This window comes from Mustela putorius, unplaced genomic scaffold (assembly GCF_011764305.1).
Source record: "Mustela putorius furo isolate JIRA1106 unplaced genomic scaffold, ASM1176430v1.1 tig00000813_pilon_pilon_pilon, whole genome shotgun sequence".
Classification (NCBI taxonomy): Eukaryota; Metazoa; Chordata; class Mammalia; order Carnivora; family Mustelidae; genus Mustela; species Mustela putorius.
In genome coordinates this window covers 4,887,885-5,032,063 of record NW_025421485.1, presented here as the reverse complement: position 1 = coordinate 5,032,063, position 144,179 = coordinate 4,887,885, and the positions used below count along the sequence as shown (strand labels likewise).

The following is a 144,179-nucleotide window of genomic DNA, read 5'->3' as shown; positions in this document are numbered from 1 at the left end:
CCGCAAAGCCCAAACTGATAGGCTTTTGACCACGGTCTCTCCATCTTTTGAGGCTTGATGGTAAACACAGTATCTCTGATGTCAGCGGGAGTGTGTAGTGCCTTGATACTTTTTATAAGGAGAGGGAGATTTGGAGACCCCTGCGTAGCTGGTTTCCACTGTGACGGTCCCCGTTCTGTGAGCTGGGAAGCCGGTGTGGGGATTCCAGCCACGCAGTCAGGAAACTCCCCCATGGCACCGGGTCTTGGCGCCACGGGCTTCTATGCATGGAAGCATCCAAGAAGGTGTTTTATCACTGACTCCCATAAACCAGTGTGGGGACTGGGGGGCTACAGTCACAAGACCCTACTAACTCATCCTAGGTCGTCAGAACTCAGGACCAATGTCAGATTGTCCCTGCAATGTCTCGGTTCCTCTTTGCCCAGCCCAGAGTCCCCACGATGGCCAAAGGCAGCTCGGGAGGCCTTTGCAGTGCTGACCTGCAGAGCTCGTGCCTGTGGTGTTACCTCGGGGAACCTCTCTCAGGAATCCCAGGGGCTCTGAGGTCTGTGGTATGGCTGAGCACCGTGACGCTCCGCCACGATGACTCAAGCCTGGTCTCTGCTTGCCAGGCTGGAAGTTTCTTCGGTCGTAGAGTCAAGGAGGACCTCAGCGGCTGTTCTGTTTCGGTCCCGGGAATCCTGCGATCCATGGGAGATGTCCGCAGGCCACTTGGGTCCTGCCGCCCATCTCAGGAACACGGCCCCCGGCCCCTCAGGGATCCCTTCGTTCTCTCTGAATCAGAGCCCATCTCAGGGGCAGCAAATCCTAGGTGGTCCCGGCAGCCCCGGGGAAGGACAGGGATAGCCACTTCATCTGTCTTCAAAGACGCTGGTGAGAGGCACCTGGGTGGCTCAGTGGGTTAAGTGTCGGCCCTCTGCTGAGGTCACGGTCTCAGGGTCCTGGGATGGAGCCAGGGTCCTGGCATCCGGCTCTCTGCTCAGCAGGGAGCCTGCTTCTCCCTCTCCCTCTGCCCCTCCCTCCTGCTCCACCTACCACGCTCTCTTTCTTGCTCTGCTCTCTCCCTAATAAATAGGTGAAATCCTAAAAAAAAAAAAAAAAGAAAGAAAGAAAGAAAGAAGCCAGAGATAACCTTGACAGCTGGTCTTAGGTAAAGGGAGGGTGTCCACCCCACAGCAGGGGTGGGGGAGGGGCTGCGTAGCTCCGCCCACTGTTATCTCCAGACGTGTACTGGTTCTTTGCTCCATGGTCGTGCAAGCCGCCCTTCCTTTCTCTTAGGCCCCCAGAGCCCAGGTTCCAGCCCGTGACTGGCCCGCGGCACTGCTCCCAGCTCACCCAGCGACTCCAGATTTTTGCTAAGAGCAGCTATCCATGATATCAGCCCAGTTTAATATTCAATTTCTTTCTTCCCCGTCTAATATTCTCAAATCCATTCTCACATATATTCCCCGCGTTTGGGATTCAATGAATTGGCAAGTTTGGGGGTTTTGGTGGGGGAAGGTGGTCTCCCTCATCGATGGGCAGCCAAGGCTGGCGGGTGAGGAGGAAACAGAAAGGTTGAGCTTTATCAGTTGGGAGGGACGAGCTGCTTTGTGGGCTCCAGGGGTTTGGGGATCCCAGCAAAGCAAACATTCCCAAAGAGTCCCAACAATCCCCAAGGCTCTGGCACCTTCCTTTAAAAGACCCAGAGGGGCTACCAATGCACGTGGTGTTAAAGTCAGACTCTGCTCAGTATTGTTTTGTTTCTCTTAATAATGAAATGACAAGTGAATCTTTTTTTTTTTTTAAGATTTATTTATTCATATTAGGAAGTGAGCAGGGGGAGGGGCATAGGGACAGAGGGAGAGGCAGAGAAGCGGACTCCCTGCTGAGTGTGAAGCCCCACGCGGGGCTCCATCCCCGGCCCCTGAGCTCATGACCTGAGCGGAAATCAAGAGTCGGACGCTTAACCGACCGAGCCAGCCAGGGGCCTCTCTGCTCTGTTTTGAGTCTCATTAGCCCAGACTGCAAAGACAAGCTCTGTGATTCCGTTAGCATGTCCTGAGCCTGTCATTTCTTTCTTCAAACCCGCCACATGATTAAGAGCAGCGGTCTTGCTCATGTCACAGCCTTCACAGCGGTTCGCCCCAGGGTGCCTGGGGGGCGGGGCGGTCAGTCGGTTAAGCGTCTGCCTTGGGCTCAGGTCGTGATCAGGGTCCTGGGATGGAGCCCCGAGTCAGCGAGGAGGCTGCTTCTCTGCTTCTCCCTCTCCTTGGGCCCCTGCTCTTGTGCGCTTGTGTTCTCTCTCTCTCTCTCTCTAATCAATAAAGTCTACAAAGTGGTTCCCCCTGCGACCACACGGCTGGCCACCCCTGGGCTCCGCAGGCCTTCGTTGCAGAGCACGGGCTGTAAGCGAGGTGACCGCTTCTCCACCATAGGCCACGCGTCCCCCTTCTAATGGCAACGGGGCCACTCGGCCTGCAGCTCTAAGCGAGGCCAGATCCTCATTTCCAGAGGGTCTCGGGGTGCGGACGAGAGCCCGCTGCAGCCAGGCTTGTGAGGCTCAGAGCCTCGGAGAGTGACAGACGACTGGGCTGGATGCCGTCACCGGGACGAGCCCCTGTGGGAGAAACCCTGAAGGGTTTCCAGAGAAAAACCCCCACGGCTGGCTTGCCGGTCACCCCCGTTCCTGCCGTGTAGGCACAGGACAGGTCACCTGCCCAGCGCTGGGGTCCCCGTGATGGAGACCCAGGCCAGCCCCGGCTGCTCTCTCTGCTCCTCAAGCTGCCTTTCTGGTCTTATCAGGGGACGAGCCGAGAGGCCCACACAGGAGGCGGTGCGGGTGTCCGGCTGCGGGCCCGACGGCTGTGGCAGCCTGGAGGGCAGAGCCCCTCCGGCTGGGGGTCCCAGAGAAGGCTGCGAACCGGCCCGGGGAGCCACATTCGACACGGAGGGCTCAGCCCCACAGAGGTCGTAGGCCCGGACCTGGCGCCGGCGTGAGGGCTGGGTGCTCCCGGGGCCTTCCGTGGTGGGGAGCACCCTGCCGGCCAGGGCGCAGGTCCTCCTCACCCCGCAGTCTGTTGCAACGCTCTGCAGTCCTCTCGGCTCCCGGCGGCGGGTCACAGCGCCTGGTGGTCATCTTGTCTGTCGCAGGTCGCCTTGCTCACACAGAAGCCCGTGGAAGGAACCCCCGCACCACCTCCTGGCGGACCCTCCGCATAGTCGTACAACCCTCAGGAGGGTGGACCCGCGGGGCTTTGCCCTGTACTCGAGTCTCCAGCTACACACGGGCTCGGAGCCCTTCCCAAGGAGCCAGACCTTGGAAGAGGCAGAGCATTGCCCGGTTGCCAGCCTGCTCTCGGCCCATCCTCGAAATCACCTGATGTTCTCCATGGTTCTGGGAGACACAGAAGGCAGGGCTGCTCTCCCGACTCATAGAGGGGAACCTAGGACCCCGGGGGCTCGGAGCCTTTGCCGAAGTCACACACCTGGTAAGAACCAAGGGCCCTTCCTGCCTCTCGCTGGTCGGCGGGCATCCAGCAGCGCTACCGGGCGAGCTTCCCTGCAACCCTGGGTCCTGCCTGGGCCTGGTGCTGGAGTCACTGGGGGAGCAGACTCTCGTCCCACTAAATCCGGGGCTCTGGAATGGGGCCAGGCATTGGGGTTGCTTTTCAGTCCCCGGTGATTGTGCATGTGGAGCATGGTTCTGGAAAGACTGGGGATCAATCAGGGCCAAAGATCGTTTTGAAATCCTGAGTTCATCTGGGGACATGGGACTCTAACCAGCTCAGAAACGTCCGAGCAAGACAAGACACATAAGCATGTAGGGCTTTGATGATGACAGAAGAACTGTGATATTTACATAAGAAATAACCAGCAAAAAAGAAAGAAAGAAAGACAAAAGAGCAGAACATGCAGGACTAAGCCCCCTGAGCGCGCGTGTGCCCCGGCAGCGGCCCTGGGAGAGTTCAGGTTCTGGAGCGCCTCTCCCGCCCTGCTCCTGGCTGACTGATGCCAGGGCCGCCTTCGCACACCGTGAATGAATGTCAAGCCCGGGAGGGTCCCCGAGCCCCTGCTGCCTGCCCAGGCCCCCACCCACCTGGCGGGGTTCGAGCAGTTTGTCGCCACTGGACTCTCCTCCTGGGGTCCACACAGTGACAGCCCCCGAGCTGTGCCCAGGCCACTGCCGCAGTCGTGGAGAAAACCCGTGGGCTCAGTGGTTTGCACCGCGTGCAGAGCTGTGTCACTCTGCCGGGGTCACTCCCTGCTTCCCCTTCCGCCAACCCCAGCCTCCTGTGCTCCGGAAAGGAGACCCGACCTGGACCAGTCACCAGAGCCGGGGTTGAAGTGCTGGGTGTAGACGCCTGGTCCCAAGGACAGCCCAGAAACATGCACATCTCCCACTGCCCTGACAGAGCCCCTCAGGGGCACAGATCTCCTGGCTTGGTCCCTGGAGCCACCTCCCTCCTAGGGCGAACCTCTGTCCCTAAAGGTTTGCTCTGCAGTGCTCACAGGGTACATAGTAACGTTCCTCCCAGAAACCTGGGGGTGGCCTCTCCTGCCTCCTGAACCCTTTCCCACCTGCTATGTGAAGACTCAGTTTCTGCGGCTCAGAAACAGAGACCACGCCCCCTAGACCGAGGGTGTGATGACATGGTGGTGGGAAAGCATCCTCCAAAGGTAGGAATGGGGGTGGGGGGGGAGGCCACCAGCTTCCTTTCTCAAACGTTCCCAACAAGGCAGGTGCAGGTCAGCACCTGGGCCCACACGTGGCTCCTCTCTCACCTCTGACTCTGGGTTTTGGCCCCAGACAGACCTTTGTTCAACTCTGAGCCCTGGGCTCTGACCGGCTGGGAGGCCCCCGGAGACACATGTCATGCCCTGAGCTGCTGAAGCCGCAAGGAAAGCTGGCCTGGAGACTAAGAAGGAAACCAGGTTGGGGCGCCCAGAAAAGAGAAGGGCCTGACATGAGGGCCACGGATTCAGCCACGGGTCCCGGTCCACTGGGCGCCCTGCTGAGCTTCGTGGCTGTGGCGGCCAACAGGAGTCCTGTGTTTTGTCCCCCCGATCCAGAGTAAGTTCCGCCCTCCATGGCTCCTTCCCAGCTGCCCTCGACCCCAGTGGCCCTGCTCGTGCATCTGGCCTCTGGGACATGTGGCAGGAGCTCCGAATGGGCCCCAGGACCCCTCAGCCGTCCACCTCGGCCAACTGGGCAGCCCTCAGGCCTGCCACGTCTGATGTCGGCTCAGGCCTGCTCTCGCGGGGAGAAGGTCAGAAGGAACTCGCTCGCGCCAAAGACGGGGCAATGAGGCTGACCAGCAGCCCTCAGGAAAAGGAGACACTTAGGTCACAATCAGCTCCACGAACAGCCCAGCCTCCTCCCCCAGAGGCTGCAGAATCAGCCCCGGGGCCGGCTGCCCCCCTGTAGCAGCGCGAGCTGAGGACCGGCAGAGGCCCCATCTCACACCCAGAGATGCTGATCCAGGGGGCTGGGGGCTGTTGGGGGGCCTGGAATCTGCATTCCTGGCCAGCCCTGCTGGGGTTCAGAGGCCAGTGACTCCTCTCTGACCACAGGCTGCAACACCAGGCAAGGGAAGGAAGACGCGACCGGCTCTGATGGCCGCTCCGAGCAGGCCCAGGGAGCCTGACCCCTGGCCTTTGAGGAGGACCCCCGATAGGCCAGGGGGTACCCAGGAGGGAGTGAGCGGGGCTGTCTTCCTGGGTGTGTGATCTGTGCCTTCACACAGGGCCCTGGGTCTGTGCAACCCTCCACGGTTGCTGTTTTGTAATGTGCTCAGATTTCTGAACCAGGGCCCCACAGTTTTCTTCCATACTGTGGGCTCATGATAGAAAATACATTAGTTATCTCTGTCCCCGGTTCTTGGCACAGAGCTCCGAAAACCTTTGCGAAGTCTTAAGTGATAAGAGCCCCAGAAGCATCCTTTGTTGGAATCGTTGGTCTTTGACCCGGGTCTGACACAGAGCTCCTAAATCCCTTGGGATTTCCTGGATCATAGCCCTGTGTTTGTTCTACGGTGAGCCTGGGTGCGCTGCTGGATGGGACCGGTCCGGTCACCGGAAGACCCCGCCGCGATGACAAGGTTGGAATTTCCAGCCTCACCTTCCGTTCTCCAGGGAGGGGAGAGAGGCTGGGGTGGAGTTAATGATCCATCGTGTCTGTGTGATGAAATCCCACCGCGGCGTGGCTCGCAGAGCTTCCCGGCTGGGGGCACGCGGACGGGCTGGGGTGGGGGTGGGGGGGCGCCGTGCATGGAGGGAAGCCCCTTCCCACACACCTCACCCGACCCATCTCCTCCAGCCGGATGTTCACCTGTGTCCTTTGTTGTATATTCTTAGAAGGGACAGTGAACAGTAAACAAGCCGTTTTGGTGAGTTCTGAGAGCTGCTCTAGCAAATTAATCGAAGGAGGAGCTTGCGAGCGTCTAAAGCTGGCAGCCAGGAGGTCAGAAGCGCGGGTGACAATCTGGACTCGCCGCTGCTGGCCCAAGGTGGGGGCACAGTCTTGGGGGCCGGAGCTACGAGCCCGTGGGCCCTGACGCTCTCTCCAGGTGGATGGCGTCGGAAGCAAGCTCAATGCTGGGACAGCCAGTCGGGGTCAAGGACTCGCCCAATCCAGGGAAAGCCCCCCGCCCCCACCCCCCACCCCCTGCCTCTGGTGTCTGAATTGTCAAGCATGGCAGCAGCATGACACAGGAGGAACAAGGGGGCTTTGCTAAATTATTCAATGTTTCTACAAATTCCGTAGCCAGGCCCAGCCGGGGTGGCTAGGCGCCTCGGGAAGCCTGCACCCCGCTGCGGGGCTGGGTGTCCTACCTCGGAGAGCGTGGGAGGGTCACGGAGCAGGAAATGATGAGCGGACGTCTGGGGGACCAGCCGAGAAAAGAAGATTCGGGCTTGTCTAGGGTGACCCTGAGGGGGGCACCGAGGCTGGTGGCTGGTTGCTGGGGAGGAGGCCGATGGAACATCAGAGCCGCTGCAGGGCTGCACAGGGTTTTGCTCCCCCTTCCACCGGGAGGACGTGCTCCGGGTCGGAGACACCTGGCCACCTGGAATGCCGTTCCTGGCACCCGGAGCCTCTGTCAAAGGACCTCAGTTGCATCTGGCGGTGCATTGAGAGACCGCCATGGGGCCAGGCCTCAGGGGCATACATGGACCCCCTGCCCAGGTTCAGACCCAGAGCAGGCCTGATCACCTGACTCTTGGTCTTCACAAGTGTCATCTTGCACGTGGGATCTTCCCCAGGTGTGGGTGAGGCTGGGCGGCACCGCCGTGGCCAGGCCTCCTAGTACACCCGCCCGTGCTGTCTCCTGTCTGGGCCAGCATTCCGTATTGGCACGGCTGCACCCTGGCACTCAGGTAGAGAGGCACCTCCTGTCCGCCTTCTCCTTGGCTGTTAAAGCCAGAGCCACTGTTTCCCACCTCCCCGGTGCTGCCCCGGCCATGCCTTGTTAACAAATCCACTTTTTCCGGCTGCTCCGAGCCGTGGCTGTCTGCTTAGCTCTGTTTCCAGGGGCAGACCAGACAGTCCAGACCCCAAAAGGACAGGGCCTTCCCTATCTCAGCCTTCACAGACACACCAACAATGGAGCCTGGTTGTTTGGAAATTCCTTGCCCTGGAACTTAATACTCTTCTGGCTTTTAGTTTCAATCTCGTGTCTGGAAAAGCTTTATTTCTGAGACTGGTCAGGCTGATGGTAGCTCAGGCAGGGTATTTGAGAAGAGAAGCCTTGTCTCTTCATTTCTGGGTTGAGTTGTTGCTGGTTTGCCCAGGTCTGTTTTAGCATGAAAGTCCCCCAGTCACGCCAGGCCTATGGTCCACAGAGCGGGACTCGGGGTCATCAGAGTGTGTGGGGGGGGTGGTTTCCCCAGAGAGCAGGGCTCGGAGGCTTTTCCTCCTCTCCTGCCCGGCCCTCCTGGGCAAAGGCAGCTCGAGGCCCCAGTCTCCCCAAGCCAGGGCTGTTAGTCTGCAAGTGGAAAGTCAGAAATAAAATCAGTTTAGCTCTAGGCCAGGGGTAGATGAGTAAAGTGACCAACGGGATAGACCGTTCATAAATGTCTCCAGACGTACGCAGGCACCTGCTAGCCAGCATCGAGGGAGAGGGGCTTGTCGGAAAGTGGGGTTGAGGAAACTGGCCCTTGTTGGTGCGAAATTAAGCTGGACTCCTCTACCTTGTGGCACATCTTGAATGGTGGACTCCAGATGGGATAATAACTTCAATCGCAAACATGACACAGCCATACCTCGGCTCGTGCCCCCGCAGACGCCGTGTTCCTTACACACTGGAGGTTTGCGTTAACCCCCATGGAGCAAGTCTCCTGGCACCAGTTTCCCCACAACAGGGGCTCGCTTTGTGTCTTTGGTTGGTTGTTGTTTTGTTTTGTATTTTAAAGATTATTTATTTATTTGACAGAAAGTGAGTGAGCGAGCGAGCGAGTGAAAGCATGAGCAGGGGGAGGGGCAGAAAGAGAGGGAGAAGCAGACTCCCCGCTGAGCAGGAAGCCCGATGGGGGACTCGATCCGGGGACTCTGGGATCATAACTCAAGCCGTAGACTCCCGACTGAGTCACCCAGGCGCCCCTCACTTTGTGTCTTTGCACCACAATTTGGTAATGAAATATTTGGTAAATACGTCAAACTTTCTCATCATGATTTCAGTTGCTTTGGTGACCTGTGATTTGTTACGTGGTCAGCGATTGTGACTCACTGAACGCTCACATGATGGCGAGCATAGTCTGGCAATAAAGTACTTTTGATTAAGGTACGGACACTTAACAGACACAGTGTGATCGCACACTTAAGAGACTGCGGTGTAGTGTAAACAGAACTTTTCTATGCCCTGGGAGAACAAATACTTCATTTGACATGCTTTATGGCAATATCTGCTGTATTGCAATGGTCTGGAACTGAACACGCAATACTTCTGGGCTGTGCCTGTAGGAGGAAACTATGATAGAGAATCTGTGTAACCCAGAGACTGGAAAACACTTCCTGTACCAGACCCCAAATGCACACGCTACGGGAGGGAATAAAAAAGATACGGACTCTGCTTCACAAGCCCTGCCCCCTGTCCAGACCACAGCCATCCTTCCCACCCCCACGGCTCAGACACCTTCCTTCCGGCATGTCCCATCTCCAGGTCCCGGACTCCACATGTTCCTACGGTGACCTGTGACCAGTGGTTGTGTCCCACTTCCTGGGACAAGCCTCTCAGCCCTCAGGATTCTGAGTGACAGAGTGTCTTGTTTTTCGAGATGATGGGGGAGTCCGGATACTTTATGGGAGCAGACGACTCAGGATGGGGGGCCGGCCGCAACCGGAATGACCAGCTGTGTGACTCTAGGGTTGGGACTGAAGCCACACGCTCCCAGACCCGACCTGGGGGGGCAGGATGAGGAGCTAGAGGTCGAGGTCAATCCCACAGCCAATGATTCAATCAGTTGTGCCTATGTAATTAAATGCCAATAAAAATGCTGGATGCTGAGCTCGAGTGAGCACCCCTAGAGGACAATAGCCTTTGAGTATTGTCACACTCAATGCCAAGAGAATGACCCTCGTGATGGTGCGGGCTCTGCATTCCCCAGTTCTTCTGTGTATCTCTTCCTCTGCTCAGTTCTAATTCGGATTTTTGGCTATAATACAGCTGTAACCATCAAGAATAGCACTTTTCTGGGTTCTGTGTGCCCTTCCAGGGAATTATCAAGCCTGAGAGAGACTATGGAGACCTCCAAATTCATTGCCGGCAGCTCCAAAATGAAGGTGGTCCTGGGGCCCCCTGAGCTTGGGGTGGATGTCCATAGTGAGGTCTCGCTTGTGGAGGATGGCCCTTGACCTTGAGTTTGGCTAGCCCCAGGGAGCTCCCCTTCCCGAGGCACCACCCACTGGTACAGTGCCCCCTCGCTGGCTGCCTGCTTCTCGTGTCTCCTTCTCTCTGGATCGTCCTCCAGTCTGCTCTCAGAGAGGATTGCATAAAACTCACATATTCCCTGACATTCCCCTTGAGCCGTCACTGGCTCCTGTTACCCGGGGGGGGGGGGGTGTCGAAACTCCGTGGCCCCTCACACCAAGACCTAGAACCTGGCCTCTCGCTGACCTCTCCTCTGCCCAGCTTGACCTCAGGAAATTTCTTTCTGGGCCTCACCCCACTCCTTCTATTTTCCTGAATCTTATTCTCCCGACATCAGTCATCTCTATTTTGACCTTCAAAACTCAGCCGGTGTATCCTTTCCTTCTGGAAGTCTATCTTTGACCCTTTTCCTATGACTCAAGGCTGATACAAGGGACTCCTGCCTTGCTCCTGGGCACCTGTCATCGCCTGTGATTCTGATACTTGATAGTGGGATTGTTGGCTTGCCCTTCTGGGTCGATGACTGTACTATGTGCGTCTCAAAGCAACCGTATCTTCCAAATCCCCACAGCATCTGAAAGCCAAGAGGCTCCCCGTATGTGTTTGTGGGATGAAACTGTGCATGAATCACTCAGCCCCAAGAATCCTAGCTGACTTAGTTATCATAAGAGAGTAAAATTTACAAATATTTGTTCCTCAGACTGACACCATCAGAAGGTTGCTCCTGCGTGCAGAATACAGGGAGCCCTCCCCCACATTCTGCCCGATGTTTTGTCTCTTTTTAGCATCATGTGATCTTTACAAATCACTTGTCCCCAGAACAGTCACGAGGGATCTATGGATTATATGTCATCTGATTTTAACTACAGTGACTGTCTTCAAATGGAAATGTGACTTCAAAATGGCTCAGGAGAAAAAAAAGATCCTAAAATCGAAAAAAAATCAATTTATTTTCAATAAACTGAAAATAATAACAGTGGACATGGTTTTGTCCCCAGTCCCTGGCACAGAGCTCTTAAAGCCCCGGGAATCTCCAGAGTGTTTTGTATATATGCTAATGAGATGACCCAAAGGGTGTTAGAAAGTTCCAGAGTAGGTGCTGGTCCACAGAAAGACCCCACCAAAATCAGGGTGTTTGAACTTTCAGTCCCTCCACAGAGGAGGGAGAGTCTGGAGATTGAGTTCCGTCCGCAGCAGCCAACCGTCTAATCAATTGTACCAAAGTCATGAAGCCTCCATCAAAACCCCAGAAATGACGGGATCTGACGAGCGCATTCACGTTCTGGGAAGTTGGCGCACTGAGTTCCAAGGGAACAAGGCTCACCTGCTTCCAACCCTTCCAGACCTGGCCCTGTGCTGGCTGTTTGTGTCCCTGGGATAATAAACTGTGACGGTCAGGAAGGCAGTGTTCTGGGCTCTGGGAGCCATTCTTGTGAGTTATCACAGGGCGGGAAGCCCTGAATTTGGAGGTGGCTGAGCAGACATGTGGGCGCCCTGGACACCCCACTGGGGCGTGAGCCGGAAGCGGAGATGGTCTTAGGGGCTGAACCTTTAACTTGGGGGTGTCTGACGTGAGCTTCGGCCGGATGGCGTCAGCAGGGAATTGCATAGCTGGTCACCGGCAGGTGTCAAGGAGATGCAGAATTGGTCGCGGGTGTGCAAAAGCAGCGTGCATTTCGTGCCCGCAGTGACATCAGTGCACACTGCACAGTAGGGCGCGGAGCTGACGAACACCCCATAAAAACAACGCAGGTTGAATCTGAAAACCCACTGAGGCTCTTGGGAGCGGAGGTCAGTATCCATTGCAATTGCTGACCAGACCCCTGCCTCTGGGTCTCTCGGGCCCTGACCGGGGTGACGCCCCCTCGCTCAGCAACACGTTGGGAAACCCAGCACCTAGAGCCCCAGCGGCGTCTCCACACCCTCCGGGATGGCGCTGCCCACTCCGGTTCTGCGCCAACCCTGGCACATTGGATGAAACGTGTTTAGAAGCTTCTTTTGAGTTCAGTTTTAGTGGAAAAAGTCTAAGAGGCGTCACCGGCAGGGAAACGCTTGCATGGATCCAAGAACGGACTAGCAGGTGACAGCAGACGCCCGTTGTTCCCTCCACCGCAAACGCTGCTGCAAATGCTGGAGAACAGCGGGGAGACCCTGAGCAATCGTGAAAGCACTTACTCAGCGGCAAGTGTGCTCAGCCATTGCATAAAACTACAGATCCTGCGACTGTATCTGGAAAAGATTATTTGTCACTAAATGAAACGCACAAAGAGCTACTTTTCTTTTTCCCTTTATGAGCCACTCAAGGAAGGTATTTTCTCAACTGTAAATGACCTCTTTAAAACAATGTGTTATTGAGAAGCTCTGCAAGCTACCAAAGAGGCATGTTCACTTGGAATTTTTTTTTAAGGAAAGAATTCCGGATCCGGTTACAAAGATAGTGAAGCAGGGGATTCGTTCCTGTTACAAAGATAGGGAAGCAGGGGATTCGTTCCTTTCATTGTGGAGGAAGTCAAGGTAATCCACGTGAAACAACCGCATGCAAATACCAGTGGGTACTTTCATCAAAACAAAACCTTGGGGCGCCTCGGTGGCTCAGTGGGTTGAGCCGCTGCCTTTGGCTCAGGTCATGATCTCAGAGTCCTGGGATCGAGCCCTGCATCGGGCTCTCTGCTCGGCGGGGAGCCTGCTTCCTTCTCTCTCTCTGCCTGCCTCTCTGCCTACTTGTGATCTCTGTCTGTCAAATAAATAAATAAAATCTTAAAAAAAAAAACCAAAAAACAAAACCTTGCGGCGCTTGGGTGGCTCAGTTGGTTAAGCGTCTGCCTTCGGCTCAGGTCATGGTCTCAGGGTCCTGGGATCAAGTCCCGTGGCGGGGGTCTGGCTCCCTGCTTAGCGCGGAGTCTGCTTCTCCCTCTGCCCCTCCCCCCTGCTTGTGCGCTCGCACTGCTCTCTCTCTCTCTCTCTCTCATGCCCTCTGTTGAATGGATAAATAAAATCATAGGAAAAAATACCTTTTTTTTGATGAAATAAATTGTTAACTATGTTTTTAATTGAGGTATAGTTGCCATACACTGTTATATTAGTTTCACATGTACAACATGATGAAAAAAAATTGAGGTGTATATATCTTTTCAAGATAGTGGTTTTGTTTTCTATACCCAGTGGTGGAATTATCGGATTGTGTGATAATTGTATTTTTTTTTTTATCATTTTGGGTTTCCGTATTCTTTTCCATAGTGGCTGCACCAATTTACATTTCCCCCAGGGCATGTGGATTCCCTTTTGTCCATGTCCTTGCCACTTGTAGAAACACTTGTTGTTTCTTATCTTTCTTTCTGATATCTTTTCTTATCTTTCTGATACTAGAGAAAAAAATACCTTTAAACATAGTAGAACCTTCTCCATTTTTTGTGATGACAGAGGGAAAAGAACATCCTTTGTTCCACAAAGGTCCAAACGTGATCTGTGACAGGACAGTGAAAAGGCCCACGGAGCTGAAGACAAATGAAACTCAAGTGTCCCAACTTAGTGACCCTTTCTCTGAGTCACGGGACTATCGCCTGGCAGATGCCTCAGGCGCGCACACGCAAAGTCTGTCCCTTCCGACGGAAATGACATTCTGGTAATGCCAAGAAATCGCTTTATCTTGTACAATTGAGCATTGGGAAAATACATTTGAAAATGCTACTGTTGTGTGTGGGGTTTTTTTTTTTTTTTTTGGTGGTGGGACCACTGGCAGTGCATCAACCAAAGAGATTCCGTATCTGCACACTTGCACACTTCAAAACCCTGAGCACGTCATTCGCCCGCCGGCTTACAAACCGTCGCGATGAAGAGATTTGGTGAACTCCGAACACATTTATTAAAACTCTAAAACCTTCCAGTTAGTTTACACAAACCGCAGATGACAACAGGGAAGATGGAAAGCTATTAGCCAGATTTTAGCAGCCACCAAAAATCTTTGTGTAATTGGTAGGTTTGAAAGAGAAACATGATTTAGCCCAAGTAAACGATGAGGCTCTGGATTCATTTATTGATCTGGGTTTTTTTTTTTTATAATTTCTTTATTTCACTGCTCAGTGAAGAAATAATGTCTTCAGTGTTCATCCTCGCTGGGCATGGGTCACAAGGGTGCCTTCCAAGTTGAGGTTCCTCCAGACCCCAGCAGGACCTTTGCTGTACCGCCAGCCTGGATTATCGTCTCCCCGTTATGCCCAACACGTGCCTGTCTCCGACCCTTTCTTTGCACATGCCATTTCTCCCTTCTGGAAAGTTCTTTCTTTGTTCTTACCTACCCCTGCCCTGCGCATGCCTTGGAGCTCAGCCCAAACCGGACTTTGTTTGGGAAGGCCTCTCAGATAATACCTTTAATCCAGAAGGGGCTGGGTTCTGTGTCCCACGGGGCTCTTGATCCCAACCCTTCACACTGGGCATTGTCCTCTGTGTGCACCTTGCTTCTCAGCCACTTGAAGAAACACTCAACATCATGTTGCCCCCATACCTCTGCCAACCTCCACACGAGGCCACGCACACAGCAGGTGCCTGATAAGCAAACGAAAATGTGTGAACCCTAGTATAATTTGTGCTAAGCATCTCCCGCACATTTGGATCAATTCAGTGGGCACAGACTGTGCCTGCCCGTCCAGTCTGGGTAGACACAGCTCAGCCTGGAAGACCGAGAGGGACCCGTTCCAACCGGGCAACTCACGGGCTGTGGGAACCTTGGTCAGAGTCAGTTTCTTCATCTATGAAATGGGCAGACACTATGGGGCCCCCCAGGGTCAGTGTGAGCCGCAGTTGGACACAACGAGTAGCATCTTACATGGTATCTAGCTCCTAGGGGTGCAAAGTGCACCCTGAGAGAGTACCCAGATGCTGTCTATGGCCAGGGGCGCGCTTCCCATACCCACCCTAACTCCGGGTCCTTCCCGTGAAGCCAAGCCCCGAAACCGTGTGGTTTTAGCCTTGTCTTATGGAGCCCAACTCGGTGGCTGCAGGAACAAACAGTATGGAAATAGAGATACTCTCCTGAGTCCTTTCACTGGCAGACATGCACATAACTCGTCCCAGGCTCCTTGACCCTTGTGACTACCTGACATCCCCCAACCCCTGCCCAGAGCCGCGTCTGGAATTCCCGAAGCTTTTCTCACCCGTGACCCTGAGTCTGGCTGACCCCACAGTTGGAAACGAGTTCCATTCCCAGAGAAGGCTGTGGAGAGGCATTCCTGGGTTTTTATCTTTCCGTGCTAATGGCTCCCTTTTTTTAAGAATTGATTTTAAATATTTCCTTTTGAATGACAGGAGTCCTTCAAAAGCAAATAGGCTTCAAAAACAGAAAAACAATGCAGATGTGTATAAAGGAAGATATAAAGAGGTCCCATCCCCCCCCAAGCTGGGAAGAAACTGTTGCTGTCAGGAAAAGAGCCACAGCTTGTCCACATCCAGAGCCCACCCAGGGGAGCTGGGCCCCGGCACCCAACATTCTGTGTCCTGCCATTCCTAGCAGCGCACACCTTCTCAGTGAAGCGGTTGGGGCTGCTGCGAGGCCCCAGCTCCAGGGGTCCCCTGTGCTTGTGGCCCCAGGGCACACCAGAAAGCCTGCCTCACGGCCAGGGGCTGCCCTGCACCGGTCCCCTGACCCCAGCCCTTCCTTCCCGGAGGCCTCTCCTCCCCTGGCCTTCGGCTCACCCATGGGCTTCATCAGAGGCTTCCTTCTCAGCAGCTGGAGGGAACTTCCCATCTGGAAAGAACTGGATCTAAGAAGCGAGGTCAGCCAGGCCCGTCATCAGCCTCACTTGGGTCCAAAGTGAGCTTGGCATCTCTTACAAAGGGCCTGTGTGCAACCTAAAAGAGGTAATTTTTAGAACGCAAGAGGGAAGTGTCAGCGGACAGAGCAGGAAGTTGCTGTGTATATTGTGTGACTCCCTGGCTAACCCATCCTTTAAAAGATCAAATCAAATCAAAACAGTCACTATGGGCCAGATGCTGAAAAGAATACAAAGAAATGTAAAACACCGTTCCTCCCTTCAAGGAAATTGGAAATTGTGGATATCACTATCAACTGAATATATTAGTTGTTCCATCCGGCGCAGAAGGATCCAAAGCAGCACCCTCCGGTGTTCCAGAAGGTCAGACCGTACAGGAGCTCCACAAGATCACCAGGATCTCTGGGGTCCTCCCGGCTTTCAGAGACTCACCCCACGGGTGTAACCTTTGCCCTCACAGCCCAAAATGGCTGCTGAAATCTGGCCACTGTGCTGGAATCCCAGCCCCTGGGGAGGAGGCAGGAGATTAGGAAGGATGCTCCCTCCTGAAGGAACCTGACTCCCAGAGATGGTACTTACCGCTTCTGTCATACCCCCTGGTCCAGAACTTACTGGCACGGTCACACCTAGCTCCAGGGAGGCTGGGAAGTGTAGTCTTTGTTCATGGGGGTCCTGTGCTAACATTTGGGGTTTCTGCTGGAAGAAGGGAGAAGAAATGTTGGGGATATCGTATTCTACAATCCCAAAGCCTGAAGGAAACAATGGTGTTTTGGAGGGCAGTGGCGTCAGGGAGAAGCTGGGCGACAGGGCCTTGGTGCTCCGGTCAGTTATAAAGATTCTTAGAAGCTCCAGTCGAAAGGCCGTGGAGGACCACTTGTTCCCGTACCTTCGGCCCTAGTAATGGCTAACGCTGCTTCTTACGGTGTGGTTGCCCCTCTTCTGTTGGAGCCCACCGCTTGCTGGGCAGTCACTCATCGCCTGCTAAGGCAGTCTGCATTTCTTTGATTCACCTGGTTCTTCTCTAGCTTGGACTTAAACCTTCTGGAAACTTCCATGCAATAACAATTAATGCAGCAACCTGATGGGGTGCAGGTTCCATGAGGTGTGGGGGGCACAGGGGACTCTGACGTAGCTCCCGGTGTGCGCGTGGTGGTGCTGGACCCGGAGGGTGTGGGAGTCTACCCTGTGGGCAAGCCGGACAGGTGCCCTGAGAGCTGAGAACCCACCACCGTCAGCAGTAGCCCTAGCCCCGGAGGAAGCTGAGGGAAAGCCCTACATGGCAGCTCCCTTGTGAGGGCAGTGTGTGTGTGGGGTGCCCCCCAGCATGGTTCCTCAGGCCCCCACATTACTGTGGGCAGTGGGGACCCCCAGGTCCCCCGAAATGACACTGCCCTTGTTCTGGGAGGAACAACAGCTCTACAGGCCGCCGGGACAAAAGGGGCCAGGCGGGTGGGACGCTGTGCGCCAGGCGTTTGGGAGCTGGAGGCCGTGCCCGGGGCCTGCAGCCGGCTGGCCGCGTCCCCCAAGGCCTGGCCACACCACCTGGATCAGGCGACCTGCGTGTACTCTCCGGCTTTTTCCATATTTTCCCCTGAGTGCTCCTTCAAACAATGAAGAGGAAACACTCCCCACCCCAGCTGTCCAGGATACACGTGTCTGCAGCCTTTTTCCAGAGCAGGAGCCGCCGCTCGGGGGCCGCTGGCCACGGGAAGGAAGCCCACCCCGCACGGCCAGGAAGCAATAATGTGGTATCACTGATTTCACGGCCGCTTTAGTCTTCAGGCCATGACAGAGAGGTGCTGCCCGCATCCTTCCTCCAGCACGGACTGGTGGCCGTCCCCCGCGGCTGCCGCGGCGCTCCGCCACCGGCACACAGGAGCCGGGCCAGCGAGGCTCGGCGGCACCGACTGCCCTTCGAGGGCACGCGAGGCCTCGCTCACCGCCCAGCCTGGCGCTCCTCGGGCAGGCCTCCCTCGGCCACGCGGGACCTTTCCTTCCACCACCCCGAGCGCCACGGGACAGATCACAGGAGCCGCGGGAACCTGCGTCCGTCATCGGCGAGCCCTCGGGGCCTGACCGGGAAGAGCGAGAAGGGCAGGACCGGGGGGCTCCGGCCCGGGCTGCCCGCCGTGTCGGCTAGCTAAGGCTGCCGGGGCACAGCACCACACGCTGGGAAGCTTCAACGACAGACATTTACGTCCTAGTTCTAGAGGCCGGAAGTCCAAGGTCAAGGCGTTGGTGGTGTTAGTGCCTTCCAAGGCTGCGAGGGGAGATCTGGTCCAGCCTCTCCTTCTGCTCCTCGTGGTTTGCTGGCAATCCTTGGTGGTCCTCGGCTCGTAGGAGCATCATGGGGACGCCTGCCTTCATCTTCACACACACTCTCCCAGCTATGTGTCTGCGTCCCGGTCTCCCCGTTTTATGGGGACATGGGGGCCCACCTTAATGACCTCATTTTAACCTGATCATCTGAATGACCATATTTCCAAAGAAGGTCACACTCATAGGTATGGGAGGTTAAGACTCCAACATGTGGATCTTGGGGGATACACTCATCCCATAACAGAAGACCACCTACAGGTCCCCAGGCACATGGGAATTTCAGTGGGTCCCGTGCAGGAGTTGGGACGTACTTAAACTCAAACATTATCTGTTGTTTATCTGAAATTCAGTTTTCACTAAGCAACCTGGTACTTTTTTTCCCCACTCTCTCTCTCTCTCTCTGTCTCTCTTTCAACAAGCAATCCTACCTTGAGCAAACCCTACCTATGAAAATTCAGATATTCTCAACAGAAAAGCGGGCTGATTCTTTTCTTTAAAAAACGATCATAGGATGCCATTAAATAGCAAATTCCTCTGGAGACATTAGGCAGTTGCAGTAAGGACCAGTCTCTGTGCAGACGGGGCAGAAACCCTGCGTCTGTCCCACATCTGAGGTTGGGATGGGGTCATCCCAACCTGATGGGGGTCAGCATGGGGGGAAGAACAGAGGCGGGATTCTTGCTGGTTTGCACTCTCGGGTGTGCACGTGTCGGGGACAAGCTGGGGCGGTGGCGGGGGGTGAGGGGGTGGGGTGTGTGAGCGGGAGACCCACGTCTAAGCCCCCGTCCTGGGACCATCTCTGACCAGGAGGTCCCCTGCCCTCTGAGCCTCAGACTGTGCATGAGCCTCCCCTGTCCCTTGCTGCCTCCCAACTCTGTGGCAGCCCCTGTGCCCCCCACACAGGCCCACCACATGGCACAGGGCGACAGCTTCCCTTCTGAGCCTGGGACAGCTGGGACATCTGTGTTCTCCACTTAAGGCAAGAGGAAGAACAAAGCTAACAAAGCTGCCCGACTGGGCCGTAAGGGGATGGAGAGACCGAGGGGACACAGAGGCAGGTAAGTGAGGTGAGGGGTATTTGGGGGGGGGGGCAGGTGCAGGGATGTTTGGGGGAAGCAGGTGCTGAAGAAGTCCCCAAGTCTAGCCCGGGTGCAGGTCCCCTCGGGCAAGTGCACACCTCCTTCCGTCAGGTGAGAGGCTGGGAGCCTCAGCCCCCTATTGCGAGGCTGGAGGCCAGACCAGTGTGGCCTGGGAGGCTGCTGGGAGGCAGCCAGTGTGGCCGCGGCCCACTGGTGCTCAGAGATTTCTCTACTGACATGATTGGAGGGAAAGTGGAGAGCACTGGTATTCTGAAAAAATCCAGATTTTTCTCTTGTGTACCAACAGTCCACCAGGGATAATGGCAGGAGAGTTGTTCAGACAGATTGCATCTTCCCTCTGACAGGCTACTCACTACCTCTCACTTGCTGGCTCCCGTGGAGCTGGGGTTCACTCCCAGAAGAGCTCACACCCAAGCAGTGACAAGGAAGGCACGAATCCTTGGAGCCTGGCTGTGGGTGGCAAACACCCATTAGATGAGGAATGGGCCGTTTGCACAATTTGAGGAATCTGACAAATAAATTGGATGTGACTCAGATGGGTAAGTGTACCCCGTCCTTCCAATGCATCACACCTTGTGTAATACCAGCGTGGGGTTTGCTCTCCTTTATTCATAACTATTATTTACTATCTGTGCTCATTGCTTCCCTGGATGATGAAACTGCTCCCAGAGATGCACCAGGAAGACAAAATCCCTGCACCCAGAGCTGATGGGCGCTGATGAGCATGCGGGGAGGAGTGCGGGGTGCAGGAAGGGGCTGATCAAGCTGAGCCTGCAGGGAGGGAGCTGGGGTGTCCTTGAGCAGGGAGCCCGACACATGAGCACACCGGACAGAACAGGGACGGACTGTCCTCGGGCAGCAGGGGCTGGAGCTGCCCTCAATTCACTTCAAAGGAGCTAAAAGCAGGGACTCAAACAGATACTGTGTCCCCGTGTTCATAGAGGCATTGTCCACAACAGCCAAAATACAGAAGCAACGTGAGTGCCCGTCAAGGGATGGATGGATAAGCAAAATGCGTATATGCAGGCGAGGGGGTATTATCCAGCCATTAAGATGAAATCTGGGTACATGCTACCACCATACAGGTAAACCTTGAAAACATTGTGGTAAATGAAGTGAAGTCAGACATCAAAGGACAAAGACTGTAGGACTCCCCCTCCGTGAGGCAGCGAGAACTGTCAGCGTCAGAGGGATGGAGAGTAGGATGGAGTTTTCCAGGGGCTGTTGGGGGAGGGGGCGCGAGTGCTTCGTGGGCACAGGGTTTCTGTCTGGGGGGGTGAAGAGGGTGATGAGGGCAGCACGGCCGCGGGAACACACCGAGCCCCACTGTGCCACGCACCCGGAAATAGCAGAGGAAGGGCAACGTTGGGACAGAGCAGGAGCTGGCCCGGGCCCCCCCAACCCGGGGCCGCCCGCTCCTTCAGGGGCCCCCCGGGTGAGCGGACGGGGCCAGACTGGAGGCCGGGGAGGGAAATTCAAGTTGACTCATCTGCAGGATATGCGGATCCGGACAGGACCTCCACGCTTGGCAACCTCGAAGGAAATGATTTTAATTTTTTCTTTTCTCTCTTTTTTTTAGACTCTCCTGTAACCTAGATACTCAACTGGGACTCTGTTTCCTATTTCAAGCCTTTTCCAAACAGTTGTGTTTGCGGAGACCTTCACAAACACACGTCCAGGGGAAGCAACCCGAAGGAACGCGGCTTCTCCAGGCCGGCCGGTCAATTCCCTGGGCTCGCGACTCCGCTCAGGTGTTGGACAGGAAGGCAGTGTGGGGACACCCGGGGGCAGGAAGCTGTGGGGCGCAGAAGCGCTTTCTGGATCTGACCTCCCGTCCCTGAAAAACAGTAGCATGGGAAGTGGGTCAAGGAAGCTTATGAGCCTCTGAGCCTCCACCTCAGGCCTCCAGGCGCAGGGAGTGGCAGTCAGGGCCCCTACCTGCACCGGCCCTGGCTTTAGGCCTCCATGCAGCCCTTCCAGCAAGATCTGGAAACCAACGCATGGCTCATTCGAGGACTCCCGTGCTCAGTGGGCATCCGCGGGGCCCTTCCCAGAAGCTGGCAGCGGGGGCTTAAAGCCAGAGCAGGGAGGCCCGGCCTCCGCCCTCGGAATACCCATGAGTTGCCCCCCTCCTTGTGGGCTATTTCCGGGGCTAAGGGTGCTGCTTGTCTGACTGGGCCCCGCCAGGGAGGGATGTGAACAGGGGTGCAGACGGAGCCCCTCACTGCTCTCTCCCCAAATCCCAGCTTCTGTTCCTTTGCATTACTGGGAGGCTGGCTGCCGGGTGGGGCGGGGGCTGGCGGGGGGCGCCCTACAGGGCCCGGGAGTGTGAGCTCTGCAGCTTCCGGCCAGAGGAGGGAGAACGCTCAGACAGAGCCTCTGCCTCCCTCCGCCTTGATGAGCCATTTACTGTTTTGCTTTATCTCGTTTTGGGGGGGTCTTGTTTTCTTTTGACTCAAGTCTTGAAATGTAGACTTCGTTTTCTCAAACAGATTTACAGAAAAACAGACTATAGGGCAGGGTGTCCCCTGTCGACCCAGCACCAGGGTCCATCACCTGTCATCACCATCTTGGGTCTGTTAGGAACGTGTCGTTCAATTCCTGAACCAAGGCCGGGACGCGGATATCCAGTTCATGCTTCGCACGGATGTCCTTGGTTTTGCCCGCTGTCCTTTTCGGGGCCAGGCTTCTACCTAGAACACCAATAATGTTCAGTCTTCTGGTCTCCCTGTGTAAGGGCCTATTTAGCCAGAGCGACGCCATCCAGTTAAACCGTGATTTTGTTGTTTATGCCGTAAAACTTAAACTGTCCCTCTCCCCCCTCCCCCCAAGGGACTTACTTAAAAACAAGTCCCGGAAACCAGTCCCAGGTAACAAAGCCCAAGTACAAGGGTGGGTCCGGCCAGGTGGAGGTATCCAATCAGCGGGGGCGCATAATGTCTCCGAGCTACCAAGGAGTATGGGCCCCGCCCTTTGGGCACCTTTTGGGCGCCAATTCTGAACTAGGTGATAGGGTGGTTCTACTAGGGTAAATTGTAATTCAGTTGGTCACCCGTGTGTGACCTAGCAGGACTGTGCAGCTTTCTCTGTGTGTCACAATCTCATTGGCCCCCTGTGTGTGGCCAGGCCCAACCACATGGCCTTTGCCCTTAAAACCTCATCTGTAAGGCAGAGAGAGGTCACCCCTTTGCAAGAGATGGTCAGTTTGATTCTCGGTGTCGGTCAGTTTGATTCTAGGTGCTTGGTGCGAAATAAAACTTTTGCTTGACCTTCGCTTTCTAGCAGTCTCGCTCCTTTGACCATGGACCCAACACCTGCTGTGGACGGTGGTCCTACCTTGTTACACCGGAACCCTCACAGTGCCCAGAGCAGCGCTATGCACCGCCCGCCCACCCCCAGCCCCGAGGTCTCGAGGGTCGGCTGGGGCCGAAGGGAAGGTGCCAGCCCCTGAACTTGCCCCTCTGCCCGGCAAAACCCAAGTCAACTCTGTGAGGTCTGCTGATTTGACAGTATGGTCTCTGGAGAGACAGGGCTGGGGAAGGGGGTCGGAGGGCGGGGGACTTGGCTTTCCTGGTTACACTTCTGTGATGTTTAATAAGTCTTATAAAATAATCAGCATGTCTTTCTCTTCCGATTAGCAACAGAAAATAAGGTCCACCAGCAGGATGAGGCCTGCCGGCTTGCAACCCCAGACTCTCCCCCGCCCCCACCCCGCAGGCAAGAGGCTGGCGCCCACCTAAGATGACCAGCGCGCGACATGGGCCCGGAACATGGGTTTCCCGGCTCCTTCCTGTCCTCACACACACAAGGGGTCAGAACAGGCGAGGGCTCCCAAGCTTTTGGTATAAATGCCATCCAACGCACAGCAAACCCCCCGCTTCCTCCTACAGCATTTCGGGCCCCCCAGCCCCACCTCTGAAAAGAACCGGAGGATCAGCCGCCCTTCCCTGGACGTGAGGTGATCGGGGCCACAGGCGGGTTGAACGGGCCAAGTCATCCTTGGGCTCAAGAAGCCGCCCGGAGCCTCTGCTCCAGGACGGAGGCCCAGGCCCTCGGGGCTCACACGAAGCCCCCTGCCCCCTCCGGGGCTGGGCCCTGTGCCTGGAGGCTTAGGCGCACCCCACCCTGTCACTGTGCGGCCTGCCAGGCCTTTCTAGGCTGAGCTGGAGGGAGGCGCCTGGTCTTAGTGTCTCCTAGGAGTCCTACCCCTGCCCCCCTCCCTGCCCGAGGGCAAAGGGCTCCCAGGGGCGCTCAGGGAAAGGCTTCCCCACAGAGTCCGAAGAACACTCTGACTGAAGAGTAGCTTCGGAGATGACTGACGCAACTCTCGGGAGTCCCAAATCCTCTTCAGAGATCAGGTCCTAATGGGGGAAGCTGGGGATGTGGTCAGGCGAGCGAGGGGAACACGGTCCGGGGCTGCAGGGCCTGAGGCCCCTCGGAGCTGAAGGCGGCAGTTTGGGGCCTTCCTCTGAGGCATTTGCCGTCCCTCCGCCCCGTCACTCCTGGCGCCCCGCCTGGCTCCCGCCTTTAGATGTCATGCCAGTGACCCCCTCCCGGCACCCGCACGTCTTCCGGGGGTCGCGCGACACGCCGGCCCTCCAGAAACACACCAGCCACACAACGCGCAGGCCCCCACCGTGACATTTTGCCACCAGAGATTCTGAAGCCAGGAATGCTGGAAATATTTCATAATAACTCCTGAGTTATAAGCCAGATTCATGTATTGTGATTTTTAAAAAATTTTTTAGAAGATTTTATTTTATTTGAGAAGAGAGAGAGAGAAAGCACGAGGTAGGGAGCACAGGGAGAAGCAGACTCCCCGCTGAGCAGGGCACCCAGTGCGGGGCTCGACCCCGGGACTCCAGGATCCTGACCAGAGCCAAAGGCAGACGCTTAACGACTGAGCCACCCAGGTGCCCTGTGTAGTGATTTAAACCACAGACCTGCTTTTGAAAAAAGGCAACTGTTTGAAACCCAGGAGATCGGGATTCTGAAACCAAAGGGAGAAAGGCTGCGGTGGATGGAGGCGGTGAAACACTCGAAATTCATTCAAAGGTTGGGGCTCGTTCCCATCCAGAAAACGGCCGGGAAATGAGAAGGGATTTTTCCACCTGGGGTCTTGGTAACATCCCGAGAGAAGGGAAGGTGGGCGTCGGCAGACCACCAGGCAGCCTGAGCCAGGAAGGAAGTCTCCTGTGTTCTTGGTCCAAAGGGATGACTCTGGAAAGACAGAAAGTACCTGGCAGGTGGTATCAGGAAGGAGGAGGGACAATCTACTGGAGATTTTGGCTTCAGCTGATGAACAGGTGGTGGCACAAATAGGGCCAGGCAGTGGGGAGGGGACCCCAGGACTCCAGGAGCCCTATTTCCATGATTTCGGTGTCTGTGGCCCAAGTGTGGAGCCCATGTCCCCGACATAGGGCCTGGGACCTCATTTGGAGCAGGAGCTCCCCGGGCGCCATCTTGTCATTAGTCAGGCAACTGTCCCTCGGGCAGAATGGCGCCCTGCAGGGCCACCCTGTGGTGAAGCTGGTCCATGCTGGTGGAGAGGTGGTGATGTTGAACACCCACTAGGAACCTACCATCTAATAGGCACTGTTGGGTTCTTTGCACACCTTACCTCATTAAATGCCCCCACAGCCTTGTGAGGTAGAAATAATCATGCCCATTTTACAGATGAAGAAATCCAGCATGTTTTAGTAAGATTTCCAAGTTTGCAGCTATGGTAAAAGGCAGATCTGGTCCTTGCCGCTGGGAGGCCCAGTGGGGGTGGGGAGAATGGTCCCTGTGGAGGACGTTGCTATGGTTACCAGCAACCGGAAGAAACTTGTTTCACTTGTTTGCTAAAATTCACAAAGGGGCAGACCACCCAGGCCTCTTTGAAAGGGCATGCTCAGTTCCAGAATGGGGAGAGTTCTGTCCCTACCTCCTGACCTTGCCGGATGTCACCTTGGTCACCAGGTCCCAGCCAGGAACCAGAAGTGGGCAGAGGTGCATGGTTTTACCCTCCCCCGCCCCCACCCCGCCATTCCCCTCCCTGTGTCTGTATGGGCTGAGAACCAGCAGACCACAGCCGACCTCCTGGGACCTGCCTGCTGGGGCTTCCAGTAGTTCATTTGAAGGTTAAGGCTAACGCGGATGGATGGCCTCGGGCACGGACTAGCTAAGGTCTAGAAAGTAGTAATGAAAACTGAAGAACAGAGAGCCGGGAGGTAGGGACGGAGCTCCTGGGTGGTGCGGCCCCCGGACACTCCCCAGGCCGAGTGCGAGCTGGCCAGTGTCCGCCCCAAAACCCGAGTCTTTTCATCTGATTGCACACAGCGCCTGCCTCCGACTCTCCAGGAAGAAAGAACACGTTGCGTGTTCTTCCTGCAGGGCTGCCCTTGACTACATGAAAGGCAGGGACCCCGCTTGCTGGGCCAAACCCCGAGGGCAAATAATTACTTCGCAGCAGAAATTTCTTAAAGGATTCTTCAAAGATCCACCTTCCATCCCCCTTCTGCCGAGGGGGTGCCCCTCCCAGGTGCAGAGAAGCCCACAGGCCTGGAACAATCTGCCGTTCAGGACAGCGGCCTCTCAGCCGGGCCCTGCTGCCTGGAGCCCAGCCTAGGGATGAGGCCTCCCTCGCTGTTCGCCTCCGGGGACCTGCCCTCCTCCCCTGGCCCGCGGGCCCGTCTCTCCTCATTCCCCATCTCCTGCCTCCCGCTGCTGCCCCGGCGGTTTCTCACCAGCAGGAAACCAGCGGGCGTCTGTAGCTCTCAGCCGGGTCTGTCCCCTGGTCTCCCTGTCCCAACCCCCACTGAGATCCATGTCCCTATGACAGGAAGGTTCCCGGGTTGGTGCTGGCTCTGGGAGGCCACGAGGCCGAGTCGCCTGGAGCTCCAGCTAACCTGCCTTCACAGCCCTGTCCCTCCTCCTACGTCTCCAGCACGTTCTTCCTTCTTCTCCATCTCAAAGCCTGCTTTTCCTGAAGCCATTCCTATCTGACCATCTGTGGCACATCCCCAAGAGCTAGTGTGTTCGGTCAGTTTATTTTGTATTTTTATTTTTTTTAAAGATTTTATCTACTTATTTGACAGAGCTCACAAGTAGGCAGAGAGGCAGGCGGAGAGAGAGGGAAGCAGGCTCCCCGCTGAGCAGAGAGCCCGATGCAGGACTCGCTCCCAGGGTCCTGGGATCATGACCTGAGACAAAGGCAGAGGCTTCACCCACTGAGCCCCCCAGGCGCCCCCTCCGGTCAGTTTAGTCCCAGTGAGGGAATCAAGTCTTTGCCCTCATCGTGCACCTGCAGTTTCACGTTCCGCCGCGCTGAGCCCCGTTGGGGATGCTGGGCGCCCCCTTCCCAGGAATGCGCAGGAGGAGGCCGAGTGGGGGCACACGCCGAGCTCCAAGCCTGGCGGTCCAGCAGCTCAAAGTGGACTGCTGGAGCCAGCGAGGCCTTCGGGCCTCGGACGGGATTTGCTTTCCCAAGAGGGAAGAACCCAGCTGCCAGGGAGCCAATCCTCGGAGTTGGGGTGTCTGTGCCTCAAACCCGGCCCTCCTCATGCTCCCGTTGTGGGTGAATTAGGAGCTGTGCTCTCCGCTTTCTTCCTTATCTTCCTAGCCTCACCTTTCTCTGAAACTTCAGTAATTTATTAATATCTGCTCCCAAACCTTCGCTGGGGCCCCCAACAACAGCGCAGGGTCCATAAAGCACGAGGTCGAGTCCAGCAGCTTCCCCACACCCATGTGTCCATTGATCCGCTGATCCATCCAACAAGGTTGGACCCAGAGCTCCCTGTGTGCTGAATTCCATGCCAGGCACTTATTGAGGCTCTGTGAATGCCACTGCACTGGTTGATGGCCTGTGGACAGATGCCCAGACGTTTGGTCAGACATCATCCCGGGGGTGTCTTTGAGAGTCTCTGGATGAAATCACATTTCAGTTGGTTGACTGAGTAAAGCCGATGGCCCTCCCCGATGAAGGTAGGCCTCACCCAGTCAGTCAAAGACCCGAATAGAACAGAAAAGCAGAGCAAGAGGGAACTCCTGCCTGACGGCACCACCAGGGCACAGGTCTTCCCGAGTCTCCAGCCCGCTGGCTTCCTGACAGCAACAGCCTCTTCGACTTCTCAGGCCTTTGGACATGGACGGAGCCATGCTGGCTGCCCGGGGGCCCCAGCCTGCTGACGGAAGATCTGGGGACTTGGCGGCCTCCATCACCATGTCAGCCAGGCCCCCACAGCAAATCTGTACGTATCTCTTCTGTTCTGTGCGTTTGTTCTCTGGAGAACGCTAACAGGACCCACATTACCGGTGCCATGAACATGTCTCCACTCCAGAGCCTACGGAGTGTCAGGCACTGTGAGCTCATTAACCCCAAATCAGTTATGAAGTGGCTGCCGTGTGCCCCAGAGGGAAGCTGGTGCCGTCCATGCTGTGGTGACAGTTTGCCGGCGTCCCTAGTCGCAGTGACGGTTGCCGCCAGCGTGATTCTTGGTCAGGAGCTAGACGGTTCTTTATTATGATAGAAACCAGCAAAGTAAATTTAGTTATTATTGTGAGATTTATGGCCACACCTTTTTTATGTGTTTTTCAAACAAACCCGTCGTCGTGGCAACTCTCTTAAAACAAGATGCGACCTGGTTTAAAGAGCCTGAGAGCTAATTACAATAGTGCTTTGTGTTTAGTTACACCTTTCTTCTGAGGGGTTTAATGGACCTCACTCATTAAGCTTCACAAACAGCCTCTGAAGTCTTTAGGGGACAGATACTATTAAACCCATTTTACAGACACAGACACCAAGGCACGGACGGGTTAAGTGACTTGGCCACGGCCGGGCAGCTGTGCCGCGAGCGAGTCTGGGCCCGACCCGGGCCTCCCCTGGTCTCCTTCTGCTGCCTCCACTCAGCAGACTCCATTCTCGGGTTTGACAGCCCTTCTTCACGAAAGGCTCAGGTTCCCACAGCGTGGTCCGCTGCCCTCCGAGTGCAGAGGAGGCCCTGGTGGGGAGGCCGCAGGGTGGAAGGAGGGGGGGAGGGGGGGAGAGGGGAGGTGGGGCTGCCAGAAGGCGGGGGCGGGGGCACAGGACGTGCAGCAACCCTGGCGTCATGTGGCAGAGCCAGGCCTTGGTGGCTGACTGACACCAGCCTGCTCCTGCTCGGTCATGAGGGTCTGCCCCTCTGCGTGGCCACCCGGGGGTCTCTGCTGTGGCTCAGAGCACGGCCCAGATCCGTGGCATTTGCCATTTTCCAAATCAGCAGATTCAGAAACTGTTTCACAAGCTGTCCGGCCTCTGGGGGCTTCTCCGGGATCTCAGCCTGGAATGTTCCTCCCCGAGATGTCCTTCAAGCCTCTTCCCTGATCTCCCGTCTTCACAGGCTGGTCCTGACACCGCCTCCCTAACACAGCAGCAGGCCCCCTCCCGGGCCTGGTCGTGGGCCTCCCCTTCAGGATGCTCGGCGGGCACCGCCCGTCCCCCCACGGCCGGACCACGCGGGTTCCACACCAGGGCCTCCCGCCAGGTCACTGGCAGGGAGTAGCCAGTCAATAGCCACACAAACCTCAGTTTGTGACCCAGGAGGAGGGACGGGAGGAACATGTATTTGGGTCGGGGGGCATGGTGCCCACGGGTCTGGTTTTGGGCACGTTGAGCCTGAGGTCCCAGTGGCCCACACAGACAAGGGGGACAGCTGTGGTGGGTGGCCGGGTGACACCCGGGACGGGTGATCAGTGATCCAGGGGAGCTGACATCGAGGGGGGCGAGAAGAAATCCTGGAGCACATCAGCACCTGGGTGGGTGGTGAGGACAGGAGCCGGCGTGAGACCAAGGGCCTGACAGTGTCCAACGTGACAAAGGAGTCAAGCACAGTCCGAGAAGTCCGGTCTTAGATCTGGCAAGACGAGGAGACTCCGGTCCTTGGTCATGGAGCAGAGCCTGGAAGGTGGGGTCTGGCCGGAAGGAGGGACTGTGCAGGAATGCAGACGAGGCCTCGGGACGTGGGCGGGGGGAGACCTCAACTCGCTGAGTAGAACCGTGGGAGCCAGAACCAGCAGGGGTGGGAAGGGGTGGGTGGGGAGGAAGGTTTCAACTCCCCAGTTTCGAACTCACACTTGCAGGATCTGAAACGGGAGAGTGACGCTCATCAGCCGGCTGTGTGAGCGGGAACGGACGGGACAGTGAGTTCACCGGTGGGACGGTGGGACTCCGAGCAGGCAGGTGCTGTGGCTCAACGCGAAGTTTCCTTCAAATCTTGACTCTCAGACTCATGAGCCTGTCCTGGTCTGAAAGAAACCCAAATCTTCTAGAAAAATACAGGTGGGCTCCCCCTCCCTCCCAACAGGAAGGCATGTGGCCCTACGACTTTCAAGATCCCCCTGTAGGCACCCACCACCATCAGGGGTTCCCACTCCCCATCAGGAGAGCCGGGCAGAAGCAAGCGTATCTTCCAATAAATTTCTCCACCCAGTACGTGCTCAGGCATGAGGAAAGGTACCTGTTCTGAGTAGGGGACACACCCTAATTCCCAAAATAGCTCATTTGGACATAACTGTTAGATCTTTGTATGGCACTAATTAATTTAGGAAAATTCACATGGACATAAAAACTGACTTTCAAGAATAAAAATTACTAGGACTGGAATTTTCCATGCATGTTCAAGAAGAGGTATGGTATCCTAAATCACGTTATTAGCTGTGCCTAAATAGAAGGTAATTCCAAATATAAGACTATCCTGTATGTTCCCCAGGGGGAGAAAATAAATTATGCCAACTTTTTTAGGGATGTTGATAAAAATAATCGAGCATCTAGTTATTTATTTTTACATATATACACTGTTTTCTAATACTTTGTTCTTCTCTTTCAAAGTATGAATACAATTCAGTCACTCTAAGACTCAACATATTCATTTACTGTGGACTTCCTTGGACTAAAATACATTACTTTTGGTATTCTCGTATGTCAAAGAGGCAAGTTTCCTACTGAATCTGTAACATGGAAATAGGTCTCTCTTACCAAGCGTTAAATGGTTCTGTGAACCCTGCCCTCTACATTCTCTCAAAAGCAATGAGTGTCAACTCCATAATTCTGCTTCAGTCTCATGGCTGCATAGGAAAAATGAAGTTTGAAAATCATTTCAAAACCAAAATCAATCAAGTAAAATCCCCAAGTTTTTAATGCATTGAAAATTTGCCCAAGAACTATAAACACTTTTACATTTTCTTATAAAACCACAAGAGCTTTTCTTGTATAAAATCTGTTTTGCATTTATGGGGCACCTGGGTGGCTCCGTCTGTTGAACCTCCAGACTTTTGGTTTCCGCTCAGGTCATGAGGTCAGGGTCCTGAGATCCAGCCCCGTGTCTGGCTCTGCGCTCAGCACGGGAGTCTGCTGGAGTCTCTCTCCCTCTCCCTCTGCTAGTCCCTTCCTTCGCCCATGTGTGAGGCTCTCTATTTCAAATAAACATTTAAAAAAAATCTGTTTTGCATTTAAACGATGCTGATGATAGAGCTTTGAAAAAGAGTTAAATATTCATCTTGTGCATTTAGTAAAAGAAAAAAAAAATCATGGAAGGTCCAGCAAAATGGCTCACTACACAGTGCATCATGATTACACGCACACATCTGAGAAACAAATCTCGAGGGCTCTGCCCTGCGCTCCTGGAATGCCAGAACACAACCCAGGTGTTAGGGTCTGCAGGGATTTTCAGCTTGGGGCTGGATCTGTCATCAGTGGGTTGTGAAGTCAGCTGAATGGGTGTGAGCCTTTCACATGGGTGGAGGTGAGGATGAGGGAACTGCTGCAGGAGAGACTAGAACAATCCCAGCGTGCTTTACGGGTTACGGGTTATAACACTTTGGATATACATGTGTTTTGTATCACAATGTCAAATGTATTTCTTACCGTGGGACAAAGTACAACATATGAAAACACTGAGATAGAATTTTGGAAACCCAGGGAGGCAATAAAACCAGGGGAAGAGAAAAAGCAGAGCCCGCACTTCTCAACTCCATGTCCTGTGTTTCATTACTTTGAGGAAGCAGTCGGGTGTTCTCCAGAAATGATGGTGGGGTGGGGAGGCAGGACGGAGAGAAGGATCAGGCCAGGCCACTGGGGATTAAGAGATTCAGGCAGAACGAAGGCTCTGAATCAAGAGTGAGCTCGGTATGTCAGCACAGACATTCAGAACAAGGCCGGTGGGGGTAGTTCACTTTGGTTCAAATCTTGCTTCTTATTTCAGGAGGAAACAGAAGCAATTGGAAGGGAATGTCCACCTGCCTCCTGCTCCTTATCTGCCTACCCACCACCGACCTCCCCGAACACACCCGAGTACCCTGCCTCTTCTCCCCCTACAACCTGCACCTGTGTCTATGGAAGGTCACTGCCTCGACCTGTGTCTATGGAAGGTCACTGCCTCGACCTGTGTCCTACACCCCCTCCCTCCTTCGCTACTGTGCTGATTCTAAACTACGTCTACAGATCCTTTTTAGGGCTCCCCGAGCTAGCCAACACAAATACGGTCGTCCATTACATTTGAATTTTGGATAAATAGCAAATAATTCTTTAATGTATGGCCCATGTGATATATGGAACTCACTCTGGTAAGTCACGTGTTCATCTGAAATTCAAATCTCACCAGGTGTACCGTATTCACTTCATTTAAATAATGGGGCCTGATGCCCCTGGCACTCAGAAGATGGCGTTTAATTCCTCTCCCGCTGAACATGGGCTATACTTGGTGACTCTCTCCTAATAAATGGGAAAAAGAGTAAGTGATGACGTCTGACCTCTGGTACAGGTGATAAAAGCACGGTGGCTTCCATCCTGGTCCCTCACGTCCTCGGACACCTCTGCGGGAATTGGGCTGCTGTGTCGCAAGGAGGCTCCGGCAGCCCCATGGAGAGGTCCACGGGGCAACAAACTGAGCCCCCCAGCCTGAAGCTGGGCATCCGAGCGAGGAAGGGCGTCCTCCAGCCCAGGCAGCCTTGGCTGACGTCTTGACTGTACCCTCGTGAGAGACCCTGCATCCCAGCCACCCAGCCAGCCTGCTCCTGAATTCCTGACCCGCGGACACGGTTGGGTAACTCTGTTCTTTCAAGCCACTAGGTTTGGGGTAATTTGTTACACAGCGATAGAGACCTACTGCCCTTACTTACGGTGTCACTCTAGTAACTGTCTTCTCTGATGTCAACACTTCTTGCTTTTCCTGGATGATTCCCAGAAACACACAGACATGCTGGGGCTTCTCCTGTTTTAAGGAAAACCCGGTCTTGATCTCACAGGTCCCATCCGCTGCTCCCTTATATCCAACAACTGCCAAGTGTTGTCGACCATCCCTCCTTCCGATTCCCTTTTCCCTACTGTCCTGAGCTACTCCAGGGAGGCCTTCCAGCCCGGAAACGGCTCTTGTCGACGGAGAACTGCCCCTCTGGTACTGAATCCAAAGTTCCATTTAACTAGTCACTTCATACAAATTTATTAGACAGCAACTAGGTGCCAGCCATGGGGCTGGGTGTACAGCAGTGAACAATACAGACCAAAAAAATCCCTCCACTTACTGAATTTGCATTCGGGTGCGGGGTGGGGGACAAAAACAATAAATAAACAAAAAAGGCTCCATGAGTATGAAGGGATAAAATACTATGCCTGGAATCAAAATATTTAAAAGTAATGGGGCCAGTAGGTAAGCATAATGATGAAAAAAGACTTGTTGTTAATTACTGAGGTGGGTGATGGGCACACGGGAGATCATGAAGCTGTTTTTCTATTCTGGTGTATGTCTGAAATTCTCCATAAGAAGAAGTCTTCTACGAGCTCACTGTATTGGGTACCCGCTGCAGTAAAGGCGTGGGAAGAGCGCCGCGGGCAGGGGCAGGACTGTTTTACACAGGGTGGTTGTGCCCTGAAGTGTGACACAGACGTACCAACGGCGGCCGACGGAGAGCACTGCAAGCAGAGGAAATGCATCTGCAAGGCCCTGGCTTAAGAGAACGCCCAGAGTGTTCTAGAAGCTCCAAGGTCAGGGCAGTGATGACGATTTTATTTCTGGATCTGTCAGAGAGAGAGCGTGAGAGCACAAGCAGGGGAGCAGCAGGCAGAGCGAGAAGCAGGCTCCCTGCTGAGCAAGGAGCCCGATGCAGGGTCAGGACCTGAGCTGAAGGCAGATGCTCAACCAAGTGAGCCACCCCGGCATCTAGGAAATTCTTAGTAATCAGAGTTGTAGGTGTAATAACACTCCATAAATGGTACTGAAGAGAATGTCATTAAGATTAGTCTGATTACGTGGCAAGGTATTTGCCTCTGCTCTTTCGACAAACGGTGGATAAAGCTAAAACTATATCCTAACCAGAGAACTGAAATTCTCTCAAATCCCATATACAAAAAAAAAAAAAGAAAAAATGGAAATGACATTTAGATTGCTTCGTTATATACAGGTGTTTCATGAAGTTACTATGTCCATTTAACTATGTCCATTTATGGGGCACTTGCGTGGCTCAGACGGTCAAACGTCTGACTCTTGATTTCAGCTCCAGTCGTAATCTCGGGGTCCTGGGATCGGGTCCCGTGCTGGGCTCTGCATTCAGTAGGCAGCCTGGGTATTTTCTCTCTTCCTTTCCCTCTGTCCCACCCCCACTCATGCGTACTCTTTCTAAAATAAATAAATACATCTTTTTTTAAAAAAAGAAGAAAAAAGTAAGTTGGGTTATATTTACTATAGATATGACTTTTTAAAAGGTTCCCTCTGTGGATTTTTAAGCATGATCACCAATAGAAGAGTTAGCTTATGGATGAACCACGCAATAAAATACTCTGAAATTTATACAGAAGAATGAAGGACATCGCTCTGTCCACACTTGGGAAAATTAGTTCTAAAACTCCAGGCGAGGAAGAGCATAAACAGTATGGCTCCACTAGATGACTAACACGTGTGTATATGCTCATTTATAGAACAGAAAATTACTGGAATAAATATATCTCGGCGGGTTGATGGGAATAAGTTGTTATAATGGGTACAGGTGACTTTGCTAAAATAATTCCTTTCTAAGAGGAGTTTTTCACTGGAGTATAACATGCGTACAGAAAGGTGTCCAAGTTGGGAGTGGCTCACCGCCCAGGTTGAGGGGCAAAACCAGCCAGGGCCCAGATGTCCCACGGTGCCCCAGCACGCCCCAGCCACTTTCCCCACTCCCTGCCCCGACTGCTGAAAACAACTTTTTTGAAAATAGTTGCTTAAAAATATATTGAGGCATCAGGCCAGGGATATTAGAGAATGAGGGGGATCCGGAGCAGGACCAGGGGAGAGGCCACCACTCTGGAGCGCCCGGGACCGTCTTGTGAAAACCAAGCCCCCACCCCTGGGCCGGGCCGTGAGCGGCCCGCGTGTGGGTTCCTGGCGGAGACTCGCAACCGAGGGCTGGTCATCTGTTACAACAAACACGCTCCAGAGCACGCGACGTGTCCTGCAGAGGAAGGTGAGGATTGTCGCAGGCACCTGGAGAATGTCGGTGCCCGAGGGGCGGGGCCGGCGCACGGCACTGGTGAGGGAGCCCGGGGGCCGGGCCGGTTTCTGTGCAAGTCTGTTCGCTGCGCTTCCCCTGAATGGCCAACACGGATGCAGCTCAGGTCCTCCACCAGCCCTTTCAGGAACGCCCTAGGACAAAAGCCGAGGGGCACCCCGCCCTGGAAAAGCCTCAGTAGTAAGAAATCCTCGGACTCGGAGGGCCGTGTGCTGAGGTGCGGGAAGGGCGGCAGGTGACGGACAAGCTTTGGGGAGCACTCTCCGGCTGCACGCCGCGCTCGGTGCTCTCCCCACGGAGCCAGTCCTCTCACTCTCATGACAGTGAGGCCTGGGCTCATCTCACAGGAGGAACGGATGCTCAAGGAGGCTCAACAGTCAAGATTGCAGAGCTGGTGGGCAGCAGGGCCGGGATCGCACCCTGGGCTGGGTGGTTCCGCTGCCAGTGTCCCAGGCCCTCGCCCCGGCCACACCTGGACACACAGCCCCGTGTCACAGAGCACACGATCACGCCCCGCGAGCTCATGCCACTGCGCCTGGGACTCAGCGCCATGGCCTACCGGCTCCCCACGCCACAGGGAGGCCCCCCCACGGCCCCCGCCGAGAAGGAAGGAAAGGGAGAGAGACGCCCCGGGAAAGCCAGGCAGGTATGCGGCAGGCCCCGACCCCGGGATACAGGTCTGCAGCACAACCGCCCAGCCCTGGGGACACACTCCGGCCAGCGGCAGCCTCCCCCACCTTCCGAAATCCTTCCCTCTAAGGAAGCCATCAGCGTGCACACAGAGACAAGCAAGAGCTGAGGCCCCTTCCTTTGGGAGGAGGCAGGGGACGGGAGGCCAAAGGGGCAGAGAGCGGAAACAGGTGAAGCCTCTGGTCCCGGCCCACAAGCTGGTGGGTGCCCAGGTAACTAGACTCGTGACAGTGTCTGTCCATACACAGAAGCCACACACACACCAGACACAGCACGTCACAGACACATCACACACATCTCACACACACACACACACACACCGCAAAGCCAGTCTGTGAACAGACTGCACCTCTCAGAAGTGGGCATATGTCTGTACCGAAGCAACAGAGATACAACAGGGACAGAAGGACGCCAAGGAAAGAGAGTGGGGGAGACCTGAAGGCCTAAGGAGCAGCGCTGCAACAGGAGGAGGAAGAGAGGAGCGCGAGCCGGCAGAGCCTGGCGCCGCGAGCCGGCTGCGGTGAGGCCGGTTGCACAGCCTGCAGCCGGGTCCCGCCGGCACGCTCTCCCTCTGCGCGGAGCGCATTTCCAGCCAGATTCCATCATTTAGCGGCCAAAGAGCCCCCATCCCAGCTGTATGTAAAGAAACACACCTCCAAAATCACATTGATTCCTGAGAACTAGGGAAACCGAATTCAATTTTCAAATTAACTCAAAAATGGCTCTTTCTCAAAGAAGCTATTCAAATGAAGGTATTTATTTTTATAAATGTTTTCTCCAGCCAGTTTATCTCAAATTGCACTTTAAAAAACAGAAAAAAAAAATCTGTATTTAATCTTGTAAAAAGTTAAGAGAATGACCAGTAGCTTCCATTTCTTAGGTATTTACTAAATTATATTCTTTTTATAAAAATGTTTTAAACTGCCCCCCAACACAAACAAGTCACAAACTACCAATACAGAAATGCAAACACGGCCCGCACGACAGCTCCGGTGAGACAGGAACAGGTTCCTGGGGGTCAACTCCGAAGGGCAGCAGGCCCCGCAAGGAAAATGCACCTACAACAAGGCTGATCTGCATTTTTACAACAGGATAACCTTCCATTTCATGGTCCACATTTCACAATGTCAGAAAACCACCACTGGCCTCTCTTGATTAAAACCGGAGGGAAAACAGACAGTGTTTACAGGGAACAACGACATACAGACAGTGCCCCGAGGTCATGGGGCGACGCACTGCCCAGTGGGGGTGACTGGGCGGTCTCCAAGTCTGCTGTAGAAGGCATGAGGACAGGTGCCAAACCTTTACCGTGCGCAGGTACCAAGAGTTTACAGGAACTGTTCCGCGTGCTGCCACGATGGTCAGTTGGGCGCTCCTCCCGAGCCGTGGGCAGCACGGAGTCAGTGGAATGGCCGGCCCCGTCTGTGTCTGGACTTCAGGTGACCAGCTGAGCGACGGAGGGTTTTCCTTTCTTGTCGGTGCAGCTTCTCAGCCTCCTGCTGCTTCTTCTGCTGTTCGGACTAAGGGAGAAAATTACATGAGAGAGAAAGAGAAAGAAAACACCGACACCCCCTTCTGTAACCATGAGAATACCCCCGTCACACCGCCAACACAGCCGGGCAGAGGGAGCAAAGCTGCCTGGGGGTCTTAGGACACGTAGTCTGGCCCCCAGACTCCGCTCCTGCCGGGCCGAGCCGGGCATTAGCAAGGACCAATGGTTTATTTACGTTGCCCCAAAGACACACACACACACACACAAACAGTTGCATTTACAGAAGGCGTATTGTAAGCCACCACAATTAAGGATCAATCACCAGAACAGATTCCCAAGAATCGTTGGCTGCTTTCAAAAAGTCCAACTCCCCTGGGAAGCCTGAGATTTGCTGTTGTTAAGCCTGGACAAGGGCTCAGCAGACAAGTCGCCTGCAGGTCCCCGGCTGGCGTGGGCACACGGGCTCCCGGGCTGACTGATCCGAGGGCATGCCTCCCGTGGGGACGCTCGTGCTGGCCGAGCAGGTGGCCCCGTCCACCCCAAGGAGGCCCGTGGCTGTCAGCAGCAGCTCTCAGAGAGAAGAGAGCCAGCGCAGAACCCACAATGGAGGTCAGAGCCGCCTGGTTTTCAAAGCACATTTGATGGTTCTGAGGGTACCAACTTTTGAATGCAAAGCTCAGAAAGATATTTCCAGCCGCTGGAACTGCACAAAAGGTAAACTGAGAAAGCACTGGTGGGGTATAAGTTCTAAAACCTGGAAAGTTTGCCTTTTGGTCCCCTTATGAGACTGCTTTACGCGGACCTGTGTTACTCTGCGCACCTAAAATCCTCCTTCGTACTCTGCTCTTGAAGGAGATGTCCCCGCTCACCTCCAGCGGGCATGATTTCAGATTTTAAAATAAAATGCTGCGAGGTAAGGGAGTAGGTGGGGATGGAGAGCGATCTGCGAGACTGGGGCTCTGAAAAAATCCTTAAGTTCTTTTTCTGAGTATTACTATTCTTCAAGAGTCCTAATAAATCCCCCCTCGTCGGCTCCTCCTGGCATATCCCCACAGCCGCCGCTTGGCTCCACCCCCTGGGCAACAGCTGGTCAGTTTTCAGAAGTAAAAAGGGTCAGTCTTCTGCTAACTCCAACTCTTCAACAGCTTCCCACAGTCCCACTTGGACTTCGGTAAGCACCTCACACGGCCCTCCGGGCTGGAGCCGCGCGGTCTCCGCTCTGACCCTCTTCCCTTTGACCTCGTCCTACACACACGGGCTCTTGTTCAGATCCTCAAGCAAGGCTGCCTCAGTGCCACCCGCTGCCTGGCACTGTGCCTGACTGACCCCTCAGGGTTCCCATGCAGCTTAGAGACCCGACCTCACAGCACCTCCCCCTCCCTGGCCCTACGGTCTGGGTCCAGCCCCACCAGACGCCCTCACAGCGCCGCGTCCTCTGCTGGAGCACCTGCCACACCGTAAGGACACAGCCGGGTGTGTCCTTTCAGCAGACGGACAGCTGCGGAGCAAGAGCCCCGTCTGTCTCGCCCTGAGTCTCCACAGCACACACCCCAGGGTACACACTTGTTGATGGGACACCCAGAAACCCGGAGGAGCCTGCACACAAGCTCACCGAACTATGGTATCAGGGCCCTTGTAGGATCAATCTGCACTGGTGACTTAATATTTGGTTTCGTCACGTTATGAAGTATCCCCCAAAGGGTCTCCTGTCCACATAATTTTGGAAAGCGACAGGCCGAATAAAGATGAACAGGTGCGGGAGCTCGTCCGTCGGCGTGGACAGCCGTCCCCGTGTCCCCGCGGGTCTGCTGGGGGAGCAGTCTCCCAGGAGCCCCTCTCCGTCTGCAGCAGCATGTTTTGCAGAGTCCTGCCAGGCCTTCCCCACAAAGGCAGGAGCCTCCAGAGGAGCCTGGAAGCAGCAGTGACTGTCCACAGACAAAGCCCCATGCGGAAAGGGACGCTCACCAGCCTCTCTCTGGCAGGCCGCACCAGACGACATCCGCGCTACGTGCCCAGTCCCGTATGACCGAGAGGGCAGGTAGCTCATCAACCAAGTTTCCTTTCCCTCTGCTTCGCCATCCTGCCCCAGCTGCTCGCCCACAGTCGCCAGCAGGCTGGCCCAGAGAAGGGGGGTTGCGGACATGTGTCAGCCCCACACCTTATTAGAAGCAGCCTGGCCGATGGTCTGGTGAGAAACTGCAGTGCAGGAAACCTGAAAACCGGATTTGGGCCTTAATCCTAGTTTTGCCACCGAACAACTGTAAATAATACTAAAGCACGAACTTTCCCCTTACATCCAGTCAAGCATTAGAAAGTATACACAAGGGGTGCCTGGCTGGCTCAGTCGGTAGATCATGTGACTCTTGACAGTGGGGTTGTGAGTTCAAATTCCATGTTGGTAATAGAGTTTACTTAAAAAAAAAGTATACACAAAAATCCTGGGAAAACCTGAGATTTCACCTAAATCAATCACACACCTAGTATCAAAGAAGATTTTTACTAGACACTAAACAAATCCCTAATTATTCCTAAACATTAGATTTGATAGTTACAATTTTATTGCTCTAATGATACAAACAGGTAAAATCAAACATAAATTGCTATAGTTCCCCACACAGGTTCACAGCCTCTGCCGGACCCCACACCATGGGGCCAAGCACCTATTAGTGCTTCTTTGGTTTTTTGCAAAACACTAATTTTAGAGGCATCTTATTTTCATTTTACCCCAAATTCTAAGCCCTGGACATTCAGGGCTTTCACTTTATAAGGATGCACTGAGGTGGCCCAGCAACCTAGAAACCCCACAGCCCGCTCCACACCAGCACTGCCAGCTCTGGGTCGCTGAGGGCCCACCTCCATCAGGACAGCAGGGACCCCGCTCGGGCTCAGCCTCCACCAAGCTGTGGGCTCGCTCCCAGTCCCGGAGGGGCTCCGGCTGCAGGAAAAGTGCTAGAACAGGAACATGGCTACCTCAACAGGGGACGAGCCTGAGAAGGCCATGCTGAGGTCAGTCACATGCATGGCGCTACTGGAAGCCCATGTTCCTTTCCTGAATTAACAAAATCGCGTCGGAAAACTTACCCTCTTTAATGTGAATGTCAGCTGTTTGCTGCCGACTGTGGTGTCTGCTACGCTCAATGTGCCATTTTTTGCTTCGAGTTTCAAACGATCTTCAAGTGTTTTACTGGAGGAGATTTAAGAGAATGACACACTAATTAGCATTATTTTGATTTGGCATTTGAAACAAGTTTTAATTAGAACAAATGACATGAAGAAAATCTGTTACACTTATGGGAGAGACAGAAAATGGCATTCCCGGACCGCGATCGCGGGAAGAACAGGGGCAGACCGTCATCGCTCACGCTCAGCAGCTACACAGTAGAAACAGCAGCTGCCGAAACACCCGCTCATTTAGTATTTCAAATGGTGGTTCCAAATAGATTTTCAAGAGCCGCTCCTGATCTCGCTAAATCACATTTCTGAAGCCACCATGGGAGGAGAGCTATTTCTGAAGCCCGTGATGGACTGGAACGGTCAGTGGCACGGACATTTCTGGAGTGTTCTGTATAGAGGCCCCGCACCAGGCAGGCTGCCGAGCGCTTCACGCTCCCGCCGCCCAGCCACCTCTCCGAGGGAAGACTCCGGGCAGGTCTTCCAGGTGAAGCCAGGGAGAAGCGCCATGCGGGTCCGGAGGCGCCCTTCACCCGCCCTCAGCTCCCTGGGCAGCTCTGACGCTTGGAGAACCGGCCAAGGCGGCAACACCCATGGGTGCCCGTGATAGAAACGGGAGGAGGGGGCCCAGGAAGCCAGAGGAAGAGAACATGGTTCTCTCTTGCCTGCTGTCCCCTCTTCCAAAGAAAGGTTAACGCTTCCCATTCCGGTCCTCCTTGTACAGACCAGAGTTGAGTGTGCCCTTCTCAAGTGACCCTGTAAAAACACCTGACTGAATTTAGAAATGGCTGAATTGGGCGAAGGGTTTGCTTTTGCCTGAAATACGATCTTCATAACTAACTACTGAGCAGAAGCCTTCTCCTAAACGGCCTGCAAGATAAAGCGATGCCCCTTTGAAATTCCGCAGGAAATGTTTGATGTCCGCACCAGGGGAGACTTATCTCCGGTTTACGACGAGCAGTAACGTCCCGAACACGCCTTCTTTACCTAACTTGAGACGTGAAGTGGTTAGCATGAAAGTGGCACTCTTTTCTAAGCAATAATGTTATTAAGAAGCACTTTTAAAGTACTTTTCATCTTCAAAGTGCTTTACAGACGAACTAATTAATCCTTTCAACATCCCTGAGACACAAGTATTTATCCTTTATAGATGGCAAGAAGGGAGGCCAGGCGCTAAATGACTCGCCCCAGGCCACGTGAGGACTCCGAGTCTAAAACCAGGATTCCAATTTAAGCATTTCTGGTTTCCAGGAGTGTGTCAGACCAAACTTGATTTATACCATTTTGTGCAGGAAATGCGTCCACAAAGCCTTCCAAATGACAAGCTTCCTCACGACAGCCGGAATGGAACGAAGCTCTGGTTTAGTTTGGCTTTTTAGCGAGAACGCAGACGTCAAGTGTCAGCGGCTCCCACGCAGAGGGGAAGTATGTCCACCTAAGCGCATTCCTGAGCCTGTCCGTGCCCTTCTCGCTCTTTCCTTTCCTGGCTTCCGAACAGCCACGGAGCCACTGAGACAGGGTGGCACACAGCACACACTCATTTGGGAGGAAAGTGACTTTTCAAGTAAATTGTGGGCAATTACTACTCTTTTAAGAATGACCTTATTTCCTCCATGATAGGGTGTATGAATTCTGGTTTTCTCTCAATGTACTTTCAATGTGCACTTGTAAGAACTTGTTCTGTCTGGGCTGCACGGAAAGACGAGCAGCGTTTCAGAACGAGCCATGGCAGAAGATCAGACACAGGCACTGAGTGCGGAGATTTCTACATTAAAGCGAGTTCCACTTCCCTCCCTTTGAAAGTCGGTTTACGGTATGTGGCTGCTAACCAGCAGGTCCTAAGCCAGCTACTCAAGAATGAATCCAGCCAGAGCCGATTTAAGCAGCAGACAGACACCTGAAAACGGTCTGCTGTAATAGAAGAACAAAATGCAGAAATCCACCCGGTGTGACATCGATAAGGAAGGTTAAGAACTTTAGAGAAAAAAATGCTACAGTCACATGAGGACCAACCCCCCCACCATTTTATGGGGACTGCTAAGAAGACAGATGTGGGCTTCCAACCTTTGTCAACTTTCCAAAGGTTGAAAGGATAGAATTTTCTAGCACAGGACAAAGGACAGGACTAAAGGGGGGAGGGAAGAACCAGAGTTCTCAGAAAGGCTATCTTAAAAAAAAAAATAGGCATGAAGTACAAGGGGAAACATCACATTAGATATTTATTTTATGCCCCAGGAAATAATGTTACTCAACCGCGTTTTTTAAAAGCACTGTGTGGAGGCAGGTACGTTCGTTCAGCATTCAGAGGACTTAACCCAAAAGAAAGGTTAAGTCCACAGTCCACACCAAAGGGAACAGGCAGGCAGTGGACAAGCGGAACCTACAGCGAAAGAGCAAATGTGAAACACTCTGTTCAGAGCCGAGTACCTTCGACGGGTATTTACGGAGACCGCGCAGGTCACCGAAAACTCCATCTCAATGCCTCCTGTCTGTCTGCACGTTCCTCGAAGCGCCCGTGTCGGGAGATGCGGACGAAAGTGACCAGCCTATCTGCGTTCGGCATCGATCAGCTCTACTCGGAGTCACAAAGATGCCTGCCAGCCCCTGCTGCCGTGAGTGTGGGGAACAGGCATGCTGGTAAGAGTGCAGAGAGCTTGAAGCCTCTCTCCAGGGCGATGTGACCCCTTGTGATCCAGCAAGTTCTGGCACTGGGTGGTACAGTCTGAAGAAATCCCTGCACAGGTGTACGGATTCCTAACCGGAAAAGGGGAAGAGGAAAACTAGGAACAACCTGAACCTCCCAACCGAGGGAACGCTGACACACGTTATGGCCCGTCCGCCTTATGAACCAGCAGTGCAGCGTGTGGGGAGGCCCACACGCACTTGCAAAGAAAACTTTTCCACGCTCATCGCTGCGTGGACAGAGTGGCTCGCTGGCAACGGGATCGGCAGGGACATTCACATCCAGGAGAGGACAGCCAGCACTGCGCACGCGTGAGCGTGCACCCACAGGAGCCCCTGAATTCTAGAAAGGCACCCACAGCAGTGACCTCTGGGAGAGAGTGTGGGGGTAAAAGGGAGACTTTCACCTGTTATTTTACATTCTTAATGTATTACAGTGGAAGAGGCTTATAGGTCACCTGAGTGTGTATCAACTTGAATAAGAAGAGATTTGGTTTTCTAAGTGCACCTTTGGAATTAAACTGCTTTCAAAATTAGATTTAAAAATGCTTCTGTTAAAGTAAGACCATGTTCGGGGCTCCTGGGTGGCTCAGTGGGTTAAAGCCTCTGCCTTCGGCTCAGGTCATGATCTCAGGGTCCTGGGATCGAGCCCCACATCAGGCTCTCTGCTCAGCAGGGAGCCTGCTTCCTCCCCTCTCTCTCTGCCTACTTGTGATCTCTATCTGTCAAATAAATAAGTAAAATCTTAAAAAAAAAAAAAAAAATAAGACCATGTTCCTTCAGCTCTCACCCACCGGCAGTGAGGAAAATCAGCTGAAGAGTAAAATGGGCCACAGCTTGTCCACAAAGGGATAAATTTGCAGGCACGATAAGCAGCGACCCAAGGGGTACTAAAGTCACCTGGGGAAGAAGATGAGCTCCTCCACGGCAGGAAATGGCTCTGAAATCTCTGAATGTCCAAGACAGACCACAGGCTAGGTGCTTCAAAGAAGGCCTTCCCACCTAAGGGCCACCTGGCAGGGCGGGGAGGGGAGACGGCCCCAGCTCCTGGGCGCCTGGAAGCCGTGTCGTTCTAGACCTCTCCTCCAGGCTCCCTAGCATGTCCCCGCCAGAGCCTCCCCCGCCGGCCGCTGCCCCGGGTACTGGAGAGGCCCACTGCCCAGGCTCCTGACAGGCCTGCGGCATGAGCTGCCCCACTTTCTACCCATCCACCCTGACGGACTCCCCGCGGGCGGAGGGTGTACCCCCATCCTTTCTGAGGCCCCCTCCTTACCCCGGGCCCATCTCCTCCCGACCGCTCACTGAATTCAGCTGTCCCTTCGGTCTCCTGCATTCCTGTCTGCTCGCCACAGGTAACCCCTCCCCGCCCACTGACACATTCTAGCTCTCCTAAGCCTACAAGACCTTCCCCATCAACCTGTTGGCTTTGATGCCTTCCTTTTTCTGCCAAACTCCTTGGAAGAATCATCCACATTAATGGCTCACAATTTACCATCTCTATTCATTCATCCGTCCGTTGCCCTCCAACACTTGGGCTGATGCCTGAAGAAGCTGGTCCCGGCAAGACGAGCGTGGCTTTGCTCTGTCCCGGGGCCCTCGGGGCTCCCTCTGACATATGTGCCACACCCTTTCTCCCTGCTTGGCTCTTTCCAGCTTTCCGCCTCCAACTCTGAAAACTCCTCAGTGATCTTTACTACCTCCTTCTCCTCCACTTATCTTCCAACTGGAACCCTTAGCCCTTGGCAGTCAATTTCACTGGCGACACCTATAAAACAGGCAGCAGTGCTCTGTGTGCAGGTGTATCGTTCTAAGGACAGGTGTGCGCTTTTTATCACAGACTCAAAAAATACGTGCTGCTCGCCAGGGGCTCCCCTCTTCACCCTCACCGCACTCTGCACACTTCGAGTGGGCCACAGCACGCGGGACTGCTTGCTCACCCCCAGGTCTCTGGCCCATCCCCTGGGTCTCGGATTCCCTACTGAACGTCACCAAGACACGCGGCACTGCACACTTCCTGTGCTTGCAACCTTAAACCTGGTTTTCACTCCATCTCCTTGACCTTGGTGGCAACACGGCCAGACAGTTCAACACTGCCTGACCATTTCTTTCTCCTTTGCTGTTAAGTTAGTAATCAAACAACCTTGAGCTGTAAGCCCATTTTCCTCTCTTATTCTTAGACAGTCTTGTGGATAATTTGGCGCTAAACTGCCTGGTCCCCCCTGCCCCACAGTTCAGGCTTTTATCATTTACTTCTGACTGAACAGTCTTGTTAGCTAAGCTCAGGGGCCCCTCCCTGCAGTTTCTCTCTCGAACTGAGATATTTCATGACCAGTTTCTGGGAAAGAGAGACTTTTATGCCTCTAAGTTTTTATTTTTATTTTCTGTAACAAACATGGACTGCTATTATGTAGGTATTCACATGATTTGGGGATGGGGTTGGAAAGAGATTTGCTGCTGGTAATCTCAGTGGCTTAGCCGTGTGTGGGCCGCTCCCCCGTCACTCGACACGCTCCCGCAGCGCCACGACCACATCCCATGGCTTCATGCAGTGCTCCCTGTTTGCCCGCCGTCTCCCCCCAGCCTGCTGTGGGTGCTCAACCTTTTGTCTTTGTCTTCGACCAGTGTCAGTACGACCTCTTGTAAAAACTTCCTTCAGTCTCCAAAACTTAAACCCCTTCCTTTCTCGTGCACTGTCCGCGTGGCCCGGCGCCGACCAGAGCAGCGGCGGGGGCGGGGAGGCTGCAGTCCTGGGGGCCGCGCTCGCCTTTCCAGCCCCGGCTCCGGACGGCACTGCTCACCCCGGGCGGGCACTCGGCGACGGTCTGACGGATGAATGGGCAGCCAGCGAGGCCGCCGGGCGGCTGAAGACACAAAGCCCAGTGCCGTCAGGACGCAAACACGCGCTGACACACGGAGGTGTGGGTCTGACGTCATGTCACCAGGCCAAGCAAAGAGGACAACTCACTCAAGTACGGAGTTCGGGTTCGTAATTCACTGCTCCCTTTGCAGAAAACGTTTTAAAGTTGGGCAAGTCCAGGTGAACCTTTAAAACCTAATACACTCCGTTTTGATCCTCTGTTTTATTGACTGCCTCGTGGTAACTCAAAGAATAAGTAAGCAAAAGGCGTCACTTTGGTTCTCTGAAGGATAATGGTTCAGTGCTTCATTAAACAACACAAAGATACTGCAAGTTCAGGGTTTGCCAAAATAATCTAGTCAAGGCTAGAACTCAGTGAGCAGTTGGTGCCAAAAGGCCAGCAAACTATAGGCTGTTCATACCAAAGGCTTATTATTTTAAGCAGCAGGACTGACTCTCCTTTTCAGCTCATGAAGCACTATCACTTACACAGTTCCTCCTCTCAAAAAAAAAAAAAAAAAAAAAGGTTAACGGAGTAAAAATGTTGAACTGTAGTGTATTAACTTGGCTATTATTTATCCACTAAATACTAAATTTCCATCCTTTTGTTTCTCTTATTAATGTCCTGCTACAACCCACGGGCAGAACAAAAACGATGGGAGGCAACTTCCCACCCCCAAATCACCACGTTACCGTGCTTACCTGAAGACAACAGTCCCCAGGTTTTCCTGGCCAGTGGGCTGGGAGCAAATGGGTCCTCTCTCAGCCTAGCCTTGAAAGGGAACTTCCGGAGTTGCCTGACATGCAGCCAAGGCACAAGAGAGTCACAATTCTATCAAGTCCCCACTTGGGTCTAGTACCGAGTCAGGAGCCAGCAGCCAAGTAAATAAAGCCAGACAGAACCAGACGACAACCTAACAAAGAAACACTCCACGGAATCGGAAACCTACAAACAACCGGTCTTCCCTCTGCCTCTGAGCAGGACTCCCAGCTGAACCTTCGAGACTAACGGGTACACAAAAAGTGAGCTTGCCCGCGCTACTGGCGGGAACGTGAAATGGAGCAGCCTCTCTGCGAGGCAGGCGGGCAGCTTCTCAAAAGGTTAAGCATCACGCTATGTATGTACATCATGCTACGTACGCCACTCCACTCCTAGGTGTGCAGCCCGGAGAGATGAAGTGATCTGGTAAGATCGCACGCACAAACGTTCACAACAGCATTACTCACAACAGCTGAAAGGTGGAGCAACCCACAGGTCCATTCGCCGGCGATCGATGAAGGACACAGAGTCCACCCACACACCAGAAGTGGTCTCGGCAACAGAAACAAAGGCAGGGCCGACAGATGCTGCAGCGCAGATGAACATGAATCAGATGGAAGCCGGTGCAAGCAGCGTCAGTGTATGGTTCCACTGACAGGAAACGCAGAACAGACAAATCCACAGAGACAGAAAGACTGGTGGCCGCCTGGGGATGGGTGGGCTGGGGGCAGATGCGGAGAACGCTATGGGGCCCAGGGCCTCATTTGGGAGAGATGCGTCGTGGTGACAGCCGCACAGCTCTGTGAATACACCAGAGAGGACAGACTGCACGCTGTAAGCAGCTGACCTGTATGTTATGTAAGTGACCTCCAGGAAGTTGCTATTAAAAGAAAAGAGTGGTAAAGATACCTTCCAAAGATATGGACCCTATTACTAGATTCCTTGTTCACCAGCCGATCTTTTATTGGTTAGAACCAGAATTTTGAGATGCTCCCGGATTCCAAGTTGAAGGATTCACTCAACATTGGGTATCCCAGTTACTTGCTAGAAGCTGGTGAGCTGACGAGGACTAGCCGTATCTCTGTTCCGGAAGCAATTCAGCCTGTCCACTGATGTCCTGTCCGCCCTTTCCCCACTTCCTGCATCCGGGAAAGCCTACCTTCCAAACAGGAAGCCCGGAGCTGGAGAAGTGAGGTAGGGAACTGGTACTGCCCCCGACCCCGTACCTCACCCACCCGCCAGACCCCTCCGCCCTCTCCTCCTCCCCTGGGCTCCCCAGACCTTCCGGCTTTCTCGCAAGATTCTCCACCAGGACCGCGTGTCACATTAATACTCAGCCCCGGAATTCTCAGAGCAGAGACTTACCTAACCTACGGCTTGTACACGATCTGGCGCGGAGGACCTAGTTTGTTCCTGACTTAGCCGCCTACAACTCTAAGTGTCAAAATAATATTTTTAGTGTTGACTTTTTTACTGAGGTGAAATATATTCACGTTGCTGTGCAACCACCACCACTATCCGTTTCCAGAACTTCTTCACCCAAAACTGAAACTCTGTACCTCATTAAGTGGCATCTCCCCCACCCCAGCCCCGGGGAACCACCACCCCACTTTCTACGTCTACGTATCGGACTAGTCCAGACTACCACTTTCTCATCTCTCAATATTCTCGCACAAGGCTTAAAACATCTGGCAGATTTTCCAAGTAACCAAGTAATCAGGCAACCTGAGATACGGATAAATGTAACTGAAATTCTAATTAAGAAAAATAGCTTTCTGCTAAGATGCCAAGAATCTGCTGCCTCCCAATTACCACTGTACGGAGAAGCGCTGACCGTAGGGCACAGAATAAAACGGGCGCCCGCGGGCCGGCGCAGCAGGCGGAGGGAGGCAAGGGCGACACGCGCGTGTGGCCGGCACGGCACAGACCTGTTCTCCCGTAACCGGCCGGCGCGGCACAGACCTGTTCTCCCGTAACCGGCCGGCGCGGCACAGACCTGTTCTCCCGTAACCGGCCGGCGCGGCACAGACCTGCTCTCCCGTAACCGGCCGGCGCGGCACAGACCTGTCCTCCCGTAACCGGCCGGCGCGGCACAGACCTGTCCTCCCGTAACCGGCCGGCGCGGCACAGACCTGTCCTCCCGTAACCGGCCGGCGCGGCACAGACCTGTCCTCCCGTAACCGGCCGGCGCGGCACACACCTGTTCTTCCGTAACTGGCCGATACTCCCAGGGCCGGGCCCCAGGCCTGACTTTATGGAAACCAGCTCGGAGGGTTATTAACAGTCCTCACCACAGAGACCAGTGTACTTCCCCTGAAGCCTGCGGTGCTTTAACTCCAAAGACCAAAATGTCCTCCTCAGGGCCACGTGGCCGCGAGGAAGAGCGAGGCCCCCGCAGCCCGGCGAGGCCCCGAGAGCAGGGTTACTCACTTGAGCAGCTTCTGCTTGGTGGCAGAATCTTTGAAGCTCCTGAATTCCTCGCCTGCTTTGATCTCGTAAAACTGGGGCTTGAGGACCGTCTGCTGGTCCTCCCGGAGCCGCTCCTGCCGCTTCACCTTCTCCTCCTGCTGCAGCAGCCGGCGCTGCTTCCTGACCTCTTCGACCCAGTCCTTCTCATCATCTGAACTCTCAGAACTCTCTGCATCACTTGGTTTTCCTTCCGGTTCTTCCTCCTCTTCCTGAAAATAAAAATAGTAAGCAGTAGCTCCGTTCCCCCACCGAACAGCGACCTGTTATTCTCTTCCAACTCGCCGTCATCCGCGGGGTACGTGACACTGCACGCGTCGGGGCGGGGGGTCCCTTTGATTAAGGAAGATCTACTTCCAAGCTGAAGTGCAAACCACTTACACCCCAAGTGTCCGGAAGGCTCTTCTGACTTACACAAAAAACTTTATGTTAAAGAAACAGCAGCAGATATAACATGATAAGGAGTACGTTACTTGTTCACGAAGTTCTTGTTGCTCTAAGAGTCTTAGTTTCTTCTTCCGTTTTTCACTTATTTTCGAAACAAGTGGGTTCAAAAGCCTAAATTCTTCACTCTCTTCATCCACTTGGAAGTCAGGGTTCTCAAACATAACTTTAAACCGATCATCAGTGAGAATATTAGGAAGGCTCTATGACAAAAAGAATGTAGAAATTTAAAGTTAGTATGAATAAAATCTGACCAGAAAGATGTCCTAAAAACATTTCAGCCAATTCTAAATTAATAAGCTGTACAAGGCACATTAAATTATTAGGAAACTTCTTTAGAACTAGTTTCCAGAACTTTCAAATTACCCTTGGGTTTTGTCTCCTACCTGCAAATAGATTCTATTAATCTATTTCACAGACAATACGTATTACTTGACTATTACACATAATGAGCAAAGAAAGAACATTTTTGACTTAAATTTACGCTTACTACATTGGAAAGAATTTTCTTCAATTAACATTTCTCATGAAAAAACACTTCTTAAGGAAATATGTATTTTTGAAACATGGCTTTTTAAGCATAGCTATTACACATGTAGAAACAAAATCAGTGAGTTTTCCAAGTTCATATGCCAAAACTGGGAAAGGAAATACAGAACAATAATAAGGCAAGAATTAACGTGGTGGGAGCTGCTGGTGGAAGCTTCCTGACTCTAAGTGAGTTCTCTGGAAACATAAGGGAAGCTTCCATCTCTTACAGGAAGGCCTCATCAATTTTTTTCCGTAGGCCATTTATTGTTCACAAAGGATACAGTGTAAACTTTCTGACACAATAAAACTGATAATGAGACCCATTTGAATAGGTTGGGGCCAACATTAAGTTCCTTTCTAACTGTACCATTCTTGAACATAAAGTTTTCTAGACAGCATCATAAACTTAGCTGCTCACATAGACACATGACAATCTTCTACACTCAGGGCTCTCCTACGGTTTCTTATCTGCTGCAGACTTGGAAATCAGGTAAATCAACCTATTTCACAGGGTTTGTAAATTAAACCGCTTGAACGCGCACTGGAAAAGCTAAGCTGTTCATGCTTGCTTGTAAGCAGTGGATTTCTGAGCGTGGTCTTTGGAATACAGCTACACAAAATTTTGGTGAGTCGTAAGACATTAAGGAACTGGGGCTGTGTATTAGAGGTATGTACCTCAAATCTGATAAACCCTTAACCTGGAATTCTATGACATACTAAATATATATTGAAGATACACTGAACAAGCCTTCCCTGATTAAATATCATTTCCAAGACAGATTTAGGTTCAAGGGAGAAACAGAGAGACGATCTAGTTCCTGATCCCAAGGTGCTAGCTCAGAATCTAACGAGAAAGAAAAAAGCAGAAACAAACAAAAGACTGGAGGCTCTAAGGTACCAGATGAAGGATGCTGAGCGAAGCTGAAAGTGCCCTAAGAGCAGAGGTAAAATGTACCTCCAACCAGAGACACGTCAGAAGGGCTCACCGGGATGTGGCACCTGGGAGGACAGGTGACTGGGTTCCAACAGACCAAGCTGAAGGCATTTCCAGCCCATCGAGAGGTGGTGAACAGTCTGATGACACAAGAATGACAGAATCTGAAAATGCATTTTTTGATCTGGCCAGAGTGTAAAGGAAATCAACATCGTAACACCAGGCCCTTTATTCTACAGGTGAGGGGGCAATCCTAGGGAAGAGGAGGATGAGGAGGGGACAGGTGACAGCTCGAGGTGTGCTCCGGGGCTCTCGGATGACAAGGAGAGAACTCCGCTGTGCGAGTCCTCGGCAGACAGGAGCTGAGGGACCGCCGAGGGAGCAATCAGGCACGAGGAAGACCGAGAGAAGAGGCAGGGCCTGACTTAGGCCGGGAACAAACACGGTTTGAAGAAAGCGTGACCGTGAGACACACTTCCACGTTCGGACTGACAGGTGCGGGCTACACAGGAGCTGGCCGGAGAAGCTGGGACTGAGAAGCAGCGCGTGGAGTCCGGCGTCAGGAACTGAGGGCTGGTGCTAACGAGCAGTTAGGCCCCGGCACTGAAGAGCGCCAGGAAAAGAGGCAGAGGGTGGGACAAAGGACAAGAAGTTCCCAAAAACCAAGGTGACCCCCAGCAAGGGCACGGAGAAACCGCGGCACGTTCAGACAACGCCAGAGCACTCCGTGCTAGAGAGAAACGAGCTAACAAGTCATGGAAAGACATGGAGGAACCTTAACTGCAGGATACCAAGTGAGGGGAACCAATATGAAAAGACTTCGTGTGTATGATCGCAACGCTACAGCATTCTGGAAAGGGTAACACTGTGAACAGAGCACAAGGACCCGTCGTTGCCAGGGGCCGGGGTGAAAGAAGGAGTAACAGGCAGGGCTCAGGCGGGTTTTCGGGCCGTGAAAATACTCTGTATGACATTCTCATGGTGGATACGTGTCATTACACATTTGTCCAAATCTACAGAACGTACATCAAGTCTAACGTAAGCTATGGACTTTGGGCGATGATTCACCAAGTTAACCAATGTCCCCTCTGGTGGGGGATGTGGTCGGGGGACAGGCTGTGCATGGGTGGGCACAGTGGGGCACACAGGAGAGATCTACGACCTCCCCTAAGTTTTGCTGTGAACCTACAACTGCTCTAAAGAATTTAAATGTTTAGGGAGAATGTCATCTGGATTCTGATGAACACCGTTAGATGCCTGGGAGGAACACGCCAGGTCTCTAGGAAGAGAAGGAGGCTAAACTGCATGAATTCTTACTTTACTCATTAAATAATCACATTCAGTAATAGAGAAACATGTTACAAAAAATATGCTGCTGGTATTCTTAAGTTTTTTTCTTAATTTTAATTTTTTTAAAAGATTTTCTTTATTTATTTGAAAGAGACAGAGATCACAAATAGGCAGAGAGGCGGCAGAGAGAGAGGGAGAAGCAGGCTCCCCGGGCAGAGAGCCCGATGCGGGACTCAATCCCAGAACCCTGAGGATCATGACCTGAGCCAAAGACAGGGGCTTAACCCACTGAGCCACCCAGATGCCCCTTTTTTCTTAATTTTAAACAAATAAATTGTACTGCCTAAAGACAAGTCTGTTTTGGATGAACAACTATAAAATAATAACTCTTCTGACCTAGCTATAAAAATACTTCCCTTGGAGATTCTTCCTAGTCTAATTGTTTGTTTTCACAGCTGACTTAAAGGAGTAGTCTCAGATGTAGTTCGCGATGCACTACAGTGGTGTGTAAGCGTCTGGCTAGCTATCTATCCTGGAAATACACACGCACATGGGCTAAACACCTGCCATTCAAATTTGAAAAACATCTCAAAGTACTGTTCCTACCAGAGCGCTACTTCAAAGAATTATTAGCTGTAGATTTGAGTAGGACGCTTCCTATGAATATTTTGTCTCAACATCGTAACATACGAGGAATCCTTAACATTTGAAACAAGTCAAGTCCTTCAATGCTGTCTATGAAATTTAATGCTATGATGTCTGTGGTGCAGACTTCTGGGTAAAGATGATGTTCTAAACACAGGCATCTCCTTCTAATTCTCTGCTAAAACCCCAGTAAAGCAATAGAAAACGAGCTTTAAAAAGACACGACCCTTAAGGGTAAGGAGGACAAGAAAGAACCAGGAGCAGTGATTCTGGGAAGACGAAAGGCAGGCCTCGATCCCTCCCTGTCCCAGGAGAGGCTTCTTCCCTGGAGGGAAAGAGGTGCCCGCTGGGGTAGCAGCACCCTGAGGGCAAGAGAAGCATTTGGTACAAAGGGGCTGCAAGGCTGCCCCGGTCCCACACCTCACGCCCTTAAGACAAAAGTTCTCAGGATGCTGGGAGCCCGGCCATCAACCTCCAAGCAGGAGAATCTGACTGGCCAAGAGAAAGGCCAAAAAGGTGCTGCAATCTGAAGTGTCCCCAAGTAAACAGTTTGGCTGTGTCACCACATACTGAGTGGTGAGTCCTGTCTCCCCAGCTCAGAGTTTCCATTAAGCTGTTTTAGGTCCTTCACTCTTAAATATAAACAAATGACCTGAGATTTGAAAATCTACTTAAACTACTTAAAAAAATTTTTTTCCCCAAGAGAATCCCCCAGCACTGAAGAGCCCAAGTTTTTGGACTGAACAGGCCCCCATGGCAGCCGGCACTGTGGGCTGGATTAATGGAGGGAAGATGAGCCCCACCCCTGCTCTGAGCCATCCGCGGGGGCTTCTCTGGACTCCTACTCCTTGTCTTACTCTCTTACTTGGGAGGAGAGAATCTTAAGGAACTTCCTGAGGAAAACACGCACATAAATGTAATGTCTGGCTGTTGCTGAGAACCTACATGTTTGAAAATCTCTTCACTTGACCCTTACACTGACGGCCTGCTTGTCTGGGCTGGAAATCCACTCCTTCGGAAAACTAAAGGTCCTTCTGGTTCTGCCTCCCACACAGGGCGGAGGTGGAGTGCACCCCAGGACGCTGACCGTGAACCAGCACTCGGGAGATGGCTAGTCCAGAACAGAGAGGCCGACACAGCAGAAGAGACTCCGTCAGGAAAAGAAAAAGTAATGTAACAACCAATATTCATAGAAACACCTTGAGATGAGAGTCTGACAACAAACAAAGGACTGAGGGCTAACCAGTGATCAACGTATAGAAAACAAACAAAAGGCCAACCACTCAATCACGGAAGACGGAGGCTGGACGGGTGACGTGATTCCGGACAGCCACCTGACTCTGCCTGCACTGGGACGAGAGCGTGCACGACCCCGACGAGGTAAGCGCTGAGCGCTGAACAAGCTGCAGCAAACCCTATCGGGAGGGAAGGTCACTGAAAGATGAAAGATAACTGGCCTGCCATTTAAAAGCCAAGAAGGAGCACTTGGGGCAATATTAAGAGACTTAGAACTTTACATGAAAATAATCTGCTAAAAGGGCCGAAGTGTTTGTCTCAGGACAGGTGCAAGCGGGGAGAGAAGGACAGAGGGACAGTCAGGTTAGTTCCTAACCAACCCTGGAGAAACACTTAGTCTTGAAAACCATGTGCTTAAAACTATAATAAAAGCCAAAAACAATCTTTAATTGGTGCTAAAAAAAACATTAAAAAGAGTATTTGGCATGTTTAAACGGATCTGATCCAACCCAGTGTCTATGCATGGCTCTATCTTTTCCCTAGAGAGATGAGTTATTACTTTAAAATGCACCCTGAATGGTACGCAGCAAACCCGTGGGCTAAGACACTGCCCCGCACACGGCCCAGGCGGGAGCGCGCTCGGCCTGGAGATGTCGTGCAGCACCACACGGGACTGAGCTGCCCCAGAATCCAAGAGAAGGACGTTCGTACAAGACTCTAAGGCAACAGTGAAGACTGGCAGGAGAGCCAACAGCCGGGAAACGACACCTGAAAGAAAAATGGCTGAGACCCTTTCACACCCAGTGAATCCCCAGGGTGCCGGGCCTCTCCAGACGCCTGCGCACACAGGGAGCCCAACGCAGATTCAGTGTGAGAGGGAACTGACTCTTAGTGAGAACTAATACCCCCAAATCAATGGCTAAGCTGGGATAAGGCCCAGATAATGCTTCTTGACCCAGTGGGTCCTTGCGCACCGCGGGCCCAGCACTAGGACTGAACCGCACCCTCCTCACTGCCCGCGCCAGTGATGCTAGCAGCGGCTGCCATGCTCGGGAACAGATTTCACTGTCTGCCTGTGAGAAATTCCCGCTGGGGCCAAAGCAGAACTAAACCACACTGGCTTTCACATCAGAAGTCATCAGAGCTATTAAAGCTCTTGACAGTTTGCAGAACTCAGTTCAAAGGCAAGACGAATGAACTGCTGAGAGACGGAACAACTCTCTCAAGCACTGATACTATGAGGGGCTCTTTCCTAGTTTTTAAGGGCTTCATTTTAATTAGACAACCACGTTAAACAACAAATCATATAAACTTTGTCTCATAACAGTCTGAGATTTCTAAAAAAAACTCTAAGTATTTCCGGAAAGGAACCAAGCTTTGATGATAGGCCCAGAACCGGGTCAGCAAGCCACCCAAAAGCAAATCAGGGGCACATTTTACAAACACCACTTTGTAGCAGAATTTTTATCAGGGGACATAGCTTTTACAAAGATAGGACTTCCAGCTTCCAGGAGCTAGAAAGACAACACCGTCTGATGAGAGAAGATAAGAATTTTGAAAGTTGTTCCTCCTGGTACCGAAGAAGCAGGACGTGGCCAGATGGAGGATTCTTGACAGGGTGACCCGATCAACGTTCCGACAAAAATTTTCAAACGCACAATCATGATGTTTCCCCTTTGTGCGTAAAAACACATAAAGTGTGTGTTTTCAGCTCACACAGTTGTCTTTATTAGCCTGCAGCTTGTGCACATGGAGGACCATCTGTGTTAGAAACCTTCTCTGACTGTCCCTAACCCCAGTGAAAGTCTGCAAAAGAGAGGCGGTGGGAGGCGAGGACAGGATACTTTCCCCACATCTTCAAAATCATCAGGGCCTTTTTAAAAGGCTCCTAAACTGAATACACCATACTGCACGCATATCAAAGTTATAATTTAAGTGTTTTACTCTCTGTAATATTAAGATATGTATCTTTATTGTTATGGACTCATTAGCATAAAACACAGATAGGACTACATCTGCACCCCACACCAGGCCCACACTCTTCCTCCTGACGCTTTAGGGCACAGAATCCAAAGATCATTTCCATTTAGCCTGTAAAATGGCATTCTCAAGTCGAAAAGTTACCTTCCCGATCACCCTCAGGCTGGGCTAACAGGAAAATCAAGGTGAACACCCGGAGGACAGAGTCAACACCGCAGGAAGCTCTTCCACTGCAAGTGCTTGGAGATCCGAGCACACACTTAATGCCCTGATGTGAATTAATTAGGAGGGTCCACAGCACGTGGACAGAAATGTATACAGCAGGTCTAAATAATTATTTCAATGTCGGTCAATTATTCCCACAAGGAAAATGGAAACAAAAAAGTCATCTATGGATTTACTTAAGAGAAGCTTCCAAAAATCAAATTTTAAATAATATATTAAAAAAACCCTACTAGACCAGAATGGAAAGATGCAGCCAGGGCAAGGAGGCAGAAGATGAGCCGTAAGTGTGTACTCCACTTAGAAATCACAGCACTCCAAGAACACCCTTCTCCGGTCCTATCTTTGTATGTGACAGAAGAAAAAACTGTGCCCCAGTAAAGCCCGGGGTCACTGAGCGAGAAGCCAGTGAGAAGCTCCTTCGGCTGAAGTCCACGGGCGCTAGGGAAACAAGTAGAACAAAAACAAACACAAAAAGAGCCGGCTTATCTCCCAGTGGCTTACCTGGTTAGAAACGAGCGGGAGCACAGAGAAAGAGTAAACAGGCAAATGAAAATCTCCTGCGAGGGGGACACCGCTGGCCCCAAGTTCCAAGGTCAGGCCCTTCATGCAGAGTCGGGTGCCAGCGGGCTCCCAAGAGATTGGGTCTTTATAACTCATTCTAGCCAAGAGCCAAGCCTGACTGACCCGCCTTCCTGCTCGTCTAAGCGGATGATGAGAAGTCCTCACATATATGGGAAAATCAGAAAACTGTCCCCCTGTCCTGATCGTATCTGCAACATGAACCACTAACCCTCACTTATTTCATGACCGACCTCCATCCGTTTTTACATCAGTAAAGGAAGGTGCAGTCACACACGCGGGCATGCTCCTGAAAACACCAAGTCTAAAAAATTAATTACTTCTGGAATTACAAACAGATCTAGTCAGAATGAGGAAAAACAATAAATTTAAATATTTAACAATATAAGGATTAAATAAATTATACATCCTTCAGAGAGTATACCGAGCTCTCAAAAGTATTTATGAAGAACTGTTAATGAAATGGGAAACCACTTACATTATTTTATACAACCAGGATAAACATTTTATATATACAGTATTATCTCACTATTATAGCTTATAATTTTAAGAGAAATAAGAGAGAAAGAAAATTCACCAACATACTAATGAGGCCTTTCTCTAGGTAGAATTACATAAGTGACACTCTTTATTGTTCTTTTCTATTTTCCAAATTTCCCATATTGAGCACATACTATCCCATAAGCAGGGGAGAAAAAGCTTCAAGAAGAAAGAGAATACATATTATAAGCAACCACTAAGAAAATACAGAAACAATTTATCAATGCCTTACAAAATCTTACCTTAACTTTCTTTTTCCAGGTACATCTTTGCTTTTCCTCCTCTTCCTCAATTAATTTAAGTGCCAGCTCTTTGTTAACTTTGGGCAATTTCTAGGAGAAGGGAAAAAAAAGGTGTATTAAATACCTACATTCTAGCTGTAAAAGTTAATAGTTCTGTAAGGAGTATAATTTCACAAATAGGACACTTCTTATTTATTTATTTTTTAAGTAGGCCCCATGCCCAGTGTGGGGCCCAATGTGGGGCCTGAACCCATGACCCCAAGATCAAGACCCAAGCTGAGATCAAGAGTCAGACACTTGACTGACTGAGCCACTCAGGCACCCCTCCAATTCTTATTTTTAAAATTTCATTATCCCCAGAGGAGGAAATAACGTGGACACATGTGATCTAATCAGGTGGGAGCGCCTGCCCTCCCGCGGCCTCTTTCCTGGCGCACGGAGAAGTGAGCTGCGGGAAGCGGTGTTTGGCCGAGGTGGGCCGCAGAGGGCCAGGCCTGTCGCTGAAGAACCGGAGGCCGGCAGGCCTGCTACTGCAGCTTTTGGCTGGGGTGCACGGAAGCCCTGAAACACCATGGAGAGTACTAAATGCACTATTCGTGGCTCCTGAAACAGCACATTTCTTCAGCGGAGTTCTAGATGTGAGACTGACAACTCTCAGGAAAAAGCTGTGAACTCTCTATTGTCCTTTTCCACTCAGTGCTTTATGTCCCACTGTAAGCTACAACTCTGACAAGTCATGCAGAGATGGGGCAAAAGTACTGCACATCCTAGCCTCCCCCTTGCCAACACACACACGTTCAACACTCCTAGAAAACTTGACAAACAACCTGCAAAAAGGGAAGCAATTGTTGGTACTGAGTGTGTCTGTGTGTGTGTGTAGACGTATGTTCATGTGTGTGTATGTTTGTGTGTGTGTACATACGTATTTATGTATGTGTGGATTTACTTATTGCCAGTGGCCTGTCATGGGGCCGGCAGCGCAAGTCAACAGTTCTTCACCCCGGCCGCAGATGGGGTTCCAGTGGGTTGTGGGGTTCCAGCGGGTGGTTTTCGGACACTCGCAAGGGTGGACTGGCTCTAACTGGCCACAGCCTCCTCGGAGGCCGGGTTTCAGGAGCAGCCATGGCCGCCCCGCCGCCCAGCCCCAAGGCGCCACCTGCTTCCTGCAAGCACACCTCCCCTAGTGCCGTCCTTCTCGGTTTTGCCTCAGTTCTCTAACACCTGGCTAACAACTGCTCACATTAAATTCTAGTACTGGGGGGCGCCTGGGTGGCTCAGTGGGTTAAAGCCTCTGCCTTTGGCTCGGGTCATAAGCCCAGGGTCCTGGGATCGAGCCCCATATCGGGCTCTCTGCTCTGTGGGGAGCTGCTTCCTCCTCTCTCTCTGCCTGCCACTCTGCCTGCTTGTGACCTCTGTCCGCCAAGTAAATAAATAAATAAATAAATAATCTTAAAAAAAAAAAAAAAAAATTCTAGTACTGGAACCAGATGATCTGATTCCTATCCGGACCCTGACAGAGTCCGATGACTGTGACCCAAGCAGAGAGCCTTAGAGAGTGCCAAATACCAGAAAGAAATGCAGGTTATCGAAGCCCCAATGCTCCAAACACTGACAGAGACCTGTCTAAAAATTCCATCACATTTTCTTAGACGGGCTGACAACATCAGTCTCTCTGGCGTTATCTTCCACAATATCACGGCCACAGAATCCATCGTGTTCAAACTGTAAAGAGTAGCCACCCTTATGACCCATAAAGAAGATTAACACTATTACGAAAAGATGTAAACTAAAAATGGGAAAATGAAGAAACAGATGGCACGTTTCCCTGCAATAACACGCAAAATGAACTTGTATTTTTCTGGTAAACTCGTCAATGAAGAGAACAGAATACCCACCTTTAATTGGACTCTCTGTGCGCGTGTTTCTTCTATCTTCTGTCGGATCTTATCTTTCCTGTATTCTTCATAAGCAAATGGGTTTACCATCAATTTCACCTTTTCAAAGTAGGAAAAAAGTTCAAAAATTAAAGTCATATTTAATAGCATGCTTTAGCAACATCAAGACTATTCTGCCGAAGAACAGGCAGACCACTTACAAATCATAAGCATGTTCTACAAAATGCAAGTAAACAGCAATGAAATGGCTCGTTAATCACATAAAGTAAGTATACTCTCCTATTTACCTTGTGATAGAGTCTTATATCCATGAAAAATCCATGCATATACGCCCGGAGGAAAGGTGATCCAATGAGATGCGTGAGCCCTGGAGGGAGTTAATCAGAAGAGAGCGGGTCCTTATGAAATCTTGATTAAAATTAAACCATTTTTTCCTTGGACTATGGTAAGATTTCACTTTGGAGTAAAACTATACAGACCAGAACCGTTAATCTTCACAAACTATGGAGGAAATTTAATCTACTTTAAGCAGCATCACCTTATTTATTTTATATATCATACTAAGCATAAAAATGATGAAAAAGTCTTTATGAACTACGAAAGACTGGCAAAGAAGGATTCTGTATACTAGTGGTTCTCAGATTTTTGGACTCCGTGAACCAGTTCAATTTAAAAAATAATCCTGGCATCAACAGTGACTTGCCAACTTCACACCACGAAGTAGGAATGGTGGGGGGAGCATTATCTCCCATAATTTCCAAATACGAAGCACACTATCACAATCAAGTAGGAAGGGCATATTCTTTCCCATTATCACTCTCATTTTATAGATGGGAGAACCAAGGCTTAATGAGGTCCGGTGACCTGGCCCTGTCAGGCAGACACGAAGGAGATGTGGGGCACGCCCATCAGTCTCCCTCTGATGCCCGTGCTGTTAGCCACGGTGCGTACCATCCAGCGTTCCAGCACAAGTAACATTCCACGAAACAGGTTTTGGGAAATACCATGCATTATAACCACCTTCCTCACCCAAAAAGTAAAAGAGACTAAACAAGCACTCCAAATGAACTAAACCCAGCATTCTTAAAAACCTTGCAAACTAGCAATGACTTTTTCCCTCCGATTTAAGAATGGAGGTGAGTGTGACACAGCACAGTGTAAAAGTTACCCTGGAGATCTTCAGGAAGGTGTATCAGTAGGAAGATCCCACTTGACTGCAACTCATCCTGCCTTCATTTTTAAAAGGCTGACTACAAGTCTTTCCCCTTTAAACATTCAATTGTAAAGAGCTGTTTCGGTGGTAAGTGGTAGAAAATGAATTCTGCCTGGATTAACTGTGCTACGAAATAAAGTTTAAAAACCTCTCAGTTTAATTAGGACAGGATTCTATTTTCTTTTAACATTTAATTGCTGCCATATATATATCTGTCCCACAGACAACTAAGCTGCCTCCTTGCATAGAAGGGGTCATCAGGGTTTGCCCACTCTCACTCTCCATCATTTCCTGTGCAGTGTTTCTCCAATGACAGAACTAGATCAGCAAAATCTCCCCTCCCCAGCCCGCGAAGCAGCACCGGTCACCTGAGACACTGCATGCTTCCCACAGGGTGGTGTGCCTGAGGCGGAGTGCATGCGCTCTAGGTGTAAACCCCAACCCTCGTGTTCAGGACTGAAGCCTCTGGCTAGCTGGTCTCACCTTCTAGTGCCTCAGTTTCCTTATCTATAAAATGGCACCATAACCATATCCACTCCATGGAGTGGGGAAGATTAAGAGCTGTATGTAAACCGGCAGAGTATTACCTGGCACATGATAAGCCCCACGATGTTGGGGGCTGGTAAAAGGCATTTCTTGGTCTGTGACCTTAAACTAAAGTTAACTATAAGGTTCTACACGTCTGAGGGTTCAGCTGGGTTCCTCAGGTTTAGACGGGGTCTTCTACCAGCAAACTTAAAAGGGAGCTGAAAACCATTTATGTGCAGTCTCTGAGATTTTTGCAAAACCTTATATGCAAACAGTACTTAAAGAAAATTACTGCCTTCTTGACATGTTTTTCTATACATAGCTAGTATGCTAAAGAAAATTATTCCTCACTTAAGACGCAGAAAAGCGGGCGCCTGGGTGGCTCAGTGGATTAAGCCGCTGCCTTCGGCTCAGGTCATGATCTCAGGGTCCTGGGATCGAGTCCCGCATCGGGCTCTCTGCTCAGCAGGGAGCTTGCTACTCTCTCTCTCTCTCTCTCTGGCTGCCTCTCTGTCTACTTGTGATTTCTCTCTGTCAAAATAAATAAATCTTAAAAAAAAAAAAAAAAAAAAAAGACGCAGAAAAGCTTCAGCAGGTTGAATTTATCTGGACCTTTTCTCTAAGCAGAGATTACAAACTTGACAATATATATAGCAAGTTTAATATCTGATTTGGCAGAAAGAGAAGATTTGGAAAATCACATAAATGTGACTCTTCCTCTAACATTCAAAACTCACCCCATGAATAATTTTTTTTAAAATTTTATAATTTTTTTTACCTAAATTTTCAAGGTCTTTCTTGGTGACAAATTTGTAATCGTCGTACACCGTGCTTTCAGGATTCTCTTCTAACTCTTCTGTCAGGTTATCCAGGAACGAACACCACCTGGGCGCAGGACCCAGAACCTATCAGTGTTAATCGAAAGGTCAGCACATGCACATTCTCATCACGTAACTAAGAGTTAGTTATTTTACACCAGATTTTCTTAACTGTAATTTAAAAATCCTTATTCCTATCAGAAGTATTGAAAAATAACTCTAATACGCATAATCAACAAGTTTATTGTGGAAGAAAATAGAGTAGGGAAAATTTAGGCCTATAAAGGAAAAATCTCTGGGATGCAAAGACAGTAATGAATATTCTTACATTAGGACTATCAAAATACAAATAATTCAGATACTTAAAATAACATCCATTTAATCTATCTCCTCTTTTATCCAAAAGATTACTAAAATCTACAAAAGCCTATTTGGTATAAAAGACTTTTTAAAGTTTGCCATTTGTGACAAACAAAAGTCTAAAATGAGAATTACCTTCTTCTTGGGGGGGTTTTCAACTAATTACTTGATAATTATATTTGTTCTTGTGTGGTCCACTTCATTTAATTCATTACAAATTAAAATTCTGTAAAGAATCCTTCAGACTTGACCTAAAAGGTCTGCCAGGGCCCACAAGTTAGTGAGAAATAAAAGTTGAGAATTTATAATTAACGAAACAGGAATAGTTCATTCTGTAATCCAACTACTTCCATAAAATACCGTGACTGCTTTTGACTTTTTTGCCGTTGATACACATCTCTCCCCAGCACAATGCCTCACCCACCGAGGTCAAAGCTTATCCCAAAGGAAGCAGCGTGGCTCGGTGGGCAGGCCATGGGGCCGAAAGCCTCAGTGAACTGCAGGCTTTCACAAGGAACAACCCTGGGCTCTGACAAAATGGAAAGTCCCATGAGTACCTCCCCGTCTATTGTGATGGTAATCAATGAAACAGGAGAAAAACAAAAATCATAATGGAAATTTTTAAATCGAGCTTAAACTTTTTGGGAAAGGGAAGGTGGGAGGAAGAGTGTTGTGACAATGAAAAACAGCGCCTGATGCCATCTCCAATCAGAAACAGGTAAATGTCAGAGGTGGCCATACCTGGGCAGTATTACTGAGCCTGATGAGCAAGGGTGATCCCCCGGACCGCAAAGGCTATGGCTCTCATGGTCTCAAAACCATGCTAATGAGCAAAAAGGAGTCCTAGCAAGAAGTTTCATACGTGCATCACCTATGATTTTTTTTTAAGTAAAGGTTTTAATGCACCAAGTGGTTTGGCTCTAACTGTGAAAGATTAACCTTAAAGAAATGCAAGGCATTAAACAAAATTCAATGTAGAATGCTTTCTAAAGAAGCTGCTGTGATTTTAAGCCATTTTAGGCAAGCAGCTTGATGTCAACGAATGCTAATAATAATGCTACTACAGCTAAAGCACTGCACGGAACCGGAGTCACTGGCCATGACCTCCCTGAAGGAGTTTAAAATCTCACGGGGACAGGAAATGTAGCGGGGCACAGGCGCACACTCACGCAGTTGCTCCAGCAAGAGACGGAGACTGCAGCGAGTCCACGAGGAAGACAGGTGAGGCCAGGAACCAACGGCAGGGACATCGAAAAGCACATACGCAGGGTCTCAGGGATGGAGTGAACCCTTGAGCCGGCGGGGAAAATCACAGGGTCCCATCTGAGCGACGGCTCGGGCACTTGGAACCATGACATATCTGCTCCCCATCGGTCATAAAGCAAAATGCAAAGCCCATGGTGCAGGACCTGGGGCAGCAACCTTCTCCTCTTCTAGACAGAATGGAAGCACACAGTGCTCACCTTTCTGGAATGTAGTATCCAAGATGCTGTCCTCGTGCGAGGGCAGGAACCCTAGATGTTCTAAATGCTGCGTCTCTAGGACCCGGAACACTGCCTGCCGGCCGTGTGTGTTCAGTACACCTTTCCCGAATACCTGTGGGGGCACGGACTGTACGCCTGCTTTCGGGCATTGCATGCCGCACAGTACGAAGACTTAAGGGATCCTGCTTGGCAAAAGTACTCTTTAAATTGTTTATTTTTCTTATTCAGATAAAAACACTCAAATAACTCTCCATAAAACTAATAGATATAATGCTTTTTGGTGAAAGACCATTTTGCCTCCTAGGCAAGGTGGCAACTGCAATCAAAAGACCTCATAATAAGGCAGTTTCACTTTTATTTTTTTAAAAAAGATTTTATTTATTTATTTGACAGAGATCACAAGTAGGCAGAGAGGCAGGCAGTGGGGGGCGGGGGAGGGGGGAGCAGGCTCCCTGCTGAGCAGAGAGCCTGATGTGGGGCTCAATCCCAGGACTCCAGGATCATGACCTGAGCCGAAGGCAGAGGCCTTAACCCATTGAGCCACCCAGGTGCCTCGGGAGTTTCACTTTTAAAAACCTTCAAGCAGGACGCCTGGGTGGCTCAGTCACTAAGCGGCTGCCTTCAGTCACATCATGATCCCAGGGTCCTGGGATCAAGGCCCACATCGGGCCCCCTGCTCGATGGTAAGCCTGCTTCTCCCTCACCTGCTCCCCCCTGCTTGTGTTCCCTCTCTCTGTGTCTCTCTGTCAAATAAATAAATAAAATCTTGGGGAAAAAAAAAAAAAAAAAAAACCTTCAAGCAGTGATAAACCACTGGCCTGAAAGACAGTAATAAGATTATACTGTGTTTACTGACTTTCCTTGGGGAGTAAAGAGCAGGAATATCAAAATATCTGGCCAGATCTGAACTGATTTTCACAAAAGTCCTTTTTTAGAATGTTCCACAACATTTACCTTGATTAGCTAACTGGATTCTAATGGAATTGTTTTAAACCGCCTCTCAGGGGACAGGTCTGGTTATGGTAAATAAACTCTACAGTCACATTCACGGCCATTAAATTTTACAGGAGGAAATATTTCCATCAAAAACAAAATGAAATCTAGTGGGTTGATTTTATTAATCACATTTCCGTAGTTCCTCTTCCGGAGGGGGGGAAAAAAAAAAGAAACATCAGAACAACCATAACAAAGTTGAAACTACTGATTTAGCTGGCATTAAACTGCAGGTTTATCTACATTCCAGTTTTCCTCAAAGGTCTACCATTAGGTGGCAAAAGCAGTGGTGGGTTTAACCAACAAGGAGGGTATAACCCCACGCACAGCTCTATAATGACCACAGTATTAATGTGTAAAAAGTCCTTGTTGTCCTCATAAAATATGTTAAGCCTTGAATTAGTCCTTAAAAATATGTTAATTTACCTCCTAAATTTCAGGTTTTGCAACTTGAAGAAAACATCTTTTCTCTAACCGCTGGAATACTATTATTGTATCAAAAGCTTTGAGGTTTTCTGTACTGTCATTATATTGGTATATTCTATACCTCAGCCACAAGTGAGTATTGTTCCTTTAGCTGCATTTTTTTATGTACCTTAAAAGGCTTTTTTGTTTGTTTGTTTGTTTCAGAAAATTAGTGGAGATTGTTCTATTTTAAACTTCTATTATCTATTAATGAACTTCTACTTTTAAGTTATAAGAATTTCCTGAAGTTACAGGTCAGCACAGCAGCGAACTGGAAACTAATTCAACCAACAGCTACGAGGGGACGCTGTGGGCCCCTTGGCAACTTTAATGACCATCACACCACCCAATCTGGACGGAAGTACGTGTCCTCCCAGATGGGAAAGAATCTTTATCCCGGTGCCCGGGGAAGGGCTCCGCTGCAGCCAAGTATCTGCTTGTCTAAGCTATCTGAGCAGAAGAACCGATTTTAAAGTACATGAAAATACATGCTGTGTGCCTGAGATCACCTGCCTCTCCAGTTATAAACTGCCTTTAAGATGTTACTTATACAGCCTTAATTTTAAGACCCAAAGTTCTCTGTATGCCGGCAGTGGACAGAAATGACAGAGTGGGGAGAAGAGAGGACGAATATTAAAATCCTTCCGGAGTCCACAGAAGAGAGGAGCCGCCCCACCCCTCTATGGGAAGCCACCGTGCTGCAGCCGGAGCTGGGTTGGGGCAGAGAGAAAGACAAGATTTACTGAAGGCATGGTTTCTAACAGATAAACCAGCAACAACGGTATATTATTCCTATTATTAGAGACAAAGAACCAAACCACTGAGTTGGTACAAGTCTCATCATTTCTTCCATTACTTATAATGCTACTGAACACAGCCAAATCATTTCATCATCTTCCTACCATTAGTATAAGAAAATAACCAATTACATAAAACAGCGATTAAATTTAAAATGATCTTTTTTATTTCAAGTTTTTATTTAAATTCCAGTTACTTAACATAAAGTGTACTATTAGTTTCATGTTCACAATATGGCAATTCAACACTTCAGACATCCCCTGTGCTCACCACAAGGGCCCTCACTCGTTAACCCCGACACCAGTCTAGTCCACCTCCCCTGCCTGGAACCATCCTTTGTTCTCTATAGTTGAGAGTCTGTTTCTTGGTTTGCCTCTCTCGTTCCCCTGCCCCATGTTCACCTGTTTTGTTTCTTAAATTCCACATATGAAATCCTATGGTATTGTCTTTGTGACTGACATTTTGCTTCCCATAATACACTCTAGCTCATCTATGCTGTCCCAAATGACAAGATTCATTCTTTTTGATGCCTAAGTAATAAGATTCCATGTAAACATATGTACACCACACCTTCTTTATCCATTCATCAGTCCATGGACTTTTTTTTTTTTTAAGATTTTATTTAATTACTTAACAGAGGGAGAGAGATCACAAGTAGGCAGAGCAGCAGGCAGAGAGAGACTGGGAAGCAGGCTCCCTGCTGAGCAGAGAGCCTCATGTGGGGCTCGATCCCAGGATCCTAAGATCATGACCCGAGCCGGAGGCAGAGGCTTAACCCATTGAGCCATCCAGGTGCCCCAGTCCGTGGACATTTGAGCTCTTTCCATAACTGACTATTGTGGACAACGCTGCTATAAGCATCAGAGTGCACGAGTCCCTCCAAATCAGTATCTCTGCATCCTATGGGTAAGTTTGATTGCTGGGTCCTAGGGTAGCTCTATTTTTTAATTTTTTGAGGCACCTCCCTACTGTTCTCCAGAGTGGCTGCACCAACTTGCATTCCCACCAGCACGTAAGAGCGCTCCCCTTTCTCCACATCCCTGCCAACACCTGCTGTCCTCTGTGTTGTTAATTTTAGCCATTCTGACAGGTGTGAGGTACTATCTCATTTTAGTTTTGATCTGTATTTCCCTGAAATTATTATCTTCAATTTTTAATCACTTAAAAAAACTTCAGCAATGAAGAAAATTCTTAATTACTCCATTTGGTAGAACTCTATCAGTAAATAACTCTGAAGGAAAAATGGGCTTATAAGCTGGGAAACTTCAACTGATATTAGCACACACAGAAGTATATAAAGTATCCAAGTACTCTGACTTTTAAAAATATTCACTTATAAAATTTTCAGAATGCATTGCCGCGTAGTGTGAAGTAGGGTATCTTTTAATGATCACTGGAGAAAGAACCATCACAGTATAAGCAAGCATATCATCGCATGTGAAAATGACTTAAGTATATTCCGTTAAGTTCAGGGACTAAAACTAGCTCCAACAAATGTCAGGAGGCAGAGATTAATTCAATTTTCAGTCATCAAGTATTTACTGAGTTCCAGGCTTATTATGTCCCACTTTATAAAAACAAGTAGCAAAATGAAACCCAACAGGAAAAGAGCTTCAGATATAACGATACTTCTGGGAATGGACTAGATGATTCCTAACTTCCTCAGCTTCATTCATTCATTCAAAAAGTTAACCGAGCATTTATCAAAAGCTGGTGCCAAATGTCTAAAATATGTAAAACAAGTTTGGAAAACAAGGAACTACAATATCAATGTGATTGGTGTCATAGCAGAGAGATTCTAAAATGGTGCCGGGCAGCCAAAGCAGCCTGTAAGAAGACATCTGCATTAGGCCTTGAAAAATTCAAAGAGGTTATCATTCTATATTCGGTAAAACTTAATTGCCATACTAAATATTTAGAATTTAATGCTAGCAAAATTAATATATATTTTACTCATTATTAATTCTACAGATAATGCTTGGTTAGAAGAATTATCATACCCCTTTAATCCCTGAAACTCAATGTATACTGACGTTATAATGACAACACCGAAGAGATAAGAACCACACTTATAAGCAACGATGGAAACTGTGAATATATAATAATTTTATTATCTAGCAACCAAGTATATTATATATTATCCTGTTGCAAAACTGTTTCCGGACATTCTAAAGTTGGTATAAATATCTATTTCTGGAACTCGAGCAATAATAAAAACAGCATCAAGAGCAGCAAAAGTGATCATCGCAGTAGCAAACCAGACCCTAAGAGGTAGGGAGGGAGTTTCATGCTCCTGAAGAATTTTAAGTCACATCTAACCAAAAATCTGTTATTTTTAGTATGGGGCCATAACTCTTTATCAGAAACTACTGGGCCCAGAAAGAACTTGAAATTCAGATTTTTTAATGCATTTTTATAAAGGTAATACAGTATGCACACCATATATTATATAAAATCTCCAGCGGTCCACATTCAAACATGTTACTATCTCCGCAGCAAAATCCTACACATATTCGCACCAGTGATTTGGGATAAATAAAGACTGAAAAGAGCTTCATCATTACGGGGCAGGTTTGAGTCTCAATGAAGCAAGTCAAGTCAGGTTTTCCCACCAATGAATTACTAAAAAAATGTCAGGGCTTTCTGGATTTCAGAATTGCAGATCAGAGATAATGGAAGTATGTTATACTGTCAACACCACTGACCACTGTTACGATTATTAATTTTTCTCACTACATAGTCTGTATCTCTAGTGGCCGAATGGGATTCTGCCAACTAAGACCAGCTGCACCATACATATACCCAAAGGAGAATTTCCTTTCAAACTTTTCCTCCCTTATTGGCTGAAAGGCACCACGAGCACCAGCACGTACCTTCAAATTCTGACAGCTGGGGCTTAATAAGAACCGACCACGGCCCGGCCCGGAACAAGAGAGGCAGCTGGGTGAGCCGAGGGAGTGGCCCTGCACTTGGGCGTGTAATTGCATCTGCAACATGATGAGCTGCCTAATTGCACACCCAAGTTCACATGCATTTGCGTGAGTAATTGTGAGTCATTTAAAGGTACTCTGAGCGCTTTGTTCTCTCATTCCTAAAAATCAGATTAGCAAGGGAGCAATTTAATTTCAACATTTTAAAAGGTTTATTTCAAAAAGGAGAGACATTACTATCGGCTGTGATTTCAATTTTGATTTGGTTTTTGAAAAAGCAGTTTAGACACTGAAATGATATGATAAGCAGAAAAAATGCTCATGTCACTGTTCATCATGAGCCAATCAAACCAACAGCTCATCCACACAAGGCTCTGTGAGCACAGATAAGCGCAAGATGGAATGCCTGTACTCCAGGGCTGGGGAGACAGGACACCGCAAGCAAACATCTAAACACAAAATTAAAACAGACAGTAACAAGCACACCGATTTCAGTTAATCATGGCACACTAACTATATGCTTTTATCTCCTCACCCTCCCAAGCCTACTCAAAATACACAGTCCACCAATATAAAAAGGTATTAACGTTCAAGGACAAAAAGAACAAAAATAGAAAATGCGGCCGGCATTTGCGGGATTTAACACGGGGCACGTCAGGGGCCTGCAGAGGTAGGTGACAAAAAAAAGGAGGGCGGGTTCTTCCCTGGAGCCCCTGAGACCCACGACTTCCGGGCTCCGTTCATCTGGGAAACCAGGCCTGAATGGAGGGGAAGTGACAGAGACGATGTACACCTAAGTTCCCACCACCGCTGAGGAGACCAGAGGATAACTCTCTGGAGAAAGTGATCAGGCCAAGAGAGAGAACACCTGTCACAGGGGACTTGCACTGTGGGGCTGACATCAGCTCACTGAATGGCGGTCTGCACGTCCAGAGGTGGGACCCCACGCCCCACAACCCCTTCCTTTTCTCATCTTCCGAAACACCCAAAGCCACGGACATGTTGCTGTGCTTCCACTCTGGCCAGCCCAAAACCCCAGTGTTTCCATAAGGAGCAGGGGCGGGGGGGTGTCTTCTTTGCAGGAAATGAAAGATCCCCCGAAAGGCAGATGCTGATCTCGGAGAATCCCCCATGAGCAGTCAGATGAAAACTACCGCGCACGCACAGAGCCCTTCCAGCTGGTGTCTTAGTGCCTCACTCTTAAGCATGAACAGACGGCCAAAGACCACCACTCGCTTGTTCAACACAGAGATCCTGTCGGCCATGGATACAGCAGCGAATAAAACAAACAAGAATGCCCACCTTTAAAAAGCTTACATTCCAGAAAGGAAAACAATTAAAAAGAAAGAATTTATAAATAAGTCTTACGACTCAACAACAGAAGGTAAGTACCGTAATTTAAAACTTGGCAAAGGATTTGACAAATCTCCCCAAAGAGGAAGAAATGGCCAGCCAGTATATGAAAAGACGTTCCACGTCATGAGCCACTAGGAAATGCTAATCGCAACCAAGACAAGGTGTCGCATCACAGTCACCTGACCAGCTATGCTCAGAAAAATGGAAATCGACGGGTACTGCTGAGAATGTAGAGAAACTGGAACCCTCAGCTGTTGCTGGTGGGAATGTACACTAGGGCAGCTGCGGTGGAGACCGGCTTGGCGCTTCTTCAAAGAGTTAAGCATAGAGTTGTCATATGATCCAGAAATTCTAATCCTAAGTGTGTGTGTATATGTGTACACACCCTTCCGAACATCCCCCAGAGAATCGAAAACACATGTCCACAAGGTTTAGAGCAGCGTCATTTATACTAGCAGCAGTATTCATCTCCAAAGCGAAAGCGACTCCACCATACATCCACTGAGGAATGAAGTAACAAGATCTGGTCCAATCGTACAAGGGAATGTCATTCAGCGACAGAAAAGAATGAAGTACCAATTCATAACATAACATGGACGAACCTTGAAACATTATTAAGTAAAAAAGTCAAACACAAAAAGCCATATATTATACGACTCCATTTTTGTGAAATTTCCAGAACGGGCAAATCCAGAGAAACAGAAGTAAGTTAGCGGCTGCCACTGTGGGTGGGGACTTGGGAGGCTGGGGAGTGACTGGTATGGGGCTTCCTTTTGGTGTGATAAAAAGTGGAATTAGGTAGTGGTGTTTACTACACAAAACTCTGAATACACTAAAAACTATTGAATCGTATACTTTAAAAGGGTTTTAAGTTTGTATCTCGAAAAAGCTGTTATTTTAAAAGAAGGATCACACACTGCATTAAGTCACGATACCTCTTTAGTTCCCTTGAATCTGGAAGAGCTCCCCTGCCATTCAGGATGTTTATTCTTCCCGTGTTCAGGCCAGCTGATGTGCAGAGGTCTTGACATCTTACAGGCTGTTTCTCAGAATTAGATCCAGTTAAACATTTCTAACAAGAATGCATAGGTGATGTGTGCCAAACCAATTTTTTTTTAAGAGACAGAAAGAGGAGGGGGTGGAGAAGGGCAGAGGGAAAGAGAGAGAATCTCAAGCAGGCTCCACACCCAGAGAACGGAGCCCAGCATGGGACTTGCCCTCACAACTGTGAGATCACGACCTGAGCTGAAATCAAGTGTCAGACGCTTCCGAATGGGCCACCCAGGAGCCCCCAAACAACTCTTCATGCTGTTTCTGCATCGAGCATTTGGCTTTGTATGTTTAATATTTGTAATGTCGTGTGCCTACAGTATTTATTTTCATGTATTTTTACGCCACTTCTTTGTTTTTTGGCTTTGGGGTATAACATGAGTTTCCAGGAAAGAGGGCCCAATGAGGGTTTGGGGACCATTTTCCAGGAGCCAACAAGGGTACACTGGGTTTCAGAAGGAGAGACCAGGAAGATGCAAGGAATACTTGCCACACTCCCTCACCCTCGTCCCTACCACACATACAGAAATAAATTGGAGAGACGAGTAAAACTGAAGAAGGGACACGCTTCAGTTCTTTTCACAAGGAGCTGGTACCATGAAATTATCCTTTGGCAAACGTTGGCAAAAAGACCTTGCTTACAGATAGACTATCCTGTCTCCTGATTTTACCAAATGAAAAAACGTACAAAAGCATTCCACTCCTTGTCTTTTTAAAAATGTTTTGTATTGATGTGAGATGCCAGAATATCAAGAAAGCTTCTGGGACACCAGAGCAAGGAGTTTTTAAAAACCAGACACATGGGGCGCCTGGGTGGCTCAGTGGGTGAAGCCTCTGCCTTCGGCTCAGGTCATGATCTCAGGGTCCTGGGATCGAGCCCCGCATCAGGCTCTCTGCTCAGAAGGGAACCTGCTTCCCTCTCACTCTCTGCCTGCCTCTCTGCCTACTTGTGATCTCTCTCTCTCCGTCAAATAAATAAATAAAATCTTTAAAAAACAAACAAACAAACAAACAAAAAAAAAAACAGACACATATATCCCCTGGAGGTGTACAGATTTTGAGCTTGGCAGCATTTAGAACATGTAAGCTTAGTGAAAACCAAATAGTTCTGCTAAATTTAAGAACAGAATTTCACTCAAATGAACCACTGCAATTGAAGACAGCAAACATTTTATTCCAAAGCATGAAATTCCTTATTTTTCAGAAGACAAATATCTTAAATTTCTCTCTTAAGCATTCAAAACTGCATTGGGGTGCCTGGGTGGCTCATTGGGTTAAGCCTCTGCCTTCGGCTCGGGTCATGATCTCAGGATCCTGGGATCCAGCTCTGCATCGGGCTCTCTGCTCAGCAAGGAGCCTGCTTCCCCCCTATCTGCCTACCTCTCTGCCTACTTGTGATTTCTCTCTGCATCAAATAAATAGATAAAATCTTCAAGAAAAACAAAACAAAACAAAAAAACCCAAAACTGCATTATATCTAATCTAAGTGATTCCAATTTAAGATAGAATGAAAAGCTTTACACTTCTTTCTCCTTCTTATGAAATGATAAATGATGCCCGAAATTCTCAAGAGAAAGGAAAAAATATCTTAATCTGGTCCCTGACTTCTTCCAAGTCCACTGCTAGTTAAATAGGAGCATCTACTTGTTTTAGCACCGTCCGCCTCCCCCGCTGCCCCCAACCCCCCGCCCCTGCACCTGTCCCAGGACAGCCCGGCCTTGCACCCATGTCACCATTTTATGTTTACAGCCATGCTACGCTGGAAATCCTAGGTCGGCTTCCTGGAGCTCACGTCCAGAGTCTGCGGCGACAGTGAGTGCAAGCAAGCCGGGTCGATGTCAGCGTCAATGTCCTGCAATCCACCTCCTCTCCTAACTTCCTCACCACGCTAAGAATGCTCAACCCTGACGGCTCCGTCTGCACACACATGTGCACACACATGCCCCATGGGTGCTGACGGCACGAGGCCAACTTCACCATATGAGAATGTATTTATCTTTCGGGTCCCACACCTGGTCAGGAGCACTCTCCCAGACCTTGTTTTGTCACTCGAGTCCTGCCAAGGGTCACACAGACGGCTGACATGTGTTATCCTGGTTACCACATCAGTAGCTTCCTGGTTCCATCCCACTTCCTTGCAGGCAAAAGAATTTATTTTTAATTTCTCAGCACATTCTTACACTTTCCAATTCTTAATTCTGGAGTCTGTGTAAAAACTAACGGCTTGTTAATATTTAAAAATAGCCAGGGATGGAAACTTGGCAGAAACAAAGGAAGAGTAAATGTTTTAAAATCATGTGCGCTTTTCCTCAAGGTTATACACCTCAACACTGTTATTCCAAGAGGATCAAAAAATATTTTGCCACCGCTTAGCAGTTACTGTTTATCTACAGAGTGCCACACGTGGAACTAGGAAATCCTGAAGAGGGCATTTCCACTTTAAGCAAAATGAGATTTCCCATATATCCCTCAAAAAAAGATTTCCCATATCTCCCGAAGGAGAACATGATACCGGCAGAGCAAAAGAGAGTGAGAGAACCCAGTACGGACTCGTATTTGAGCGACATGTGACCAAGCACCGAGTATGTACGTGACTTTCTACCACCCTAGGTGGAAAGTTTATTTTGGAGTTTAAGTACGTGTACTTCTTACTGAGATGATAAACGGGAGTCCCACACACACGACAATGTTAAACGTCCTCTCGGGATCTGGGCTGCGGTGGGAGGGAAGCAGCGTGTGTACAGCACGAATCTTTTTTTACTGAAGTCAGGACAGATTTCTAAAAACTTCATATACAACCTAGCTATGTGCAAAAAGGAGAGAACTTTTTAAGAAAAGCCCTATACATAATGAAATCTTTAGACTCAAAATGAAAGCCATGAGGTTTGGTAGGGGGAGTGAGGAGAGGTAAAACGGCACCCCATGTTTATTGTCTTTGTGGGCTTGACTACACAGTCTCCGTGGGCTGGGTTTTAGTCTGAGTATTTTGGGGGGACTGTGTTATTAAACAAATACTCAGTAGGCATTTTTCATGTGCCTGCCTTAAAGCCTGAGGGATCAAAGACATTTTCAGACACGGGCATGGTCGCTTCTGAGATTACTGTTACGTAAAGGAACAGACAGCACAGGTGCTACGGGACGTGCGTGCAGGACCTTGGAGGAGCACACAGAGAAGTCACTTTTGTAGAGGCGGGAGGCTCAGAGGCCGTCCTGGTGTCGGAGCTGAATTCTGAAGGACTTGTAGGATTTAGCCAGTGTAAAGGCAGAAGGAAAGAAGGAAGGTTGATGGCATCAGGGAGCTCCTTCTAGCGCAGAGAACTGCGAAGAGCTTAGGTTTCCTAGGGGCAAGAGACAGAAACCAGGGAGGTACTGGGGCTTAAATCTAACCCTTTCAGAACACGCTAAAGTCTTTGCTTTTGATTTTAAGTACAGCGGCATGCCCTTTAAGGGTTTTATTCAAGGGAATGGGATCAGTCATTTGTGTATCAGATTATTCAGCTTTTAAAAGGGAGTGGCTTGGGGCACCTGGGTGGCTCAGTGGGTTAAGCCTCTGCCTTTGGCTCAAGTCATGATCTCAAGGTCCTGGGATCCAACCCTGCATCGCATCGGGCTCTCTGCTCAGCAGGGAGCCTGCTTCCCTCTCACTCTCTGCCTGCCTCTCTGCCTACTTGTGATCTCTCTCTCTGGCAAATAAATAAATAAAATATTTTAAAAGACGCAGAGGAGGGGGGCTTTGGAAACAAAGACTGGGACAGCTTGTGATTAAGTAGGAAAAGTCACAAGGGCTCCATCAAAGCCTGTGGCAGTGGGTGGTGAAGGAGGAGACATACATAAGCGATACGAAATCGGGACATCCTCAGAGCTTGGGGATCCTTGGGAGCAGAGACTAAGGGAGGCAGGGGAACCGAAGGGCAGAAGTACCACTCGCAAAGGTAAGAGCTGTGGAACAGGTGTGGATGCTAACTTCAGTACTAGAAAGGTCACACTGTCTTGAAGCTCTTTCTGCCGTACGTACGAGCTAAAACTCTGGAGCTTCAGCCTGGAATACAGGAGGACTTTTTGGGCAGCGAAACTATTCTGTATGATAACGTAATAGTGGGTACATGTTATTAGACACGTGTCAAAACCCACAGAATGGAAAACACCAAAAGCGAACCCAAACAACTTTGGATAAAAATGATGCATCAGGGCGGGCTTACCCACCGTAACGAATGCGGCAGTCTGGTACAGGACGCTGACAATGGATGAGCGCACTGTGTGTGAGTGTGTGTACGGGGTGGGTGGGAACTCTCTGTACTTTCCACTCAATTTGGCTGTGAACTTAACACTGTTCTAAAAAGTCAAGTCAGTTATGAATGAATGATACAACCACGTGCAGATACACAAGAAACACAGAGACAAGGCTCCAGCCTTTCTTTCAATAAGCCTCACCACTGTTTACACGTGACTTGTTTCCAACTGAGAATAATGTTCTATTCTTCAAGCAGGTCGATACACAGCCTAAAGATAGGAGGCACGGTGAAGGTCAAATACTCATTTCCATGTAACCGTTTCTAACCACCACCTTCTAGAGCAATTTAAAGTGCTGGACACACAAACGGATCCTACCTCCGCTTCCCCCCACAACTGAAAATACGGAAGCAAAGAGATAAGTAGATGCGGGTTCACTCTAGCTCTCTCCTCTTTTATGCACAATTGAGATTTTGCCATAATGAAATTTTCAAAGTGAAGTATCAGTACTACCTACTCCATCGTGTCCGCATGTGTTCTGTGAGAGCCTGGGAGCCAGCACATACCACAACATAAAGGAAACGCACAACATGGGATGCCTGGGGGGCTCCGTCGGTTAAGTGTCTGCCTTCGGCTCAGGTCATGATCCCAGGGTCCTGGGATCAAGTCCCGCACTGGGCTCCTTGCTCAGTGGGGAAGCCTGCTCTCCTCTGCCTATCAAACTGCTCTGCCAGCTGCTCCCCCTGCTTGTGCTCTATCTCTCTGACAAATATATAAAATCTAAAAAAATTAAAAGATAAAAAAAATACACAGACAACAGTCCTGCCCTTGCAGAGCTCACCCCCAAGAACACAGCATCAGAAGACAGATAAACTTTCTTGGGATTTGAGAACACCAAGTCAAAGCAAAGACTGTGTGAGTCCCAGAACTTTTCTATTGTTTTCTGTATACGTCAAGCCTTTTGAACGAATGTAGCTCCAAATTCTTGCCTGTGTGTATAACCTACTTTCTGTTTGTAAGGAGAACAGACGAGTAGGTCATGAGCAAACTAACCAAAGAAACTGCCCCGTGATTTGAGCGGTCAGGCATATTCAGAAGCTAAAACCAGCCCTGGCTGTGGCCACTCTCTCCTACCACCACCACCTCTGTGACCACAGCAACAGGACACGGGAGTAATTCAATTTACTTCCAACTCCATTTTGTCCACTTTGTAAAGACATCAAACCGGTAAACACCAAGATGACCTAACAGCCAGACAGCTGGGACCCAAGTCTTCTGGTCACTATCTGATTCAGAGCAACTAGCACCTGAAGAGGAAGCTGTCATTTATTTTCAAGAAAATGGGCATGCCAGACAGGTAACCGTTTAAGCAAAACCAAACACCATCTGACGTATTAACATAATAAGGCACATGTCACATGTGCATCAAACATTTCCACACAAAAATGACATGCATCTGATCTAGCCAGAAGGGAAATTAACTTCTGAAACTGTGACAGGATGCTCAGAAAGCTGCGTCCTGAGTGTCGCAGGGGAATGCGTTCTGTAGGTCTGCTGTTCTTATGACCAGTAAGTTGTCGTCAGAAATGGAAACGGGCAGGATTTCCACTGCCGGGAAAATGCCTCACATACTGTGTTGCTGCTTGAAAGTGTTCAGATTAAAATAGGAAGCCCACATCTCCCCTTGGTAAAGACGCAAACTTGTCCATATAGGGACAGAACACTTATTAGCTTATTAGCTACCTGACTTCCGCCTTCACTTCCCATTTCACAGTGATGAATATGTAAGACAGATTACAAACAGCATCCCATGCATTACAAAACAATTTCATGCATAAAATAAAATTCAGTTATAACAGGTTTGCTGTGAACTTCAGTTGGAAAGGGGAAACACACACACACACACACACACACACACACACAAAGGGCATCTGCTCTGCATCCCTTTCCTTTTGTTCATCAGTAAATACACAGGCTTTTGTTCATCAGAAAATACACAGGCTTTGGATCTAACTGTTCCACCAAGTGCCTCACATTTTTTTTCTCCATAAAATTAAGTCTTTTACTTTTTATAAGATATCTTATCCTTCTAGATCTTACAGGCTTATTAGCTTTATCTCTAAAACGTTTTTCTTAGAGAACAAAATTAAGCATATGTCCCACTTGCATTATTACAAATCAAGACATCTGAAAAAGATGTAACTTTGGTCTGAAAACTGAACTCAGTTTACAGTGAATTGTGTTTCTTCTTCAAATTTGTCTTTTTCTTCCTTGCAGAAGCTCTGAAAGTTCCATCCTCCCCATCGCCCCCGTATTCCAACAGCTTCTCCTGGACTCTCAGTCCCAGCACTGTCCCCTGTAGTCAGCCCAACACCCCACCATGTCCTCTGCCTCATGCAGGTGCCTTTCCTGCACTAACTCTTTCCCTACACCCTTAAAACATGCCTTCTCTAGATGTGCATGACAGCACAACTCCTGAACTCTCTTCTGAGCTTGCTCCGACCCTCAGCCTATAAATTATTTCTCAGTGACCGTTCCCACATTCCGATCACCCCTTCACTGGATCACCTTGTCCTCTACCCCATGCACAGGCAGCATCACGGCCAACATTCTACCAGACACTTATGCCTTTGATTTACAGTGAGAGAACTCCCAGATCTTTTTTTCACAGAAGCTGTGGTTAAGCCCTCCTGCCCATTCTGAACTTGCTAACTGTGATTTTAAAATCTTTTCCTGTCTCCTACTCCATCCATTCCATGTAATGCTCCTGAAGTTCAATTTCATGGATTTAACCTCTTACATAGAGATCAGGCTCTAAAGTCAAGCAGGTAAGACGAAATGGAGCTTCACCAAAATTAAATTTGAAAATCCGTTTGGGATAGCCTTCAGGAGGTGAAAGAGTACATTTACCTCGGTGTTGGAACAGGGCAGATACACTCGGGGACTTGCATCTAGTGGCCTTGTCACAAAAAACAAAACAAAACAAAACAAAAAACCCACCTCTTAAATGGTCAGGATCACACTCGGTGTGGTGATGCTATGAGAGATACAAGGGGAAACAGCTTTGGAAGAAAATAACAGATCCAAGCAGCCTTTTTCTAGTGGTGTTCCTCGTCTCGATTATATAACACAAAAACTAATGGACTACTGTCTCTAGTCTCCCAGAATGACACGTATCTAATAACTTCCTCCACGCAGAGGAGAGAAGATAACCAATCATGTACAGTGGACACTTTGGAATTAGGACCAAATTCTCCTAGTTGAGAAAGGCTCTCTCCCACCCAGTTCAGTCCAGGACACGGGCCCACCACGTGGAAGGGCCACCACATAACAGCCACCGTGTGCTCCATCCCACTAGCCCCCAGCGCCCTGAAGGACTTCTACTTATATTTATGTAAGCTACGTGAACTTATTACGGGATTGTGCCATAAATTTAGTCAATGGCCACTAAGAAAATTTAACAAAATATTAGCAAAAATATCTCTGACTAATGAGACTGTGATTGTTTTTATCCATCTTTTTTCTGATATTTAAAATTTTTTTTAAATAGCTATATATTAGTCTTTTTAAAAAGATTTTGTTTATTTTGGGGGGGGGAGCATATGTGCATGCACAGGCAGAGGAAGAGGGACAAGCAGACGCCCCGCTGAACACAGACGCCAACATGGGGTTCGTTCCCACAACCTTGAGATCAGAGCTGAGCCAAAACCACAGCCACACACTCAACCGACTGAGGCATCCAGGTGCCTCAGCTATATGTTACCTTTCTGTTCATACACAAAACCCACTTTTTAACTAATCTCCAAGAGTCTATAATGACCCTGGGAAATACTAATTAACTGGGGAAAAAGCAAGGTATGAAACCACATAAGCAATGTTTCAGATTAAAACAATGGAAAAAAAGAACAGCAGAATATTAATGCGTTTGTCTTTGGGTGGTGGAGAGATGCTGGAGTTTTCTCCTGCTTCTCTTTATTTGCCATTTTCTCTAAAAGAGCAGGCTCTGATGGTACAATGGAGGGAAATGCATTTTTAAATGCATTTTAAAATCAGATTTTTAAAAAGTTTTAAAAATCAGATTTCTTATTTTAGCAACCAAATTTCATCACTGCTTTCTGTTTCAATAATTAATCGCAAAATGAATGGCATTCGACTGCTCCTTCTCAACCTGCACTTTATATGCTCTGTTACAGATCAAACAATACCAAGTCCTATTTCCCAAATCATTTTCTTAACTTAGTTCATACTTATGACTTTACCACAAACTTTTCAGAATATCTGTTTTGCTCAAAGCACATTCCTTCCAAAAGCTACATAAAGGCCCATGGCCACGTAATGCCTAATATTCTCTGCCCCCGGCCTCCCTGAATTTTGCTACCATAAGGAAGCGTAAGAGTCATAACCAGCTGACCATCCCCAATGTGCCTGGCACCATGATACATGATCAAATAAATACATCTGTTCCCCACAACTGCCTGACAACAGCACTCCTCTCCCACAGTTCAAGAAACCAAGGCTCAGACAGGGTAAGTGACCCACTCACCCACTCAAGGTCTCAAAATTTGTAAGTGAAAAAGCTGGTTTTCAAACTCAGGTTAGACTAATGACCAAATCTCAGATGTTTCCGCTCTGCAAAGTGGACTGAAGAAATGCATTCTAGATCCAGCTCTGCCCACCAGCTTGTCATCTGACTTTGAATAAATAACTTAATTCCTGAGCTCTAAATGAAGGAGTTGGACGAGCTGACCTTTAAGTTCCCTTCCTTCTCTATGGCTATGTGCTTCAAAAGGCTCCCCCATGCCCCTACAGCACACCAGTTCATGTGGTCTTGTATATCCTTTGTATGCTGGCAAATTCCCCAGGGGGACAGTTTTCTTTGTATCAGGCACTGCCTCCCTAAACCAAGAGAATATACTGCTACTGGTTATGCAACAGGGATTTGTAACAAAATAACTTTTGTCCCCCTAATAGCCCTCTGCCTAAAGGAGCACTCGAGCAGAAAATGTGTCTTGTCACTTTTAGGAGTGAACATGGACACTAGCGTACTCAGGGCCATTCACCACACACCAGCTGGCCAGAGAGATCTCCCATCTGGGAATCTCCAAATACCAGAGGAGCAGACGCTAGAGGCCTCTCAGTACCGGCTTGGGATCGCACTGGATCCCCTGGACCACTCATGGTCTAGATTCGAGCCCACACCTCAGGAGCACACACAGCACTTCCAGCACAGGGAGAAAAATGAAGGAGTTAGTTCTTTTCCAATTTTTAAAACAAATCAAGTCTGCATTACCCGGAAGAAAAGCCGACTTTTGCACAAGTTTCAAAAAGGGTCCAACAAAAGCTAAATGCCTGTACTTCCGTATTTTCCTTTTGCATTCTTCTAGGAAAGAGTTTATCCTCTTACCAGCATCGCTATTAAATCTTCTGGACAAGGTATTACTCTTATAAATCTGTCAGTACCTCCCAAATACAGAGATTGCATCACTCCAAGATGTTCTGATCTGGCTGATTAGAATGTACCATCAGGGCGAAGAACTGATCCTTATCCTACCGTATAAAAATCACACTCCGGCCCTTACGAGCCCCGTTCTCCACTCCTGTGATTCAGTAGTGTTAGCAGGAAAAGGCAAATGCAAAACTCTAACTTGGTATAATAGCTAAAAATTAACACTGCCAACCAGCCATCATGGAGGCTGACAGTCGTTACTTAAGATTCTCCAAATCACCGTCAACCCTCTCACACGTACTTGTTTTATTAATTTTTCCACACCTGTATTACTTGAATGCCTCGCTTCAGGTGCTAGAGGTTTAACAGTGAAAGCCAAAACATGATCCCAAATCCATGTTTAATATTTATGTGTTTTATTTTTGTATTACTTATACCGTGATGAGGAAATGTGTAACTTTTTAAGTACATAAGTAAGTGTAGGGAAAACCATGGAAAACTATGCATGGTTCAGGGCAGAGGTTGGCCAACTTTTTCTTAAAGGGCCAGTACACATTCCAGGTTCTGGGGGCATCGGGTCTCCATGGCAACTACTCAACTCTGCCATTTTAGTCACAAGCTGCCAAGGACAATGCAGACATGAATGGGTATGCTATGTTCTAATACAACTATTTATAAAAACAGGTGGTGGTGTTCAGTTTGCCAAACCCTTGATCTAGAGCACACCCTTTGAGATTCGGATTCTGATCTATGGAATTTATTTTACAGCTCTAAATGTCGGCGACAGGTAGCAAAGCAAAATACTGTCTACCAACACACACGGGAATTCTGTCCTGCACAAATAACCCTCCAAACCTTTGAAAAGGCCGATTTGTGCCATCTGCACACGCCCAAATCAACATAAATTTACTGCATGTAAATGTGTGCCTTCTTAGACTTCCCCTTTGATCTGGTATAGCTGTGTCTGGTTCCCTCACTTAATTAATGGGCTAAATAAAAATCTTAACACGTTCGGGGCGCCTGGGTGGCTCAGTTGGTTAAGCATCCAACTCCTGATTTTGGTTCAGGTTATGATGTCAGGGTCGTGAGATCCAAGCCCACGTCAGGCTCTGTGCCGGACACGGAGCCCGCTTGAGATTCTCTCCCTCTGTGCCCCTCCCACCCCCACTCCCACTCTCAATCTAAGGTAAATAATTTTAGCACATTTACTTGATATTGATGTGAGACTCATGATTTAACCATTTTCTGAAATTATCTCAGTTTTGGAGGTCTCACCAAGATGGACGACGGACTCCCCACAGCGGCAGGTAAAGCCCACCTGAGGAGCAGGCCTCACGCAAGCTGCTCAGGCCCAAGGCCAGCTTTCCTGGTGGCTCCCTGTGGTGAATGGGGACAGGGGGCGGGTGGCAAACTCTGCTGTTTTTCTGATTTTGCTTTTAATTCTCCTGTCTACTAACTTCATGCGCTGGTTGGGTTCATTCACGTTATTCCCCCTTGGTGGCAGCAATGGCTGGGGATTTGGTTTCATGCTCTGGTGATCCCTGTAGACGGATTAATGGGTCATAGAGCTCTATGCGCCAACAGGTGAGAGCAAATGGAGACTTTGGATTTGGGGCCTTTTTCGGCTTATAGGGCATTTTAAATTATGAAAGGAGTTACGCTAAGCAAAGTGATAAGCTTCTGAAAGGTTTTAAGCAGTAAGTGATATAATCTTGTTTCATTTTTCTATTTTACACCACTCTGAGTTGCTGTGGAGAACTGACTGCAAGAGAGCTAACGGAGAAAGAAGAGCGAGCAGTGACGAGGCCATCCTGGCAATCCGGGTGAGGGGCGGGGGCTGCAGCACGGGAACACGGCAGGGTCTGAACCAAACCGGAAATGGAGGCAACGTGACCTGCTGACAGAGGAAGAAGGAGGCATGACATGCAAGGGCGAGGGGCATGAAGCTGGCTTCCGGGCTCTGGGCCTAGGTAACTGGGTGGATGGCGAGTCCTGCTGAAGCAGGAACACAAGGCGGGTGTGGGGTAAGCATGGGGGGCTGGGATCAAGAATTCCACTGTGGACTCACCCGAGACAACGTGACTGTTCGATCTCCCAGTGGAGAACCCAAACACATCAGTGGATACATGACTGTAGCTCAGAGAAGGAAAGACCAGAGACAGAAATTTGGAAGTTATCGGCATTCAGGGGTCACAGAAAGCCTAGGGACAGACGAGCTCCTGAGGGAAAGCATATAAACAGAAGGGACAAGGCCCTGAAAGTCAAGAGGAGAGAGGGGAGGCCCAATCCCCGGGCCACACACAGAAGGAGCCACCAGAGGAGACTGAGAAGGGCCGGCTAGACGACAGGAGGAAAACCAAGAGCAAATGCTGTTCTAGAAGCCAAGACAGTGTTTCAAAAAGGTGTGGTTGGCTGTGTCATGTGCTACTTAAAGTTAAGTGATCTATATGTGAGAACCATGTTAAGAAAGCAAGGGCACTTGACTGTATGCACACACGACTCTCCAGGAAGAGCAGCACTTTTCTCATTGGCTAAGATGCTCTCTGCTCTTTGCTTTGTTTCTAGAGATTATAAATTATGGAACAAATCCATCAATCACCATTTTGCCCCCAAGTATATGCTTGGGGGCAAACGTAAGACAGGAAGAAGACCAAGTCCTTAACCCTGAACGTTAAGATTAAAACTGGTAAGATAACGTCTATATAGAGAAGAGACCTAAAATGTCTATATAAGATGGAGAGTGGTCATTGGGGCCTGGTCCCCCCATGATATTCCTCCATCATTGCACCCGGTCCCTCCCTCCACAGCACTTAGCTACACACTGGTCTACCATCACCCTCCCCTAGACTGTGCTCACAAAGGCAGGTGGGAAGACAGCTGCACTCAGGGACACAGTCCTGCGTCCAAGCACATGCTCAGTATGTTCTTGCTGAACAAACAGAAGCACTGGTCAGTCTCCTCCACTGACTTTTATAGCACAGGAAAAGACAAAAAGGCCAAGAGACAAAAGAGCAAAGGAGTCCCCCACCTAAAAATTTTAAGCACTTACTTTTCAGATCCTGTCAAGTCTAACGTAATATAACTTACTTGCAGTTTGGATAGCTGATAAAGATATGTTGACTTCTCAAGAGGTGAAGGTAAGGAGTTATTGTTAAAAATCACTCTACGGCTATGTTCGTAAGACTTCTGGAAAACTACGCCAAAGCACCCCAGAGCAGGAATAATTGAAATCCTGGACTTAAAAAATAAAAGTCGCCATATCTGTAAGTGGCCACACAGCAATGACCATCACGTATCCGGAAATACCAATATGACAGAGCGGTTGAGTTCAGAACTAGACTAACAAATTCAATCTGTCACAGACAGAGCAGGCAAAATCCTGCATATTGAAATTTCTCTGCTTTGGTCACAAAAGTCTATCAAGTAGAAAACACTGAGGAGAAAATTCCAGTGCCCATTTTTAATCCTTTGCTGAAGCAAAAAGCCAGTGTGTCCAAATACAAGCATCCATACAGTGACTAGAAAGTTTTCCCACCACTTCCTAAGGGTGACTTCCAAATGCTACAACTGAGTGATTTCAAAAGTACTGACACCCCCTCCCCCCCAAAAAAACCAGACAATACTTACTGACAGTGTGTCTCCCTAAGGACCAGAGCACAGACGTTTGACCCAAACCAGTGATTAAGGCCCTATGAAGGCTGGAGCACATGAACCCAGTGACGGTGTCAGAAGCCCTTGGTTCTACCACAGGCCTTTTTCTAGATTTGTGATAACTCACTAAAGCGAAGAGACTTATACTCATTCTTTAGTCTGAGCCCTTTTATTACATTTCGCAACTAAAAAACGTTTATTTCCTTTGGCTTTACATGCCTCTGTGAGGATGTGTGTGTGTGTTTTATAATTAAATGAAGAAAGTATTCTTGAGTGTTTATGCTTCCTAACACCCTAGTTAACTCTATTTGCAAAGACAGAGTTTTGTGGGACTTATGCATGACGCTGGCTAAGTTCCAGGGCTATTTCCCAACAGAAACAAAAGTGCTAGTGCAGGCTAAATATAATCCTTTATGTTTATATTTGACTGCTGTTTTTATTTGTAATATTTGAAATCATGGACTTATAATATTTGAAATCCCGCCCCATTTTCAGGTACCTTGGCTCCAAAAATACTTTCCAAATTTAAAACATACCTTTAAATAGTGAATGTTAAAATACTTAATTCTTGGCCGATTTTTTACAAATAATAAAAACACTTCAATAAAAACAACATAGTTATCTTTTTTCTCAAAATAAGTGTTTTAAAATAAAATACTTAACTACCAATATTGATTACTGGGTTCAGTGACACTGCATATAATCTTTGTAGTGAGTTAAACTTACACGTTTTATTTTTTTCTTTTGGGGGGGTTTGGTTTTTTTTGGGGGGGGGGGATCTGACGGGGAATCGGGGAAAGAGAATCTCAAGCAGTCTCTACACCCAGTGTGGAGCCCAATGTGGGGCTCGGATTTCACAACCCGGAGAGCATGACCTGAGCCAAAATCAAAAATCAGATGCTTTAACCACTGTGTCACAGGCGCCCCTACGTATTCTAAAAATAAAACTTTAACTTTTATTCTTCTAAATCAAATAGCTTCCTAAACAAATAATGATGCATTTTCCTTTTACATTTTTCCTCAAAGTTATACATCCATACATCTTGTCAAGCGTGCAAGCAATCAACTACCCGGCTGTGAGGGGTTTCGGGAGGTCCTGACATGCCGGGGGCGTGGAACTCAGGGTCACCTCCAACAGAAACAACATTAACCACACTGGCTGCGTTTCGAGCTGGGTGCCACAGGACCCTTGGACTCCCTCTAGAATCCACACAGTTGCCAAAGGTTTAATTATAAAGAACTACCCGAAAATTAAGTTACATTACAGAGGAAAACCAAACCTAAAAAGCGATTCCGAGCATTGGTCTCAGGAGCTGCAGTTGAATTAGAGCGTGGAATTTAAAATGCGAACAAACAGGCAAAATAACACTTCCTGGTCTCTGAGAGGGAAAAAAAGGAGTGTACTGAAAAAAACAGGGTAAGGGCTGGAGAAAACCCATCTGGCCATGAAAAGACCAGTTATGGGGTTCCGTATGCGGCAGAGTGTACAGTCAGGAATTGTACTTAATTTCTAAAGATTTCAAGTGTTCAAAAAAAATGGTATCAGAGAGAGACACAAAACTTAAACTAAAAGAACATTAAGCGGTCTTCCTTTTTTAGTAGAGGCCCAAAGCAGGGGGCGGGGGGAAGAGCTTTCATACCTGATTTATAAGATGTTAAAACAAATCACAATGCAAACCTCCTAAATCTGGCATGAATTGTATATTAAAAACACACTTCCCTGGTTTTATAGGCGTCAAACAAATCGTTGTGCCAAATATCAGCTTGGTAAGTTTGATAAAATCTCGTGAAAAATGGCAGGCTTTCAGACCCCTGGGCTCTCTCCTTGCTCTGAAGGAGTCTTACAAAAGGATAGCATCCAGGTAAAGACAAGGGCACTATAAAAGCTCATGCAGCGCAGGGAAAGGCAGGTCAGGAAGGAGCGCTGAGTACAAGTCAGTGTCGAGCCCGGCACGGACGCTGCGCTCCCGCTCTGCCACATGTGGCCACCCGGGAGTGTCCCCTGTGGGCTCTCTGCAACAGCCCCGGCTGCCTCCGAGCTACAAAGGAGAAACTAAGAAGGTCTAAGGCTAAGGTCTGTCAAAAAAGCAGTTTCTCACCACCTGGCTAGCACGGACCCCGATCACATATTCATGGAAGTCCCTATTACGTGGAATCACCCCCAAGGGATGGACAGACGGAGTGAGAGTAACAGGTCTCCCTCAGGTCTGAGATGATACAAGCGTCCCAAGCCCGGCAATGACAACGAAGGCGGAGAACCGGGGCAGCGGGTGATGGAGGGGGAGGGGACCAGGAGCACACCGGTGTGCAGCACTGAGCAGAGGACGGAAGCGGAGCCCGGCATACGCCTGTGACTATTGTCACGCTGTGCACTAACGAACAACAGACAATAAAAACGTGTTAGATGATTTAATGCCTTGGAATTAACATTTCTGAAGTTAACTGAACGACCCAGACAGAAATCTGTATAAAAAATATGACTTCACAGCAATAATATCACAACTGAAAAATATTACATCCCAGTATTAACAGTGTTTATAATACTATCAAGAGGGAACGGGTGGTTTTTATTTCCTCATACCTTGTAAAACAATTGGAATAAATAGAAACATACATACGTTGTTCGTCTAATCAAAAAAGTTGTGTGTTCCTTTTAAAGATCTTTTTATAAAATGGAGAAGATACCAAAGGGAGAACAAGTTTTACTCTTCCTCTCCCTCTCCCTCCCTTTGCCCCCACTCCCGAGCAGAAACACGGCTGCAGTCTCTGGTCTCTCCTCTCCCTCACCCGCGGCCAGCCTCTCTCCCAATCCTGCCCCCACTGCCGCCTGTGGAGCACGGATGGGTGAGGTGGTCTTAGCGCCCAAGCTCTCGGGACAGCCCCTCCTGCCTCCACAGCCAGCGGCTCAGGGCTCTGAGGCCTGTGATTCCTTATCCACTCAGCAGCCCTCCTGATGCGGCCCTCCATGCCCGCAGACCTCCACCCCCTTCACTGGTGGATGCCCCATACATCCAACCTGGGAAAGCTGCCGCAATCCAGGCCATCGACACCCTATGGGCAAGCGCGAAAGACCAACACACAGTAAGCACTCCGAAGAGGAAGAGGAGGAGAAACCTCTCTCAGGACGAGAAGTAACACTTAGGAGGTGATCTCTCTTGAATATCAGGTCACGCTGACCGAGGCACGGCATTTCTCATGATCTGTACACGCCTGCATCAGTAAACACCTGTGAGACACACCATGTGGCAATGCAAGGGTAACAAAACTCCGGAATTACCGCCTGCCAGTTCAACCTTGTCTCAAATCAGAACTCAAAAGGCCACAACCACTAAAAAGGAAAGCATGGGGGCATGTGCACCCTCATCTCTCCTGCGTGTGGCCATGGCATATTCTTATGAGATCCTGTCTAAGCCATTCTCCTTGTGGCAGCCAAAATAATCCTTCCGAAATGCAAATCTAATCGTATCACTCCCCCACTTAGAGCTATCCAGGCCTCCCTACCGACAGGCCCACCAGGCTTACAAGACCTCTGCCATCTGGCTCTTGGCCCCCATCCCTCTCTCTCTGCGCCTCTGCCACGTGGATTACTTTCTCCTTGATGTCTGCACCCTGGTCCTTCTACTTCTCAGATCTCTCTCCCACCCGCACCGCACCCTCTCCATCCGGCGCACACAACCATCCTCCTGGTCTCTCCTAGACAGTCCATTCCCATCGGCAGGTTTCTGAGTTCCCCCTGCACCTCCCCCCAGGTCCCAGCCCCACGCCGGGTGGTGCATCTCCCCCGCTGAATGCTCCGGAGCACCCCCCCAACTTCCTCCCATGAAGCCCTCCTCACTCTGGACTCAAACTGGGTCCCTTCTTCACTCCATCACCCGGCCAGCATCCGGTACTGGGCCCGGCCCACAGCTGATGTGATCAAGAAATGTATTCACAGTGAGGACGAGGAGAGACAGACAAACTGACAAGAACACAGAAACAGTATCGGAGAGGCCGGGGAAAATGGCACAAGTGACAGCTTAGCACGTGTGCTGCTTGAACGGCCTTCATTTCACTAACAACCAAAAGAAATATCTCAAAGTGTTTTCAACAATTTACGAGTTTCCTGAAACCACAGAAGTCAACATCCACCAGAATACTTTCTCGGGGAAGCACACCATGAAGCTATTTCAGAAGGACCGAGATCAATACAAAGAACTTTCCCGACTGGAGGCTGACAGCAGTTACGGAGTTTACCTCCCAGAGTCCTGCTCTGCAACACTCCTCACCCCCACCCTCTTCTCCCCAAATCTTGGAAAGGGAGCTGTTTGCCAGCCAAAAAGTAATCTAGTGCCAACTCGTCCTATGTGGTTTTCTATTTAGGAGATCCTACCTCCCCACATCTCCGTCTTCCTATAATCTGAAAGGTAAAGATAGGGAAGCCTCTGTCCTATGCAAGAGAATTCTTGAAGGCAGAACACAAGGCCAGGCCTGGGCCTGCAGGCTGCCACAGACCGGGCCCACCTGGACAGTTTCTTTAGGCAGAACTTACTTGTAAGAGAAACAAGATGACTGGAGAGTACCAGGCTGCTGGTTTAGAATCAGACCTCCTGATCACTGATAGCTTAAAGTTCACGGTTCTAAAATACTTGGAAACAAAAACTGAATGTAAATCTGAAGAATGAAGACGACTTCTGAATGTCTATCTCTGCACACTAGGAAGCGGTTTCCCCTAAAAGCACCGTGAAGCGTTATTTTACTGGTTCCAGGAAACAAAGTGAAACTACAAGTGAGTCCACAGGGTTTAACTTGCACGACCACATGCAGACCCAAAGGCCTCCAATATGACCAGTTTAAAAATAAACTGTCTTTGCTTATCCTATTTTTACCGTAACTACAATTCGTGTTACTTACCGGAATGTAATAGATGCCCATCTTGGGGGTTTCGTTGGCAGTAAGAAGCATCCCTAAAAACAAACACAATGAGAAAGGTAAACACATGGGGAAGAAAGAGGTGCCCTCTTCCATTTGTCTAACACTTGGAAATGTTCCAGCGCACAGCAGAAGAGCTCGGCCTGGAGGCCAGGCGCCTAGGAATCAGGTCATGGGCTTCAGTCTCTGATCCTCCTACACGGGCGCCTAAGTATCCTGCAGACCAGCTTCCCCATCTGTAAAATGCTCAGGCCGTACTAGCCAAGTAAGTAAGCTCTTTCTGCTGCTATGCGCTCAGGTCCACATCAAGTCTGCCATCGTTTTTAAGGGGGAGTTTGACACTTCAGACACACAGACAAAATGCAGTTCAGGTGCACTATTTATAATAACGATGAAGTTATGAAAAAAGGCTTCCTTCCGTTAATCAGGAATCAAAGAACCAAGGCAAAGCATCTCCCACAAAATGTCACAGCAAAGTAGCTCCTGAGGTTTGCATTAAGCTTCGCACCTAAACTGCAAACAAAATGACTCAAGGGGAACGCTACAGCTGTAGCCACACCAGGAAAGACCTACACAGCACCTAACAGCCCTTACTCTACCCAGTCATTTCACTCGCAAGGGAGTTTGAATAGACTCAACTAACAGATCCGCATTTTAAGAGAGCAGAAATGAAGTGTGGGAGAAGTTCCCAGCCCCTGGTGAAGGCATCCCCCTAAACCGCAGGAGCAGCAGCACCCACTGACCCCGATTCTGCTCTGGCTCTGTTCTCCGCTCTCTGCCACACCTGTAACCTGCTCGTGCCCACAAGCCCCGACCCAGTGCCCGTCCTCCTGGCCCCACTCCAGAATGATTTGCTTTCCGTACAACTGAAACCAGCAACCGTCTGGAAATGCTTTCCAACTCAGCTAAGTGCCTTCGTAGAGATTACGCTGGTGGACACTCAACGACCCTCTGAAATAAGAAATAACAGGGGCACCTGGGTGGCTAAGTGGGTTAAAGCCTCTGCCTTCGGCTCAGGTCATGATCCCAGGGTCCTGGGATTGAGTCCCACATCGGGCTCTCTGCTCAGCAGGGAGCCTGCTTCCTCCTCTCTCTCTGCCTGCCTCTCTACTTGTGATCTCTCTCTGTGTGCGTTAAATAAAAATCTTTATAATTAAAAAACAATAAAAAACTTCGAAGTGTCGGGGCACCTGGGTAGTTCAGTGGGTTCAAGCCTCTGCCTTCGAGTTAGGTCACGATCCCAGGATCCGCGGATCGAGCCCCACATCGGGCTCTCTGCTCAGCGGATCCGCGGATCGAGCCCCGCATCCGGCTCTCTGCTCAGCGGGGAGGCTGCTTCCCCCTCTGACTACTTGTGATCTCTGTCAAATAAATAAATAAAATCTTTATTTAAAAGAAAAATTTGAAGTGTAAATATAAACACCACACAGCAACAGGAAAAACGTTAATGTCATGTCAACCAGAAAGCAAAAGACAACTCCACACGCTGCGTGAGGACCGTGACTAAAACCACATGAACATGAGACAAATGTAAGAATTTCTCTCATGGAAGCAGTAGCGGTACTTGGGAGATGGTGGTATTCTGAATGGTTTTCCCTCCCCAGTTTTCTCTGTAGTCACAGTTACAGTTTCAACAATGATGGCATCAATTTGGAAAGAGAGGGAGATGCTCACTAGCGCCTACAGTCAAAAGAACCCGCCTCAAGTCTGACACGAGCCGCGCAAACGCTACCCGGCGTGCTGTGCGGCCTCACTGGGAGCCACAGAGACTCCAGGGATCCAGAGAAGCGGCCGGAACAGCAGCCCCTCCCAGGAAGCGCGCACACATCGACTCTCCCCTGCATGTGCTTCAGGGCTGAAGGATCCACCGGGGCTCGGAGTTCAAAATTCAAAACCGTGCTCTCTGCCAGTGCTGCTCCGTCTGCTCCCAGGGCCAGTGTGCAAGTGGGGCCCCGACCAGGCGGGAAGTGTAGGAACGGAAGGGAAGAATCTAGAAACCCGTGCAGTCTTGTGACATTGTCTTCTTGTCATTCATTCTTACTACATTTAGGAAAGTATCGGGCTGCCATGGATGGAAAGTTACAAAGGAATGGCAAACTCTAGGTCTTTCAGACACTCACGTGCCCGAGGCTGGCGGCGGTCCCCGCAGGGACAGCGTGGGACAGACGGTGGGTGCGGGGCTGTGCCTGAGAGGAGAGGCCGGGGCATCTCTCCCCGAGGGCTCAACTCCCGACGTAGGCGCAGAGCGTGCGCTTTTCCCAAAGGCACTGAGGGTACGTACAGATGTCCCGACCCACTCCTGTCGATGCTGGGAGTGGGCACGACGCAGAAGGGGAGGCCACCACCCCTCCCAATGAAGGCAGGGTCTGGGAGCCCAGAAGAGACCAAGGAGACCCCCACTGGCTACCCGACATGAACCCTCGGCCTCAGTTCAGGCTTTCTGGGTGCAAAGCGCATCTTCTCTTCTCTATCCCCACAACTGGACCCCAGCGATCCTGACTCCCGGTTGTGGCCAGACTCAGGCACCGGTGCCCACGGAGCCGCCACACTGTCACAGAGCTGACGCGTGGTCACAAGGCCTCAAAGTGCCACGCAGCCTGCCCGGCGCCGCCAGCCTGCACATAGCCGCCTGGCGCCGTGGCGATGCCGGAATCGGGCTGAATGAGCAACGCCAGCAAGACGGAGAAAGGAGCCAGGAAGGCGGGACCATTTCTCAATATTCTGAGCCACCTCCGGTTAGAGAAGAACAGGACAATGCTGCAATCGTGATGCGGCTTTAATTACTTCCAAATGAGTAAGTGAGAAGATAAAGAAAGAAGAACGTTTTAGCTTTTCTAAAATATGATTAAGCTCGTGATGATTAAGCACAAAGCAGCGAGAGCGGGCTGAAGGGAGACGACAGAGCGCGGCGGAGCGAAGGGCGCGGACCAAGCCTGCTCACATCCGAAGCCCCTGGCGCTACTCTGCTTGCCAGCTCAGGAAATCAATTATTTGGCTATTTTTTATGTTTGATTCACTTTTCATAAGTTATTTGACAGTCAACTTGTTCTTCTGTCTAAAACATCACTCTCAACCTTTTTATCTCTCAGAAAAGCGTGCTTTACAAAGGAAGAGACCCGGTGGTCTCCTTAACCCAGGGATCACACTGCCCCTCGCCTGCCCTGGAGGGCTTTGGGAGGGGGTCGGACACGGAGAAGTGAGCATCTCCCTTATCCAGGATATTTAATCGGAAGTCTATCAGAGTCAGATTGAACCTGTACTTGAGAAAAACTACACAGGCTGGAGGCTCACGGTAAACAACATTATGAAAACCAGCCACACAAATCAAGGGTGAGGGACATTCTCTGAGGCAACTGAGCGGATTCTGGAAAAGTCAATGTCACGGAGAAGGCAAAAAAAAAAAAAAAAAAAAAAAAAAAAAGACGGGCAGCAGGAGGACACGGCTATTACAATGGAAAGAAACCAAACATGGCCACACCTTGCAGTAACACACAGCCCTGATCACAGCCTGGTTCCAAAGAACAGGCTACAAAAGGCACGTGGGGGACAACGGGGAATGCGAGAATGGCCCGGATGTACACGAGGGAACTAGAGTCAAATGGGTTGGCGGTACGCAGACTCCCAGAGGAGCATCCCTACTCCCACGAGAGAGCTGGATGCTGCACGCCCACAGCCGACTTCAATACCTCGCACCGCAGCAGCATCCTGCACCGGGAACGATCCCAAGTCTGGGCCAGCACCGTGCAACAGAAATATCATGCAAGCCACACATGGGATCTCTCACATTTTCTAGTAGACACACATAAAAAAAAAATTTTTTTAAATGAATACAATGAATTTTAATATATCTTATTAACCCAGTGTGTCCAGAATATTTTCACATAAAAAATTAAAGATTTCACCTTTTTTTTTTGTTAAGAAAGAGAGCATGCCCACATGTGTATGTGGGCATGCACACAAGCAGGGGGAGGGCCAGGAGGGACAGAGGGAGGGGCAGAGAGAAAATCACAAGCAGGCTCCACGCCCAGCACAGAGCACAGTGCAGAGCTTGGACCTCACCACCCCGAGATCATGACCTGAGCCGAAATCAAGAGGTGGAGGCTTCAGCGATGGAGTCCCCAGGCACCCTGTCTCACATTAGCTATCTCCTGCACAGTGTCTCTGGAATCCGGTGAGCACCACACAGAGCACATCTCAGCTCGGCGGAGGCGCACTGCCAGCTTTCAAGGGCCACATGGCTTCCTGCTCTGGGCACCAGCTGCCCCTGCAAACTCTCCCCCTCAACCCACCGAAACCTGCTCGCCACCCTTGTTCTGACTTCAATTCCACCCGGTTTTACTCGTCTTCCCATGCAGCTCAGACCCCATTCCGGACCGTCTGAGACTCTCCGAGGAGGACCCCACCACCCTCATCTGCTGTCTATTTCTGAACCCGTCAGAATTCGACCTCAGCCCCACTACGGTCATCACAGAGACACAGCTGATCACAAAACTGCTGCTTCCCTGCTTTCTTGGGAGAGCAGCGTGGAACCAGAAGGGGCAAGGGCTCCAGAACCGGGACAGGCTGGCTCTAGCCAAGGCCCGGCCATGCACCAGCTGGTGACCAACTCCAGCCCGGTCACCCAGCCGTTCTCCACTCCTACGACGGAAGACCAGCGGACAGACAAGCAGAAAGGAAAAACCATGCACGCCACTAACTGCACAGGGTTCTGAAAAGACAAGCGATCCGTGGGTATCACCGTGCCCCAAAGCAGGGAGCAGAGCTGGTTCCTTCCTTCCCGCCTCAGCCTCCGCAGGCCTCACCCGTGCTGAGCGGGCCCGGCCGCCCTCCCGTACCAGAGCCTCTGCTCCATTTCAAACGTGGTCACTTCTCTTGCCCGCGTTCTGTCCCTTCCCGTTAAGTCTCTCAGCTGGCTCCTCCTTCTGCTCACTGGCCTCTAAACAGACTTCGGGGCTGCCCTCTACCCTCCCCCGGCGATCTCACACGGCTCCCACGGCTGCCAACGCTGGGACCACAGCTCCTCCCCAGCACCAGGCTTGGCTGCCAGGGCAAGGCGGGGGTCGCGGCACAGCCTCCCAAGCGCCGGGCAAGCGCGTCACAAACTCACACTTCCGGGCCTTCCCCCAGACACCCCCCCCCGTCAGTACCCCGGGGACCGGGCCAAGGCATCTGTGCAAAGGCTCCTTGGGTGATGTTGACGAGCCGCCAGGGGTGAGACCCTCGGCCGGACACCATCACTGACCTATCGCCTCCTGATGTTTGAACGTTTAAACAAAAACACAATCTCTCTCAACTTGCTCAGTCACTTCCGTTCCCTCTCAGCCCGGAGTATCCCTTCCGACTTATTTCAGTTCAACACCAATCTACCCTTTACACGCCAGACAGAACCGCCCTCTGAAAGCATGGTCTAAGCAGGTCCTGACTACGACGGAGCCCAAACCACTCAGCACGTGATTCCCGGACCCGCGCCCCCTTCGTTCCTGCGGAAACCGTCAGGGCACAAGCACATAAGGCTCCACCCCTTTCCCAAACAACCCGCTACGGTACCCTACGGTTCAGACTGTGCCCAGGCCCCCTTGCCCTTCCTGCGCAGCTCCCTCACGTGGATCACGTGATCGCCACAGCCCGCCTACCGGATCTCACTCATCACTCCAAACACACCCTGCAGTCCCCCCGGGGGCACTGGCTGAAACCCCTCGCTCTAACGTGCTGTCCAAGGGCTGTTTGCACTAGACAGAATTTTTCCTGCTTTGCCTTGTATCCCTCCATCAAAATTATCTGTGTACATCTGTCCTCAGAATACAACACTGCTTGAGAGTGGGGACTATTCTGGACTTTCGCACCCCAAAAGTCTTCACAGATCTGTCCTGGAGGTATCGTTAAGTCTTGAAATCCATGATGCAAGCCGGACAGCATACAACACAGATGACACCAAAACCCACGGCTTCCTGAGCCTTGTGGGTTATCCAGCAACCCCAGCCTTCTCCAAAACCTTGACCTCAATTTCCACACTACTGCTACTCATATAAAAGAGTGAAGAGCGCATTAAAATAGCATCTCACCTACCGCCTGCCTAGGTAGTGCTGGTGTCTACTAATAGGTAGACTGGCTAAGGACTGAGTCACCGAGAGGGCCCTTTTCTGAATCATCCACACCACTTCCTGCTCTTGATTCTTCCAGTAAATATAACATCCAAGAATTGTCCTGACCAAGCCAAACTGCGTCTGAAGAAATGGAATGAGTTTAAAACCCCATAAAGCACAGCCCAGATTTATCCCCCTGCATAGTCTACTGCTACCTACCACATACCTGAGTTGGGATAGAGGCAGACATCATTAATGTCATGTTCTGGCTCCAAGGAAGTAAATATTTTTCCCTAAAAGAATAAGCAAAAAGGAATTTTGAAAACAGTTACAGGAAGACAACTTTTAGCAATGTTCAGTAAAGACAATAAACCAGAGATCTGACATAACCACGCATTGCTAAGTAAAGAAATATACCACCTAGATGAAGCACAGCATTTAAGTTTCAAAAATGGTAGAGAATTCATTTTATCAATCTACCAAATGCTTTCACCTCAGAGATGGAGGAGCAGAGGCCTATGGGAAAAAGGTGACTTATCCAAGGAAATACATAAAGTTTCATCAATAATATTCACACAGTAGCACAGGGTCAGGTTTAAGAAACAGCTGTACATCAACTTAGCAAAACTCTCCTAATCTGGAAGGCACATCCCAGTTAAACCTGTACTCCAAGAAACTGAAGGATGGGACACGGTCAGCAGGGTCCGATGAAGAAGTCTACATCAGACAGATGTCTACAGCTCTGAGGAGGATCGAGTAAGAGTGCAGGTAGAAAAGAACTTATAAAACAAAATCCTGTAAACATGTAACCTGTTAGTTACCAGGAATGGCTAACACACTTTCATATTCAGTGTGGAGGTAGGGGGAGAAAGGTGCTGCATTTTTAAAAGTTAAGACAGTAAAAGAAACAAGAGGCAGAAGGTAAGAAGATGGGAGGGGAAAAAGGTGATGAGAAAGGTAAATAGGGAGAGCAGGTCAAGCAAAACCAAGCAATCTGGGTGTTGGTTGAGGGCGCATTTAGTCATAACAACAGTGCCAAAATAAAACGCATTGCAGCAAGTACAGCAAGATAATTCAAGAACTGATGTTGAAAATGTCCGCCAGCTCTTGCATTTATTAATTAACTCATGTCAGAGGCTCCCGAGGTGAAGGAGTGGGGCAGGAAGCCCGCGGAAGGTGCTTCCTGCTCGCTCAGTGAAAAGCTGCAGCTAAATTTCTAATTCAAGACCCAACAACAAAAGGCCCATACTTTGCAAGTTAACCAAAAGAAAATTAAAAACAGAAGTTATGGTCCAAGCAGCCAGGGACTCTGGGACACAGCTGGAGTGTGACGGGGCTGCGGCAGACCTGGGTCCGGAGTACATGCAGCCCAGAAAGACTGACACTTGCCCTCTGGCTACTACTGCTGAGGCCACTCAACCTTCCACCCCCTCTACCTCCAAAATAATTAAAAAAAAAAAAAAAAGGAAGTAACACTTTTTAACTAAGACACTGACGTTTGTAATTAATTAAATATAATTAAATATAAAGAACTCGTCTAAGCAATTACTATACTGGGGCGCCTAGGTGGCTCAGTCAGTTGAGCGTCTGACTCTTGGTTTCGGCTCAGATCACCATCTCAGGGTCGTGAGATTGAGCTCTCCGTCGGGCTCTGCGCTCGGCACAGGTTCCGCTGCAGCTGTCCCTCGGGACCTCACACCACCTGCATTTTCTCTCTACATAAATAAAAATCTTTAAAAGAAAAAGAAGCACTTGCTATACTGAATCTTCTCCCATTTTGTTGACAGACTGATCTTTACTCTCTCAAAATACCTTAGAGTTTCAAAACAAAAAATGAGGGGCGCCTGGGTGGCTCAGTGGGTTAAGCCTCTGCCTTCGGCTCAGGTCATGATCTCAGGGTCCTAGGATCGAGCCCCGCATCGGGCTCTCTGCTCAGCAGAGAGTCTGCTTCCCTCTCTCTCTCTCTGCCTGCGTCTCTGCCTATTTGTGGTCTCTGTGTCAAATTTAAAAAAAAAACAAAAAAAAAAAAAAAATGAAAAACATAGGGTAGATGAAAACCAGAAATGTAGGCTTTTGTTACTTTTACTTTTTAAATGACACTTGGTATTGAGAAGAACATCTAATATTCTTTTTTTTTTTGAGAGAGAGAAAGAGAGAAAGCACATGAGTGGGGTGGGGAGAGCAGGAGAGAGAGAGAGAGAAGCAGATGCCGTGATGCGCATGGAGCCTGATGCAGGGCTCAATCTCACGACCCTGAGATCCTGATCTGAGCCCAAGTCAAGCTGGACATTTAACCGACTGAGCCACCCAGGCACCCCCACATCAAATATTGTTAAGAAAATAATGTTTTTTAAGAAAAACACTAAGAGGGCTGCCTGGGTGGCTCAGCTGGTCAAGCAACTGCCTTCAGCTCACCGAGTTCCGCATCAAGGTTTCTTGCTCAGCAGGGAGCCTGCTTCTCCCACCGCCTGTGGCTCCCCTGGCTTCTGCATGCTCTCTCTCTCTAACAAATAAATAAAAATCTTAAAAAATAATTAAAAAAAGAAAAAAGAAAAGCACTAAGAAATTATTGAAAGGGGTCATACACAGAAGCCAATTATCTGAGATGGGCTTTAAAAGAATGAAATTGAGATACATAATAACATTGACATGGAAAGATAATTAGTAGCTCATAAAAACTTTCCCAAGACTGTGAGAGAGCCTCAGGATCTAGGAGGTTCTCATGGAGCAGTGTTTTTAAAACACGATTTACTCTCTACCTACCTGAACATGTAAAAAGGCATGCCGGTTCTAGCAAACAGGCCACCTTCTCCACAGGAAGAAAGAAGTCTAGACTACTTGCCTACATACGAGTATTCTCTCTGCCGAAGTAACTGACTTCCAACTAAGCTCTCAGCTGGGTATTTAGCCACTTTCCCAAAAGCCCACATGATGCAAAAAAGGCAACAGAAAGAAAAGGAACATTAGGAAAACACACCAGTTGGTAATTTAAACAAGAAAGTACGTACTGAGTTCTTATTCCACATTTTGATGATGCGCGAGTCTGCAGACAAAATCAAATCTAGCGAATCCTGGAAATGAACTGACTTAATGGGCAGCCCATACTGGTGATCCTTAACCAGCAATGGCTTATCCGATCGAAGGTCATATAATAAAACCTAATGAAAGAAAACAAATTATTTCTGTTTAAGCAAATTAAATATTTTATCTTAAAAAGCAACTTTGAAAACTTAGAGTGATGGCTACCATTTGTTTTACTGCCTCTTTACAAGCATAATGAACACCTCACTCAGGGCACAGAGATTCTAAAGTCTGACAGAAAACACTCCAGAAGAATCTCTTAAATTACCCTTAGAGTACACAGTTTTATGAGCTAACCAAAGAATAATTTTTTAGGCTCACTAAGACTGAGAACGACTGAGTTACGCTAAAAAGGGAACAAAACAAAAACTGTGTGAGAGTTGGTGTCATTTGTAAACTAGAACATATAGACTGAGGATCTACTGAGTACCAGGCAGTGTCACAGCGACCAGCAGAACAAGCAGAGAAGGTAATGAAGATAATCGGGCAGATCTGAGCAGACAGTGGGGCAAGGCTATGACCGCTGGGTGGGGGCGGGCGACAGCTGGGGGGGGGGTGGTTTCTCCTGAGCCCTGTCACTAGGGGCAAGTGGCTGGAGAAACCAGATCTCGGTCCCTGGGGACAGAGCATCTGCACACCATGATGACAGAAGCGGTAACTCCACCAGAAGAGGCTCTCAGACTGTTCTAAAAGAGAACAAACTTACAAGTGGGGGGACTCTGCCCTGAAGGAAAGAAGGGAAGAAAGAAAAGATGAAAGTCACCCTCTGTAGCTACTCCATCCATCCTTGTCAGACCAGCATTGCTAAGGTACGTTACTGCAGGGCATGTGGTCAATGATCCTCAGTTTAAAAAAAAAAAAAAAAAAAAAAAAGGTTCTTAGGACAAATAAATTTTGGAAATAATTTTAAATACATTTCTTGTCTAGAGGAATTCTCAGAGCCCTCATATATATTTAAATGTACCATGATCCCACAAGAGTTAAAATCTGGAGAACTCCAGGGGTGCCTGGGTGGCTCAGTGGGTTAAGCCTCTGCCTTCAGCTTGGGTCATGATCTCAGGGTCCTGGGATCAAGCCCCGAATTGGACTCTCTGCTCAGTAGGGAGAAGCCTGATTCCCCCTCTCTCTGCCTGCCTCTCTGCCTGCTTGTGATCTCTATCAAATAAATAAAATATTTAAATTTTTAAAAAAAGGAGAGAGAGAGAGAGAGAGAGAGATCTGGCAGAATTCCAAACTTAGCTGACCATTGAATTCTGTTCTACACATTCTGGAAAATGTTGTACTAAACCACAGTTAAGAGAATGCCTGAGGGGACACCTGGGTGGCTCAGTGGGTTAAGCCTCTGCCTTCAGCTCAGGTCATGATCTCAGGGTTCTGGGATCAAGCCCCACATTGGGCTCTCTGCTCAGCAGGGAGCCTGCTTCCCCCTTCTCTCTGCCTGCTGCTCTGCCTACTTATGATCTCTCTCTCTCTCCCTGTCAAATAAATAAATAAAATATTAAAAAAAAAAAAAAAGAGAGAGAATGCCTGAGCTGTAATAACCCCAGCTCAAGAACCTCTCAGACCAACCCGGAAGGCCAGAATTTCTCGAGGTACTAAAAGATTATAGCCTCTGGAGTACCCCTCCACTCTAGCCAAAACAATAATGCCTCATTTTCTGTTCCCACAGTGAACAGACACATGGACATTTCCCACAATATATACATACCTCTGAGATACTAACTTAAGTGTCACGTTCCCAACTTAAACACACTCACCTGCCCTGTAGAAGTTCCAACTGCCATGGTCAAGGCACCATTAAATTTCAAAGCAGAGATTGTTGGTAAACTGTTTATCCTGAAAGGCAAAATATTTATGTCCCATGTACATACGGCCAAACCTTCTAAGTAACAAATTCATTACAAATCTTTAACTGTGGTACGGAAAATCGTATATCTAGCCTTATGTTTAAAAGGTTATTGTGGGGCACCTGGGTGGCTGATTTGGTTAAGCATCTGCCTTCAGCTCATGACATGATTCCAAGGTCCTGGGACTGAGCCCTATATCGGGCTCCCTGCTCAGTGGGTTTTAGGGGTGCCTGGGTGGCTCAGTGGGTTAAAGTCCCTGCTCATTGGGGAGCCTGTTTCTCCCTCTGCCTGCCGTTCCCCGTTTGTGTGTGTGCGCTCTCTCTCTAATAAACAAAATCTTTAAAAAAAATTAAAGGTAATCGTATCCAAACTTTCTTAACCATATAAAAAGTAAGCTTTACATGTAAATGTAATCTGCTTTTCAAAATCTGTAGATTATCTTCTTTAAAACTGTAAGAAATACTCTCAAAGATCTACAAAAAAAAAGCTTATAAAACTATAAAACCAATTGAAAAGGATCAGTATGACACAATCTTTCATTTTGATTAAGCTGGGATAAGGCATTTACAAAAATATCCCCTCTTTTGCTTAAGAGGAAATGAGTTGATATTCAGGCAGGTTATACTCATGTCCATTTTTAAAACTGCCTTTGTCAAGCTAAAATCAAAAAGACTAATCCTCAGATGGGGACTGGAACCTGAGAAAGTACAGAGACGGTATGATGAACGGTTACAGCCACAAATCTAGAACACGCTTCTCAATTAGAAACTGAGAAAAGGATCAGCACCATGAGCACTGGTCGGCGGTGGGAAGGCTGCCAGACGAGTCAGAAGAGGACAGCAGCCCTGACTATGGTCCCTACTATCTCCGTGTCCTCGGGACCAGGCCCCCCAGTCCAGGCTGTGAACTGTCGGCACCCTCAAGGCCTCCTCAAGCCTCAAGCCATAACCGTGCTGATGCCCCAGTCTGGAACCTGGAGGCCTCCCACGCCCATCCTTTTAGTCATTTACGCTTCAAAACAAACTCTGGGAGCATGTGTCAGTGCAGCGGGATGTTAGTTTTCTTTACTCACTCAAACTTTTTTGATTCTTAACAAAACTGTCATTTTTTTCAGGTAAGTCCTAAGTTTATCCCTCAGGATTTCAGTTTTTGTTGTTATAAGAGAGAGAACTGTTTTCCATTGTATCTTTCTAAATGGGTTTTGCTGATAAACCTCAAAACCACTGATTTTATCCATTTATTTCATCACCCAACTTATTTAACTCCCTTATTAGTTCTTATGATCTTCCAGTGGATTCTGAGTTTTTCAGGCAGACAATTGTTAGCGTCTACAAATAAAGACAGCTTGTCCCTCAACCGATAATCACACATGCTTCTTTCTCTTTATTATATTGGCTCCACCTTCCAAGACACCGCCTCTGTCAGATAAAGGTGACAGCTTACAGTGCCTGCACAGAAAATAATGAAGCTAAGCAGACAAAAATTAGCAAATAAATCACCCGAAATGGAAACAGCAAATAAAACTAGCTGTACCATTTGGGTACACATCCAGATTTTTTCCCCACAACTCCAAAGTATGTTCACTACTTTTCTTAGGAAAATGTGGTAAAGATCTATAGGCAACCACATGATTTGCTTTTCCACTTAATGGTATATTTGGAACATCTTCCCCTAGTAATAAATGTACTTGTGCAACATAATTCTTCAAAACTTATGTATGCCATTGGTCGGTATCGTCCCCATCTGTAAAATAAGTAGTTAGAGTATGCGCCTCCAAGGCTGCCCTGAGTATGAAGTCAGCAAAGGTAAAGAACTAAAGGCACCAGCTGGCAAACAGAAAGCACTATTTGTTAGCTACGATTTTTACCAAGCTGTATTTAATCAACATGCTTGGGCTATTTCTGACTTTTCAGTATTATCGGAACAGGACGGACACCTTAGGCGACAGAGGGCAGGAGAACATGTGGTCTGTACAGGCAAGAAGTCCCTCACACCAACGTCACCTTTTCTGCTAAGCACTTTAGCAGTGGGTACAGAAGCGATTTCACCCAAAAATCTAGGTTTTCAATATGTCCCCTCAGGAAATACTCATGGAACTAACTACAAGTGGATGCACAACATGAAAATCTGTAAAGAGCCCTCCCAAACCAAGAGTGGTCTAGCTACTTGAATTACACCAGCCCGTGTGTGTGCTGAGGCCATTTTTACTTTCTTACATGTATTTTTGAAACTGCTTGGTAGTATCTTTTCATACTAAGTATAAGTCAGTTTCGCAAAATGAAATTATTTTTTAAAACAAACAAAATAGCGCAGGGCGCCTGGGTGTCTGTGAACCAATATTCATTGTAAAGAAAAAAAAAAAAAAAAACAGAATAAATACTCCCATATTTCTAAAGACCACAGTAAAGATTATCTTTTCACGTCCCTTCCTTAAATTTCCTATAGTGTTGCATCTATTATAGACATTAAATTTACTGTAAAAATAACCATAAGACATAATACAAAGAACTCCTGCTGGCCTGCCTTCTCAAATGACTTTTCTAAGAAGAAACTGCTAAGGACAGATTATAGTGGAACCCAAGTCTCTCTACTTTAATTCAAAAACCAGTTAACATTTACAAGTAAGAGAAAATTAACTTTTCTGCTTCCTAGGGAGTGGGAAGATAGTTTCCACTAACAACTGATTTCCTAGTTTCTAAAAATAAGCAGACTTCTCTGATTTGGTTCCCTGCATACCAAGGTAATAAAATGTTGAGAAGAATTTTCTAATGGTTTCTTCTATTGACAAAGATAGAGCTTCACAATAATTCAGTAATCTGCACATTAGTGCTTTGAGATTTTCTGTATGTATATTATATTTCACAATAAAAATGTCTAATTCTAAGAACAAAATGAATGTAGAATGAGTAAATTTTCCACATACTCCACACGATGAGTAGTAAAGTTCGTTGGTATTATTTTAGTAAAGCTCAATAATAGGGAAAAAAATCTCCTACACTCCCTGCATTTTTTTAAATTTAATTTTACTTACATTCAATTAACATATTATTAGTTTCAGAGGTAGAGGTCAGTGACTCATCAGTTGCATGCAACACTCAGTGCTCATTATATCTTGTGCCCTCCTTAATGCTCGTCCCCCAGCTACCCCATCTCCCACCCCCTTCACGCCTGTTAAACATCATAATTAAAGGATGAAAAAAATTAACTTATTCTTCACTTACCATATAGGGAAAAATGTATACATGAGGAAAAAAGTCCTACCAATTCACCCATTCTTAACTTTTCTCTATGTCAAGGATGCTTTACATAAGCTGATTTTTCCAAAGAAAGAACTACATAAATTCTTTTATCCCCCAGAAAAAATGCAAATCACATAAAATCAGCAATTACTTAGAGGGTTCACACACTCTCTGTAGTCCACCCATCACACAGCCCTCTCCCACATGATACACCTACAAGTACATGTTTGGCCAACTGAAATGACTAAATGCCAGTGAAGTCACGTTACTACACAGATCAAGAGCCCGGGGAAAAGATGTTTCTGAACTGATTACAGCAAACAATCCCATGTCAAGAATCTGACCAAGAGGGACGCCTGGGTGGCTCAGCTGGTTAAGCTGGTTAAGCTGCTGCTTTTGGCTGCAGGACCCTGGGATCCAGTCCTGCATCCATCCCTGCTGAGCAAGGAGCCTGCTTCTCCCTCTCCCTCTCTCTGCCTCTCTGCCTACTTGTGCGTGCACTTTCTGACAAATAAGTAATTAAAATCTTTAAAAAAATAAAAAAAAAGAGTCTGACCAAGAGAGTGTAGGTAAGGCTGCTGCATATGTACTAATATGAGCACAAAAATGTCTGAAAACCTATGTACCAACCAGTGCAACAGTAACCACTCTGGTGAGTGAAGGACAGGAGGTCTATATTTCTTCCCTAACTCAGGCATGAGAGGTCTTCATCCCCCAAGTGTATTCTTCTTGGATTGTTTTAAATCCAAGAAGTGGCAAACAGGAACAAGAAGATAACAGAAGCACTTGCCTCCCTCCACTGTAAAATTCAAAGTACATCTCTTTGCTTGTTAACTGGAGTGGTTCTAGCACGAGACACTACAGAACTGAAACTACCAATTCCTGCAGGATACCTGTTTTAATAAAATTCCACAGCAACCTTAGAACACCTTAGAGACGAATTCTGCCTGGCTTTCCCACTTGGTGGCCTTTCCCCAAAAAGGATTTTTACATAAATCACAAAACCACAACCTCAGATACAAGTCTAAGGGGTTTCATCCTTTAGCAACTGATTTTTAACCCACTATTGATACGTGTTTCAGTCACAGCAGATGGGTACATAAAGGGCACATTAATTCCCACTTACTCGGAATCTGCCGTGACGCTACTTAATGCACAGTCCAGCAGGCCGACCCTCCCGCGAGTGCGCGGGTCCCAGCACTCCACACGACCCTAAACACAGAACGTGGTGGTTTTATATAATAGCTGCTGCTAGAAAATTTTCAGACAAATACCTTAGTAACACGGATTATCTCACGGGGGGTAAGAATTTAAGGTTTTACTTTATACCTTTTTTTAATTCTGTCAAATGTTTTACTATAAGATGAATTTGTTTTTAAAAGGAAAAAAACACAGGTTAGGAAAAGAAGCCCAAAATGCAATGCCTGATCCTTGATTGGACTTTGGTTTGGATGGTGGAGCGGAATGGGAGGAGCTATGAAAGACATTTGCGGGGTGCCTCCGTGGCTCAGTCGTTAAGTGTCTGCCTTCGGCTCGTCATGATCCCAGGGTCCTGGGGTCGAGCCCCACATAGGGCTCCCTGCTTCGCGGGAGGTCTGCTTCTCCCTCTCCCACTCCCACTCCCCCTGCTTGTGTTCCCTGTCTCGCTGGGTTTCCCTCTGTCAAATAAATAAATAAATCTAAAAAATAATGTTTTTTTTAAAAGAAAGACATTTTGGTAGAACTGAGAATATTTAAACATTACTATAACAATGTTAAGTATTTAATATATAACATTACTGTATCAGTGTTAAATTTCTTCAGGATGATAAGAGTATTATTATTTTATACAAGAAAGTCCTTGTTTTTAAGAAAATGTTTTTAAGAAAAACACTCAGAAGTATTGAGGGCTAAAATGTCATAATATCTGCAACTGATTTTCAAATGGTGCAAAAAACATTTTCTACATACACATATACATTTTCATAGAAGAAGAAAGCAAATGTGCAAAATGTATATAAATGATGAGTGAACTGTGTTTTCAACTTTTCAGAAAGTGAAATTTATAACTTTTCAGAATTTAAAAAAAAAATGCTGAGGGGCGCCTGGGTGGCTCAGTTGGTCAAGCGGCTGCCTTCAGCTCAGGTCATGATCCTGGGGGCCCAGGATGGAGCCCCGCATCGGGCTCCCTGCTCAGCGGGGAGCCTGCTTCTCCCTCTCCCTCTGCCTGCCCTCTGCCTGCTTGTGCTCACTCTCTCTCTCTCTCTGTCAAATAAATAAATCAAAATCTTAATAAATTAATTAATTAAATAAAAATAAAAAGCTGGCAGAAAATAAAGCAAAAAAAAAAAAAAAAGAACCGCATGCAAAAGAGCAAGGGAGAGACCGGCGTAACCCATTTAAGAAGAATACTCTGCGATCATTACAAAGAATGACTTAGACATACACGTACTAGACATATGCCCACAACCTGCTAGGTAAAACGCAGTTTGTATAAAAAAAAAAAGTATGATCCCACTGTCTATTTAAAAAAAAAAAATTTGTGCCAACATAGAAAACCCCGACAGGACACAGAACAAATTATTAGCAGCGTTCAGGAAGTGTAAGGAAACAGGACTAGGCCAGGACAAGAAGGGACTACACTTCTCACTTTTACTCTTCTGAATCACTCAACTTATGATAAAAAAAAATACGCAAAGATTTTTTTAAAAAATTGTTTACTGTATTAACCACCTTAAAAGTAAGACCTCAAATATACTTAGAAGGCTTAACCTCATCTATCATTTAGTATTATTACAAATGTGTCTGTCATAAAGATAAATAAAAGAGATCTTAGAAATCCAGGAGGAAGTAATTCCAAATGGTCTGGTCTTCATGTCTCCAAAACGAGTTAAAAGACTTTATGGACATAAAAAAGAAAAGTCACATTTCAAAAACAAAAAATAGGTATGCAGATAAATTCAAGAGTAAATAAAAATAGTCTTTTTTATAACCACAGTGATTTTTTGTGACTGCAATTTGAATATTTCTATTGCTAAAGCCTGCACTCTTTTGTACTTCAAAAAGCACAAAATGTAAGCCCTTACGGTTTGATTTTGACAATAATAATGAGTACTATTATAAGAACTGTCACAGACAAAATCAAAATCCAACACATATTATAAAAATTATTGTAGAAGTGAATTTTTACAGTCCGGTCTCACTATGTCTATCAAATATCAAGCTCCCAGTAATCCAGGAATTTTAGGAACCCCAGCCTTTATGAAAGAAGGGTCTAGTCTCCCCTCAGGGCTGGCCTTCAATCAGCTAGGGCGAGAACAGCCTGCTCGGGTACAGTACAGCTCTGACAGAGCATGCACCTGTAAGGGTTAGACTGCTCCAGAAGGATTCTACTTCAAAACTACTTTTCCAGGGGAACTGTTCTATATTATTTTTTTTTAATTTTAAAAAAACATTTTACCTATTCATTTGAGAGAGCACACAAGCAGGGGGAGAGAGAGAGGGAGAGGCAGAAGCAGACTCCCCGCTGAGCCAGCCAGGAGGAGCCTGGTGTGAGGCTTGATCCCAGGACCTGGAGATCATGACCTGAGCCAAAGGCAGACACCCAACCACCTAAGCCATCCAGTCACCCAAGGAAACTGTTTTAAAACTTCCCCTTGGTAATGTCAAGAAAAGTACTTACCAAGAAAATGCTTCATTGGACCAATTTAGGCACAACAGTATTATAATACATTCAACAGCTTTATATATTTTCATTAAACCAATTTTGTGTCTCATTTCAAATCCTAAACCTCCTAACAAAAATAATGTGAGTAGAGACCTAAATTTCATTCCTCTGGGATTGGTTTAATAAACTACAGCACATTCACAAAATGGAATCCTACCCATCAGTTTTAAAAAATTAGTTTAGCATTATAATTAATTAAAAGTACCAATGTATAAAGATGCATATTATATACCATCATGTTTAAAAAAAGCAAATGAAGAAGTATAATTTTACTTTCATATAACACTTTAAAAAAGGAGATGACTAACACATATGCATATTTGCATATACCCCCCAAAAATTACAGAGTTAAAACTCCTGGCTGTAGAATTTGGTGACTGGAAGGCACAAGAGAACACTTTTTCAGTAATACATTTCTAACTTTTTTTTTACTATGAGTATTTATTGTAATTAAAAAACCACAAATCTAGAATAATTCTCGACAAGTATAAAAAAACAGGGATTCAAAAGCACTGCAGTTTAGGGGCACCTGGGGCTCAGTCATTAGACGTCTGCCTTTGGCTCAGGCCATGATCCCAGGATTCTGGGATTGAGAGCCGCATCAGGCTCCCTGCTCCGCAGGCAGCCTGCTTCTCCCTTTTCCACTGTCTCTGCTTATGCTCCCTCTCTCACTATATCTCTCTCTCTGTCAAATAAATAAATAAAATCTTTGGAGGGAAACAAAAGAGTCCTGCAGTTTAAAAGGGAACCATTCTGTATTTCTCGAATCATGCTATATAGGACATTAGATCATGATCCCTGTGCCCTTGTCCGTGTGACTCTCACCAGCACCTCTGTAAGCTGGCAGGCTGTCATCACCTCCATGTCACCGATGAGGAAACCAAGCCTCAGGGACAGTAATTCAGTTGTACAGCCGGTATCAGAGAGCTGGGAACGCGTGACACAGGGCCTCCTGTTAGGAACAGTACTGGCTGTCGTGCTGCCACTGCTCCCTGGAGGCTAGCGACGCTCATCTAGCCCCTGATGATCAATGTCAAAGATGATCCGTGTCAAAGCGTGCCAGGCCAGTGGCACCACGAGGCAGTTTGCAGCAACAAAAGGGCTCTGTCCACGTGTGCAGCATTACCAGCGTTCCCACAAAAAGCAAACCAGTGGCTTTTTGCTTCTTTAGCTCTCTGCTCTTAGGAACAAGCGACTCTGTCTTTACCAATATTCTCAAATGTAAAATAAGTAAGTTAAAAATAAAGGCAACGTTTGCTTACCTCTATCGTTCCTGTGGCAAACAAGCCATGTACTGAGTTGATGTCACACACGTTATTCTCTCTGAAATAGTAAAGCAGTAAGGGAGAAAGTATTATTATCTACCTTAGGCAGGAGGGATACTCGGTGAACTTTCTAAATGAACAGTCAACCCAATCCCATGGAGAAAGCAGACAGGCAGGTTCTTCCCTACTCCTCCGCGTATGAAAAGCACCAGAAACGAAAGAATCCCCAGACAGACACTCAGCCTGCCAGCGGATGACACCAGAAAGGCGTTCCTTCTGAAATACTACCCTACCAGCTTGAGAATAAAGGTTTATTCTACTTTCTCCATAAATCTTGGCTCACGGCAGAAAGAACACAAGCTCTAACTAAGCCAGTCCTGAGAGCTTGTCAGCTTGAGATGGGGGTACTCGTCAGAGCTTCGCCTTCTCTTCCTGTCAAATGGACACTTCCAACTCTTTCGGTTGTTGTAAGGAGGAAACAAAAACGACAAAACATTCAGCCTGGCATCTAGAGCTTACGAGACAATACATAAGAGCTAATACAGACAGGAACGGATGCAGCAAAAGGGCAGATAACTCTTTATTCCCCAACAATACGTCATGAAGCCCCTCTCGTCTTTGTAAAGAAAATAAGAGCATTTCAAGGACATGTGAGAAAAAATGACTGAGAGTTTATGTGGTCTCTATCACTACACGTTCTTCCAACCTTTAAAAACCCGTTCAAAGCAATAAGGCAAATCCAACAAGTTCCTTATACACTTAAGATGAGAAGTAACTTAGCTTTCACCCCTTAAATGTCTGCCAGCAAAAACATAAAAAGTAAAATTTAAAAAGTAACACTCCAAGTTAATCCAAATGAAAATTTAAAGAACAGGGCAAAAAATAATAAACAACTTCCTAGTAAGTTATAAAATTTCTGAGTATATTTTAAAAAAATAAATTTTTAAAGAAATCACCAGGTCTTTCAGTGAATTTTACGTTTAAGAAAAAACTTAAGGGCGCCTGGGTGGCTCAGTGGGTTAAGCCGCTGCCTTCGGCTCAGGTCATGATCTCAGAGTCCTGGGATCGAGTCCCGCATCGGGCTCTCTGCTCAGCAGAGAGCCTGCTTCCCTTTCTCTCTCTCTGCCTGCCTCTCCATCTACTTGTGATTTCTCTCTGTCAAATAAATAAATAAAATCTTAAAAAAAAAAAAAAAAAAACTTAAAAAACTTAAGGATACTCTTTTGAACTAAATTTCCCCAAGCTCTGTTTAAATGCACCCTCCATCTGATAACCTGAGCGTCAGGCTCCATCTCCTGGCCAAGAGAAATACAGCAGCGTTCCACATCAATACTCACGCGGCATCGGTCTGTAGAGGATTCAAGTACCGGCCTTGTTCCAAGTTTAGTCGATAAACTTCAGAGCTACAAAGTAATGAATAAAGTTAGAAATCTGGTAAACTGCAATGAACTTCACTTCAATTAAGTATAACTTTCAGAAATATATACATATATCACTTGCTTCCAGGGCATGACTGTTCTTTGTAAAACTGAACACCAAAATGTATTTTCAATCTAAAAAACAATCACCTCATGAGTCTGTTCATGTATAGAAGTGATTTAAACCAAGGAAATATTATGAAGTTACTAGGCAGAATATTATTTACAAATAACACGGAGAATACGAGATCCAAAAGGGATCTATATGTATATAGAAGAAAAAGACTAGAACGAAATACAACAAAATACCATAATGATTTCCTCTAGGTGGCATGACCGTGGGTGTTTTTTCAAATACTTTTTAATATTTTCCCAATTTTCTAAAATCAATATGTATTATTTCTATCATCACACAGAAGGTAGCTTTTAAAAATGAAAAGTTTTCAGGGCGCCTGGGTGGCTCAGTGGGTTAAGCCGCTGCCTTCGGCTCAGGTCATGATCTCAGGGTCCTGGGATCGAGTCCCGCATCAGGCTCTCTGCTCAGCAGGGAGCCTGCTTCCTCCTCTCTCTCTCTCTCTGCCTGCCTCTCTGCCTACTTGTAATCTCTCTCTGTCAAATAAATAAATAAATCTTTAAAAAAAAAAAAAAAAAAAAAAAAATGAAAAGTTTTCAAATGCCACGCAATGGGGCTAAGGAAACACCTTCACCCCCAATATGACCCCACAGGTTACGCTTGCTGCGCTAGATTCTGAGTCCCATGCTAATGAAAGTCAAGGATGCAGTTCCTCAATGAGCAGTTAGTTACTCTGGAACTATATTATACCCTTCGAGCAACCGAAAGGTAGGGATCACATCTTACTCTTCTTTTAATCCCTCTCCTTGCTTTCAACAGACGCTGTCTGGGGGGTGGAAAGGAGAAACAAATGGTCAGACCCAATACCTTGCGCCAACAAAGTACAAGTCACAGGAAGGGTAGTGGTAGGAGAAATCTCTCCCGAACTTGGGTATTCTGGTTTTGTAGTAAAAACCTGATTGTGAGTGAAACTCGATGTATCTATCATTATGTAAGAAAACAATCTGGAAATGAAAAAGAACATGAGTTGGCTGAGGTGTCTAGGAAAAGCATTCACTTCATCACCACTAGAACGGACGGAGCAAGAACACGCTGACCCCTCCCGGCCTTCTTCTCTCTAGGAGCACACACGTAAGCACACACACGTAAGCACACACACCAAGCACACACAGCTCTCTATCACAACTAAGAGTCAACCCTCTCACCTGCTTTCTTAACACCTTCCTGAACCCAAAAGAGTCCTTCTTGCCTTCGAACAGAGACTTAAAGCAAATGCCCTACATTCATCTAGCACCAGCACTTGACAACGTGGAGCTCTGCTCAGCAACCACAAGTAATTTCCTATTTTACTTAAGAACATGTTTTAATAATCTCACAATTGCCATTCAAGGTTTGATAAACCCCCTGTACCAATTTAACATTAAAGTATTTCAAAAGTAGCTTAAAAATCTGCAAATGGTATTTAACAGCAAATTTATCAATATCTAGAGAAAATACCTTGTAAAATTACATGTCCCCCAACACACGATTAATGACCACTCTAGGCAAAAGAATAAACTATATTCCATTGTTTCCAGAACTGAGACAATATATAAAGCCATGTCAGCTCAGAAAATTCAATTTAAAAAAAAAAAAAAAGAAAAGAAAAAAAAGAAAATTCAATTTTCCTTCAAGGTGACATCACTAAAAAATAAAGTAATTTACTAACAATTTTGTAACTACTGAAAATGACATGAGTTGAAAGATGGACTAATGGCACCAGAAAAAGAAAAGAAAAAATATGTCTAGCTGTGTTTCAAACTGTTTCAGAACCATTCCACGACTATTTGCAGAGTTAAGAAAACTAATCATACAATAATGCTATTTTACTTTTCACATATGAAAGCAACATGGCAAATAACACAAATTTAAACGAAATAATTAAAAATCACAAATCTATAATCTAATATGGATTAAAAAGGATGGCTGCCACCAATTTCTTGACAATATAGATAAGGTTTTATATAGGATACAGAAAACGTATTTTGATATTAAACTGGCCAAAGTCTATCACTATTGTTTTAAAAGATACTCTGAAAAAAAAATTTTTTAATTTTTTAAAAATTAAAGAGAAAATAAAAGATACTCTGTGTATCATACATGTGTCAAACTAAAAATATACTAATAGAAGATGATAGGTTTTGTTTTATTATGCAGCCATTTTCAATGTAACACTGGGAACATCATAAAAATACTTATCATGACTTCCTAAGGATGGCCAGTACCAACCAACACTATCAAGCATACCTTTGAATAATCATCAGAGAGAGTTTCAAAGGTGACAACTGAAAAACAAGAAATAGTAAGAAAAACTACAGTTATTAACCCATGTTCTTCTAACAATGCAAACTTGATGCAAAGATTCGGCTCAACACAAAAATTACATACAAATATGGGGTTTTTTCCCCTTTCTTGTCCTTCCATGAGACAAGAATAAAGTTGCCATATTAAATTGGGCACAAAACACCCAATGGAAGATTAAAAGCTTTTTAATTTCTCAACACAGATCAAACAGATTAGCTGCAGAACCAGAACTGAAGCAAATTAAATAGATAAACTCACAAAACATAATGACTTCTAAACTCTCCGTTTTTCTGAGAAGCTCAAAATAAAACAGACATTAAAGAACATTCAAAACTTTTTTTAATTACTCATTTTAAGCTGGGGTGCCTGGGTGGCTCAGTGGCTTAAGCCTCTGCCTTTGGCTCAGGTCATGATCTCAGGGTCCTGGGATCAAGCCCCGCATCAGGCTTTCGGCTCAGCAGGGAGCCTGCTTCCCCCCCTCTCTCTCTGCCTGCCTCTCTGCCTACATGTGATCTCTGTCTGTCAAATAAATAAATAAAATCTTAAAAAAAAAAAATTACTCATTTTAAAAAGACAATAGTAGCTTTTGACTCATTCATCATACATCTGCTACACATTAGAGTGAAAACAGTTGTAGCAGCATGTGGAGTTTGACTTGTTTGTAAAAAGGAAAGGGTAAAACCCCCTGAAGAAGACTTAGCCCATTAACTGCTTTTCTGTCAACCCCAAACACCAGGCCCCTGACAGAAAGACCTCCACCTCCCTGACCTTCCCGGTAGCGGCCTTCCCCGCGGAGTGGGCAGAGCCTATGAATGCTGATGGGACGCCCTGTAACCCTATCACATCAGATGGGGAAGGGGAGATCTAGAATCACATCTTTAAAATCAGGGTTTTCTCAAATGAGAGATTCAAACCAGGAGGAGGAGCCAGTGAGTAGGTGCTGGCTCACAGATGAAGACCAGGTGACAAGGAGTGTAGGCAGCCTCCAGAAGCTGAGTGGCCCAGGCTGACAGCTGGCAAGAAACAGGAACCCTGGTCCCACAAGCACAACAAACTGCATTCTGCCAACACCTGGAAAGCTTCGAAGCAGATTCTTGCCCAAAGCCCCAGAATAAAAGCCGGAGGGTCGGCCCTGAACGCAGAACACAGCAGGATGAACTTCACCTACAGAGCCATTGGCTAATAAATGCATGTTTTGAACTGCCACATTCATGGTAATTTGTTACACAGCAAAGAGAACTTATACACGACACATTCCCATTTTAAAAAAGCAGAAAAGTAGCCATACATTAAAGCTACTTTCACGATTTCAAATTTCATCTCTTACTTACCTTCTGAATCTAAACACCTTTCGAACTTCAAGGATAACTGGTAGGTGTCATAACATCGAACCCGAGGTTTATATGTTCCTATATTAAAAAAAATTAATGTGACATAAAACCTAAAGGACATTTTTTTCATTGTCAATATCCTGAAGATATATTAAGTATACTTTTTGTTCAGAGGCAAACAGGATTCATTATAACCACATGGAAGAAAAAGCAGCCATCCCCAACATGCCAAGAAGAAAACCGGCAAAGGATACAAATAAGCAAGTCACAGAAAATGAAATACAAAAAAGGAATAAACTTCACAAATAATCTAACAAAGTAGATGAAAACAGTTATTGTTCATTGGAATGGCAAAGATTAAGACAGATGTGCAGATGTGTAGATGGGGGGAGGGGCAGCTAAAATCACACACTTGGTGATTAGTATAAATGCTTACAACTTCTCTGAAGGACAGTCCGGCAATATCTGTAAAATATGTGATGTTTATACAGCCTGAATCTGTACTCCGACTTATACAAATTTATCCTAGAGAAACACACTCACAAGTGTACCAAAGACGTGAGGGGTGTTCACTGCAGCAGTTCACAAACGGCCCAAACTGAAAGCAAGTAAGATGTCCGCGGACACGGAAACGATGAAATAGAGGATGGCACACCATCATGTAGCTCATAAAGAGGATGCAGACCTGTACTGACGGAGAAAGCCCACAAACCATACTACCAAGTAAAAGAGAGTACAGAGAGGCAGGTGAGTGCTGCAGAGCGATACCTACAGCTGCGTATTTGTAAACCGAACACTGGTCATGTAGGCACTGTGTACAGAAAAGCTTGGAAGAAGCACACTAACTGCTTATCTCCGTGAAGGGCAAGTTTAGGACCTTTCACATTTTATCTTAGGCATTTCTGTAATGTTTGCATTTTTTACAAGTGTATCATGTTTGCAATCAAGAAAAGAAAAAGACTGTTTTTTTGTTTTTAAGATTTTACTTATTTACTGACAGAGATAGAAAAAGAGACAGGGCACAGCACAGGGAGCAGCAGAGGGAGAGGGAGAAGCAGACACCCCACTGAGCAGGGAGCCCACTACAGGATTCAATCCCAGAACCATGGGATCATGACCTGAGCTGAACACAGACACTTAACGAGTGAGCCACCCAGGCGCCCCCAAAAAGACTGTGTTTGTTTTTTTTTTAAGATTTTATTTATTTTTTGACAGTGAGAGAGATCACAAGTAGGCAGAAGCAGGCAGAGGGGGGTGGGGGAGAAGCAGGCTCCCTGCTGAGCAGAGAGCCCAATGCAGGGCTGGATCCCAGGACCCTGAGATCATGACCTGAGCCCAAGGCCGGGGCTTAACCCACTGAGTCACCCAGTGCCCCAAAAGACTGGTTTTTAAAAACAATGCATTTTTTTTTTTAAAGTAATGAGAACTCATTTAAAAACAGTATTAAGGGGCGCCTGGGTGGCTCAGTGGGTTAAAGCCTCTGCCTTCGGCTCAGGTCATGATCCTGGGATCGAGTGGGGAACCAGCTTCTCCCTCTCTCTCCTGCTTGTGCTCTATCTCTAGCTATCTCTCTCTCTCAAATAAATAAATAAAGTCTTAAAAAAAAAAACTATATACAGCCTACGTAGTTCTTACATATGAACTGTGGGCTAAAAAATGTGGATAGTGTTAGCACTAGGACAAGCATTAACATAAAACAAAAGAGACTGGCATGTTGATGGATAAAGCTGTCAAATAAGAAAGCATTTGGAAAAGAGATATAGAAGGATAATGTTAATCCACCAAAATAAAAAAAAAGTATGTGGACAATACACAGGACAGATGCGCCCAAATCTCAGACAAACCACACACTGGGTAATGCTCTTCAAAAAGTTTCCTATATGGGTGCCTGGGTGGCTCAGTGGGTTAAAGCCTCTGCCTTCGGTTAAAGCCTCTGCCTTCGGCTCAGGTCATGATCCCAGGGTCCTGGGATGGAGCCCCACATCGGGCTCTCTGCTCAGCGGGGAGCCTGCTTCCTCCTCTCTCTGTGCCTGCCTCTCCACCTACTTGTGATCTCTCTCTGTCAAATAAATAAATAAAATCTTTAAAAAAAAAAGTTTCCTATATTTTATGGCTTTTTGGAACTGATACATCATCTCATATAAAATCTTAGTGACATAAAAAATATTAGTCCATTATATCATTATACAGAAAATTATGTTAAAAGTGACCCTTTCAGAACTCATTCCTTGCTGGTAGGAATATAAAATGATCTGACCACTTTGGAAAATGTCTGGCAGCTTCCTAGGAAACTAAAGAGACACCTACCTTCTGACCCAGCAATGTCCTCAAAACAAGCCTGGGTAAGATTGTTCATTGTGCTTTATCAGTAATAGCCAAAAAATGAAAACAGTCCAGGTGTCTATCATATAAAGAATGGATAAATAAACTCCAGTATATTCTTACAGGAAAATACTACTTGGTAATAAAAAACAAAACAAAACAAAATAAAAAAACCTACTGACACACAGAACAACATGTAAGAATCTTTTCTTTGTTTGTTTAAAGATTTTATGTATTTATTTGACAGAGATCGTAAGTAGGCCGAGAGGCAGGCAGAGAAGGGGAAGCAGGCTCCCCGCTGAGCAGAGAGCCCAGGACCCTGAGATCATGACCTGAGCTGAAGGCAGAGGCTTAACCAACTGAGCCACCTAGGCGCCCCCAACATGTATGAATCTTAAAGTCCTAAGAAAAGAAGGCTCACAGAAAAAAAATCCATAGTGTATGACTACATTTACATAAAGTTCCAAAACAGGCTAAACTTGTCACCGGTACAAACACACACACACACACACACACACACACAAAAACACTGAGCAATGGTTGCCTGCGCATGGGTGAGAGCAGGACTGACTGTGAGGAACATGAAAGACGTTTCTGGATGAAAGGAATGTTCTGGATCTTGACTAGGGTTTGGCCTACACAGGTGTATACATCTGTCAATACTCCTTCAAAAGAGCTGTGCATTTCACTATATGTAAATTTACCTAAAAGAAAAACCACAAATAAAAGTAAACTCTAGATAACGGTATACACACCGAGATACTTAAGGGAAAAATACAGTGGTATCTGCTACCTGCTCTGAGATGTATCAAAAAATAGGACAGACTGATGACTGGTCGGAGATGGACAGATAAGACCAAGCAAAAGACTACTGAGAATCTAGGTGGGGGGCAAAGGAATGTTCATTGCAAAATTTTTTCAGTATTTCTGTATGTTTGAACTTTTTTATAGTAAAATGTTAAGGTAATTTTAAAGAGCGACTTTTCCCATCCTAGCACTTCCTGCTATAAAATGCATGGACATCATTAACCAAAAAGATGCTTACCAGTTGCTAAGATATACTGTCCATCTTTTGACACCTTAATAGTGGTGCAAACAGTAGGCATTTCAAAATCCTGAATAAGTTCGATTCTCCTGCGGACATCTACAAAGAGAGGAAATAAGTAATGGATTTAACTACCAAGTGCTTATTTTATTTCCTAAAAAGACAAGGCACACAGAGCAGTCACTACGAACATGTTAACAATGTCCCTGTGCTTCCGAGCCTTGGGAAAGCACAAATGTACAGACCCACCCATCACACAGGGGGGTTTTCTTAGCGCATACATTATTCTTATACATTAGTATTTCATTTTTACTTTTTATAAAGAAAAAAGTAAAAGTATCATCACTAATTGAAAAAAAAGTGTTTGCAATGGTGTATCAAACACCAAGTTTCAAGACCTGGATGAAGGACGAACAGAACAAACATTACAGCACTATCACTGCTCAATCACAGCCATGACAAAAATCTTACCATTTTTTCCTCCTATTCAATAAAAGCTTAAAATCTAAAGTTTATATAAAAAAAACTGGTACCAAGCTGACTTTTGCCTCTGCTGGTGTGAGCCAAGAGGACCCAGCTAGAGTAAGATTTAGAGCAATTTCTCTGGATCAAAACTGACTCTCACAAAACCTGGTTCACTTCTGTAAGAACATGTGCATTCCCGCTAGTTGCTATCGTAACAACGGGTCTGCTGCAACGATCATTTATGACTCTATAGCACATTACTGCCTGGTTCATTATATTAAACCCAAAAATAAGATTCAAACACAGTAGGAATGGCCCACTCAATATGGAAGACACAGGATCGTTTTGAGACAGGTCGAGAGAAAGAGCGGAGAACAGTTTTTTCCTCTAAGTGATCCACATCTGTTTTCCTACACACTAGGATGCTGGAGTGGACAGGGAACTCAGAAGAAATCTGAATCAGCGAACATTACTAAGGCAGCAGTTCTGGTTTTCCTTGATTCAAAGTTCTCTCATCTAACTTCGGTACTATCTATTTGAAGGCTTCTCTTCCAAGATGCTTGCCTTGGGCTCTTTCTCTCACACCCAGAAGAAACCTCTCCAACATCTTCGTCTTTGATTTTTAGGAATGAATTTAAATAACATATAAGGAAAGATAAATCATCTTTCACATATGGCAAGCTGTGATGGAGAAAATTCAGTGAAAATTTGTTTAAGAAAAACTGATCAATGCCTTAAACTTATGCAGAAGGAAAGTAACAATTTGGTGTGACACCCAAAACCTCACTGTTAATGTGAGATGAATCATTTAGCAGGTAAAGGTTGCCCCTAAGGTGACTGGCCTATTTTGCAGGATACCTGGGAGTCATGATCTGCAAGCCCCCTTTTTAAAAAAATTAAAAAAAAAAAAAAGACTGATCTTACATTTTTCTCAGCTGACATAAAAAAAAAAAATCAGTATCTTCTGCAGTGATCTTTTAGTAAAAAGATTTTGACACAAAAGAGAACAAAGAAAGCAGTTATGGCATAGCCAGGAGAGATGATCTTCCTCACATCTCCTGCATTCCTGTACATCTTGCTAGGTACAGCAAGACTACAACGCCGTGGCCATGCCTTCACCCGAACTATTTGTCAGCGTCATTTGCGCAGCCGAGAACCTTGACGGCTAAGGTGACAGGTCTCCTCTGGGCAAAGGGCAGGCTTGCTACCTGCTTGCTACAAAAGCAGTGGACTTGCTACAAAAGCAGCACCAAGTGTGGTGGTCCTTAGCCGCAACGCAAGCCCCCGAGTGTCCAGCAGCCCTCCGGGCCCTGCTGAGTGCCCCTGGGGGACTCAGGGCGTGGGGACCTGACAGTAATCTGCTGACACTCATAACCATCTGCTGTGCCTCACCTCCGACCCAGGACAGCATGTCTTCCGCTATTAGCCATGAAATAGTAACAGGCTAACTTTGTGGTTTCCAAGTATGTAGAATTAAACCCCACATTCACCAGGAACACATCAAACACAACAGAAAGTTTCTTGGGAAGGAAAAGGGCAAAAAGTATATTTTCCAGCATATTAACTGCACTGTTTTATAAACCTCCACTTAAATATAACAACAAATGTGTGAAAGCATGTAATATGGATCATGAATATAGGCAAAGAGGGAAAAAATAATACTCACCAACATCTTTCTTCTGTAGTGCTCTCTTCTTCCTGTCAGAAAGCCACTTAAAGAAAATGAAGAAACTTTACTTCAGATCATATTTACTTTGTTTCTCTGCTTACAAAAACGCTCACACTAAAAAATCAAAACCTTATAGGACATATTAACATAGGAAGTGAAAATATTTTGTAATCCAATCCTGTTAACATAGCCTCTGGATTTTTTTTCTGGTACATATTTATACATTAGACAGTAAGTTTTAGAATTGCTAAGTTTTACACAAAAGAAAACGAATTCATCCAGAAGGCACTAATCCTCAAATGTTATGGGTTACAATTAATGTATGGAATAACTTTCTTTACTCAAGGGAAATATTACGAAGTAAAACATTAAAAGGAGAAAGTTTTGTAAACTTATTTTTTTTAGAAAGAACAAAACAAGATCATTAACCAACCAGATAGCTGATACTGGATAATGCAGAAATGACACTTTTAAGTCATACTCACTGACAGCAAATTTTCTTCTGAAATCAATGTAGCTCAGCGTAGCAGGCAGCGTAATTCCAAAACCCAAGTCTCTCAGGTGGCCTAGCTACCTCATCCCCACTCATTCTCTCCCCAGCTACAGTCCTTTGCACACAGCAGCCCAGATTAAAGCCCAACAACGGCTTCCAGAAGCACTAACGATAATACCCTAACCTCCTGCCTGAGCCTTCAGGGCCCCTCTCTCCAGCCTTACCCGCCCCACTCTCTCTCCTGAGGATATAGTCACACCTGTGCCTCTTCTGCTTCTCCAACATGCCAAGTGCACACCTACCTGGAAACACGTATACCTTCTGTTCTCTCAGCACTGAAAACTGTTCCCCCAGCTTCACATGATGGGCTCTTTTCCATTATCCAAGCTTCTGCTCCTACCACCTCTTGCAGAAAGGCCTTCCCTGAAGGCTTTATCCAAAACACTCTCTCTCTAAACATTTTGGCCCCAATGCTCACTTCTAGTCACACACCACTCAAAGCACTTATCATTATCTGAAGTGTCTTCTTGTCTGTTCACTCATCCTTTTTCCCAACAAGGAACCTGATCGGACGTGTTCACCATACATCCCAATCTCAGAACAGGGCTGCCGGCATACAGTCACTTCTCAACAAATGCACACACTGGACACAATGAGAACGATCATGCTGTGTGAAGAATAACAGGTTGATGAGGAATTATCTAGCCTGAATTCTGAAAAGGAAGAATCTAATCACTGACTCCAAATATTTCAGGGGCAGACAATGAAGAGCTACATTTATTCTGATTTCCGAGGGCAAGAGTCAAACCAACAGCAGCATGCTATAAAACGACAAGCTTTAAAACCACTATCCAACCAGTAATCTAAAAATGGAAATAAGCTCCTGCTAAAAGTTTCCTCTTACTGGAAGAGCTTGGACAGAGGCTTGACCAAGACTTACAAGACACGAAAAACCAAACCAAGGCTGCGCTTGGATAAACCATCCTTCACATCACTGGAACCGTTATGTATTTTAAATAAGAGAAGACTGTAAAGGGATCACTATTTTCCCAGCCCCTTCCGACTCTGAGGTCCGAAGACTGGATGAAGTCAAGGTAAGGTCAGAAAGGTTCAGAAATACTGCCCTGCACACCAGAAACTCTGCAGATGCGTTTCGTTGCTCACGGCTGTATCTCCAGAGCTCGGCATACAGCAGGCATCCAACAAACAGCCGATGAACGGGGGAAAATGTCTGTAACCCATCTGCCCAAGCTTTCCCCCTGTGTGGAGTAGCTGGGAACATCCCCAGAAGCCCCCAAAGACGCGCCCTCTGTTCTAGGGAACGTGACAAAAGTTCCAGCGAAGCTCATCGAGCCCCGTCGCCCTCCGCCTCGCTTCTGGCGCGGGAAGAGCAGTGTCCTCGTCCACCACCACCGACCAGCTTCCACGGGGCACCGTCACTAGCCTCCGGGCCTCCCCGAGCCAGGGGCCGGCCAGGACGAGGCTGACACAGCAGCCAGGGCCGAGGAGAGGGCGGCTGCCTTGCCAGGAGGGGGGACCCCGAAGTGCCTCACCTCGGGCAGAGACTTGCCGCAGCTGAGACTGTAAATCTTCACCTCGTTGAGGCTGGACACCTGCATGGCGGCGCAGGGCAGCGGCGACCCGCGTTTCTCCCCGGGTCCCTCTCCCCGCGCCGCACGCGAGCATCAGAAACTCAGCGTGTCCCCCGCGCGGCTGGGCGGCGTGCGGCGCCGGCGCCGGCTGATGACGTCGCCCCCGCGCCGGAACCGCGCCAGTTTCCGGAAGAGGGAAGTAGAGAGGCCGGGAGGAAGACGCGTGGGCTTCTGGCGAGGAGAGCTCACGACAGGAAGGGCCAGGAGCCGTTCTCTCTCCCCATCCCCCCACGCCCCGAACATTAGGAACCCCCGAGGGTCGCTGTCCTGGCCGAGGTGTCGCGGTCCCGAGTGGGGCAGGCGGCGCTGGCCGGGCGAACGGACAGCTTGGGGGCTGGGTCCAGGGAACGCCGGCGGAGGAGGCGGCCACGAGTCAGGGTGGAGTTGTATTATTTTCTCTCCGGTGTTTCAGTAAGAATACATCACAGATGAATGCCCTTTAAAGCTAGTGTATTAAAAATGTTACTTTCGGGGCGCCTGGGTGGCTCAGCGGCTCAGTGGGTTAAAGCCTCTGCCTTCGGCTCAGTTCAGGATCCCAGGGTGCCTGGATCCCAGGATCCCCAGGATCCCTGGGATCGAGCCCCTCATCGGGCTGCTCAGCAAGGAGTCGGCTTCCCTTCCTCTCTCTGTGCCTGCCTCTCTGCCAAATTGTGATCTCCGTCTGTCAAATAAAACCTTAAAAAAAAAAAAAAAGTTACTTTCGTCTGGATTTGTCATTCCTCCACTAAAGAGGGAAAGAAAAGAAAAAGCATACTAAGGAAAGTGGTAAAAAGAGTGGAGATCAAGGACGAAGTTCTTTTGCAGCTGATGTCTTTTGAGACGGGTGTGGGACACAAAGTCCCACACATCGTTTTCAGAAAGTCCGCAGACTCTGCTGATTGTCCAGTTATACAGAGAACAGCCTTTACTGTTACCTAGATGTGAGGACTGGAGAATTTCCAGCTAGAAGAAAAGTTAAGGGGAAAGTGTAGCACTCAAACGGGTCCCTTTGAAATTGTGAGATAGTGCCACGTCCCTTACATGTAACAGGTGGGTCATTTTGAGCACAGGCTATATTAGTTTATGGCAAGGTGAGGACTTCTGGGCTTAGCAATTTTTCTTTTTGTTGTAAGTGTCCTCAGAGTTCAAGTCCAGATACCGTCATCCTCCTTGGGGAGGCAGTGTGCCGCAGTAGAAAGATCATGGGCTTCCTAGCAATAATAAAATAGACCTTTTAAGCAAGTCATAAAAATAGAAAACTTTTTCCAAAATATGCAGGATGATTTCCAAGAAACCTTCCATTATACAAATAATGCTGCTTTTATTATTTCCACAAATGCATTGTAAAAGCCCTTTGTAAAACAAAAGTATCTGTCACTAAGTGCTCTGTGTTAGACAGATACGTAGACCTAATTTTTTTTTTAAGATTTTAGGTATTTATTTGAGAGAGAAAGAACACCAGCAGGGGAGTGGCAGAGAGACAAGCAGATTCCTGGCTGAGTAGAGAGCCCGAGGCAGAGTTCCATCCCAGGACCCTGACATCAGGAACTGAGCCAAAGTCAATCTTTCAGCCGACTGAGCCACCCAGGCAGCTCTATCCTACTGATTTTGATAATTAAGGGCCCTAGGCCATTTCACTCTACTTTATTCAATCCTCTTTCCCACCAACCCCTAAATTTGCCTTTTCTTTTGTTAGCATTGGTTTCGTTATGGTGGTTTCGAATCTTTGCTCATACTAATCTGGATTCTGGAATGCCCTCCCTTTCTCCTTATATCCAAATTCTACCAACTTTTCAAAACTTATCTTTTGAATATCTTGTTCATTCTCCTATGCTTTCACTGTACTGTATAAGTACCTTTATAGCAATTATATCTTTTTAGTAGATTTTTGTTAGCAACAGATTCGGTAATTTAACACACCCTACTAAGATAATAATAATAATGAACTTGGATATAATGCTGTCCTGAAAGTCGAGGCTTAGAGGTTTCCTTCAGGTGCTCTGGTTTCCTTAAATCACCACAACCTCTCAAGGCTTACTAAAATGTCATTTTCCAAGAGCCCATAAACTTGGGACAGTCTCCTTGTGTACATGGCCTTCACTCTTTCACCTTCTTCCTCCCTCTTTCTTATTACTATATATTTGAAGTATTAAGGTATTGAAGGTATTAAACTCATGTGCGTATCACCCAACTTCCACAGCTTACAAGTGACCCATCATGCTTCTGTTATACCCTCACCACTCTCTCATCCTTGGGTTATTTTGAATGATTTTGAAGTAAATCTGCGGCAATTATCTTTGTGGGTTGTAATGTACTTGTCTGACTATCCCCTCCATCGAGACACTATGGCAACACTGGGCCTTTTATTTTTGTATTTGATTCTTCTTCTTCTTCTTCTTCTTTTTTTTTTTAACAAACCCTTGTTTTGAAGGCTGAGCACTGGGTCTTAATTCATCTCTGGGTTCCCTGGGCCGACACAGTGCCAAGTATGTAGCACATTTTCAGTAAGTATTTCTTAATAAAAATGAATCAGTTGGGGCGCCTGGGTGGCTCAGTGGGTTAAGCCACTGCCTTCGGCTCAGGTCATGATCTCAGGGTCCTGGGATCGAGTCCCACATCGGGCTCTCTGCTCAGCAGGGGGCCTGCTTCCCTTCCTCTATCTCTGCCTGCCTCTCTGCCTACTTGTGATCTCTCTCTGTCAAATAAATAAATAAAATTCTTAAAAAAAAAAATGAATCAGTTAATTTATCACTGCTCATCTTGACCCAAAGTCCTAATTCTTTGGTCCATACATCTTGGCCTTCAGTAATATTAAAAACAGCATGTCTCTATGCCAGATGATTATTGTTTCAAACATGTCCATTTCTACATCTTATGTCTGCAACGATAAATGTCAGAGCTTTGAGTCAGGAAACATACACAAGGGAACACAGTGTTTTCTGCGAGATGAAACAGGGTCACTGGCCTGAGGGTTTGGCCTACCACTCTCTAGGGTTGCTTTCCATTGAGGACAGAATTGCAAAGCGGGGCGTCTGGGTGGCTCAGTCCATTAAGCATCTGCCTTCAGCTCAGGTCATATGGGATGGAGCCCCACATTGGGCACTCTGCTCAGTGGGGTGTCTTCTCTCTCCCTCTCCCACTCCTTCTGCTTGGTCTCTCTCTCTTTCAAGTAAATAAATAAAGATCTTTTCTAAAAATTAAAAAAAAAAAAAAGAACCGCAAAGCATGGCGCAGTTTCCCCAGTGTTCCTAGTATCGTGTATAACACAAACAGTCCCAAGGTTATACTGAACTTTGAGTGTAGTGCTTATTAAATGCCTCTGCTTGGAGAACAGACTCTAGAGCCAGATCGCCTGGGGCCCAATCCTGGTTCTACTACTGGCTACGCAGAGAGAACCTAGATACAGTGAGTTAATCTAATTTGTTTCCTTATTTGAAAAATGAGGATAATATGAGTACCTACTTCAGAGACTGTTGTAAAGATAAAATGAGCATATACCATAAATCATTCAGTCCTGGACATCTATTTTTAACATTCCTGAAATGAGGGTGTGTCTTGTGTGTCATGCCTCTAGTTTTTTCCTCTAGTGGTACTTGAGGTAATGGTGTATCTTATAGTTAATGAGCTTTTATTTATTTATTTATTTATTTATTTATTTATTTATTTTTAGATAAGTTCTGTGCCCAATGCGGGGCTCAAATTCACAAGAGTCATGTGCTCTATCAACTGGGCCAGCAAGATGCCCCCTTGGGCTTTTAGATTCAATAAAATACAGTAGAGCTGGAGCGCTCAGAGCAGGGCCTGACATGGTGAGCATTATGTGTTATTGCTATTGTTTAGCCCTAGGAACCAAAATATTTAAAACTGCTGAAGAAAAAAAGCTAAATGTAGGCTCCAAATAACTTAAATGTTCTGTTATGAGATGCCATTTCAGAAACTTTCAAGTACTATCCAAGATTCCTCTTTGAATTCTCTCCTTCTACCGCCAACTGGTCTCTAAACCCTTCTGGTTCTACTTTTCAGATATCAGATTCATTCTTCTCTGTTCCCACTGCCGCAGGAGTTCAAATCTTCATCCTCTCTCACCTGACCCGTTGTAATCCTGGTCTCTGTTTCCCAAAGGAGACAAAAATCATCTCTAATGGAAAAATTTGATCTCATCAGACTCTAACCCAAAACTCTACAGTTTTCCCCAAACCTGGAAGAACATATCTGCCCGCTTTTGCTTCCCTCTCTGGCCTTTCCTGACTTTTTTCAACTCCCTCCGTCTGCAAACCTCGGTCACTCCCATTCATCCTGCTTCATCTCCTGAAGTCTTAAAATATCTAAGTTCTCATCAACAATAATAATCTTATTACAATGTTTTTTTATTTTTTTTAATAAGATTTATTTATTTATTTATTTGACACAGAGAGAGAGAGATCACAAGTAGGCAGAGAGGCAGGCAGAGAGAGAGGAAGGGAAGCAGGCTCCCTGCCGAGCAGAGAGCCCGATGCAGGACTCGATCCCAGGACCCTGAGATCATGACCTGAGCCGAAGGCAGCGGCTTAACCCACTGCGCCACCCAGGCGCCCTACAGTGTTTTTTTTAAACTGGGGTTTACAACTATATTCTCAAAAAGAGTCTTTAGGGTTTTTTTCTTATTTCAGTGATAGTCTTTTTATCAATGGGATATGAGCATCTCTGATTATCTGGCTGACCATCTTCTGAAAGAAGTTCAGTGTCAATGCCAGGTTTGCATTTCGTTTACAGTTCACTGGTGCCACGTGTCACTACTTTCATTGTCTTGGCTCAGTGATGAGAAGGAGAGGCGGATGGTATGAAGTAACGTGATAGGGACAAGTTTGAACCAAGTGAAAGTCCAGTGATGTCATGGCCCACTGTGTGAAAGAAGGTTTTACAGTTTCTCAAATGGAGAACAGCAATGGGAAGAAGGAAATCAACTTGATCAGGGAGGGGCAGGGATTGCAAAAGAATTCATGAGGTGCTATATATTCCTGTAGTAAAGTGGCAAATGGTTTTCATCAAAACAGTATTATATTAGATTAATCAGATTAATTTGAATTACATTGGTTTGGACTTTTAATGCTTTGCTTGAAAAGAACGTATAGATTTACTTCGGTGTATAAGAACGCGAGAGCTAAAACCACACATAACTTGAGCTGAGTGTATATTACTACACTTTCAAGTCAAACATTAAAAAAAAATTAAGTCCTAACTGCAAGGCAGTGTCCTGTATTGGATCCCGGAACAGAAAGAGGACGTTAATGGAAGAATTAGGGAAATCTGAATAAAATCTGTGGTTTAGTTAATCGTACTGCTTCAGTGTTAATTTCGGAGCCTTGGTAAGTGTGCCGTGGTTGTGGAAGATGACAAGTGTTGGGGAGCTGGATGAAGGGGGTGCGGGAGCCTTCTGTGGTGCATTTACAACTTCTCTGCATGTTGAAGATTGTTTCAAAATACAATATTTTTTAAAAATAAGCTAAGCCAATACTGAGGGTGAGATTTCTTTTTTTTTTTAATTTTTTTAAAGATTTTACTTATTTGACAGAGAGAGAGAGATCACATGTAGGCAGAGAGAGAGGGGGGAAGCAGGTTCCCCCAAGAGCTAAGAGCCCGATGTGGGGTTTGATCCCAGGACCCTGAGGCCAAAGGCAGAGACCTAAACCACTGAGCCACCCAGGTGCCCCCTGAGGGTGAGATTTCTTATCCCCTTACCTGAATGCTCATTACTTAAGGTTGAAAAATTTGTAACTTTTTATTTACTTATCCACATTTCCATGGATTCCTAAACTGCGAGATACGTCCTCAGATCTCTGCTGAATTGAAAGTGACTTGCCCCGTGCAGACGCTGCTAAGTGTGTGTTGCAAGAATTAATAAGAATAAAATCAGGGCGCCTGGGTGGCTCAGTGGGCTAAGCCTCTGCCTTCAGCTCGGGTCATGGTCTCAGGGTCCTGGGATCGGGCCTCGAGTCAGGCTCTCTGCTCGGCGGTGAGCCTGCTTCCGTTTCTCTCTCTGCCTGCCTCTCTGCCTACTTGTGATGTCTCTCTGTCAAAATAAATAAATAAAATCTTAAAAAAAAAAAAAGAATAAAGTCACCAACTTCACTGTGTGGAAGGTAAGCATTCTAATTTAATGCCTTATATAAGTCTCCTCTCTTAATCTTCACCAAGACCGGTGCAGGAGGCAGAATTAATTTTCCAATATTAAAAAAGATGTTAATATTTGTTCCATTTATGTAAAGGGGTATAGGATATGTTAAAAATACTGTTTTCTCAACTTTTCTGTAGGTTTGAAAGTTTAAAACAAATTTTGCCCCAACTTGCATGAGAGACAGGAGGCAGACCTTGCGTGAGTGACTGTGGACCGCCCCCTCTTCCTCCTAGCAGAGCCCTTCCCCACCGGGAGCCTGGGGTCCCACCCGTGCCCATCTCTGTGCTTCTCTGCATTATCACTTAGGGTTGGAACAAATTTCCATATCTTAAAAATGCTATTAGTTTTCTCTTGCTCTATAACAAACCACCACAAACCGAGTGGCTTTCTGGTACATCTCCAGTAAGGTTATTAAGAAATCTTAATTCAGGATGATGAAAGTAAGGCAGTTCCAAGTAATAGTTTTCCAACAGCTAGGTCATTGATGCTGAGCTTTGGTTTAGAATTGTAAGAAAGACTTCAAACATTCCACTTGTTCCTTGATGGGAAATTCGAACAGGAAGACTAAGTTTTTAGGGTCAGCCTTGTCATGGAGAGACTCAACTGTTGGGGGGTGGGAGTGGGTAGTGGGTCACAGTCACTAAGCTAAAGCTCCACAAATGCGGGGTGCCTGGTTGGCTCAGTGGATTGGGCCGCTGCCTTTGGCTCAGGTCATGATCTCAGGGTCCTGGGATCGAGTCCCGCATCGGGCTCTCCGCTCAGCAGGGAGCCTGCTTCCCACTCTCTCTCTCTCTGCCTGCCTCTCCGTCTGCTTGTGATCTCTGTCAGGTGAATAAATAGAAAATCTTTAAAAAAAAAAAAATAAAGCTCCACAAATGCATGAAAGGACAATTTTGCATCTTTCTATCAGTATTGAACTTCCTTTTACTAATTAAAAATAAATATATTTTTTAAAACAAACAAAAAACCCACATAAACATTGGCTCAACAGCTCTGTAGGTCAGAAGTCTGGCACAGAAGGGCTGTACTTAGAATAAGGCAGAAACAAAGGTGGTGGCCAGGCTGAGTTCTGGGCTGGAAGCTCCGGGGGAAAATCAGCTTCCAAGTTTATTCTTGTCAGCAGAATCCATTTTTCTGCAGTTGAAGGACTGAGATCCCTTGTTTTCCCGGCTGGCTATCAGCTGGGGGCCATTCAGAGCTCCCAGAGGCCAGTCTCAGGTCCTTCCTCTGAGGCCCCCGGAGGCAGCTCACTATATGGTCGCTTGTGCTCTTTTAGGCCACTCAGAGCAGGTCTCTCTGATCTCCTCCCCTGTGTCCCACAGAGAGAACTCTTCTTCTAAAGGGCTTGTGTAAGTTAGGTCCTATCGCAAGATCAACTGATTAATAACCTTAATTACACCTGCAAAAATCTCTGTTGCGGTGTAACATACCATAATATCCTATCGAATGCACAGGGGAAAGAATCACAGAAAGGTGAGGGTCACTGGGTCATTTGAGATCACCGCCGACCACACCTGAAGAGTCATCACCACTGCCATCAATGCCACCACCCGGCACAAGCTGTCTTTTCTGCCGAGGGAGGAGACTGTCACTCCTCCCTCCGTGCAACTGAGTCCTGGCACACAGCCAGGATTTGACAAACCCCATCCGGTTAAGCACACTATGTGTTCAGCTGCTACAATGTGTAAACACCATGTTGGAACTGAATTGAAGTGCCTTGAGGACTTGCTGTAAATTTCTTGTAATTTTGTGCTATCTTCTGACTTCTTTACCCTTGTTCCCATGTACCATGACCATACTCATTCCTACATTTATTCAGCAAATATTTATGGAGTTGTTACTGCACACCAGGCACAGCTCGGACATTTGTCAATATGTCTGCTCTAGGCTGTAAGCTTCCAGAAGGCAGGTTTCAAGTGAAATTAAATATAAGAAAATGCCCTATAGATGACATTATTATGCAAAACTTGGTCATGACTATTACTTTCTCGGTGAGCTGAACTGGGATAGAGATTGCAGAGTGCATACTGGATAATGGTGACATTTTCTGGAATGAGAATGCACAGTGGTTCTTTATTTTTTTTCTTTATTTTTATATGACCCTGTGTTAGGTCTTTTGGCCATTTCATATGGGTTGGACAAGAAAGAAAAAAGAATATACAGTTAACTTTTTCACCATTAGAAAGATTCACTTTTTAAATTTTTTTTAAAGATTTACTTATTTGGGGTGTCTGGGTGGCTCAGTGGATTAAGCCTCTGCCTTCAGCTCAGGTCATGATCTCAGGGTCCTGGGATCGAGCCCCGCATCAGGCTCTCTGCTCAGCGGGGAGCCTGCTTCACCTCCTCTCTCTCTGCCTGCCTCTCTGCCTACTCTGTCAAATAAATAAATAAAATCTTTTTTAAAATAAGATTTATTTATTTATTTATTTTGAGAGAGAGAAAGAGAGAGCAGGGAGAGGGCCAGAAGGAGAAGAAGAAAGAGAATCCCAAGCAGACTGCTTGCTGAGCGTGGAGCCCACTCGGTGCTCAGTCCCACAGTGCATGAGATCATGACCGGAGCTGGAAACAAGTCAGAGGCTCAACCAAAGGAGCCACCCCGGTGCCTGGTGGGTTTTTTTTTTTTTATGTTTAAATCCACAAATGTCCAATGGTAAAATAAACTACAGAATGTTTGATCATGGAAATTTATTCCCTGGCTATGACACATAGTAGGCACTCGACATCTGTTGAATAAATAAATAAATGAATAGCCAAACTAAAAAAATGATGAAAGCTGTATTATATGCATATTATTAATAAAATAACATTTCATAAACGTTATTGATGTAAATTTATTACTGTTTTCATTAGTATTATTAATACGGGCATTTCATGGTCTCCAGTGGACCAGAATAATTTATTACCTACATTAAGCACAAAATTAAGCTGGACTTTAGATTAAGTCAGGTAGTTTTGTTTGCTTGTTGGATTTGGGTGATGGGGGTGGGGAGGAAGTTCTCTTATTTCCACGAGACAATAGGATCCTGGCTTGAAGTCTCCCCGTTTCCTTCCCCTTTCTCCCTCCTCCTTCTCAGGCATTCATCAGCCAAATATTTATTGGACCTTGTGTGTGTTAGGAATAAAAGCCCACATAGGAGAGAGCCCACACTGCTAAGGAAACCAGGAGAGGGAGAAATCAAAGCAGGGCTGCTGAGCAGTAAAACAGACTGGGAAGACTTCTTACACTTGACCGCAGACACCTTCACTAGGACTATGCCCCAAACCAGACCACAGTCATCACCCGGCGCCCAGCCTGAGACAGTGAGAAGCTATCTCAGTAGATATTTCCTCCTCAATCACTTACAGTTTGCATAAAGAATAGCAAAGATGAATGTGCATGTATTTCCAGCCTGTTTGGAAGGGGATAGCTGGAGTGTTTAATGCATGGACTTCTTTGAATAAGAACAACTCTTTACTGAGAGTGAACTCAGGCTAATTACACTGCACAAAATACAAACGGGTGATTTCTGTGCCTGAAAGCTTTTCACGACCTCTCCTTATGACGGAGTTGCCGGCTGGCATTATGGCCACAAGCAAATTCATTCCATCAGAGCTCACAATGTTCTGATCTCAGTGGGTCTCATGCGTAGTTATTTGTTGACTTAGTCTTGAGGACCGAGTAACTTGACTACAATACTACAATATGATGTTCTGCCTTTGAAAAGTGTTGAAAATGATCAGGTTATACCGAAAGCAACTCATTTTCAGGATGACTTGCCTGGGACTTCCAGAGCTGTAGGGCTTCTGGATCTATAGAAACAGAGACAGTTACATGTGTGAGATGTACAAAGGACCCATGCAGTCACACAGGGCCCTGTGCTCAGAAAAGCCTTATACTTGGCTTAACACTCTGCCGTCACCATCATGAAATTCTTAGTAATTTTTCAACAAGAGCCCCCACATTAGATACCCTTTCTTTTTTCTTTTTTAAAGACTTTATTTATTTATTTGATGGAGAGAGAGAGATCACAAGTAGGCAGAGAGGCAGGCTGAGAGAGGGGGGGAGGCAGGCACCCACTAAGCAGAGAGCCTGATGCGGGATTCGATCCCAGGACCCTGAGACCATGACCTGAGCCGAAGGCAGAGGCTTGACCCACTGAGCCACCCAGGTGCCCCTGGATACTCTTTCTTATGCATAGTGCATAATGGGCACATCAAGGAGGGTCCCCTAATTTATTTGGGGGATGGGGAGGCTTTCAGAAAGAGGAAGGTACGGGGGAGATCAGGAAATGCTGCTGAAAGCTGCAGAAGAGACAGTTCAGGAACATGGTGCATTTCAAACTAAGGCAGTTGGGACTTCACCCTGAGGCTAATAAGCTTTGAGCCAGAGATCCATGGCCAGATCTTCAAAAGATTCTCTCTCAGGCTGCTGTGCCAGCTAGCTTTGCAGAGTGCAGTCAAGTAAACAGTGACTGCCATTCTCTGAGTGAGGAGGAAAGCCCGCATTCTGCAAAGCAGTAGGGAAAGGTAAAAATGGATCAAGCAAATGTTCAGGGAGAAGAATCAGCAGGCCTCAGTGATTGTTGTTAAGGCTAAGGTAGAGGGCCAGATTCAGGGTGCCTCCCGGCTTCAGGGGCAGGCATGATAGCATATCGCATAAGAGCAGACTGCGGAGGGGTATGAGAGATAAATAATTCAAGATGAGATTTATAGTTAAGATGTCTGCTCTCATCACATTAATCTATAGACTCAAGGCAATCCTAATCAAAATCCCAGTGGGCTTTTTTTTTTTTTTTTTGGTAGAAATTGACAAGCTGAAAATGTGTAGAAATACAAAGGGTTTTTTTTCCAAAACACATTTGGGGAAAAAAAAAAGTTAGAGGACCTGCACTACCGATTCCAAGACATACCATAAAGCTATGGTAATCAAGACAGCTTCCAGAGTAAGAATCAGCAAACAGACCTTAGAAGAAAATAGAAGGCCCACTAGTAAACCCTAATTTATGTAATCATCTGATTTCCAACAATGGCACCTAAGCAATCCAGTGAGGAGAGGAAATTCTTTTCAACAAAAGGTGTTAGGGCAGCTGGATCTCCAGTTGGGGAAAAATAAACTTTGAGTCCTACTCCACACCCTACAGAAAAATATGAATTCAAACTAGGTCATAGATCTGAACATCAACGTTAGACCATTAAGATGTTAAAAAGGCAACCCAGGAGAGTACCTTGTGACTTGGGGGAAAGGCAGGGTCTTCTTGGGCGGCACACACAGAAAGAGCTGTAATCATGTAAGTAGAACTGACGAGTTAGAGGTCATCAAAATTAGAAACTTCTGACCATCAGGAAACATGGTTAAAATGAATAAGCAAAACACAGGCTGGGAGAAAATGCTCGCCACACGTAGACCACAAAGGACTGGGGTCTCGCATGCGTCAGGAGCAGCAGAGAACCAGCGCACAACTGAGACGGACGTACAGACCGTCGGTCCTGGCAGGGAAAGAAGTGAGACCAGGAGGAGGTGACAAACACTAGGAGGCAGGCGTGTGTGTGTGTGTGCGTGTGCGCGCACATGCGTGTGTATCACGTGTGTGAGCTCATGTGTGTGGACACGCGTGTGCGTGTGGGCACGTTGTGCGTGTGGGCACGCGTTGTGCGTGTGGGCACGCGTGTGCGTGTGGGCACGTTGTGCATGTGGGCACACGTGTGCGTGTGGGCACGTTGTGCGTGTGGGCACGTGTGTGCGTGTGGGCACGCGTGTGCGTGTTCTGTGTGCCCTGCAGTGGGAGTTAGGCGGCGGCAGAGAGGACAGCAGGCTGTGCTCAGGGGCTGGGGACAGCTGAGCTCTCAGAGGTGCAGCGGTTTCAGGTGATGACGAGGCGCGGGGAGTGGCCACAGGAGCGGAGCCACAACACAAGACGGGAAGCTTCTCTGAGTGGAGGACCTGGGGACCGTGGAGGCAGGCGCTGGATGTTGTCCATGCAGACACTCAAGCCGTGCCATCTTCGGCTGGAGAGATATTTTCACTGAGGAAGGACCAGATGATGACATTTGCATCACTCGTCACATTTCATTCATTCATTCATCCATCCACTCATTCATTCATTCAGGAAGTCCTGCTGATTAGTTTTCTCTGCAGCCAAGCAGCCAGCCACAGGTCTTTTCCTGGTGGGTCTTGTAGTCTCTGGGGACCTACCATCATGGACACATGTCTCTCCTTTCTCTCCTCCGTTCCTAGGAGGGGCTGAGGGTGGCGGTCAGCTGGATGTCAGGAGCCTCGAGGGGGAGGGGCTTCTCCCTAGTCACCCTCTTGGAGGCATCTGGGGCAGCAGCACGAGTATCCCCAAAGGTGTCCTTATGGGAGGGTCCTGGTGGGAGGCAGAGGAAGGTTGACACGTAGCTGGGCAGCTTGCCCTGGAAGATGGTTCCCAGGCTCCCCAAGGCTTCAGGACCAGTGGGAGGACACAGAGTTTTCTGGAAAGAACAGAGAGAGGAGAACGGGGGGGGGGGGGAGTTGGGATGACCAGGAAGTTTGCAGGGTAGGACGGGCTAGTCATCGAAAAATGAGGGTCCCCAAGGGCCTCTTCAAACCATGGACACAGGACATAAGGCTCAGGCTCGTACCCAGCTGGACTGCAAGGACTCTGCCTAGAGATCTCACCCCTGGTTTTACTAACACCTCGAAAGCCCCGCTTTGTAAGTCGGTGTGAACTACTTCACTTAGTGCACAGGTTCAGCCGACTGCCATAGAGAGGGGACCAGGGGCACAGAGATGGTTCAGACAAAGAGGACATGGGTCATCCCCAGAGCTGACCACAGCAAGGTTCCGGGCAAGGCTTGCCACTCCAGCCACCTACACAGTGGCTTGCTCCCCAAAAATGCTGGCTGTGCAGGGTTGAGGTCAAGGTGGAGGTCAAGTGTTAAGAGACTGGCATTCCTGACCTCTGAAGTTACTGGGAGCAGCGAGGGGCTTACGCTCACGGCTTCGGCAAGGTTTATCCACAGTTTATGAATCAAGGATACGTTATTCACAGCAATGAACAGTATATGTTTCTTGAATAATCAAATATCTGATTGGTATCCTTATTAAATGTAATATTTTTCAAGGTAATTTTGAGAATCCACTTATTAAACCAACATTTCCCGGCAACCTGCTTTGTTCCAGGCGCTGTGCGGGGTGTTGGCGACACAGGGAAGAGTGAGGTGTGATTCGTGGCCTCCGCTGGCTCACAGCCCAGTCGTGGGGACACCTTGTTGGGTCATCAAGACCAAGGACCACAGCCTCACGCACTGCATGCCGTGCAGAGAGGGATGGGAGACATCAGGAGGTGTAGATCCAGACAAGGACCTGGAAGGGTGTCACAGGCGGGTCATGCTTGAGCGGACTTGTTTGTTTTTAGGCGACCTTTTTTAAGTACATGGTCTTTGCAGGTGCTTTCCTTTTTTAAGTAGCTTTACTGAAATATAATTCACATTCCATATGCTTTTCAGTATGTTCATAGATCGTGCTGTCATTACCTCAACTGGTTTACCTTTTTGCGACCCCAGAAAGAAACTCCACATCCATGAAGAGTCCCATTCCATTTTTCCCCGAACCCTTCCCTCTCCTCTCCTCCCCTGCCCTCCCCCAACTCTAGGCAACTACTCATCTACTTTCTGCATCAGTGACTGGACTATTCTAGATATTTTATATAAAGGAATCTTATAATAACACAGTCTTTTGTGACGAGCCTGTCACCTAGCCCCTTCACCTAGCACCATGTTTGCAAGGATCGTCCACGGCAAAGCCTGCGTCAACACCCCATTCCTTGTCATGGCTGAGTAAGAGTCCCCTGGATGGACATAGCACCGGCTCTTTACCTCTTTGCTGGCTGATGAGCATTTGGGTGGTTTCCAGTCTTCGGCTATTGTGAATAATACTGTTATTAACACATGAGCCCAGGTTTTCGTGTGGACATTGTCTTCATTTCTTTGGTATGTACCTAGGAGTGGAATTGCTGAGCCATCTGGTCACTGGATAACATTTAAGGAATTGCCGAATTGTTTTCCAAAGTGGCTGCACCATTTTGTATTCCTGCCAGCCGTGTATGAGGGTTCCAACATGCCCACGTCTTTGTCAACACTTGCCTTGCCTTCTGTCCCCTTCCCCTTTCTTCCTTTTTTTTTTTTTTAAATAATAGCCATCTTAGTATGTATGAAGTGGTGTCTCATAGTGTTTTTTTTAATTTCTTTAAAGACGGATGATATTTGAGTACATTTTCATATGCTTACTGGCCTTCTATATATCATCTTTGGAGACTGTCTATTCAGATCCATTGCCCATTTTTAACTGAGTTGTCTTTCTATTATTCAGTTCATCAGAGTTCTTTATAAATTCTAGATACAAGTTCCTCATCGGGCATACGATTTGCAAATATCTTCTGCCCTTCTGTGGGTTGTCTTTCCAGTTTCTAACGCAGTCTTTTTGAAGCACAGAAGTTATTTATTTATTTATTTTTGAAGACTTTATTTATTTATTTGACAGACAGAGATCACAGGTAAGCAGACAGGCATGCAGAGAGAGGAGGAAGCAGGCTCCCTGCGGAGCAGAAAGCCCGATGCGGGGCTCGATCCCAGGACCTTGGGATCATGACCTGAGCCAAAGGCAGAGGCTTAACCCACTGAGCCACCCAGGCGTCCCAGAAGTCATTTATTTTTTATTTTTGTTTTTATTTATTCAATTTTGTTTTCTTTTGCTATTTGTGATCTTGGTGTCACACCTAAGAAAGTTTTCCTCAGCCCAAGATCGCAAAGACTGACTGCTCTGCTTTCTTCTAAGGACTTTATAGCTTCCACTCGTTCACTGAGGTCTGTGATCCATTATGACTTAATCTTTGTAGATGGTGTTGGGCATCTCCTTTGATTGTTTTCCTCTTCTCAGAGAATTACCGAAGTTCTCTGCCGAGGACAGAGCTGGGAGAAGAGAAATTGAACATATGAGGGGAGAGGAGAGTTTGGAAATACTTGTCCAGAAGAGTGGGAGGTAAAATGGAACAGGGAAACAGAGGACATTACTGACTGTATCAAAGGCGCGATGTAGGGTCCCGGTCATGAGTGCCAAGGGAAACTGGAGGGGAGTGTAGAGTCAAGAAATCTGTACAAACAAGCCTACTTATACTAGCCTTTATCTTCCTAGTTACTTCTTCTCTACCTCCTACACCTAGTCCAAACCTCTTTGTCTGATCAATTCACAAATTGATTATTCTATGCCTAAGAGAATAAAAGCTTCCTGCTCTGCTCTGGTCTTCTGGTCTTCGTTGTCTTGTGAAGGCTCCCAGGTAAACATTTAATAAAATTTCTGTGCTTTTCTCCCATGAATCTGTTTTATGCCCTTCTGATTATTGGGTCCAGCTGGAGATTGAACCAGGCTGGAGGAGAATTTTCCTCCCTACACTTTCACTTGACGGGATTCACCAGCCGCACATCTCAGCCTGACACATTCTCTGTTTCCTTCAAGACCATCAGCGTGGTCCTGTGTTTGCTCCGACTACACACAGCTGCGTGACACAGGCACATCACAGGCCGACAGGTGGGTTTTCCCAGGGCTGGATTTTTCTGGCCATCAAGGAAAGCAAAACAAATAAGGGTCAAGAGAGCTGAAAGGGCGGGCAAAGCGGCAGAATCAGTATATGGCTCGTAAAGTATGAGGAGACGATGGATGTTGGTCCCAGGGGATGCACAGGGAGGGCACTAGGAAAGTAAGGGGGTGTTTTTTGGGGGGGAAATAATCCATCCCTGGTTACTGAGGTCGCCATCTATGTTGGCTAACTGCCTTTATCTAAAGAAAAAAAGAAAACTTTTCGTATTTCTATGACAAGCAGTAACAGGAAGGCTTGGTTCTTGGTGTTTACATTTCAAAGGGGTGGTTCCTGGAGCCTTAAGGAAGACCTCTCTGGGTTGTAATATCAGCCAGAGGCTTCTGCGGTTTTAAAAAAGATTTATAGACACGTCAAAAGCATACAGGTAGGATTTACAAACATTCTTTTCTCCAGCAAATGTTCTACTAAAAGGAAAGGGAGACAGGGAAGATGTCGTTCTTTTGGGGCGATAGGGGAAGATCAGTCCCTTTATTTTTGGATGTGGCAGTAGTCAGAGAGCAGACTCCGGGTACCGAGACCACTGAGGGGTCCCAGTCAGTGGTAATATTGAAGGCTAAGACCGCAGGAGTAAAAGACAGCTGGACACCATCACTGAAGGAGAACGGTTCAAAAAGTAAGAGACCAGGGTATGGCCGGAATCATTTCAGTATATGGTGCCATCACCAAGTGTTAAGAGAAAGGATGTGTGGGGAACTAAACTCTTTGAGCTTTGGGGGTCTGTGGAGCACCATACGAAGCGGAAGCAGATGGTATGTCTAAGCTGTGCTGTCCAATATGGTGGCCACCCTCCGTGTGTGACTAGTCAAATTTAAATTAATACAAATTAAATAAAAGGTAAAATTCCACTCCTTAGGGTCACTAGCCATAAGTGCCCAATAGACACAAGGCCAGTGTCTGCCACATAGGGAAGGCAGCACAGTTAGGAAATGTTTCCTTTCCACTGGATGCAGCGGAGTTCCACTGGACGAGACAGCAGAGATTCAAATCCGGGGAGAGGTGTTAGGGGGCCGGAGGAAGAAGAACCTGGAAGCGGCGAGAGGGGGCAAGGAGGGTGTTTCCCACTGGAGCCCCAGCTCTAGCAGGTGTGGGGGTGAAAAGCAGCCTCCACTTGAGAGAGAGCTGGAAGCAAAATGGCGGCCTCAGGGAAAGCCAGGTTGAGGTCAGCGCCAAAAGGTGAGGGACAGTGAAAGAAGTTGGAACGCCAGGCATGTGCCGTTGAGGGTTGTGAGTTGCCGAGGGCACAGGCACAGGGGCTGAGGGCTTGAGGAGGGATAGGAAGATGGACAGAAGGAGTGAGATGGGAACGGTGACCTGGGGACTGCTATGCTTTCCTGTGGTGACTGAGTGAACAGGGATAGACGTATATCGGCCTCGAGGCCCAGAGTGGGGCCAGGCTGTAAGCGGAGGTGGGGAACAGGACCTCTCTCTTCACTGCCACTTCTGGCAGGCCTGTGAAGGGAGATTTTCTTTTTATTTAAATATAATTTAACAATGACAGAAAAGGAACGAGAATAGCGCAAGGAATTTCCATAGATATAGACATATGGTGAGACCCTATGTAAAAAGTGAGAAATACATATATCTTTATATGTAATATACACATTATTATTATTATTTTGAACAATTCAAGAGTAATTTGAAGACATTATGTCTCTTTCCCTGCCCCCTATTCCAGCTCTGGAACTACCTATTTCTCCCATTTCTCCGTCTCTCCTTGACTATTTAAGATTAAGAGTTGGGTAGAGCAGGACGAGTGGAAGACGGTAGATTTCAGAGCTTGGAACAGGAGGTGGAATGTGTAGCGCATTATCGCATTTTAGTGGCTGCCACCTGGTGGTCTAGATGGCTGTGGATTTTACTATCGCTCAGTACTTTTCTTGAGTTTAAGAATGAATTATTATAGGGGCACCCCGGGGGGCTCAGTCACTTAGGCATCTGATTCTTGATTTTGGCTCAGGTCCTGATCTCAGAGTCGTGACATCCAGCCCTGCATCGGGCCCCGTGATCAGCAGGGGATCTGCTTGAGATTCCTTCTTCCCCTCCCTGTCTCTCTGTCTCTCTCTAAATAGATAAATACAATCTTTTAAAAAATGACTTGTTTATTATTAAAAAAGTTGAAAACACAAAGATCAAACAAAGGAAAAGACACACCTATCATGCCACTTTCTAGCAATAACCTCTTCTAACATCTTGATTTATATCCTTTTAAGAGGGATATAGACACATGTATTGTTACATTTACATATTATTTCTTACACAGTTGGAATCTTAACAATGTCACTTAATATTCCTCTAAAACATTTTCTTTCTTTTTTTTTTTTAAGATTTTATTTATTTGTCAGGGAGAGAGAGAGCACAAGCAGGGGGAGTGGCAGGCAGAGGGAGAAGCAGGCTCCCCGCTGAGCAAGGAGCCCCCACATGGGACTTGATCCCAGGATCCTGGAATCATGCCCTGAGCTGAAAGCAGCTGCTTAAATAACTGAGCCTCTAAAACATTTTCAGTGGCAGCATGATTATACCATTATTAGTTTGCCCAACTCCCCTTTGTTGGTCATGTATGGTGTCTCTAATTTTCAGTCTCATAAATATAATGAAATGACTGTGGATGTCACCAATGTTTAACATACAGAGCCGCTATTCACACACAGAGGTCTATCTTCATGACCTTGTCAAGCCATGTAAAATTTCTAAAACAGAGTCGATATAAGAAGAGCAAAAAAATTCTCACTTAGCTTCCCCTGATTCTCCAAGAAGTCTCGGCATTTAAGCTCCTTGCTTTAGGTGATCCAAAAATATTCCCTGAGCAGGAACTCAACACCAAGAACGTGACAGTGAGTAGGGCAGAAACCTCTGATCTAGAGTAAAAACACAAGTACACTGGGGTTGGGCACATTGGAATATTTGCACACATCCTCTCTTTCCATTTTTATTTTTAAAGATTTTATTTATTTGAGAGAGAGAGACAGAAAGAGAGCATGAGCTGGGGGGAGAAGCAGATGGGGAACGAGACGCAGACTCCAGCTAAGCAGAGAGCCCAATGTAGGGCTCGATCCGAGGACCCTGGGATCACAACCTGAGCTGAAGGCAGATTCCCAACTGACTGAGCCACCGAGGTGCCCCTCTCTTTCCATTTTTATCATAATTCTCTAAGTAGACCTCAAAGTCCCCATTTTCCAGGCGAGGAAAGTGGAGTCCAAGGAGTTTGGGTATGTGGCAAGTCAATAAATGCCAGAAATGGGATGGGAGGTCAAGTTAATAAACGCCAGAAATGGGACAGGAGGTCAGATCCTCTTCGTTCCAAAGCCAGAACCCAAAGCCCCATGTGGCTCTTCTCTACAGCTTCTCCCCGAGGCACTTGCTGTGCTCTCCTTTGTCCAGGGCTAAGTACATCAAAGACGCGTTTGAAGTGACTGAATGTGTGAGTGACAAATGAGCCCCAGCCAGGGCGGAATCAGTGTCTTCCAAAAGAACCCTCTGAGGGGAAAAAGGCACCTGCAACAGAGAGACAAAGGGAGGAAAAGAAGCCAAGAGTACCCAAGGAAGCTCATTCTCCAAGCACACCTGGACCGGGTACTTAATAGGGGCGGGGCACTGTGCCGTATCAAGGAATCCCCAGAAAAATCATAGAAGACAGGTACATTTTACATTCTCTTTTAGAGCCCCCCAAAAGTCAAGTCACTTGTTCAGTTTCACTCGGTGAATGACTATAAGAGCCAGGACAGGAGTCACGGATGGAGGGCTGCTAACTCGTTCTTTGGACAGGGCAGTGGAGGGCTGCTAACTCATTCTTTGGACAGGGCAGTGGAGAGGAGCTTAGATCTGATTGAGCAATACGCACACGGAGGTAGAAGAATGAAGTCCAAGTTCCAGGTCTACCATTAACTGCGCTCCCGATTCGATCACTTAATCTCCTCGGGCTGCTTTTTCATCTGTGAAACAAGGACCAGGGCATTCTTGATCATTTACACCTCATTTTATGCATCTCCCGTCCTGCTCCAGGGTCTGTGTTCATACCTTAGTGAGCTAGGACGCCTTAAAATTCTGTTGACCACACTCGCTTTCCTCAATCACTAGATTGAAAACGGATTTATTTTTGCGCCCCCTCCCCACCCCCCCACTGCCTTGCAGATACTGAAAAAACAAAACAAAACAAAACAAAACAAAACAAAACCAACAACCACTCCTTAAATGAGCCTTCTCCTTAACTTGATCAAAAAAATCATGAGACTTTACGGCCTTGGTTTGTCCAACCAGAGAAGAAGCCATCGTGATAGTTGTCCTTAAATCACAAGGGTATTTACTGAATGGGAAAACATAGATCAAGGGACTTCAGGCTCATGGAGAAAGATGCTGGCATCACGGCGGCATTATTACAATGGCGCACGGTTGGGGTATAAAACTTTTCTACAGAGCATCCAAGAGAAGGAAGTGAAGGGAATGCTGATAAGCTCGCCGCAGCTTCCAAGTACTGTCTTGGAAGCCTCCAACGCTATTCTCTCTCACCTGCAAGACAAGCCTAAAAGATGGGCTTGATTGTCTCCCGTTTTCAGATGGGAACCCCGCGGCTCAGCAAGGCGAAGCAGCTCAGCCAATCGCCGGATACCAAAGCCTACTCTGTTTCTCCAACACCCTGCTGACTCAGCGGACAACGCCACTTATACTCATCTCCCCCGGCGATCTGTCCTTATAGAGAAACTTCCCTGGGTTCTTCTCAGAAAAGCCTTGAAAAATGTACTTGAGCCACTGACAGGTGGAATTCTGTGTCTGTGCTAAGTGAAAGGTGCATCCTCTGAGGGTTCTTTCCACGAAGTAACAAAGAGATTCAAAGGGCACTATCTGGGAGAGGCCGGAGAACAGCAGACCAAGTAGGCCAGCCTGGTCCTTCTGGTTCCCAAACTTGACGGGACTGTTCCGTCTTGCACAGACTCCAGCTGGCTCCATACATAACCAGTGCCAACTGCAGAAGCATTTCTGGACTCTGCAGTCAAAGCCAAATTCATAGTAAGCTGGAGATGATTCCAGGCCGATAGCATTTCCTTCCTCACCTTCAGTCCCAGGAAGAGGTAGTATTCTTTATAACCCGTGTCTATGAAGCACTTTCCATAACCTGTGGGTATTTTCAAAGCTGTGGTCAGGGCACGTAAACTTTTGGTCATTTAGGTATAGATTTCAGACTTTGGCAGGATGGGAACAATGGGAGGAACTGAACCTGGGTTGTTAAATGCTGCTTCCGGCTGGTATATGAAAAGGAACCACTTCCCTTACAGGGTGGGAATGATGTTTTGTATTCTCCAGATCTACCAATGGACGAGGCTCCATGACTTTGGGTGGATTTCTCATTTCTCTGTGTTAAAGGCTGATTGATTATAGGAAACTTGAAAGAATAACACAAGCCCGTTCCAAACTGATGAGTACAGATGTTGCCTTTGAACACTGCAAATCGAAAGACCCTCGGGGCAAGACAGTGCTGTTTTCATCTCCCTCTCTCTCCCTAGGCGGTTTTTTTTTTTTTTCCCCTTTTCTTTAAGATGTAAGTTGTCCAACAAGATCTCTTTATTTGCCTTTGAAATCAAATGTATCTGATTCCGGTTCTGAGCTGTAGGAAATTGCTGATGACTTTGGATTATCCTTCACTGATAAGATAGGCTTGATAATTTATTGATCTTGAAAAAACAGGCAACAGAAGGATGCCAAACCTTATGAATAGTTTCTAATCTCAGTCCTGCCCCAAAGCCTAAGTCTGTGTATGTATATATGAATATGTATTAAAAAGTAACAAAGAGAGTTATTAACTGTGGTTATTTTCAGACTGTGGAAATACAGGTGATTTTTTGACTTTCTCCTTTACACTTTTCTGTGTTTTCCAAATTCTCTATAGGCAGCATAGAATTACATTTATAAGCAGAAAAATGTTAGTTGGAAACAGCCAAGTTACCTCTACAGCAGTAGCCACCAACGATCACACATTCCAACAGGTAACAAGAAGCTCACGATGTACAATAATCAGAAAGATTTTAGATTCAGAGTGGGAAGATTTTTTTATTTATTTGTCAGAGAGAGAGAGAGAGCGTGAACACAGGCAGACAGAATGGCAGGCAGAGGCAGAGGGAGAAGCAGACTCCCTGCTGAGCAAGGAGCCCGATGCGGGACTCGATCCCAGGACGCTGGGATCATGACCTGAGCCGAAGGCAGCCGCTTAACCAACTGAGCCACCCAGGCGTCCCCAGAGTGAGAAGATTTTAAGTAAGACAAGGAACAATGTAGGTCCTCAATAACTTCTAAATCGGATAGCCCGATGTTATTTTGTGTCGAACTCTTCTTTTATTTCATGGAACAAGTGTGTTAGAGGAAGCCATATTTATGGAAAGAATGGTGCCAGAAGCAAAGTTGGGGACACTTCTAAATGTGTTGCCCAACATCTGAGAAGCCAGGGCGATGGCTCAGTATATTGAAGAAAAATGTTGTCTGAAATGGAAAGCACTCATTCTCCCACAGGCTGGCTGAGAGCAGGACAAAGGACCCTTGGATCCCACGTCATTCCCCAGAGACACGACACCCAGCAATTTGTGTAACTTCTGGGGGCATTCCTATCCTCTTTTGTAATTGAGTTTGTGCCCAGCTCTACAGTTCCATTTTGCCTAGCTGGAAAGAAATGTCATTATTGGGTCAAGTACAAGATTGGAGACCCTGGGTTGAAGGTCCAAGACGGCCACTCCTTCTCTGGAATTACCATTTTTACCTCCCTGTACACACCAAGTTTCCTCATCCCTTGGTTTCAGGTGTCCTCCCTCAGGAAGATGTTGCAAGGACTGACTAATAATGCACACGAGTGTCCCAATACCGATGAGGCACCGTGCAGGTGCTGGGAGTTCCAAACTGCTAATTCCGAACCCACAACAGGATTGTGGTGTGACATGTGACCTTTACAAGCCTCCTGTCTGGGCTGCGTCTGAGCCTTCTCATCCCAGCATCTAGAGTTCCGCCTGA

At 47.6% G+C, this 144,179-nt stretch overlaps 1 protein-coding gene and 1 non-coding gene across 2 annotated transcripts; one reads left to right on the top strand and one right to left on the bottom strand.

Moving 5' to 3' along the window:
* Positions 1-35,955: 35,955 nt before the first annotated feature.
* NOL10 (nucleolar protein 10) lies at positions 35,956-121,536 on the bottom strand. Its single transcript, XM_045084881.1, has 21 exons — positions 121,347-121,536; positions 119,298-119,343; positions 117,167-117,265; positions 113,800-113,877; positions 112,412-112,449; positions 110,993-111,129; positions 109,972-110,037; positions 108,632-108,692; positions 104,790-104,875; positions 100,335-100,413; positions 98,505-98,654; positions 95,723-95,789; positions 89,396-89,448; positions 61,703-61,829; positions 59,471-59,550; positions 59,184-59,282; positions 57,289-57,378; positions 49,116-49,289; positions 48,607-48,854; positions 39,788-39,890; positions 35,956-36,734 (listed from the first exon to the last, which is right to left on the bottom strand). The coding sequence occupies exons 1-21, from the start codon at positions 121,410-121,412 to the stop codon at positions 36,615-36,617; spliced, it is 2,067 nt and encodes a 688-aa protein (XP_044940816.1). The 5' UTR covers positions 121,413-121,536; the 3' UTR covers positions 35,956-36,614.
* On the top strand, positions 118,361-118,510 carry LOC123393324. The gene has a single exon (XR_006608092.1). It is a non-coding gene; the product is annotated as a U12 minor spliceosomal RNA (small nuclear RNA).
* Positions 121,537-144,179: the final 22,643 nt, after the last annotated feature.

Excerpts from the sequence above, each read along its gene's own strand:
- NOL10 (XM_045084881.1), bottom strand. The coding sequence starts at position 121,412 with ATGCAGGTGTCCAGCCTCAACGAGGTGAAGATTTACAGTCTCAGCTGC. Across the intron at positions 119,344-121,346 it reads GCGGCAAGTCTCTGCCCGAG|TGGCTTTCTGACAGGAAGAA; the intron begins GTGAGGCACTTC and ends ATTTTCTTTAAG. Across the intron at positions 61,830-89,395 it reads TGGGCATCTATTACATTCCG|GTTCTGGGTCCTGCGCCCAG; the intron begins GTAAGTAACACG and ends TAACACTGATAG.